We start from the raw sequence: 123807 nt of genomic DNA, 5'->3' as shown, positions 1-123807 counted from the left end.
AGACAGAGAGGGCCTAACAATTTCCACCAGGTGGCAAGGAATCATTTCGAAGTATATGCACAGATGTCTTTCGAAAGGCACATTACCTTCTTCCTTTGTCAATAAAAGTATCCAACATTTTCTGAAGCTCAGACCTGCAATAATTTTACAAGGACTGCGCCAAGACGTTGTTAAATAACAGGTGGATTAGGCTAGTCCTTTATTAGAAACTGACGAAACCTTCTTAGGATGAGAAAGAGCACATGTTGGCACAGGCATGAGGTGTTCAAGCGATGGTACCCTAGCCTTTTCACAAAAGAATTCCTTGTGAATAGTTATCCTGAACGCTGCTAAAATCATCCCCCCGCCCCCCAACCCCTTCCACCAAAACGCCAGCATTTCCACTTAGTTTCATCGCTTATTTTAGCCCTCTCTGAGTGGAAGCAGGCTGTAAATGTGCTAATGACTTCAAAATACATAATTTTTCTTTGGTTACTGTTAAATGACATATTTAGTTGAGGAAAACTTGCAGCGTGACCATAGTCAGGGATATATATTTTAGCTTGACGTTCTAGTTTCCTCCGCAGAGGGCCGACTCTGAAATAAACTGTGATTTACTCTACAACTAACCACCAGCGCCACTGTATGATTGCCGCCACACTCCTTCACCGTGTTTGAAGGCGGAAATATTAAGGGACCTTCACTTTGCTTATTTTAGTAGAAATAGATTGCGACAAATCCTCACTGGTGCATATTGACACCCCCTGACAGTGCCACCTGAAGACGCCTTCAAAGCTTGAAGACATAGTGAAGTATATATATATGCTTCCGTGTCGTCAATAAAATTCAATTGAAGTTAGCGCTGTGTTTGGTGTCTCTTTCATGTTAGCGTCTTCTTATGCGTTTACGTTTTCGTCTAATGTGGTTCTTACTATTATGAGAAAGTCCTTTAATAACTACCGTTGCAAAACAGTGGACTGTAAGCAGATCAATCATCAATTGTTAAGTCTATGATAACGCCTTCTCATGAATTAGTGTCATGGGAGCATTGTTTTATGCTTCTCGTGCACTTGAAGTAAGGAGGCGTTGATAATACGCAGGGTTACGAACATTCCTAGTACACTTCTACTTGCCGTCAGCAGACTTTCAGTCATAGACCCCCTCCTGCAACGTTTTCCCGCAACATGTTTGGTATGCTTCGTTTACATTCGTTCTGAGTGAGTACAAACTTCCACTTCCTCGGCTCATTTATTCCTGCAGTTAACATCATGATTATTTTTGCTGCTGTGCAAATCCCGTATGGAATCCCTCTACTGCGTTAACTTTCCTGTCCAAATCGTAGGTGACATTACATTCTTTGCCTCTTACTAGATACATCTGTTTGCTGCTGATGGCTAATTCTCTATTAGCTACAGCCTTCCGGTTTGTTGCTGCATAAGGTCAATTCCGGCCAACTCTTGCATCGGAAATGTATACTTCATGAGCATCATTAACTGATTTACGGCACGCGCTTGTCGGACAAAGAAAACCTTTACAGTAGCGCGTTCATACGCACAATACATTTCAAAGCAACTAGTGCAGTGGCACTCTCCTGTGCGCGGGCCGTAGTCGACAGCGGTGAGCGTATTTCTGCAGCATAATCGCCGCTCATCGATTGCAGCAGGGAATTTTACCGCTAGCATGGATCAAGCGGGCGGAAGCGTTGAACAGGCTGGGGAAATAGGATGTACAGATTTTGTCAAAAATATACAGCCCAAGGGGTTTGCTTCCAAGCCATGTAGCGAGCCTCTCAAGCACATTTGGCAGTGCTAGGTGTTGGAGGGCCTAGGACGCGAGTTTCCCCAGTTTTTATGAGATTGGGGTCGCTGAGGATGCAAAACAAGCCATGCTGCAGGGCTCAGAGGGAAACCTCTCGGGGAGCATATTTTTGAGAAAGACTGGACATTACAGCCGATAACTGTTCTCAACTTGTCGAGCGTTGTGTGCGCGACCCTACTGTAACAAAACTACACATTACCGCAGCCGTCAAAATCCTCAGCGCTGACAAACGTTTTTGTTACGACCATTTTTAACGTCTCTGAGATGAACGCATAAGACCGTCACTGCTCCAGGCAAAGCAGTTTTCGTATGCAAAGAGGCAGGAGGCGACATGCAGGCGCACGTGTTTGTTATGGCACAGGAAAAATAAAGATAAAAGAAAAATACGCATGGCAACGATGACCCCGCAGCTTTCCAAAACGGGCATTTTCGGGACCGTTCCTTGAGGCGGGGCGTAAATCACTCAGCCAGAAGGAAGAAAAGTAAACTTTACGAACGCCCTGAACCGAAGAACTGCATATTTATTCTCGCCCCCTTTTACTGCGCATCACAGGCGTGCGCTCAAAGCAGCCATGCAGAAATATATAAAAAAAAGTGAGTAGAGTTTCACTCAGAAGCTTTTATGACACCGGGGTGTGTCAGGGTATGTAGCCAACTTCCGTCATGGAATGTTTTCGATGAGCGAGAAACGCTTTTTTTCCGGGTTGTCGTTTCCTCGAATTTTGGCTTTCCGCTCACTGGTTCCTGCATGTTTTTTAGCTTGTTTCGTTTTTGTTAGCTTCTTATGCTTCAACGACAGCAATATTAGGCGCTTTTTTTTTCCTGACTTAACCATGCGGCTGCGTTTTGTAAGACATGAAAATATTCCTCTGTTGTTTTTTTTTTTTAGAGACTATCGGCTGCAGCTGCTCCGTCCGGGGGGAACAATAATGCTAACGCATACACTGCTGCATCAGTCACATTAAACCTCTATAGTTATTTACAAAGAACTGGCAGCCTTTTATATAACGCTGGCTTGAGTTCAGTGATGAGACATTGAAAACATTCGTATATTTATTACTCCTACCCACATGTGCCGTGACTTCTGAGGGGACTGGAAAAAGAAGCAAATAAAGGTCATAAAAAAAACTTCCAGCGACAGTGCGCGAGGTTAAATGTATCGAAAAAAAAGCGCCAAAATAAAAATGCGGTCAGATGAAATGGATGATAAGGCTGAACTGTATGGAAAAGGAGAAAGAACGATATATAGAAACGCAATCACACAAATGACACTACCGCAAGGAAAATATCTGGAGAAGAATAGTCATTCACTCGACGTCGGGGAGAAGGATCGAGGTTGCAATGAGTAGGTTTATGAGGGATACAAGAAAGACAAAGTATCCAAATACGCGTAAAATTATTGCAAGAATGTCCCGGTTTCGTGCTGATTCTTTTTCTTCTTTGTATTATGAACTAACTGGTGAAGCTTCACGCTCTGCCCAGGCTGTTCGTGCAATAATCAGTGCATCCAAACTTGAGCGCATAGTAATACGCGAAGAGCGATTGTCGGAAGCGAGAATGAAATGACGGTAAGAAATCACGGCTATAAATTTTGCGGTCAAACGAGTACGAAAAAGCTTTCCCAGTAAGATGGCCTGGAAGTTCAACTATTTCACTGACACGATGCTTTCAGCGTGTTTTTAATTTTAAAGGGTGAAGCGAAAAGAATTGTCTTGAACCGGTTCTAGTGGAGCAATGGGGAACGATTGTTTCGAGTCCCAAGTGGGGACAGCATATCCTGAGTATGAAAGTAGTAGCTTCAGTAACGGACCATATTTCCCTTACTATATCCTCACCGGGTGTATAAGCCCGAAGTGCTCAAATCTCTTTGGCAATCAAATATTCCTAATAGTTTGTCCGTGCCCCCGCTGCATAGTAGTCCGCAGAGGCCGGATGGAGGTGCAGACCGCGAACCAGTAACAGCTGCCGAAACATCAATATTTTTTTTGCTTTTTTCGATGAATGCACATTTTTTAAGTCACCATAAAAAATTGTTGAACCGCAGGACTGGCCATGATACACGTTGTCCTGGTAGTTGGAGCAAATAACCATTTGGAGCAAGCTCCCATGCCATCATTTTTATAGCAACAAAAGGTTGGACTTCGTTGTCTTCTTGGACTCGGTTTCCTTCCTCGAGAGGGCATTTCTGTCGCAATGAATTCACACTTCCTGGCTACAAAGCGAAACTCAGCAAAATACTGCGTTCCGCGATTGCGTTACCAGCAAGGCTATGGCATGCCTTGTGAAATCAGGCGCCGACGATCAGCCACGCGCTCTCTCTCGTTTTCTTTATTTCAATGCGAGCTGCAGGTGAAGACGCTCAAAAGTTTTTGAGATAGAGCTCACTGCTGGTCCTTGCAATTAGGCGTAGAAGCAGTAAACTGAGCGATGGCAAGGATCCGAAAACCCCGCTTAAGTATGACCTCCAAAAGCCTCGTGACAGTGAGAATTGCGTTCGGAATGGCACGTCATGATCAACTATACTAATATGCAGTCTGCACCTGTCGGTAGTGAAATTTTTAAAGTTTGGCACGAAAAATTCGCGAAAAGTGCACTGGAAATCACGATAGCAGTTCTAATGAAATCGCGGCTTTTAAAACGCAACTAATAAAAAATCAACCCGTTCTTGTCAAGTTTGCACCGAGGTTATAAGCCCGTCCGATGATAAATATCGCGAAATAGATTAAATCTCACCGTCATCACACGAATTCACGGAACAGACTAGCAGTTCATTGGTAAGCAGTCATTAGTTTGCATTCGTTAAGATTGAATTCTTTTTGATATTTCTATCGCCAATGAACGATATCATTCAAATAACATTTCGTAACCTCTTGGCGATAACGAATGGTAATTTTTATTAGTTACAGTTTCGTCGTCATTGTGCTGTGAACGGGAAAAGATAATCTCAAAAGTTCACGATAAAAGCGCAGCATAAAATGTCAGATCATCTCGAGAAGCCTCTATCTTACTTTAAAAGTCGCATATAAGTCGCTCGGCTGTGCAAGTAGATCTGAGAAAAATTGCAGAAAAAGCTGAGGCTTTTAACTGGAAAGTGCGGTAGGCATGGAATGCCTTTTTGACCTGCACAATGGTTCCTTTATCAACGTTGCAGGCGAGAATTCCGATAAGTTCTGTTCGCCATTGGATCGATAGATTTCGTAATTTCTCACTTACACGTTCCCTTACATTACTCGCGAAATTAGTTTGAATCACCCAAATTTGAGATGAAATGAGGCATTATACACATTAATCAACACTTCATGCACTTGAAACATGCAGGCGATACGTGCGCTCTAACCTTGAAGCCATGTAAAAGATGCCATCAAACCGGTACGGACTGTAAAAGTCAGGCCCCCAATGTTATAACAATTCCTGTTCCCAAAGCCATTCTACAGCCCAACTGTCGCTACCGCTTGCGGTGACAGTGCTGATGTTGCTAGCAATAGGAGTAAATGAGCAGTGCAATATATGTTTTTTTTTTCTTAAATTATATTGCATTCTTATTGTTCGCCACGCCGACAGGATGATCCCGGTGATAATGGGGACGTGGCATCGCGTTTTCTAATGATGAAGAGAGAAATAAAAATTAGCATGAAATAGAATTATAACGGCATCTTCATATCACTACGGCCGGTATCGCTGGCTATATATGAGGCGGGGCTGACGAATGTCAAAGAGGCGAGAGCAAACACCGAGACTATAGCCACCGAAAGTTACAGCCCTATAGATATATATACTCTATCTCGAAACATTATGGCACGTAAGCATAAGCTACAAGCTGGAGCCAGGAAATGCGGGTCGAATGGTGAAAGCAATTCTGGCACGAAAGAACGGGTCGTCGCTGCCTCGCACTCGTCACTTTAAAAATAGCGAAGGCTGCGACGTACGATAGTGGAAGTCCCGGCCATTCACGTGCGTTTTTAGCACTTTAAGACGCTTTAAGACTGGGCATAACTGACACTGCCTTCGCGACCCAAGAAATGTCTTCGAGACAAAGTGCAACTTCCACCGTGGTCTGTCGCACATCTTGCAGGGACGGCATGATAAAAAAAAAAAAGCCTTTTCGCCTGGTTCTATTCCATGGTTATTACGACGTGCGCTGATTCCGAGTGCGGAGGAGTCGTGAAAGTTCTTTAGCCGGTTGTAACTACCCAAAAGGAATGCGAGGAATAGACAGGGCGTATAAATGTTGCACTACGCCGGCTGCGTGCTGTCATCGGCGTCGTCGTCATGACAAATAACAGATCTCATATTAGGAGCGTGCAGCTTTGAGGACGCTAGAGAGCACGTCACAGGTCAAGTTTTCGAATCCGTTTGCATGTTTCAAGAGAGCAAGGTATTTCCTAGTTGCACAGACTGATGCGTCGCCATGCGGCGAAAGGTGTCCCTATCTCCGTGGTGACGGACGGAAGGGCGATATCCGGTGATGGCTTGTGCCACTCCGTTCTTCTCAAGTTTTGTGTCGCGTGAAGGGTTCTCAATTGATTTAGAATTTTTGGTTATTATGAGAGCTCCTTAGCCAGTGAAAGGCATTGTAATAAGGACGGAAAGGCCTCTGTTTAATGCGGGCGAATCTGTTAGGCGACGTAAGCAAGGCTCATAGAAACTATAGCCATTAGTGGGTCGTCGACCGTGGTCACCCAGAGGGATGTTTTAAGGGCGGCAAGCTTGGCGCGTTTGTATTCAAGTCACCGCTTCATACGTTAAGCACCAACATGTCTTTTTCATGCCTCATTTATTCGAGGAAACGGTGTCGTTGCGTGGTTCAGCTAGAAACACGCCAAATATGTAAATGGAAACATAAAGTGCCGGTTTTGACAGAGTAAGCTCTTAGAAACTTATATGTTCCTGCGCATGGTAAGCGCTCCACTGATTTGTTATGAAATACGGAAGCCAGTGGAATGTTCTTCAGTTGCCCGGTGTCGCATGGACCATTACTGATAAATATCTGAATGCCACGTATACCGCAGGATTTTCGCTAGATCTTTGTTCGGGCATAATTCTTTCTTGGGATTTTGATGGAGGATCCTAGATCAATGAGATGATATACGTGAACTCAAAACCTGATATTTTCAAATTATCACTTAGAATGGTGCACTACTTGTAAATAAGACAGCCTACGTAGATGATGTATATCTTTGATGTATGCAGAGCTAACACAGCATAGCAGCGCTCTTCTATTTGATATTGATAAGAACAGCATATATATTGTGTTAAAAAATTATGCATTGTGCTTTAACAATTCGTGCATTTATCTTCAATTTTTTCACCTTGCATATGCATGTAAAAATAAGCCATAGGTACTGTTTTAGAACAAAAGAAACGGATTTCTTCAAATGGCGCTTGGCCGTAGTCCTACGTTTTACCTGTAGTCGTCCTTACGAACGGAAACCTTTTCAAGTTAAAGAAAGGAGCGTTTATGAATGGGCGGTTAGAGCCTGGGTCTCTGGCCTACATTTACGGTAATCGCTTAACTTACTCTAGATTGAGTTGTATGCGCCGAAGCGGTGCCGTGGGTATGAGTACAGCTCAGTGATTAGCTTCGAAATTAAACCACCAGTGCTTCTGTAATATGCACGGACATTGCACAGCACATGATTGTTTGCATTTTTCCCTATATATGCAGAGTAATCAAAATTAAGCTTAACAAATTTCTAAAGGTTAAGTTCTGAGTGGTACTTAAAATCCACCTCAACGCATAAGTTATGTGGCCAGAGGGACAAGAAGTGAGATGATAATTCTCACAGTCAGTCATATGATTAACTAAAATAAATTAACGAACTTTTAATGCGAGATCATTACTTGGCTCATTGTGCGAAAACCGCGTCGTCATCAGAAAGCCGTGGCTGAAACGCGGCACGCAAGTGACGCCATCACACCTCCTGGAGCAATAGGTCGCCGACGTCCCCACCTCCACGCACCTCAAAGCGCAATTGAGGTGTCCACTGACTCGAGCCAGGTTAAAAGATTATTTATATATTCTAGTTAATTATATCTGACTTTGTGTCGCTCTGGTTCATGGATTATGGGGTTTAACGTGCCAAAACGACTCAGGCTATGAGGGACGCCGTTGTGAAGGGCTCCGGAAATTTCGACCGCCTGGGGTTCTTTAACGTGCACTGACACCGCGCAGTAAACGGGCCTCTAGAATTTCGCCTCCATCGAAATTCTACCGCCGCGGCCGGGATCGAACCCGCGTCTTTCGGGCCAGCAGCCGAGCGTTATAACCACTCAGCCACCGCGGCGGCTAAGTGTGTCGCTCTGGCTGCACAACTTATGGGAAGAGGTGGATTTCACGTACCTCTAAGTGCCTAATTTTTAAAAAAATCCGTAAAGCTTAAAATTGATTACCCTCTATTTGGCCGACGCGGTTGTAAATACAACCCGCCACCCTAATCTCACCAGCACCAGAACGCCGATCGCTACGCACCTAACGCCGCGGGTAATTCCAACTTTTACTGATTACAATACGAAGTTGGGAACAAGCACTTTCATTTGCTCGCCTGTTTCTAAATTGAGTCAAGGCGCGGGTTTCTCTGATGGGGGAAGGATATCCGGCGTTGGGTGTCGTATTAAATGTCTTCAAACGCTTTTGCTTTCATCAAGAAGCACGGCACTCAAGTTATTATCAGTGAGTTCGATGCCTCTTGTAATTGCTGGCGACATCGAGTCATAAAACCAATTACTAAACAATTGCGATGCAGCTGTCGGGCGTCCGCGATCATCCGGTTCTTCGCCATATTCCATAGTTGGTGACGCTTTGCTTAGGGCCGTGAAACTCAAGTCCATGGCTAAGCGCTTGTCAGTCACGATGGGCAATAATTTTGCCCGTGCGAATGACTTCGTGTATTTGGACGCGCATTAGCTGATGATAGGCGTGTCCTTCAAAACAGTTCGTAGCAGTGACCGAGAACACACTCGCGTTTGCCTCGGCTCGGCGACGTCCCCTTCCAAGGCTTTCCGATACCTGCTGCACTCTGTTGACGCCACTTTTTGTCTTCTTTCTAGTGATTCCTGAGCTCAGTAGGTGGTGTGCATCTGGAGTAGCACGCTCAGTTCGGACGTATATACTGCGTTGGTGGCGGAACCTGAACACAGATTCAGTAAACTAATGCCTCTTTTCGCACCTTTAGCAGTAGCATTGTGCTCATGATCTACTCGTGTTTTTTTGCACTAGCTCGCGTTGTCCGATATCTGATATGCTCAAACTCTAAAGCCCGGACGACAAAAACGACCCATTCAAACTTTTAACTTCAAGGCTTAATGTTCTTCCTGCAAAAATGTAAGTTTATTATCAAATTTCAACGAAAAAATAACGATATCCTGTATTTCAGAAATTGAATATTTAGCTAACTTCTCACTGCTATGAAACCATAAAACGGCGCAGAGATATTCAAAACACCAGGGGGACCCAAATGACACATCAAAATTAGTCAGCGACGTATTAATTCTGCAATACGTTCGTTGAGACTGCAAGCTGCTTGCACGTGAGGCTTGCCCTTATGCAAGTATAGTCATTTCAGCAGACTTTCTGAGCCTTTGGCGGCTAGAGAAACAAAAGTAAATGATAGCCTCTGCATCGTGGATGCTACAAAAGGCAGCACACGGTTAATTTTGAAGTAGTAACTAGTGTTCCTGGGAGGGACTTCTATGTTCGTTTCATTTAATTTAATGGATCTGAAAATTGAAACCATAAAACGGCGCAGAGATATTCAACACACCAGGGGGACCCAAATGACACATCAAAATTAGTCAGTGACGTATTAATTCTGCAATACGTTCGTTGAGACTGCAAGCTGCTTGCACGTGAGGCTTGCCCTTATGCAAGTATAGTCATTTCAGCAGACTTTCTGAGCCTTTGGCGGCTAGAGAAACAAAAGTAAATGATAGCCTCTGCATCGTGGATGCTACAAAAGGCAGCACACGGTTAATTTTGAAGTAGTAACTAGTGTTCCTGGGAGGGACTTCTATGTTCGTTTCATTTAATTTAATGGATCTGAAAATTGTTTTTTTTCCGTTATTCTCGCTATTTTTATTACTGCTACTCTGACTACTACCGAGAAGATATTATTTTTATTTGCACATGCGGAAGGTGAAACTCGGCCCAAGCAGCAAAGGTATAAAAAAAGGCATAGATGCCAAGACCGAATTACAGTGCAATGGAGTCAAGAAACAACTCAAGATGGCCAGCAATAGCTGGAGAACAGTTCTAGTTCGCTTCTAAAACTTTCAAATGAACAATTTTACCCGCAAAAATTCCCGCTCCTCTATTGTTTTCGGAGAAAAAAAATCTACAATTATGAGCTCTTCTTTTATGCTATTTAGATATCAAGGAGCGTTTATGTATCTGATGAGCTCTTTATGTTTGCATTTCCATGTTTTCAGGTATATGTGTTTTATAATTACCTGAAAACTGTTGTACAAAAAAAAAACACCAGACGATTTATATCTCTGTTCACATATTGCGTGTGAACATTTTTCTTCCCATTGATATTGCAGCTGAATCAACTTTCTGATGCTTCCGGAAAACGAACTTAAATCTTTTGCCGTGTAAAACCTCAAGCTGGAGCATCTCTTTTATTGCACGCGTACAATGCATATTCTAGTTTAGACCGGACGCTGGCGTTGTAAAGTAACATCTCCGTAGAGGTGGGGGCAGTCTTAAAGGGTCCCGATCTAAAAGGGGCTCTCAATGAAGTTCCGGTATGCCTGGGATGTCAGAGGACGCTGCTTCGCGAATCTCCTACAGCAAGAATTTTTAAACGGGTATGTTAGAAGCTGAGTTATCTGCAGTCAAATTTTGAACTTCAGCGACTTCACGCCTTTCCCACTCCTCTCGTCACTTTTGCACGCTGAAAGGTCGGCGCTCTTACATCGGCCCCAACCACTCGGCTCACCATCCGGTTGCTGACGCGCGCATTCCCCGGGGGCGGAGCTTCCTGGCCCATAGGAGTGACGCTGCTGAGTGGCTGCGGCCATGATAGTTCGTGACATCTGAAAAAATCTCGCCAATAGCCATCTCTTAACCGACATGCGCAGACGGGACACAAGAAGGACAGCGAGAGTTTCAAAAAGTCGCCGGAAAGGGTCGCCAACTTACGCGCGCGATTGTGGGTTCTCTGCTGTGTGTAGAAGTGTATTATTCTACTCAGGTGTTCATGACCGAACAATGTAGTGATTCTACGGGTTTATGTACTCTCCTCAGAAGTCGTTTCAGGGCCACTTCAAGCTTTCGTTTTAAAAACCATAACTTAAGCAGAGCTGAAGCTCGCGCATTGGAAATAAGAGACGACCACGTCAGGCCTTTAGATTAAGTAACAGCCAGCTAATTATATTTCTCTATTTTATTAACAGCACGAGAATGAAAAACTAAGTAAAATTTAGGATATATTCTCGGGTAAGGCGCAGTGACTGTTTTATTCACATATAGCTTCATTCCCCCATGCAGCCACCCATCATCTACTGGCGAAAGGTGTATCACGATACGTGCTGATCATTATGAGAACAGTTCCTTTAATAACAACATAGACGTCTGCAAACAACCTAACAGGCAGTTTTTCTTCGATCACTGAGATATCATTTATTTAACTAGAAAACAATAACTGCCCCAGCTCAATTCTCTGTAGGACTCTATACGCGACATCAAGATCGTAAAAAGACCAATTCTTGATCTAGACAAAATGACACCTGATGGATGTTTGAATCCATGCGATAAAAGCAGAAAAAATCTTGTTAGCTCCAATGAATGCAATAGCTTTCAGTGGAACGCCTTCTCAAAAGTCTTGCTAACATGCACAAGCCGGCGGACACATCTAAAAGGCACGAGAACTCGTGCACTCTTGTTGGCAGTTGTGAGCTGTAGACGAGGGCTTCTTAAATTGTGTTCAAGATTTATTAAACGATTATGGCAATTTAATAAAAATGCTTTACAAATACACAATAATATTTCTCAGCAGCCTGGAAGGCATCCATTTTATACCGACTTTTCACTTTCAGTCGTTTAATCTGCTATTTAAGTACACTGAGCAGCCAGAACTTTTGTGGATCACATTTAATAACTTTCGATAGATTAACATTGAAAAGGGCGTCTCTGGCAATTCTACCTTTTATTTTTCATTGTAGTTTAAAATGCACAGACTGCGGCGATCCTGGTTTAACGCTGGTTGCGTACTTTCGTTCCTTTACGTTTAAAATGACCGGTTTTTCGGATAACCCAAGGTAATCATGACTTTAAGTAAATTTGTTGATCGAATAAAATTATCAGTTTCGTATCTCGGGCACTTGATTCACAATGCGAAAAATAGTTTCGGTAGAATACGCCGCCAGAAAAACTATGGTCAGTTCTGAATTCCGACTTATTGTAGCGACTGGGAAAAAAAAGAAGTGGTGCGATCGCCGCGTGCCTACAAGCCGTGACAATATTTCCAACTGCTCGGCTGTATTTAGAGATTTAAAAGGTGTCTATAAGTAATCCTGCCAAAATAATAAAATAGGGATGAATTCAACAATTACACAGGCTCTATAGGTGGTCACCGAAAATCTTCTCAACTTCATTCCCGCTACCTGGATCAGCATTTTGTATCCCTTGAACCACATTAGTTAGCTGCGACACCCTGCATAGCAGTGCGAAACTTTCGACAAACGCTTGATTGAAAACTGTGGCGCACGTGACATGTACCATATGGGCTAGCGCATACACTGATGCTATATCCGCTCCTTCCACAACGGCACGCATCCGGCGCAACGACCTATGAGCACATCAAAGATTAAAACACAGATAATATTAGATGCTGACTGAAGAACGTAGCTAAAAGGACTGTTCATAGAATTTGAAAATCCATTCCAATCCACTCCAATTCATTGCGCGCAGCACGTAGGGAGCTTATCCTGCTTTTCTCAGTGTGCAGAACCACTGTGGACACTGTGAAATAGAGTGAGGCCTGATAACCATAGATTGTAGCTTGAGCATGGAAAGCTTATAGGACTGAATGACATGTTTATGGACTCTGCGCGTGCAAGGGAAATTAAACCCGCGATGAGAGGAGCGCGAGAAAAGGATCAGTGCGAGTGGGAAAAGTTCGCCTCGATTCCTCTGCACGTAATACTCCCTACATACCGCAGTAAATACGCCCTTTTGTCTAGTAAAATAACTTAGAGTGCACAATTGTCGCTTGACCGTGATTGCGGTAAATTATGCGTTTGAAGCGCTGCTTTACTTCCCTGTGCTTTTATTGTTTTGGGCAGTAATCGAGAGTAGCCGCGTTTCGTGATACGTTATCGCAAACATTTACAAGCCATCGTCACAATCATTTTTGTTTTTTTAATGACAACCGTAATGCATATTGACTAACATGTTTTCTTTGGCTGTAAACTGGTGTACCAACTGGAGCTTTCGGACAGATATTTGGTCGTGAGCGCATGTAACTGTTGCAAAGGAAATCTCCATTGTGTATCTCTTTCCATCTTTTTACTCCGACAGCTTTGTCTTCGCTGAAAACAAACCCAGCGCAGTGGTCGTATGCCGGGACCGAAACATTTCGCGCTGGCCTGCTGATGAGCGAGAATGATAGCTGTAAGGCGCTTGGGAATAGGAGAGTGAGCGCTGTCTATAGTAGGCCGCCTTTTGTCACGCACAGTGTACAGTGGATCTCGGAATTAACGCAGTAGGGCGTCTTTCAGAGGTAGTGGTGAAGTTTTCGTTGTCGCAGAGACAGAGCTGGAAGTCCTGAGAGTATTTGTTTTCATCGCTTTTTCACCGATTTTTCTAACCCGTCAACAAAGCAGGCTTCGGCGAGGGAAATCCAGAATTGCAAAACTTCTTGAACTGCCTCTGTGCTGCTTGGACTTCATTAATGATTTTGGGGTCACATTTTGTTGTCGGTAAATTTCCTCGGCATTTGCCAAACCCTCGTTCGTGAAGGCCACGCACGACAGTACACATTCCGCCTCATGAATCATGCGTACACATGGAGGAGAGTGCCATTCCGTGGCGGCGTTTCATCCCGGGAATGCCCTTTCGCAGTTTTGCTTATACTCGTTTTGTTACCGACAGACCGTTAGAGGTTCTCAAAATACACGAAAACTGCCCCATCTGCGCGCGGTACAAATGAGATAAGCGCTCCTAAGTTGCGCAAAAGTGCTCCCGATAACAAAGTTACGAAGGAGATAAGAAAGGAGGGCGGACCGAGGCGTCCGGCGGAGAGGAACGGCGAAGACCAGCGCGGACGGGCCTGCGCAAGAAAGCAGAGCCGGCAGAAAACGTTGACGACGTGAGGGTGAGACTGGCGAAACCCATACTGACGGAGCGGCAAGGCTGCGCGGAAACAAATTTGCCCCACGACCACGTTCTCGACCACAGTGTCCGGGGCGGCGGAGAGGTTAACGATTAGGCTCCCCGCGAACAGACTAGCCTGGACAGCCGGGCAAGGAAGCGAGTAATATCGCTCGGCGGGGCCCGGCACATGGGGACAGGGGGCAAACCGTTGGCTGGTTTTCACAACCAATAACGAAGAAGGTAAAGGGCCGAGTAAGCGCAGAAGCCGTGCAGAAAAGAAAAGGGAACAAACGAAAGGAAGAAGAAAGAGCGAGCCAGGAGGAAAGAAGAGAAGGATAATCGCGCTGGCCTATAGCCTGAGGAAAGAAACTCGCAGTTGCCAACTTTCTATTTTTGGGCACTTCCCAGCGGCGCAAAAAGAAGCCAAGACCAAAAGGGCCAAAACAGAGAAAACTTTTTCCCCCGCAGGCTTTTCTCCTCCTGCGGGCCGCCATCTTGAATTTTTGCCCTCTCTCTGAGCCGTAGCGGGACGCCGGCGAGAGTCAACGAGGAAGCCCTCAGCGGAGAGGTCTCGTGGTGACGTCACGCCCGGTTGGCCCCATTGGCCCAGCCGCGGTCACGTGGCAAGCGGCCGTCTCGAACAGACAGTGCTCCCGTTTGGGGGATTACATCAATGCTTTTAGTACGGTCCCCGGTGCGTTTCCTCGGGGTGCTGGTGGTGTAGTCGTGCTGTCTGGGGGGCCTGGGCACAGGAACCGCGCCACTTCCTGGCATGCGCCTTATCGGCGGTCCCGGCTGAGGAACCGATGCCGACGCCGAGAGCGACCGCGAGGCCCCGGAGGCCGGCGCCCCCGCCGCGCCTCTGCCGTCGGCTGGCCTGCCGCCTGCTAGGACCCCGCCACGACGACGACGACTCGCGGACGGCGCCCATGTGACACCACCGGAGCGGAGCTGGACGCGAGGAGCGGCACTCCCGGAGGCCGACCATGCTCCCGGGCTAGCGGAGCCGCGAGCTGCGAGCCGGCGGCCTGAGCGGACAGTCTCGCCAACCATGTCGGCGGGCGGCGAAGCCACCCTGTTCCCCATGACCTTGACAGGCTTCCTGCCCTTCTCGTCGCACAGAGTCCTGTGGTCCCTAACCTTACTGCTCTCGTGTATCGTGCCCGTGGCTGTGCACATCGCGCGGCGACGACGCATCGCCGAGCTCATCTCCAAGATCCCGGGGCCCACGGCGGCGCACCCCATCCTCGGCAACTTGGACGTGCTGTACGAGCTCAAAAAGTACAGGCACCTCCTTGCGCCGCATATACGTAAGTCGTGAACCCGCATGATGACCTTGCTGTGTGCGCGCCGCCAGTGTGTCCCGCCCGTCCCCCGGTGCGTGCACGCCTGTGTGAACGGCAGCTGCCGTGCGCCGTTCATGCAGCGCATGCAGAGCACCCCGCGCTTCCGGCCGTCCACGACGCGTTCACTTTCGCCGCCGCAGAGACACGTGCGCCAGGCGCGCCAAGCGGCGCCAAAAAAGCGCAAAACAAGCAGGAGCCGAGCGCGCGCGCCGGGATCCGTCGGTTCCAAAAAAAGCGGGCAGCGGCGCTCACTTCCTCGCGGATACCCGCGGTGTCCCGATTTCGGCGGCAGCCACCCAGTTGCCTTCGGGTCATACGCATGACGGTCGGCGGCGGCCGGCCGCGCAGGATCCGCTCTCGCGCAGAAGAAAACAAAGAACGCAAGCAGGAAACACGCCGCGGAGAGAAAGAGCGAAAGCGAAAACAACCAAAAGACAGGCTTTATCTGCCGTTCCTGCTGCGCGGCTGCTGCAAGGACGGAGCCAGACAGCGCACTGCAGAGCCTTCACGACTCGGGCCGAAACGAGTTCTATGGAGCGCCGCCGTGTTCCCCAGCTGCACTGCTGCGTTTCTTTCTTCCTTGGCGGTGTTTCGCTAGGCTGGCCAGGCCAGCAGAGAAAAGCTCGTCGAGCGCTTGAGGAATGGCCGCCTCTTGACGTCTTGAAGCGTTCCCCTCCGCCGCCGCGCTCTTTTCGCCTCCCCTCGCGAGGGCAATGGGCTGCGTGCGAGCCGCGCGTCTGCGGGCGCCGTCAAGCGCGCCGACGCTGCTGCAGACGAGCACTGCAGGCCGCGCGAGGTCATCCCAACTGAAGTAGCGGCACGCGGGCAGCTTGCGCGTACCCACATCATGACCGAGGAGAAATTTTCTCAAGAACGCGAGCGCGCGAGTGGCGCTCAGAGAAAGAAAGCTTTCCGAGCGAGGCGCGGGGCAATGTGCGCTATCTAGCTCATTCGCTATGCGAACGCTGAAGAAAACGGCCGGTCCGCGCCTTTTCCGCACATTTCCATTAAAGTATGTTGCAGGTTGCTCGAAACCCGATATTGGCAGCGTGCACGCCGTGCGCACGCTGCCACACCGCAACAGCGCCGTTTTCTTGACGCGAGGCAGACTCAGGCATCCGGGTGATGACGACAGACCCGATGCGCAATGTGAGTGGGCTATAGTTATGCAACAGTGAACATGCTTTTCCGCCTATATGACTTTCTTTTTATCTTCATTGTGTTCTTAATTTCGTGCATTATGCTTCGCCTCTATGCATAGACCTTGAACACAATATCCCAACAAAAACATGAAAAGTTAGCTCCACATTTGTTTTTCACATTTTTTTTTTCATGGTTGAGATTGGATACTGAAGAGTATGCTCCTGCTGTCTACTGATGCCGTTCTGCTGATATGAGCTGTTCGTATCTGTATGACGTCGTTCTGATGTTTCCTTTTTTGCAAACGTGAACTTTGCAGTCCCTTATGCATGAAACTGAAGCGTCTCGCGTATCGTGACATGAGGTCACCAAACGTTCAAAGACATCCTCCAGAACAGTTTCTTTCTCTCTCTCTCTCTCTCTCTCCTTTTCTCGCACCATTTGCATAAAGCATTAATACTTGGAAGTTTTAGGCCAGTCCCTACTATTCATACACGTGTCCCACCTCAGCAATATCGTCAGATATTTCGCCTGCACGCGTTTTACTTCAGTTTTTTTTCAGGTAGCGACCCCCTCTTTGTTGTCCCTGCGGGGCGGATAATAAGGCACTTAAACTGTTTTCCAATACCTTGCCCTTCCCACAACTTTTGGAGGTTGTTTACATCTTCTCAGAAAAAAAAAAACATACAGGTGCGAACTCATTTTTTAGAACAACAGCTAATAAGGTACTCAAGGGTTGTGGAAGCGTACGTTCAGCTTCTTGTACTATATTATGAGTGCTTCCAATTAATGATGCTTTTCGTTTGCAACGGCACATGCAAACGAAACGGGCACAGGTGCGTGACTTCGTTACTTGACAAGTTAGAAGGTGTGCGCGTCTGAAACATGCCCTCTCGCCGGAAAAGTCGGCGACATTTCTCGAGTCGCCAACAACAGTTCCTCGATTCCTTATCCCCGTTGTATCCGACGCGCATCGTTCCATCACCCGTTGTCGCTCCTTTCCGCGGTGCTGCATTGGCTTTCGCCAGCGTTGCGCCGAAACTATTCCACCGATGTTGTTCCTTCCACTGGAAAGAACGCGGGGCCGTTGATTGTTTCTTTCCCTCTTTTTTTTATCGTTATTGTTGTTTCAATGCGCTTCCTGCTAAGAGTTCCTGTCGCTAAGCGTTCGGCCCGGAGGTTTCCTTTTCGCCGAATGTAGGCCACGCAGGGAGGGCGAAAAACGAACGAAAGGGCCAGCGGCTGCGTATAGCAACGGCGACCATGTAACGGTGGCCGCCTAAGGCCGTTCCATCGGCCTTACGCCCGCTGGCTCCCTTGCCGAGGCTTCCCGTCGCGGAAAGCGAGGCACGCGGCCGAACTGGCAACGAGGTGTAGCCGGCGCGAAAGCCAGCCGATCGCGCTCATCGCGAGTGGCGCCAAGCGGAGACCGCGGACGGGCGAGATTCCGCTGATAAGATGAGCATTACGCATAGCAGTTTTTCGGGTGCATTTGTTCGACGAGGTGTGTTTATTGAACGGTTGGGAACGATATGACATAACGATCGAGGACGCAATTACGAGTCCGTTGCGAGATTTGCTGTGTGGATCCGAGAGAGAGGAGGTCCTAATTTTCTGTTTTGCACCTCTCTCTCTCTCCCCCTCCCTCCTCCGCTGCCTTCGCCAGCTCCTCTTGTTTATATATTTTAATTATTATAGCAAACAAGTTGGAAACGTGCATTACGAAAGCAGATCACCTCGCATGACTCAAATCCGCATGTAGTCTAAGCGACACTAGAAGATGAACCATTTTCTTGCACGATCACTCGACACACTTTGTTCCTAAATTCAAGTGTTTTCGAAAAGATTATGATTTACTTGATGACTTTCTTCGAATAATTTCTGAAGGGTATCATCAACGTCTATCGGGCGTAGCATTTCGAGACACCGGCGACTGAAAGTTATCTGAGAATTTATGCGCTCTGCAAGCATATTAGTTGGTGGCTTGTAGCATGTCGGAGCCGAGCGCTTTAATCGAGTTTACTGGCTGCTGTGAGGCGTCCAGAGCTAGGAACATCAGTTTCTTCTACACTGAGCTACCGCACATGCAAGCTCATACTTTCTGGGTCAGCTGTGTGACCACGCTGTTGAAGTGAAACGCGGAACTTGACCGGTTCTCGCGCTTTGCTCTCAAGCAGCGCGCTTCATGAACAGCTAGCAATTCTGAATGCGTAGCAGGTCTCTGCACTGTTTATTTGGCAAACTAATTAGCTCCGACCATTTGCAAGACATACAAGGTTACTTAATTTCTGTGAAGAAAATGTTTAGTCATTAAATAGGTTTTCTATCAAAGAAAATATTCTTTGATTGAGAGCGCAGTTAGAAGAGAGTATGCGTATTTTATATGTGCATGGCATATGACACTCTTTGTCGAATCGGAATTCGCCCCGTCGCACCGTTACATCTCCGTGTAGGATTATCAAGAAACGTTTCCAGTATTCCCGTAAATTCTACTTTACTGGTTGAAATGTACGCCTTCTTTGGCCAAAAAGTTTGAAATTTAGCCCTGACATTCAAACAGAGTTTGCCTCTCGCAACCGTGCTTTACACATCTACAGCCAGTTCTTGGGGCTAATTTCAGGGCACTTTAATATTATTTATTTATTTATTTATTTATTTATTTATTTATGCTGCCGGCACAGACCAAGGCAGGAGTTGCAGTTTTACAAAGTACACATCTTGTTAAAACTTTTGCATGTAAAATACAATCAAAAACAGAAAAAGAAACTCTTTGAACATTAGGAATTTTTGCACGTCACTGACGGCAGGAAAAAAAAAGAAAATATATGAATAGCGCACAAAAACGTCAACCGCTGTGGTGCAATGTGAAGAACAAAAAGGCGCGTGGCCGTAATAGCAAAGTACAACAATTGTAATTAAGAGTAGGTCCGACTGGCAAAAGTTAAATAAAAGAAAACAGAGAGCAATGTACATAGATCACTTAGAGGGTGACAGGTGACAAGGCTAGTATACAATACATTTTTTTTATGCACTCATAGAATATTCCCGTAGTGCAGGTACGCATGCTGAATACCACTGTAGAGGAAAAAAAAACACGCAGTATCAAAGAGTCTCCAGAGTCGCATTAGAAGGCATTTTCTGAATGCGGCTTTGATTGGATCCGATTTAAAGGCGAGATTTGTGGTCAGACCTATGTTATTAGTCACTGATATCACAGCGTCTGAAAGAATGTATTGTCGGCTCTCAGCACAAGTAGTAATTATTGCGAAAGCCTCCAGGGCGGGGTCCTTTTGGCCGTCTAATGGGCACAGGGCGATATATGGCACGGCCGTGACTGCGACCACTCGCTATTTTCTCTGTTATCAGGTGGCCGAAACATGCTGTCTGTCTGTACGGAACTTGCATGAACGAACTCGCACACCTATTCCTATAGTCTCCTATAGTACGAACGAGAGTGTACACCGGGCGGGAACATCAACAACCTCAGGCCTCTGTCGTGAAAGTGCCATTGCTCCCGGCAGCTACTGGCCCGTGTTGAACGGAGAAGCTGAGTTGAAAGAAGGGGAAACGTTTGTGCGCTTGTCTCATAGAAACGCAAAAAAAAAATACTGGGAAAACAAATCAGTGCAGCGCAGGTCGCTAGTCGATCATGCGAACTGTCCCACAGTGTAGCTAGAAGCGTTTGCGCTCTAAACGGCCTTGTCTGTCAGGCTCTTCATAGTTTCGATATAGCCGGCAGGACTCTCTTAAAGGAGGTCTGACTCGCCTCTCGCTAAAGCTGCTGATTGTTTTTGCCTGAAACTTAGCTTGTGGCGTTAATAGCAAGCTGGCAACTGTAGACACACGCCTTGAAATGCATTCGTTGTAGGTGCCCCCCCCCCCACCCCCACCCCCCCCAAAAAAAAAATAAAATAAAACGGAGCGCGAGTCTGCTCTCCCGGGCACTAATATGGCTCCCAACAAAAGTACATCTCTGGTCAGCTGGATATGCCACTTGTACCCGTGCTGAACACATGCTCATTTGCTGCTACAGAGCGCGCCGCGATGCAAGTTTGGCGACTCGCGTGCTCCGGTTTCCTTTTGGTGCTCCTGTGCGGCTAATCGAACGACGTGCCACCTTTAACTTGTTTTTTCGCATAGTTTAGTGAAAGCCCTTTCTTCTCCCTTCCTATCATGCTAGAAAGTGGAATGAAGGTGGTGTCTTTTCATGAAATTATTAACAGCGGGCTCCGAAAATATTCTGATCCTTTTAAGAAACAGTTGGCACAGTTGAAAGCCTGGTTTAAGACTCGACACAAAACAGAAATTACCCACCGACTTGTTTTGCCCAAAGTGTATACCGTAGCGTGCCTGAATAAAAACTCCAAATTGATACTGAAGTTGTTATTCGTATTTGACAATGTGCAGCAAGATGATCATTTGATCCGGAGCAGTTGCAATCGAAGCGTTGGTGCTGGATGTCATTGTGATGGCGCTTCGAGATGGGGCCAACTTGACTTTTATCGGCGTGCACATAATGAGTTTGAAAGAAAGGAAGCAAATAGCTGACGTGCTGATGTTGATTAATTTCCCTTCGGAGGCCGGCAGTCTGCTCCGGTGTATACCGTTTGCTCTGCAGAATCGGCATCAGCCTTCTGGCACATCCAAACCAAGTAGGCCAGCGGAGGGAGGGGGGGGGGGGGGACCAAACACTGCTTCCGACACACAACTCACGAACTTGCGACGTCAGCAGTCTACGCACCCTGCCTTTTTTCCCTCAACGCACGCGGATGCAGGAAAAACAACCAGGCGTGCCCTGGCTGCCGCTGTTGGCGCTTTTCTTCACGCGCCCTGCTGCTTGCCCAGCTTTAGGCATCGTCGGAAAGAAGCTGGAAGCGAGGTGAAAGAAAGAGAGAGGAAAGAGAAGCGAAATCACCTGAAACAGCGTTGCGACTGCGAACGCGAGCGGAGCCTTGTGCGGCACCACAAATGTGGAAGGTGCACGGAAGTAGCGGGAAGATGGAGCGCGCTTTAGTTATCTGTGCCTCGTGCCGTACACGGAGGCTCGTGATCGACTGGAGAGGTGCTCGTTCAGTATATGCTGTCTGTTTTCACGCCGACTATGCCAAATCTGACGGAAACTGAATCTCGTTTCGCAGCGATATAATAGGAACGTTTGCCGATGTTTGCGGCCTTGTAGCAGTAGTCGTAGCAGTTTTAGTATCTCTTCATTTACTGATTAATTATTGACGTCACTCCCTAGGAATCATGTGGCAGCATTTCTTACAAATAGGGATTGAGCACTGACTTTTTTTTTTTTTACCAGCTGGCTAATCAGAGTGTGGCTAAGTTTTCCGGGCCATCTGGTGGCACAGTCGCTTCATCACTGCTGGGTAGAGTGGAAAGTTTGGGCAACTATAACAGGCACTTTCGCGCCAATAATAGGATACATCACTAGAAAACACAGGGACAATTCCTCATCTGTGGGACGCTCAGCGCACATGGTGACGTCATCCTTACATTTTTTTCCTCTTTTCTTGCGTCAGACGTTACTATGCTATGCCTACGTCTATACTATGTCTACCTCGCTATTCACAGTTTTTTCCCCTGTCTGGAAGTGACATAAGCCTTTTCAGGAAGTGGTCCTCATCTAGGAGATATTCGGCAATGAATATTGAGCACCGAAATGTTCCGATGGCTGCAACCTTGCCCGGCCAGTCAGGCGTACTGAACGGCTAAAGGTCGTTCCGTGTACTCATGCGGTTGCCGTTCTCCCGCACCACGAAGGAGCTGTTGGTCGTCTGGCTACGCTCGCAAAAGTTCTGCCGCGTTTCCAGTCTTCAGGCTTGCCATATGCAGTAGCCCTGGCGTAGCGCTTAGCAAAAGCCAGCTTTCCAGGCCTGAAAACCTTATTGTAGCGTTTGACGTTTCCTTCACAAAAGGGCAATTCTTACAGCAGCGTTCGTTCTCAGGACCCTTTTCTTGCCTCCTCCTGGACAGCCTATTTCTCGGGACCTAGTAATTTCAGAAGGGAAGTAGATTCAGAGCAGTGGAAAGCTCAAGAACTTTGAGTGAATGACAGTTATTACCCTCTGCTGGCTTCATGGTGTGGACCAGAAAGAAACTCATGTTGGCCGTATTGTTTTCAGACCGAGAAACCGTGACCGTGTGAGAAGCGGGAGATACAGCAGTAGACTTCAACTTTGCTCGTGAAGTTAGCGGACATCTCAATGCCAGGCCAAGCTTGATATGTCTGCTGCCTTCATATTGTTGGGCTCGACCCTTGGTTTTGTCGGAACTGTTGTTTACGGTCGTGTATTTCGCTCCTTCGGCTAAGACAATGTTAGCATTTCCTGCTTCTCAATTTCAGTTTGATGACGCGGATATGGCTAATAATGCGTTCTAAGTTTACTGATAAAAGAAAAAAAGAAAAAAAATGTAATCGGTTGCGTAATCGCACAATATTGTGGGTAATGCTCTCAAATGGGGAAAAAAAATGAAGGAATTCCCTCGAACGTTACGCTTATCTTCCCAGCTGGCAAATGACTTTTGAGGTAAAATAAGGAATATAAGGAAGCTAGAACTCCGAATATACGCCTACGTATATTTCACGCTTCTATGCTCACTGTGAAATAAAAAAAAATAACCTTCTTACCCAACTTTGAATGCCGAGCTGTGTGTAATAAAATGATGCGTTTTGGTCATAATCGGTCGCAATTTAGTCATAATGCTAATGCAGTGTGCTGGTCCGCACAAATTCAAAGTTGTATTTCCTGTGCAATTCAGTCCAATCACTTGCTTGGCAGGCATTGACTTGGTTCAAATGGCGCTACACGCACCCTCTAACTAGCACTGAAGTTGAGTTCCTCAATAGAGTCCCCTCAACTAGCTGTAACTTGGCCAGGTGCAATGATCACCGAGGAGTACGCTGGCACGGCGGCACGCTTTCGTGTCGCGCGGACAGGTCACGTAGTACATGCGTCTAACAGCGGCGATGCTAGGTCATTCTTAATACTGCGTGCTTTTGCCAGTGTTGTTCTTCATGGTTTTCCCATTATGCGCTCGTGTACACTTTCCTCCTTTCTTCAAACCTGTCCAAGCTCTCCTTGATCGCATTACCGCAGGTGGCACGTTCCCATTAGCCAGATTACCACTGGACAAACCCCACACCTGGATCAAGTTTGTCTCCCAGGAGGGATCAATAGGGAGTTCGCGATGTGCGGTTACCCTCGCCTCATCTCAGTGAACCCCTCGGGGTTCTCCTGCTGACAAAGCTTCCAAACATTGCCCTTCCGGGGAGTACGAACAAGTCTGAGAGTCTGGTACATTGAAGTCTGAGAAACCTACTACGGCGATGTTGTAGACCATGGCAAACCTCACTGATGCAGCAGATGCTTGAGATGAAAGTAAATAACGATAATAGCGACGCATAAAAGCCGTCAGCAGGTGAAATCGCTATGCACAACGTAGTTTAGCGAAACTGTGGCTTACCCGGGCTCCCCATAAGAGGAAAATAGCTCAGTTGATTTATTTTATCTCTGACAGCACCTCTATTAGTGTGTATGTTAAGCGCGGTATATTCTTAGTGGTTGAGCATTCGCCTCGCATGCGGGAGGTGCGGGGTTCGATCCCCACTACCGCCGGGTACCCACCAGTGATACAATGGGTACAAGCTTTCCCCTGGTCTGGTACTCGGCTTATTTAGGGTGAAATGCTTGGGAAATTGGTACCGCAGCTGTGGCCCAGTGGGTTGGGCGCCCGTCACGGCTGCGGGAGGTGGTTGGTTCGAAACCCACGCACACCCACCGGTAAAAATGGGTACAGGCGGCCCCCGACATGGCGCTCCGCTTTCTTTAGGGGTGTTCGCTAGGGAGAAGCTCCGTAAACCCCGCTGCGCCCCTCGCGGGCCAAGCCCGTTTCGAACGGTGCTGCATCATTCATGCTGCATCATTCATCACTGCCAGGTGCGTAGAGTTATTTCTGAAGGGATCTTGCCACAAAAAAAATGGCTATTGCACAAACGTTTTTGAGCATTTCTTTGCGATCAGCGCAGATGCTACCGCGCGACGACAGTAGCATCCGAGATCTAACAAAGTATGTTTCGCAGCAATCGCGGAGGCCATGCTCCTACAGAGTTTCTGCTTGAGCTTGGGCAACACTGGCTGAGGCGCATCTGCATCTCCGCAGGCTTTTGAACTAAGGAAATATGTTGTCGAAGCTATTAAAACGCGCGGGAAATTCTTCTGGGAAATTCTCTTGCCTGGGGGCACTGAAAACTTTGACAGATGTCACTAAATTGCAGGCACAAGCTGATATTTTATTGTCATAAAATAGGAAAGTAAACTGCTGTAAAAATGCTGGCGCTTCTCTGAGTGAACTCTTTTTGGTGGCAGGCCACTCTTAAGAATACCACGCGCGTACGGGCACCATGTGAATATAAGCAACCACGGAACAAAACAAAACGCCAGATGCCTTTGAATGACTGCTGAAAGCAATTAGGCTTTAGTACAATGATTGTGTACTCGCCTGTGCGGTCTGAAGTCGAGTATGCACTCTGTTCGGGTGCCTTGGAAAATTGCGCTTACAGATGCGCTCACCAGTATATTGTAAGTAGTTGTTTTGGCAAGTAGTTTTTACAGCATGGAACCTGATATGAAATTTCCCGGTGCAGGGCAATGATATACATTTATGCCCCACCAGTGCGTCATAGTTCGGAGCGAAAGAGCAAATAAGCACGCGGTGTTCTCTTCACGCAATTAAATGCCAACTACTGCTCCTTGCTCTTAGCCTTCGGCAGATAGAAGAGGCTTCGCATACACTGGCTTGTGCCCTCGTCGTACGTCAAGCATACTGCCGCAAGCACAACCTCGCAGTCACGTCATCTTTGAGATAACGACTTTCTGCCCGCTATTTCGTGCACACCTGTCTCTCTTTGCTGCGTCACTGCGGGAGAAAATAAAAAGAGGCACTTCTTTTGGCATAAGCGCAGCGTCGGTCTGGAGCCCCGAACGCTGGCGATTGATGTTAACCATGCCGCTCCCTGTAATTTGCAAAGAGTGACAGCGATTAGCCTTCGTATCTTTAAACGCAAAATTATTAATCTTAAAACCGTAAACGGGAAGACAGTTAAAGTAATAAAAAAGCAGCAATATGTGGATGTGTCATGTGTATTGAAAGTGCAGCAGGAGTCCGATCCTTCCTATCATCAAAAGGGCCGCTGTTCCCTTCCCGAAAGCAGCAGTTACGGAAGAGGGAGGCCTGCGCCTGTGGCGCGGTGCAGCCCTGCGACGTGGCGCCGTGGGGCTAGCTGGGGAACGTGTGCTGCGCATGTGGAATGCGAGCGTTTCATGGAACGCCGTACGCGCAAGAACACATACGCACGCACACACACACGCGGTGGGGAGGACAATGGATAAAGACGCGCGCGGCGTCTGGACTGCACTTTGCGCATTCTGCCTCGCCGGGGCGGCGCGAGTGCGAGAGGCAACGGCGAGGGGGTCGTCGGCTAAATCGGGATCCGGATAGAAAGAGGCGGTATTAATAACGGCGACCGGTTTTTCACCTTCATTCGCGGAGCATCGTCCTTGCCAAGAATTAAACCAAAACTCGCCGCGCAGGGCCGGTTGACACGTCGGCAGCGGGAAGTAAGCGCGCTCGGTCGGAAGCGCGAGCCCGCGATCGGGCTGTAGCCCCCTGTCCCCAGCGACCTTGTCTCGTTCGCCACAGCGAGGTTGGTCCTGAGGCACAGCTGGCTGGCGGGGACGTTCAAGCGCATTGCGGCCGTCGTGCCGTATAGCATTATCCGCAGTATAGCATTATCCGGTATCTTCATTTTCACAAGGCGTTTTCTGACTACGATTCTATAAGTGCTAACAGGCTGTATACTATGGTTAGCTCCCCCCCCCCCACACACACACACACAACATGCGCGCGCGAGCTCCCATGCACAATGCTTCATTCATACACAGATGTACTTTGTTCGTTTCATAAAAGATAAAAGTCACCTAGGATCGATTAATTATATTTTCATGACGACGGTCGCAAGTTAGGAGAATCAATCACTAAGTTGTGCACCTTCGAAACACACGACAGAAAGATTTCCGAAGATGTAGCTTTATTCCAGTGCTTTGTTTTTATTTGCCGCGTATCGAACAAAGACTGGGAGACAACAGGAACGACCAACCTCACGACAGCTGAAATGGATGCAAAAAAGACTGAGACACAAAGTCTGTGTGGATCTGTCCTTACAGTTGTTTGCGCGGACGCCACCTGAAGGGGCTGGTTCATTCCTTAGCCTGTGCAGTTATTGGGCGCTGCGCGCAGAGCGCCTAAAACAAAATACGTTCCAGATGCACCTGCCATTACCGAAGTGACACTGTGAGTTGCTGTGACGCTCCACACAATTACTTTGCGAAAGCTTCTCATTTTTTTTCGCATTTGAAGAGTATATTATGTGATGTTCATTGAAAAGTAGTTAATAAAAAAAAAGTTTCCAACTACGTTGGACAACCCCTCCGTGTGGCTTTGTCTATAGGTGACCTAAGTTCCAATAATCGTATTAAGCTATTGTACAATCTCTTCAGAAATGATGCAAGGTTGGTTACAGTGCGGCGGCTAGTAACAGTTAAACGCCTGGGACATAAACTAATCGGCTAGGTGTAGTAGTGAAAATGTGTAACTGACCCGCTCTTGGAGCGACCGGAATGGGGCTGCAGTAGGTATTCAGCTTATTGAATTATGGGCGCGGCACTATGGTTTAGTTTTCGCCCGCAAGTCTGACCAAACGCTTTCAGCGCATGTGGGCTAATGCGAAAGAAGGCCGCACATCCTGCATGCTCAAGCTGTTCTTTCGGTAGGAGAACTGGTCAGTCGTCAGTGAGTGAAGCCCGTTTACTGCGCGCCGTAAAAACTTTGGAAGAGGTGTTATTCGTTAACTGCAGCAAAACGAGTCCCGCACGCGCGCCCGTGTGTGTGTGTGTGTGTGTGTGTGTGTGTGTGTGTGTGTGTGTGTGTGTGTGTGTGTGTGTGTGTGTGTGTGTGTGTGTGTGTGTGTGTGTGTGTGTGTGTGTGTGTGTGTGTGTGTGTGTGTGTGTGTGTGTGTGTGTGTGTGTGTGTGTGTGTTAGTTTGACTGGCAACGCTACAGAACATCTGTTTGCGGCCAGTTAGGTTGCGTGACCTTTGACCTGCGCAGTTCTTTTTGTGGTTTTCGGATCAGTGCTGAAAATTTCGAAGCGAGATAAACGCCCCAGGTACCCGCTTTTCCTCGGCGGCGCACCTTTCGTTTGGCTCCTAATCAGACGCGGTTGCCGGTGGCTTTCCTGCTCCGCTTGGAAGCAGGAAAGGCTGCTCGCCCCTGCGCCTGTTCCGCGCCGTCCCGGAGAATATTGTGTGTGTGTGTGCGTGCGTGTGCAGCGATTGCGGCCGTTCGCTTCCTGCATTACCGCCGGCGCTCCGCGATCCGCGGCCGGCGCTGCTGCCCGATGCCGTGCGCTGACTGGCGGGCTGCGTCGCCGGGCTGGGGATCGCGTCCGCCTCTCCTCCGTTTTCGCACCGAGAAGTGGCCCTGGACTGCGGGCTGCCGCTCGCCCTGGCGTTCTTCCAGCCACGGTGCCGCGCTAATGAGTGGAACAAACTGATGCGAGTCTCCGCGGCCGTGCCTGCGCATGCGCACACGGAGTGCTGGCGGTACCACTACACGCCCAAGGAGTTCAGGAGATTTTAAGCGGGTGGGTGAAGTGCAGAAAGGACTTCGAGCGTTGGTATTCTGGGAAGGTGTCTGAATGTTTGTTTTTTGGTCAGATAACTTTATTTTTCTTTCTGGTTGCAGTTATATAGAATATTTGACGCCAAGGCAGCCTTCATCATGCGATGTACGTGTTTCATAACTAATGAAATATATAACCATTCATTGTCTTCGTTTTGGAAGCGTGAATTTTTGAAACCATGAAGGCTTATTATTATGACATCAGAGGAGTGGACTCGATGTACACAGACCACAGGCGTTCTGGGCGTACTGCGTCCGCTGAAGCACTTCATCTAAATCCCAAGACTTTTTACCACCATCACGTTATTTATTCGCGCTGCTGCCAAGAAATGCTCGAGCTCAGCTACATGAGACGAGACGGGATACGCAGTCGGCAAAACACCTTATCGTATTTTGATTTAACTGCCTGGACTCTAAAGATCTGGACTTGGAATCACGAAACTTCTCTTATGTAAAATTGTTGTGTGGTGTTCATCGCCTTGGCAACGGCCTCTCCAGCCATCGTGACTGGCCATACCACAGGCGTCGGCCAGTAAACATCCGAACTCAGGCAAGGGTAGCTTTCAGCCTTTGGTCAATATTCCATTGCTGCTACTGGATTCTTGGTGACGTCGCTTAAAAACGCAACTTACACAAACCGCCTTATAATTAGAACCAGAAGTGCCGTGCAATGCTGCATCTTCCCATTTCGTGCCTTATCAAATTAAGCTCGGCACAAAAGTACCCCCTTTGCCAAAAGGAAGCGAGCAAAGGGGTTCGCTTCTCAAACATATGGTGGAGCCCTTACGACTCTCCTACGAACCAAAACGCTCCGAAAGGTGAGGACAAGGGATCTTTTTACCTTATACAGCTGCAGAGCTTAATGGCTGCCATAAGTGCCCTGCAGTATGCAAAACCCGATGACCGGTTACTTTCGGCACAGACGGTACATGCGAAAACCCAGTTTCAAGGAAGGTTCAAGGCCGGTGTGGCGCAGACACCGGCCTGCAATACGTAAGCAACCTAATAAAGAGGCTCCATATGACCTTATTCGGCTTTCGATTAATAATTACGACCGTCGAGGGCCACGCGCGAAATGTGCAGTATCACTCTGAACAGAAAAGAGTAAAAAAGAGAGTAAGCTGCCCTCTAGCGTACACTCTTTTATAAAAGGGAGTGCGCTAGAGGGCAGCTTATTCCCTTTCTACTCCCGCATAGGCATATTCGTGTTTAGACTGTGGGTAGTAGCCGGGGCGTCGGCCACAAGGACGCGTCTGCGTCACTTTTATTTTGGTAATTATAGTGAAAGCAGATCGAGAGAACATATCTCCTTTTTGTAACTCGGAGTCATCGTGCCTAATTTACCTCGGAGCTTGTGGCTTATGCGTTAAGCATTGAGCAAGCAGGTTTTTTTCTTGCTATTAGGAAATATTGAAGCGCTATAGCTAATAAGGCAGCCGATGCCATGCTTATGCTGTATTGAAGGATGCGGGCAAGTGTTAACGCCTATAGAACTGCGTAGCGGTAGTGGCAAAATGCACTTACCATTTGAGTAGCTATACGTCGCCCTACTCCCTTACGCGCCCTTTTTGTTTTTGACAAACACCGCATCAAGTGGCATCCAGGCAGACTTTTAGGCCGAGGTTATTGACAGACCTTTCATGCCGAGTAGTGGGCTGGACGCAGGGCAGGTTGCACGGGGAAAACTAGATTCGCTCTTTGCAAGTGCTGCGTTACAATGAGTTTATTACAAGCATACCGCAGCAGCTAGACTGGTGACATTACTAGAATAATATTTCGTGGACATCCGGTAGGTTGTCCCCTCGATTACGTTTAGCTGCGGATTCAGAGCGCCACTGCGATGCTATCGAATTTCAATCTCGCAGCGATGATCCATGAGAAAAGGAGCGCTAAAACAAGACGACGGACGAGAACAGAACACGCACCACGGGCGAAGCCCGCTTCACTTTCTCCTGTAAAGGTCAGTGGTGGTACACACTGCACGATACATCTTGCGTCCAAGGGGCAACATTATTTATGCCTGTATACTCTTTGCCAATATTTACTTCCGGCGATAAATTTACTGGCATTTTAGTTCTACGCTCGGTTCTGCTCTGCCCTGATAGTTGGAAGCAGATGCGTCTTCTTTTCATTAGTTTTACAGAACTCTGCTTGTGTCTATTCGTTCCTCATTTACTCCTTTAACTCTGTTGCGGAGACACTTGATCCTTGACATAAACACTTTAGCACACATGTCCAATATTCCACCGTGATTCCCTTGCGATTCCTTGCGGAATGTCACAAATAGCGGTTGCTCCCGTTAGCTGCGCCACGATTAGGACAATTAGGGCGAGATGAAACTGCCAATTTTTAACAAAACTATGTGTAGAGAGCATGAGTTGAGCTCATTGAGCAGCTTCACTCTCTGGAACATGAGTGCATAGCTCGTTCAAAAACTTTTTCCCTCCTTGACCATTTGCTGAGGACATCTTGAGCTTATCTATCGCTTTGGGTTCCTTCAGGCAAGGTTATAATTGCGATAGGCGGGCCAAAGTATCTTAATATAGCCTTTTTTTTCTATTTCTGAGTAGGAGTATACCGATCGCATGAAGTTCCTTTGGTTCAAGGGCTTTAGTCGCAAGAGCAAGGAAAAGTAAATCAAGGACACGAAGGAAGACAATAATTTATAATAAAAATTCTTAGTGCAGTAAGCATGACATAGCATCTTATTTCTCTGCTATCTGTTTCCGCACCATTTTCAGCCTTCTTCGATTCTCTTGCGTCTGTATACACGTTACCAAAATAATATTAATGATGATAATAATAACAATATCACCGATGAAGTTACATACTTCGCAATGAAGCCATTTATTTTGGCCCTGGTTTCATGCTTCGATGTCTTGCGTTAATAGCGGCTCCTTTCTTTTAAAATTACACTCTCAATTGCATTTGGCGCATTTGAGAAATTATCCTTACAAGTTACAAATAGTAAAGGAAGCAGCACTGTGTGAAGTTTTCAGCTTCAATGTGTTTAATGAACCTGCACAAACAATATACAGAACTGAAATGATACCGGCTATTGCGTTATATGCATGCTCTATACGTTGCTCTTTGTAAGCCTGACATAATATCGAGCCTCGAGCAATCGCAAAGTGGAGCTGGGAGGAAAATAAAAAGAAACTGTTAAGCCGTGGTTGCATTCAATATCTCCAGTTATGCTATGAAGCATCGCGCAATGGAAAGTCCACGTTGGGAGATCACGAGGAAAAACGTGGCCACAATTCTACTTTCATTCAGCAGTAAAGTTAAGGGAAGCGAGACAACAGTTGCTGGATATGTCATACCGGACTGACTGAGCGTTCCCTTGTCTCAATAAGCAGAGTCTACACGCGGCAGTTTCCGAAACATGGACCATTACATTTGAGATTAAAGTTTGCCGCTCATTCGCGCAGGGAAATGAGTGGTTGACGTCACCAACGAATAACCAGAGGCTGTTATAACCAAAGCGTTGGTAGCAAGTATCGCGTTAACGTTTAGTTAAAGGCACGCTCTACGAAAAATCTCCCAAGCTGGCATGGATTTCTGACAGAGTCCTAAGTACCGCCGTAAAATGGAGCGCTGCCCTTGCTCTCTTCCCGCCCTTTGTCAGAGCCACGATATGCGCTAAGCGAAGCGCAGCAAAAAGAGCGAAACGGCCTCTCCTGCGCTATACAGCCCCGTATACGAGAGGTGAGAGGTCGCCCTATGTCGGAGGTTACAGTGCAACGCCTGGCTGCTGAAAGGGGCCCGGCGCGGTCTTTCACCGCGCGCGGGCAAGGACGCCCGAGGATGCGGCCGCCGCCGAGGGGCCAAAGGGGACAAGAAGAAGGAAAGAGACGCCCTCCCACCACGGAGAGTCTTCCACGATCGCTGAATGCCCTGCGCCACGCTGCGTGGGTCTCGGATATCGAGCCATGACTATGGCCCCAATTCCCGTCTCGCATGCATGCTGTGGAAAGGAAGAAGAAAACCTGCCCTTCTCGGGCGATGAATAAGTTCGTATGCACGCCTCTGTCTACAACGACACCACGTGAGGTCAGCGCACGCGGCGAAGGGGAGACGCCAGTGAGGCCTGCAGATGCACCCTCCTGGGGTACGCTGCGTTGTAAGGGCCTCTCTGGCCGCTTTTGTTTTAGTGCGGCAGCTGGAGTGCAGTTCTCATGGGTGGCCGCTGTCGCGTGGCTGTAAGTTAGCCGTTTCGTGGTTTCAGAGGCATCCAGCCAAACCACGCAGCCTTGCTGAGGAATCGAGTGGAGTTGATGAGAAGTAGTCTTCAGTTGCAGACATACGCCCAGCTTCGTTCGACATTAAGGTGCCTCGACGCAGCTTCTTTTGGTAGGGTGGCGACATCTCCGCCATTTCAAAGCACAGTCTCATTTAGTCGCAACGGAGTATTTGTGTGGAAATCAGCATTTTCGTGTCTTCAACACACAGATAGCTTCCAATACTGCTTGCAGACATCGAAGTTTTAATTGAAATTAAATTTTCGAACCATTGTAGGGTCGGCGCGGTGCATGGGATTCAAAATGACACCATTTTGAATCACATTAACCGCGCCGACCCTGGACCCTTCCAAAGGATAGCTGTACATCGGCTACTACCACCATCTGTTGGCTCCCACTAACGAACGCCGCATAACTCGGTGGAGATACTTTGAAAATGTAATTTCTAGAAAACCAGATAGTCCCGAGAGATTTTGCGCTAACACGATGATTATCGTGGCCGACTCTTCCTCCTAGCTGCTAAATCTGGCCTATGAAATCCTTCCTGAGCTTACACCAATTCTTTCCGGCGGCCGTCAAAAATCAGTGGAGTGTACCGAAGATTCGAACTTCCCGCAGTGATGCTGAGTGTTCAGCTTCATTCGGCACGCAGAGGCAGCCGTGGAAACTGAAAGCTTTTTTTTTTTCGCTGTTTCGGGCACTTTGGGCAGTTTTGGGCATAAGGAATACATGTTTAGGCAAAACTTTGGGAGCAAAAGCAAAACCAAGCATGACAAGCAAAACAAACACGCATAAAAGCACAACTTAGCCGTTATTTATTTTGTGCTCTAAGAGTACCTGGCATGGTACAGTCAAACATAAATGTCGCGAAAAGCTGCTTTTGCCACGACAACACACAGCTGCTCTGAGGGTTATAATAGGCAGTCGAGGCATAAGAAAAGCAAGTTTCTGAGCCTTGCTTTTAGAGGCTTTGAAAGGTTTAGCAAGAAAACATTCTTGACGTTGCATGAACTGAGGAAGACGTTTCATTTTCTGGCCTTGCTCGTATTCAACTTATGTATGTACGGAGAGTTAATATACTGACTTCAGGGCGACAGTGGCTGCTGCACTCGTGGCACACCTCCTTCCCATTCTTGCTAATCGTATTGACAGTAATTATGGTGACTGCTGTCGAAATCTAGCCGTTACTGTAAAGACAAATGCAGGTCATACTGATAAGGCGACATCGATATTTTCAGATCGCGTGGTTCTAAACCATACCATGTTAGCCGGCAACTATTACCATAAAATTAAAGGTTACAAATGGCCTTCCTGCAACATTTTAAAGAGGAGGGTGCTTAGAAGGGTAAAATTGCTCTTATTTCTACAGCTATCAACGCCTGTTAAAATAGTGGGTCATCTGTTTTGTACACTTTTCTTGCCGACAATTTTTGTCACTACCAAGCTGGCCTTGAGAGCGTTATCCCAACCGCCTGTTCAGTCTTTACCGCCCGATGCAAACAGATACGTTGACTCCGCAGGGCTGACATGAAAATAAAAGAAAACAAAAGCGAAGGGCGCATAGAAGAAGAACCAAGTGTGAAAGATTCTTTAACCTGTGCCGCCTCTTTCACTCGAATGCATCTTTGTACGTGATAACTGTCTGTTATCTTTGTACATTAGACAGGCGTTTATAGTGAGCTCAGCACAGTGCGGCGACCCATTAGTTACTGCGGCGTAGCGCGGTTGGCATCAGCATGCGAATGCGAAAGGCACAGCGCAAAGGCTGTCTGTACACGCGACTGTCGCGAGAGAAAGCCGGCCGAAGCGAAGAATGCGCCGAGAGGACCACTCCATGTGTCGCGTTCGGAAGGACGGCGCGGTTGGTTGAACGATGTGGGCTGCTCCCAAGCGGAACTGGAATTGACTCGGGCGCAGTTTTGCAAGGCTTACCGAGGCAGATAAAGCAATCAATGAGAACCGCTTTCCGGGGCCTTGCGTGGCATTTGCGTTAAAAATAGCGCCTCGGTCTCGACCCAGATAGGCCGGCTGTTTGCCATGGTCGCGCCTCTTGAGACCGCGGCCTGTCCGGACCTGATGGGCCTGAAGGATTGGGAACGGCCAGAGGAGTGCTGGCGCGCAGGCCCTTCCGCGAATGAGATGCGGCCTGTCGCCCCTGACAGCGTGCTCGACGTGCCGGCTGATGAGCCGCTCCGAGCGACGATCTCTGCGCCACTCCAGAGGCGCCCGCGGCCTCTGGCGGGGGCGGGGAGGCCATTGGTCGCGCCGCCGCCCGTCACGTACGCTCCACCGGCCGGCGCTTCTTCTCTTCGGCGCCGTGTAGCGGCCGAGAGCCCGCCGTACCACTTTCTCCAGCAGTGATGCTGGATTAGCCTAGGAAGCACGCGATGACTATCACCTGTGGCCTGTCATGACTTCGGCCACTTACAGAAAGGCTGGCGGTCGCTGAGGTCTTCGTCTCTCTACTCTCATGGGCAAAACATTTAGGAAATGGAGGGACTAGTTTTGGTGAGGTAATGCGTTAGAATAACAGTAATCTGAAGCTCTGACAGGTTAAGGCCTACCTATCTCTATTGGAAAGGTATTTAATTTTAATTTGGAACACTCTATTCACTAAGCAGCATTTGATAATTGGGGTTGTTAGGTTTTTTTTTCATACACGACAGCTGAGCAGTTGGACTGAACAATTTTTTGATCAGCTGCGAACATGTACTTGATCATAACTTCTGTTCTTTCTGCTTTTATGGGGAGCAGTAGCCAAATTGCAAGCAAGCGGACACGGCTCTTGCGAGGGTTGTCACGTACAGCAGCATTTGCCAAAAATGTATAGGGTTTGCTGCAGCATCACTGGTGAGGTTCTTACGGCGCTCCTAGGACCTCTAAGCTTTGAAAAGGTGAGGTTCCCGCTAACTTGAAGACATCTGAAGTGATAACAAAGCAAAACGAGTAATGGGGCGCGACCCATAAGCCATTAGTAATGGTAGTTACAGGGGGGATTATGGCGCAGCGGCAGCAGAGGCTATAAAGCACTAAACAGGTGGTGTTAAGAGTTAGATATTATTATTAAATATTAAGGTGTGCTGCACAAGTGCAAGTGGCGGGGAAGAAGTGTGTCACTCTATTTGGTTTGCAGCCACGTGGAAATAGAAGGAAATGTGGGGGCTCGTTACGTTGCACGTAAAGCAACGCAGTTTAATCTCGAGACTGTGGCAATACTTTTCAATGATACAATCTCACGTATGAAGAAATGAATAAGAAATAAATTGCAACCTAGTTCGAATACAAGAGTAAAGAAACTACATACCACAAAACGAATATTTAAACGATTAAAAAATTGTGTGGGTAGAGATCGCTTTTGTGAACTCAGTCTTACAATAACAGTAACCAGGCACACCCCTCCCACACATGGCATTCTTCTCAAGAAGATGGATTGACATAACTTGGAATAATGCAGGGATGCGTTTCCAGATTTACATATCTAATTTCCTGCCCATCTACATATGAATGAAGCCAGCATATCTATATCCTAACGAGCCCCTCATTTCCCCACCTTTGCCTTCCTACCCGTATTGCCAGTTTAACTGGTGTCAATATTGTAGTTTTTCGAGAGCACATCCCTTTTCTATTTTACTGGGCGCTGAGCCACTTCTTTCATACAAACGAAATTTATTTTCTCAGAGGCATCTCCATCCTTCGATATATTTAGATATATTTGAGCAGCGACCGACATTTTAGCCCATTTGAAGTCATGCTTTCTTTCGGAGCCCATAAGCAAACTCTGAAGACTGTATTTCTAACGAAAGCTAAATTTCCTAGCCTATGGCGTGCAATTGCTAACAATGATTTATTTGTACTGTAGCCAGCATTTTGAATGTGATAAACTATTTTTCAATATGACTGTAAGAAAGAACTACATGGGCTTTTTGCTGATGGTATTCCGTGTTCAAGTCCTCTGGAGTCAACCTGCAGCCCGGTGCCAAACTGTTAGGACTTGACGGTCATGCAAATTACACAAATATTGCGTTTGTTGAACCAATTGGTTGCAAAGGGACCAGTCATGTGGTAGAAATTACGACGTTTGCGAACTTTGAAATACTGAGGCGCTGCACTTAATTACTCAGATTAGCGTCATATTATACCTGTTTTTATGTTTGTCATCGCTCTGTTAACATTTTTGCCTTGCTAAATCCAGGCCAGTTTGAACGCAAAGGCCGCATAGCTGTCACGTCGAGATTTTCGAGTGCGATTGCGCTTCTGTTCGCGTAGGATGAGCAGATGAGCACCAAAAGTCAATTATGCCGCATTTTAGCTGTAGTTGTTTTGCATGTCGTTTGTTGTCTATGGCAAATTTAGACGATGTGACGCGTTAGGCTGACGCCTACTAGAAAAGGCGAGTGTGGCTGCTTTCACGCTTGCTTTGAACATGAAGCACATCTGCCAGAAACTCTGTACATTGCATGTACGGTTAAATGGCGGTGTTGAACGCTTCTAAATGCGGGAACGATATTGTACGGCGCATCAAACACACCACCTAACTCTCACAGGTTTTTATGGAAACTTTTTCAGAACATATTACGGACCAGTACGGTGAATGCATGTTTATAAAGTAAGTAGATTACCACCGAATTAAGTTGTACCTTACGTCTGTATGCTATCGCATATGAGCATTAAATGCCGTCTGAAATATTTTTTCATTCAAACGAATCGAACGTAGGAGTCCAAACGAGCACAGGAGTTAGTGAATACGAGCGTAACAAAGCACATGATTAATTTGTCTTCATACCCTACTTTTAACAAACAAAAGTCCCTTTCTCTAACAATTTGGTACTAAGCCCAAATTTTTACAGTGCCACTTTAGGAGCCAATAATGAAGTCGGCTCAAGAAGTTTATCAAAGGAACCTTTGCGAGCCTAAAATTGCAACCGGCGCGTACAGAAGCTATTGCGTGAGGACAAAGATATCCTGTAGCTTAGTCATCGGGGCTGCATTTGTCAACTTGCGTCCTGGCACGTGTCTTCTAAAAGTTTTACATCTTGCTTTTATCTTTACTGCCATTTTTGGCGTAGAAAATATGTGCGATCGCAAGACCTCCTATTGACCTTTTGCTAGCGGAACCATGGCAGTGGATGCGTCTGTCCACGTTATCTTGCTACAACTGCCACAGTTCCCTGCATTTTAAGCAATGCCTTAATGACTGTGAAGCTAAGTGGCACTGCTGTTGCTTGCGTCGATATTTACTTTCACTGTCACGCAGAAGTGTAAGCTAACGCTTGGCAGTTGCGCAGCGCAGTGATTTCCCCGCCAAAATGCAAGTATTTGACCCGCTTGCATTCGCTGTGCAAGAGACGAACACAGCATGTAGGAAGACGGAATTATCTGAAAAGGAAACAACTTCTGGGCTTTTCTTAGAGAACGCGGAATTCTGGCTTATTTAATTAATCAGAGCTGTTACTCAGATTATGTCGAGCTGCCGGGGTGTTTCACTATCGCACCTTTTCTTGGTGCAAGCGAACTTCACTACCACCAGTTGAAGTCAGTGAGTCGTTATTTTGTTGTATTTTTATTCAGACGTCAGTCCTACGCCCTAATGAAAATTACTGCATCTATACACGCTTCCGGTTGCTGCGTCTGCCGGTGCAAGGGAAGGTCAGTTATGTCAGAGAGAATGCCTACATGATTTAAAGAAATGTACGTGGTGTGATATCCGACTACGTTACAAAGATGTTATAATTTTTTTCCTGTTTTATGGCGCTTGCATGAATTTAACAACTTGTCTGCCGTTGTCTGTTCGGAGGCCACCATAGGCAGCAGAGTGCATAAACTTTAGCGGGAGAAGCTGAACCGTTACTTTCTGAGCTACTAAAGCAGTTTTAGCATCACTTTTCTTGGTGTGTCGTCCCTTAGCCCAACGGATTTTTGCAAGTTAACGGTTTCAATGAGACGTTCCACCACTCTCTCAAGACGGATATTAGTTCACCACCTCGAATTGCTGACGTTGTGTTAATGCACAGTCGCCCCAAAAGAATTAATAAATAACCAAATAAACCGCGCTCAATCACTGCTAATGACCGATGGGTGTGACGGCGACGGCTGCGCTCTCTGTGGCCTTGCGGTACTCACTGAAGAAGTGCACACTCTCCGAACCGGAGTAAAGGAGCACGCTTCTGCATGAGCGCCTCGACTGTTGCAGTTCGACTGACGTGACGAGTAGATCAGCCCTACAGCCCCGCTCCAGCTCAGTGGTGCATTTTGACGTTTATGCGGAGAAAAACGAGTCAACTGTCGCTCATGAAGGGTTGAAGCTTATGTAAACATATTAGCGGGCTGCCACGGCCGGAAGCTGCCATTGCTGCGCCGGCGGCGTTCCTTTAAAGAGACTCTAACGGCCCTGGTAGCCTCGAACATTTTAAAAATGATTTAAAATTGTTGTGGAAGTTGTATGAACGTTACATGTTACGTTGAAACGTTAAGTTTATGTTCAAAATTAGCTAGTAACGCTATATTTTGTATCTTACGCATTAGTTTAACATTCAGAAAAAACGTTGTGCTAATCCTATGTTCTAAATGCTATTTAAATGTTAGACATTAACTAATGATGTTATATGTTGTATAATAAACGTTAATGAAACATTCCAACTAAGCGTTTGTGTAATGCCGTGTTCTAATTGTTATTGTAATTATTAGTGCAGGAATATAAAACCACATTGCAAATATATTTCAAGCATTGTGGTCCAGAACTTATACCAACGTTTGCACAGTCATATTATTCAACTACCATTACTTTGCAGCCAAATATTTTCGGTTCTGCCTGCCACAGATCTCATGCACAACCCCATCGTCTTGTTAAAAAACTTTTCGTATTACCTGCTTAATATCCCCGCCTTCCCTCTTCCTCTTTATCTCTCTTTTGTAGCTTATTACCAATTAACTGCTATCACTCATGCGACGCCTTCAGTAAGGGCTATATAAGCTTGATCCCATAGTATCCGTTCCCAGGTGAGTGAGTTTCATTCGTTGGTTTGTACAGTATTCTGGAGCTCAAGAGTCGCCCTCGTTGTTGGTCCTTGCATAGCGTTCAAGTTGTGTACCTCCACAAATGGCGGGACTCCATGCTCTTGCAGGGATACTTTACTATTTTAAGGAATGTTGCACATATGTGGCTTAAACGTTGATTTCTGGCAAGTGCAAGATAATGTTCATAAATGTTAGATTAAAAGCACGGTGTGAAAAATGTAACAATATTTGACGAAAACAAAAAATTAACATTCTTGTAACGTTTCGGCGCTGCCTGCGAGGGGGAATACTAAAACCAGTTGGACTGGGCGATTATAGGGAGGGTCCCGAAATAACTGATTTGCCATTTTTGCGTTGAACTCAGCTTGGATAGGTCCGAAGAGAGATAGAGAGAGAAAAAGATGAACCGAAATGAAGGGGAGGATGACTGGGCGACGCCCAGTATGCTACCTTGCACGTGGGAAGGGGAGCGCAGGGATAAATAGAAAAGGGAAAATTACGTAAACGTGAAGGACACGGAAAGGTACTCTAGGCGACCTCCGTGAACTGCGTCCGCTCATAATCATTACTGGCGGCCATAATTGGTTCATCGTTTTTTATCCAGCAATGTCATGACAGGCAAGTGACGCCGAAACAGGATTTAAGTACGGCAGCGTCTGCGGTCGAGATGCGTGAATTCGATGCATCGCTCGCTGCCGGCGCCGCCCAATCTGTCTGCATAAATCCTTTGTGTACAACAATTTAGAAGCGAAAGCAAAGGGAAAGCTGTCGTAGTAATTAGCTTCCTTGCCGAACGATGAAGCCGCCTTTTCCTGAGAGGACGGCTCACTCCATAAATTATGACGCACAATATGGTGGCGCCATCTGTTGATACGTGCTGCAACAAGTGGCCCGTTCAACCGGAGTGCCAAGGCGGTTTCGTTTTCGCTCGTTTTCTATGGTTCGCCGAGTACCCAGGATATCTCACACAACAAAAATAGCGCCACAACCTCCGGTTTGAGTCTGGATGTCAGCAGGGGACAAAATTCAAGATTTAATTGGCGATTTTCAATACATCAAAGTCATCATTTCGCTCAGCAAAAAAAAAAAAAGACCCAGTCTTCCGGGCGGCTTAGTGACACGGTAATAGCTCTTGGAAGAAGTCGCCTAGTGGTGCATACGGAAACATCTCGCATGTCAGCGTGCCAGCGCTAGCTACAGCTACGAAGCCTAATCACGCGGTGGGACTTCTAATACACGGCACTGACAGCCATGTTATCTCGAGAGTTTCGGCATGACGACTGCACGAATCTAAGCACTTGTCCCGTTAACAGGTATCGCCTTTGGTAATATGTCACTTCTCCGTGAGCATAATTAAATTTTGGCGAGAGTGGGCTGTTGCTTTGATACGTCGGTAATACGTGGAACATCAACAGCCAACCACCAGGAGCTAGCAAACGTGGCGGAAATGTTGCTCAGCCACCGTTAACGGTTTTGGAGTAAGAGCTTACATTTTCAATATGCACGAAATGGCTCTGTGCAGCTGTGTATTGCAAAAAAGCAAATTAGCAGGATTCCTTAGCCGTAATTTATTTATTATAGCAGCTGTAAATGCAGAATGTGTGACTCAGGAACACATACCACTTGGCACTCCTAAATGTCCCCGCATAAGTTCACTCGTTGGTTTTCTTCGGGCGTGTTCATCTTTCGCAAGTGTGATAATGTCCACACAAAACTGCTCAGTTCTTTCAAAATAAATGAATTCTAGAACCCACTAATCCATATGACTTCAGCAGCTGTACTTACACGGGCAGCTGAAAGTTCGTTCTATGTAGCTGTGTTCTTGACAATATGGAGGAAAACGGGCTATGCGAGATAGTCAAGAAATGAATACGCTGTATTTCAACGCCGACTGGGAAGGTGCAGATTAGGTCAGAAAATCAGGGGCCAGTTCTCAAAACCGTTTTACACGGCAGAATGGTTTTGGCTGGTCTAACTCTGGGTTTTCACGACGACCGAAGTCAGGTGCGTCAGCGAATCACAAATCATCACAGCGTGCGAAATACTTTGACTAACCTGCATCCGACTTGACGCCAGCTATTTCTTCCACGTGACCACCAACAAATTTTCCCACAGGATATGCGCGCTACGAATGGGTTGAACGTTACCACCAACAAATGTTCCCCCAGGATATACGTGCTACGAAAGGGTTGAAAGTGAGGACATTTCATTTCAGAGCGATGCACACACAAGAGAAAACGGGAAAAAGCACTTTCCGAAAACCCGCCGCGGTGGCTCAGTGGTTAACCCGACCGCGGCGGCTGCGTTTTTGTGGAGGCAAAACGCTAAGGTGCCCACGTGCTGTGCGATGTCAGTGCACGTTAAAGATCCCCAGGTGGTCGAAATTATTCCGGAGCCCTCCACTACGGCACCTCTTCTTTCACTCCCCCCTTTATCCCTTCGCTTACGGTGCGGTTCAGGTGTCCAACGATATATGAAACAGATACTGCGCCATTTCGTTTCCCCAAAACCAATTATTATTATTATTATTTTTATTTCCGAAAAGTTGTTTTGAGAAACACAATAGTCACTAGGGGATCTTCGAGCCCGGGGCACCATTGGAGGGGACTAATGTTTCATTTCATCTGCTTTCCACACTGAACTAAGAGAATGGCGGCCCGAACAGTTCTTGCGCTCATTTTCTTTGTTTCATTCATTCGTAATTTGTTCAAGGAGCTTTTACTTCTGAAAACGTGAGTGTTTTGTGCAGAGGCTGCTGGGAGGGCTATATCTGGAGGTTCATATCTAGGCTAGGAGTTCATATCTGCTCTTAAAAGCTTTGGCTTCTTTTTTCTGAACATTTATTTGTTCTTGGAAAATATATTACAAATTGCTTTGCTTGAAGTCAAAGTATATATCCATAAATATGCATTACGTGTTGTTTGACTAATACGTCACATTTTCTTTTCTTTCCTGTGCATCTGTAAAAAGCGGCGCTAAACATGGCTTTTAAGTATAAGTGCGTATTGCGCTAGCCATTTTTTTAACTTTTCTTAGTGATGCATCGGTACAGTTCCTGAAATGGCTGGCCGAATGTTGTTACACTCGATGCATTTGTCAATCTTGATTTGCGTATAAGCTTCATGGGCCTTTTAATGTAAGACTTTCGTTCCGGCCTTCTGTTACTATAAAATTTATGGAAGTCAAAAAATGCTACCGGAATATTTTTGTTTGCTGCTTAAAGTATTCTACGTGCAAGCCTTTAATGTGACGCCAGCCCTGTAAAGTGTATTCATAGGAGCAGATGGGAGCTCTACACAACATTACGTTGACTTACATTTTTTTTGTACCAAAACATTCAACGGCACTGAAATACTTTGGTTACGTACTGACAGGAGCTGGGGCGCGGCCAGTGGGTTTCCCTCGCGTATTTTAAAGTGCTGAAACAGCGCTTTAAAAAGCTTTCTCTTTTTCTAAAACTGCATTATTGTATGTTGTCTTTGGTGCTGCAAAATGCTGTACGCGAAACTTTCCTCTTATCTGCGCCAGTTCTGAACTTGGATAATGGTTCTTAACAGTATGAGGAGACACAACGCAAAAAAAAAAGTAGGACAGCACAAAACAGACACACAAGGGTGCTGACTAGCAACTAGATGCATTTATTGCGAGAGAGCATAAATACATCTGAAGAGGTTTCTTCACTTGTATTTATTCACATGTATTTGTACATTCTTCGCATGTACCTGGAAATCCGCTATAATGTGCACGGAGGAGACAAAAGGAATTTTCGGTCTTCTCGAATACCTTCGCACGAAATAAACCGCCCTTCCGGTGTATCATTGGCACAAAGCAGATTTTCCGCGTCTAATATATTTAGGTAGCTTTATAAGCATAACGACAGAATTGAACCAGCGCATGAACATGGAACGGTTCCTATGAAGTAAGCTCCCTGCACCAAGCGCGGTAGCGGTAAATAGGAGAAACAGATGCAATTACGTATGTTGTGCGGAGTCGCTGAATGCTCAACAGCTCTGGCCGATCACTGAAAATGTTACTGCGGCGGCTTGCTCCTGTTTGGGCTGGTTGTAGGTATACGCCGCTTCTTTCTTCTGTCGCCGCGCTAAGCAAGATGCAACCGCTCGCCCAGAGGTTCCGTCCAAGTGCTGGCGTGAAAGACAAGCAGGGTTCGGGCGCGAATCCCCGGCCGCTCTTCTCGGGGCTGCCGAGGAGGAGGGCGCGAAGGAGGCGAAGACGGTGGTGGTGTGTTCGGCGGTGCGCGTCCGGCACGTGTGCAGGTTGCGGTCGCGCAAAAGGTCAGAGGAAGCGGGCGCGTCGCGCTACCGGGCGCGCTCAACACCGGTGGACAGCGGGGCGTCCGGAAGCCGGCCCTACTGCGGCTCCCTCGGCGGGGGACCAGGCGATGGAATCTGGCGCTTGTCTGGCGCGCGATGGCCCGTTTTCCTTGGACCCGCTTTCCCTTTCTTTCCCCGAGGTCAGTGTTACGTGCGCGCGTTTTTTCCTCCTGCGCTGGAGGCGCCCCGCTGCCACGGGGCCACGTAACTGTCCTTCCTGCCTGGCGCTCCCGAAATAGAAGCCGGGAAGCGAGTCCGCTGGAAATGGGGCCCCCTGCGCGCACTAGGAAGCGCACCGTCGCTGCGGCCGGCGCGAGCGTTCTCGCCGTCGCCGGAACGCGCTCGCCGAAGGGCGGCGCACATATGCGCCACTCTCTGCGGCGTGGCACGCGCCCCCAAGACAACGCCCTGCTCGAGTAGCCCGAGGCGGAGACAAGCTGCTTAACCTGCGCCCACGCGGCGCGCACCCTGGGGCGAGGGTGCGAAGCGGCGCTGTTGCGGACGGATTCGGGCTACCAGCAGGTTTGCACATGGGGCGAGTCTGCGCACCCGTCGGGCCACTCTCTCGGTCTCTCTTCTTCGAATAACGGATTGCGAGAGGGCCACCTGGGTCAGAGCATTTCACGATCTTTGCACATCAATACACCGCAAGAAATGAAAGTGTTGGCCGGTTTTCACAGTCTCTGCTCGTTTTGAGTGGCGTTAGTCCTGACGATGCAACAAGCGCCTAGAGCCTTCTCAGGGCTCGCAAAACAGCGCCACGTTGGCCGAACCACTCCGCGAGGCCTTTGGAAATTTCACCTACAGTACATCTTAGCGGCATTACGTGTTTTTTGAGCCAGTGTGAGAGCAGTGGCGTATTGTAAATTTGTATTTTTTTGCCTTTGTTTCCCACTGATCGCCAGGGTTCAAACTTACTCGTAAGCGAATGTGTTTTTTGTGTGTGTGTGTGTTTAGTTTTTTTTCGAGAATGCGCCGCTTTTGAACAGTTCAGCTTTCTCATTTCCACAGACCCACTAAAAAAATATTTTTCATTGAACGCTGTTTCTTAAACAAAATATTATCAGGCTGGACTTAGAACATAAATTGAAAATGAATTATCTTCAGTCAGTTGCCTGGTAGTGGACATGGACCTTGCCAGTAACGACCAGTGATAAGTTCTTTAATGCACGTAACACGGCTGATAAAACAAAACATGATCCCAAGGAAATTGAGCCGATGGATATCTTGCTCTAAAATGCTTTTTATCAGTGGGCAGAAGCAGCTCGAATGATATCGACAACTTTTCTCTCCTGTCAGTGACCAGCCCCTAGCTTTGCTCTTCACGTTGTATATGAAAGCGCTGAACCTAGGGAAAGCGCTTCAGCTGAAAGAACTGTCAAACTGACTACATTTCGGAGAAGGTATCCGCATTATGACACCAGTTATGCTGCCTTGTGGCCAGCCTTGTGCTCTGAAATGAGCTGCCATGCATCGATGCGGCTAAAAATTGCTGCAGATATAACTGCATGTTCTTTTTTGTGTGGTCGCACCGATTTCGGCTGCGGCGATTGCCATGCCACAAGACCGTAAGCCTGTGCTGCAGTAAAGGCCTATTCGATGATCACTTAATTGTGCTTAAATCAATTAATAAATATGGTTGATTGATCGGCAAAATCTATTTTCCAGCTTTTTTGGGTTGATTTCTATACGTCGGTAACTATCGTTGGTTCTGTTGCGTTAAACTGGCTTCTGCTAGCTCCTGCGAACAAAATACCATTAAAGTGGTCGTCCTTTGGCGAGTGAAGAGGAGATTAAGTCGGAAAATGAGGATAAAAAAGCGCAGTGTTAGAATGGAGAAGACCAGCAAATGTTCAATAGGATGCACTGGGCGTACACATTGGCGATGTAGACACGAGAGGAAGAGCTTCAGCAACAATGTAACGAAATGTTCGACGCAAGAAGCTTAGCCTTCTTTGAGAACTACGTGTGCAGCAGTTAATGCTCTCAGAGCTAAGCATTTGTCATGAGGCTCATAGCGAATAATGCTTGACCAGCCAACGGTCGCGCCTGCTACGTTAACTATGTTGATGCCTGCCCCAATCGGAGTCTCATTCCCGGCTAAAATCGAAAGTAACAACAAAAATAAAGTGGAATGAAACCCTTCACACGACCCCGCTGAAACCTTTCACACGACAGAAGCATGCGAGATTTTGAGAGTGCGGAGTTCTCATGATATGGAAATATGCATATATAGGTGAATCTATATGCATTTCATATGTTTTCTTCATGATTTCATGCCTTTCCGTGAAGTTTTCCATATGGCTCCCATATGACGTTTATGACGTCATGAGGAGTCTATATGAACTTCGACTGTTCAATGTGCGCTCCCCCGTAGCTTGTATAGACCATTTAAGGCATATGAAAAACATACTTAAATATGGAAGTCGTCATTAGTCTAACGTCGAAACTGTAGCACATCAAAGCTGTAGCACATCAAAAGACAGCGTACGGTGAACGAGGACACGCACCTCTTCGTTTACCATCTCTTGTCGTTTGATGCGCAGCAGCTCGGAAGTTTCACTACAATATGTGGACAAGCCAATTTTTACTTACCCAGAACGCAAAACTTGCGAAATCCAGTGACCACTATAACTGGCTTCTTCAGTGTAGATAAAGTACAAAGTGTTGTTACGAGTAAAAAGAAGTGCCCAGGCTCTTTCAGCTTCCGAATGAACCGCGTGGCTCAACAGGCCAACGTAAGCTGAATCGCTGCAGCTGGCGGTTTTCTTAAGTAGAGAAATAAAGGAAGGAAAGAAAAAAGAGAGGCGGAAAGAAGGAATGGAAAACAAAGAGAGAAAGCAGCTGAAAAAAAATATTATGGTTTTCCAAACGCTATTTGCATAGTGCTTTGCGGGAAAAGCTCGAAAAAGAAAGAAAATGGCAGTTCTCGCCATGAGACCTAGGCTTTGAGTTTATCCTGCTTGTTTGAACCGTGGGCTTGTGAGATTAAACTGTTTACACCTAGACTGCAATTTCGGCTCCACAGAGCGGCGATGATTTAAATGCAAGCTGGAGCTGTATGCAGGTTTGATTAAAAACTTTGCGCAGAATAACACAGGACGGGAGGGAGAAACACGCACACACACACGAGCGCGCGTGTGTGTGCGCGTGTTTCTCCCTCCCGTCCTGTGTTATTCTGCGCTAAGTTTTTAATTATGTCGCTACAACAACTGGCCCAACGTTCTACCCTATTAAGCTGTATGCAGGTGCCCAGTGATGGTGCATGCACATCTGAATCAGTCAACTCAAGCAAATACCGGCCGCGGTGACAAGTTGGATACCACATTCGGATGCGGGACCCGAAGTCACGGAAACAAATCCGGGTCGCGGCGGTGGTGTTTTTATGAAGGCGATATGCAAGACCGTCCGTCTGTTGTGTGGTGGTGTGATGTCAGCGTACGCTAAGGAATTCCACGTGGTCTGATTTATTCCGCGGAGTCCTCCACTACGGCGTTTCATAGCCCAAGCAGCTTCGGGTCCTTATACCCCACATAAAACCTACACCTTAGCGTCGTCACCTTTTGTTTTTCGGCTTAGTTATGTATAAAAAGATGACATATGGGCTCCACAAAGTAAAGCAATTCCCTGGTTTTGGCAGCTAAAGCGCATTGAGCTCTAGGCGGGTTGCCAGTCATGGCACGGAAGCCCTGGTGTACAGGGGCGCAACCTTACCCGACAGGGAGCAATTTTTTTATGGGTGCGCTCAGGTGGATGCTAATTAATAATTACAATATACTTGAAATCTACACCACATTGGAGGCTTCCTCTGAATACATTGACCTAATACTGTTCCTGTTTAGAGTTCTTGATCATTTCGGCGTCCCCCTATCATTGGTTAGCTCTCCTGATTTCCCCAGTAGAAATACTGCTCCGACTGGCAGGGGTCCCGGGTTCGATCCCATGTCCTGGACAAATTTTTATTCACCTGCGAAGTTTCTTTTAAAGTGTATAACTTTCCTTTTTAACCGTATGGCTACGCTCACGGGCACGCTAATGAATAATTACTTTTTAATAATTTTGCTGCGTTTGAATCGATAAAGATCAAGCGTTGGTTTCATTATAGATCTTGCGTTAAGTTACTCTGGCAATAAAGAATTTTACAGCACTGCGATTTACCCTAATACTGCAACAAATTTTACCAGTCTCACTAGAATTCTGTCATTGGACGAAGTTTTTTTTTTTAGGTAGGTTTAAAATTTCTGCATTACAATAGTGGCTATCTGCGACCGCACATAAGATAAAACCAGCTTGTTATGTCTATTGCTGATCACATACGCATAAAATGAGAGGCGTCATTTAATTTAACCAAAAGTGAAGAAATTACCTTTTAATTGAAGGGACTTCGATGAGCACGAAATCCACTGCTACATTACTCCATTTGTGCCTGTGGGCGGCGTCTGACGGCAGCATAGAGACGCATGATATACGTAACATGACATAAGCGTAGAGTGCTTTATGCAAGATAAGCTATGCTAAAGCTATCACTGTGTCTCTGAGAGTTCTTAAGTAGTGGTCAACTTTCTCGCAGATAAAATTTACTTTTCACGTAATGCGACGTGAAAAATTCACTTTATTCTGCATCATTTCCAAAACTATGGTGAGAGGTTCATTTGGGCAGCAATTTTCACTGACGGAAATAAGCCATGGCTGCCGCTTCCATTTCACCTAGTGGTACCTTGTCAGTCTTTTTCCGCTTTTCGAAAGTCTTTAAGAGTTTTCTAGCGTTTCTCAAGAGCCGTTGTTCCAGAACAAAGCACCACTGAAAAGACTGACCAATCGATCCTGTTTTTTGAGAGTAGATGTAGGCATGAATTGCATTGCAGGAAAGGCGTCGCACATTCCACGGTGTCGCATAGACGTTGGTAGCTGCACTTAACTCTTGAGGAACCATCAGCCGCTCTTCGAGCTGAACGGCGCGCTCGGCTTCCTTCGTTTCTTTGGTGTCCACAGTACGCTGGGACCTTCGCCTCGACCGAGCAGCGCGTGCTGGCGCCACCGCCTCTACTTCGGCACGTACGCGTGTTCCTCCTTTCTCTCACAGCGCGGTTGACGTGTCTACCGAGAAGTGAGAGTTGCATTCTGCACCTACCCTTTTCCCAAAGCCAATTATTTGCGTCGCAGTGCCAACGGATGAAATATGATGAAAACGACGATATGCAACGCGCGGCGCGAGTGGTTTCTAGTTAACCACGCCACGATAGAACCCGCGGCGATGGCCGAATGCTCCAAGGCAGTGTGCCTCGTTTCGGGCATCGGCAAACGAGGCTGATCCGTTCTCGCTGGTGGGGGTGTTCGTATCCCGTTTGGGACTGAAGATGTTTTTCTGGTCTATGTCATTCGGAAAGAAATATACAAAGGTTTTCGGATAAGTTTGGTTACATGTTCGACCTCAGGTTCACTGCAGTTTCCGGGCGATGTTCGCGTGAATTTGACAATAATGAGAGCCAAAAGCATTCCACGCTTACATATACATCCATGGCGCTCGTAAGGTGATGGTAGCTATGCCGTCTAAAGGTTCACGAAAAGTCCCTCCGTTAGTGGATCTTTGTTGATTGCCGTTAAAGCTGGCGCTCGTCTGGTTGATCAAATGGGTCTTCGTTATTTTCCACTTTCTCCGGCTTACGTAGAGTTGTAACAGGACGCACAACTTGTCTGCGTCAGTAATGTGGATGGTTGTGCACAAATAAGAACAGTATAAACTGGGAAGGAAAGAGCTCATAAAATAACAGGTCTTCGACTCTATAGAAGGGCGCAGGTATAGAGCTAGGTAGCTATAGTCAGATACTATTCAAGGACGAAGCGGCAAACGCCGCTCAAAGGAGGCCCTCCAGCCAATGGCGTTGACCGAGCCTCGTGACACCGTGGTTAATCCCCTTTTACCTGCAAGCGTGACAACGCTGGGAGTGGCAGATTAAGTGGCATTATTTAAGTCTAAATAGGATTCATTGTGACGTCATGAAAACCGGTCGACGTCATTTGTTGGAGGGATCTGGTGCTTCGTAATTGAGTTGTATACAACTTTGCGGCAGGGAACGTCGATTCGCGTCACGACGCCATTATGCAGAAGTTTGCGGCCATTAGAAATAAATTGTAGTGCTCGATATGACGGTATATGTTCAGCTTGTCTGGTGCCCATTTATTCGTTTCTTAGATATTCTGTCCTCGAGTCATGCTTTTAAGACGTAGCCTACATCTTACTACCGGCTTTATTTCACGGCATATTTCGCAACATATTATTTTAGGTGCTCTGGAATTTCTTATCAAGAAAAAGACAAGTGTGACATGTAAATTTACAAGCTGGTGTGTTTCTGTCTAAAACGTAAAATTCTTATCAAAGCTGAATTTCAACCGCCCGGTCATTTCCACCGCATCCCCTTACCAATCGGCGTTGTCTTGCATTACTGCTTAAATTTGAACTGTTTTATGTTTTCCTTGTCATCCGCTGTATTCCACATTATAACCGAAGCCATTCTTGTTGCACATAATAAAAGGATTTCTTCGTTGGTTGCACCAGGTAATGCGTGAATTTCTTCTACATGATTTTTTTCTACGCATACACTCTTAGAGGCAAGACTAAGGGGCAAACTTAGGCAATTAACCAACTAGTGTAAGGTACTGAAAGGAAGCGTTCAACGTGATAGCGTTAAGGCTCCTGTTGCGCAGAAAATCCGGCGTAGGCGTTGAGAGCGAAAAATCCCTGGAGAAGCAACCTAGGTTGGCAGCCCAGGTCACGTGACCTTGCAGCGTCATCACAACCTACCCACCAGATGGTGAGCAAACTCACCACCGTGGCAGGTGGCAGTTCAATCAATGACTGGTCGCGAGAAGTGGCCCAGGAGGAGCAAGCTGGGTTGTACAAGCTCCACCGTTGCAGCACCTGCCATCGCCGGGCCATCACTTAACAGCTACACCACTGCGCCAGGAGTGGTGCGAGGACGCTCAGGGGTCTATGAATGTAAACAAGAGAATGACCAATTCTTCATGTATGGGCGTTAACGCTCTAAAGCTATCGTGTCATACAGTTAAGGCGGAGCTTAAGTGTCACCTACAATTTTTTACCATGACTTTGTACCAAATATTTTTCCTCCCCTTTTACCAATGGCGCAAACACTTGTACGAATCAAACCTACTGATTTAGAATGCTCGTTTGGTGATTTAGCATAGGCAGAGCGAATTGCTCATTGAACCAAACAAAAAACATTGCACAAGCCTCCTTTACGTGCAGAAAGCGAAAAACTGCCGTGCAATGCAGTAGTTAATGACTGAGGCATTTACAAGCCGACTTCTGGGGTCTATTGGAAATGTTTTGGATATTAACGCGTCTCGCTGCCTCCTCAGCTTTAGAAAGAAGTTCCAACTTTCTAGTGCCTGGATTATCGTAGTAGACAAGGACCGTGACTTCAAAAGACCCCTACACTATACCGGATGTTCCAGCGAACACTTGAAAAGAATTTCTGAACATAGGGCGCTCGAAAAACAAAGAAAATTGTTTTTACGAACAAGCTGTCAGCCGCTGCGGATGGTAGTAATTATAAAAACCGTGTTAATTATTTATGTAATTATTAGAATTTGCTATTTAACTTATAATTAGAACAGTAGGGTGGTTGTAGCCAATGGCTAGCTCGAGGTAGCGGAAAAAACAACGTCTTCTCGATTTTTAAAACGAAGAATAAGCCACACCTTAAAGGCCTGCAGCATGAGGAAATCTGGTGATTTTTTTTTCCGCACCAAACTGAAACACTGCGCAAAACGTGCTCAGTAAGTTCAGTGAAAGCGGAATGCTCGCTGGTGACGTGTTATGTTACTTGCGGCGCCAAATTCGAATCGTCAGGTTCATTTTACCGGAGCATGCTCTTTCTTTTGCTTTGTAGCTCGGCGTTAGTATAGGTGTGGTCATCACCAACTATGACGACTCGGAGGAAGTAGGCTACTTGGATGATTCCTGAGACTTTCTACGACCGCTTTTTTATTGTTGTTGCATGCGTCCATGTTCGGGAGTGTGATATTTACTTGCAAATTGGGATCTATATGCTCGGCCAGAGCTGTTTGACCGTACCATTTGCGAATATATTTGCTGAGAAATTTTCGGAAGATGGTCCACTTTGCGGAAGGTGGATCGATGGTAAGATAGTATGAGTGTCCTCTCTGAAACGGGGTGGTGGCGGGCGCGACAATGTTCAGATTTACTTAATTATTAAGCCATTTTCTTAGTCTCAGTCACTGTCATGGACTTAACCCTTCTTTAAAATACAACTTCCAGTTGCTTTCAGGATGTACCGATTTTTACTGCTGGTTCCTAATGCCTTTCTATGCCTCTGAGCCACCAATTTTCCAACCGTTTTTTACTGACCTCTGTCGCGCACACTCTCATGTTACCCTCGTTATCACTGAACCCTAGTGCCTCAGGGATTCTGACGTAGCCGGCTTTGACATCGGTATCGGTACTGCGACATTCAAGCAGAATATAGGTTAGCAGATAGAAGCGTCATCTAAGAATGGCAAACAAAGCTCAACACCGTTATTCGGGATTAACTTCAGAAACTCTGAAAGTTTTTGATTGTTTCGGCACTGTTAATTTTTCTCTGGGACTGTTATATCTATGCATTTTGTTACCTGATCTGTTTCACTGATTTCCTTGTCAGGCACCAGCGCGCTTATGAACCATCTCGTAATTGGTAATTTTTATTTTGCTGCCCACGGACTTCGCGAGTCTGCTAAGTTGATTGCTTTGGCCCAATCAGACGGCTGGATCTCAATACGTGGGCCCTACGGGGAGTATGGGAACCGGTATGATCAGAGAGCTCTGGTGCTCGGCGGCAGTAGTGCTGTGACTGGTTGGCGGGTGATTGATTCGGTAGTCAGCAGGCGTCTTCAGAATCTGAAATCTGGCACGTTTCAGGGACGATAAACATTCGGCTGTTCGGCAACGACAGGATTATGTGGCTGACGTGACTAATCCTGGCATATGCCACGAACCACATACGAAGAGGCGATCTTCAAAGGAGTTCCCATAGCTATCGTAGAGCACCCAAAGTATCACGTGCAGGGGCGGCCATGTTTTGCTCTTAACGTAGAAACTACGACTGTCTTCTGCGCTATTGCGATCTTCCCCTGACTTCACTCCAGGCGGAATACTTTACAAAGTTTCTTTTACGAGTTCATTTTATTGCAGCCGCTGCGGTGGCTGAGTGGTTATGGCGCTCGGCTGCCGGCCCGAAAGACGCGGGTTCGATCCCGGCCGCTGCGGTCGAATTTCGATGGAGGCGAAATTCTAGAGGCCCGTGTGCTGTGCGATGTCAGTGCACGTAAAAGAACCCCAGGTGGTCGAAATTTCTGTAGCCCTTCACTACGGCGTCCCTCATAGCCTGAGTCGCTTTGGGACGTTAAATCCCCCATAAACCCATAAACCATCACTTTATTGCATATTTGCTACTGACCAGCCCCATCTCTGACGTCAAAACCGGCTTTTCAACGGTATTAAGCGATTTCGGCCGTGGTTTACCCATTGCGCATTTTAGAATTCTTTCATGTGTCAATTTTTAACAGAAAAGTGTTCGTAGCGGCACACACCGAAAGCTCTTTGATATGAAAAAGGCAACAGTTCATATCGCCGCCCCAGACGTAATTTAGAATACGCCAGAGTTGAGCATGCAGCCAAAGGCACTGCAGGCGAGGTACCTCTGTCGCTACAATTCCAAAGCAAACCTAGCAGATCTTTTCTTAAATTTGTCATTAATGTTGCCTACTAGCTATATGAGGCAGTTTAACCCACCTCACTTTGAAGTCTTAACACAAAGACTGGATGCATGAGGGAGGGTTTCTCGTCAAAAGGGGGCTTGCTGGCCCCCGCTGCTCCCCTGATCCTGATCAGGCAACGCTCAGGCGCAGCAGCATGTGAGTGCTTGTCAGGGCTTTGTTCCCGATTAGTGGGCAGCAGCAAGCGCAGAACTTGTGCGCGGCGCACCTTGTCAAAGCAGCAAAGCACTTTGCGCTCGAGCGCTACTTCGAAAGGTCTCATGCTAAACCCTTGCACAGTTCTGCGCGTTCTTTTTTAGTGCGCAGCTGTCAGGAGTCATTCCTGAGTTCCGCGTCGGCGTAACACGCCACCTGACAGGTGGCGTGTGCAGGCGTGTGACAGGTGGCATGTCGACAGGTAGTAGCAGAGTGCATGCCACCTGCCACTGCGAGAGCAGAGGAATGGACAGCAGCAAGGTGGCTGCCACGGGAAGATCCCCGAGGGTGGCTAGCAGCGGGACACGCCACCTGCCAGTGGTGGCAGGTGGCGTGTGAAGGGCTGCGCTCAAATTTCGCATTACCGACTACCGCAATTATCTGTCAATTTTTTTAACTATTTATAAAGGCTACCATTTATAGCTTAGAAATGGAGGAGCTATGGGTGCATAAAGCTATAAGATAATGTGCAGCCCGTGTTGACAGCGTTTCTGCTTTTAATGTGGAGTGTGATGATCAAGAAATCTATTGTGCCAGGTGCAGAGATTTAATATTTTCTTGTACTTTCAAAGCTTACTGGCTTAGGATTAAGAAATGCTCATATATAACGTGTTTATGCATAGGCGTCAGTATGTTAGTTTTAAGAAAAATAAATTGCCCTTTGTTGGTCCAAAAATTGTTTCATGTGAAATCCAGTGATATCCAGAGAGATCGGCTCAAGTAACCTCTCCACATTTTTTGTTACATTTCTGAATTCAAGACATCACCACTTCATATTACTAAATAATATCCTGGTTCTTTTTTCGAAATAGATTTTCCTGGTTTTCGGTGTCATACACCGAGGAAAGTATTACTAAGAATAGCTTGAAATTCGCAGGGACAGCAAAGTGATGTTAGACGGTGCCGCAAACCCATCGCGGCCAGCGACCGTTTATCACTTTAGTGCTTCAAACTTAGCGCAGAATCAGTAATGGTCCCAGGACAATGTCCGATTCCGCGCCCAGTGCGAGAGCCTCTGATTTCACGGCTACCCATTAGTCGTGGTGCACGTGTGGTCGCTGAGCCGGTGGTCGGCCGGTGGCAGATTGAAATTACTGATGCCAAGTTCTCACAAACTAAATGTGCTAAGCTCTTGCGGTGTCTTTGTTTCGAAACTTCTTGCCTAAGGCGTGGTAACTGCGTGTAAAGCTGTAAAAGACCTTCAGTGGCTCTGCCTAGGTACTTGCATTTGTGGGAAAGATCATAGTGAGGTTTCATTCAGGATGGATAGGTCCATCTCGCATTAGATCCAGAAATACAGTGATAAATACAAGGACTGAATGGTGGAGGGGTAGAAGAAAAGAGAAGGCTGCAGATGAGCGTCGGGTCTGGGGCAATCGGTACATGGAGACATGCAGGGGCGAGACGGAAAATGTAGAGAAAAGAAGGGGCAGAAATTCTCTTATGTTCTCTGCTCATTGGATAAAACGTTAAGATACTGAAATTGCACTCCACTTTCCCAAGTATGTCGCCTCAAGGACTCCAAGAAGCCCTTCTCCAAAGAGTGCAAAAGTCGTCAAAACGTCTTTGATATCTGCGGTATGAAACGCTGCGGCGTCTTCGCACTACTGTGCTTTAGGAAGAGTAAACAACAACGCATTTTCCGAAACTGCATGAGGGCTAACGCAGCGCGGGATGCCTTAAGATGCCATCACTAATCAGCAGAATTATCCTTCCAGTCTCCTTGCTATGCGCTCGAGGAGGGAGGGGATTTGTTCTCTTTCCTCACAGAGTGTATGTGCACTTGCACGTGATGCGTAAAAGCCGTAGGAAATGCGCACCTGTACCGTCCTTGGTGAACGTTCTTTTAGCGCAATGTCATGTAAAAACACGCCGGGAACCTGAATATAGCTTTGTGGCACGACTTCTCCGACGCCCAGCACCGAAACAACGGACGAATACAGAAGAAACGAGCAGATTGGATGCAGTGCTATGTTACAACCTTCATTTATTGTTCAAAAAGGAGGCTTAGTCAATGCCCATAACTGAGCATGCAGGATGTCGTTCTCTAGACACCAATTTTAAACATTTGAATTTGGACACTTTCGTAGGCTTACATGCTTTCCTTCAGCGTCCAAAGTAGAACGGGGGAGATCATGGATAAGTCGGATAAAATCAGCTAGCCTTTTTCCATTATTTTAACCATTACTAAATCTTTCATCACATATTCGCCCATTGTTGATGCCCTGAGGCAATAAATCTCGCTTAAGAAAAAAGTCTGATAAATAATATATTGTTTAGAAGTTGCAGTGTGGCTCATCCTTCAGGACGCGTGCATACATTCACAGACGGCGGTGTCACTTTTCGTTATGAGGCAGTAATTTACCCTGTAAAACCACTACAACGAGAGAGCTAGACACCCACATGTGAGTTTTGATCGTTCTGAGCAACGCCGTTAATATTCACTCGCATGAAAACAGCAATTTAGATACTGTGAAAAAAACAACAACCTTCTGTTATAATGGCGTGCTTTTTTCACATCTTTACACATATTTCACTTCTGCGTAATTTTCTAGCACATCCAAGCTGTGTTTTCGGCCAAAATGATATTCGTGCTATCTCAGAAACTAATCTATCAATCCATACTCCAGCTCACAGGGAGTCTGCAGATCTGTGCAAGCTACAGCTCTCTCGTCCAATCAGATCTGCGAGAACACAACAAATAGTCCCTCAAATATTTGAAAAGTGTTGAAGTATTTTTCAAACAATTACTGCAGTAATTAGAAAGGTAGATCTGGCTATTTTTCTTTTTGAAAGTAGCGCGAGTGTTCACTGGTTAAATTAATGGATGAAGTCCGCACGAACTGCGAAGGCATGCTGCGGAGTGGTGCGCTTCCATTCGCAAACATGCCGTCTACCGAGTTGGCTGAGTCTCCTGAGTACAGCAGCCGGACACTGGTGCTTTCTCCTTTCCAATGACGGCGCACCCTGTCGCAGTACGACGCGAGCGGAAGAACGCATTTATGCTGCGAGCGCCGTTCTGATAGGCTGACATTGCCGTAGCATCCACAGTGCTGCAAACGACTTGTGAAATGGAGTATAGTTACAATATGTATTTCCCTTCACTGTCCTGTTAAAGCAGCACGTGTACTCACCACGGCGGTTCACTTGTGATGCTGTGGTGCTTTTAGCACAATGTCACGGGTTCGTGGCCAGCCGCAGCACCCGCATTTAGGTGGAGGAAAAGATTCAAAAATGCTCTTGCTCCGACTTTTCAGTGCTCGTTGAAGGAACTCAGGTAGTCGGAATCAATTCAACTCCCTCCGCTACGGTATGCCTTTGCCTTATGGCTGCGTTCTTAGCCTTGGCACGTAAGGAATTCCGTGTTTCGTAAAAGTAATACCTTCCCTCCATGCAAATTTAACACATTTTTCCACGCCCCAACCCGTCCCTACACGATATTGTTCTTACAGCTTTAGCTTATCAAGCGCATTGGTGAGAAAGAGATGTCTCTGATATCTGCGCACCTTCGGTTTAACGGTCGAGATCGCTCTTCGGCGCGGCCAGTACCAATTCACCTCCGCTCAGCATTCGGTCATATAATCATATTTTCATTTTAAGACATAAATGCCTCCTTTCAGCAAGCACATTACGACTTCGCGAGCATTATTTGTTCCCTGCTCACATAAGTTACTCTTTAGGCACTGGTGATTTGGATGGCCCACTCTGAATCAATATTTGGTTTCAGCAATTTAATCTGCCCGCTTTGCTTCGGAATTCTCCTTAACTATACTTGTCTAGCCATCGATCGCCGACTTTCGCTATAAAGTTACTTCGCTGCAATTTCAGGCGAGCAGCTTGCTGATAGTGATGATTTATGAATATTTTTACCACTAATTTGCAGATGTGCCTGTTGAACTTCAATAGAGGCCGAGGGAGAGCACAGCGCACAATCATTGATGCGAAGAGTTAAGAATAAACACAATGCGCTTATCTCCCCGGATATGAAGATACTTTCAAAGAACCATGCAGGGCAAAGGGTTGCTTGTAAGGCTTGTTAGCTCTGTTGGTTGTGTCAAAAGTTAACTCTCAAGCGGAAAAGTTTGAGCCACGTAATTTACGTGGTTGTGGAAGTGTGTGGGCGTGTTTAAGAGCTCTGTGCGGCTGTACATCTGTGCCTGAGATGCTGGAGAGAGCCAGCGTTCTGCGCAATATTCTTCTCCAAATTTTATTCCAGATGTGCAAAAAGAATTTTCCCACAACTTTTGTTTCGGTTGTCCATTTACTAAATCCAGCCGGCATCTAGCAGTAGATATCACGCAAGTTGCAATACGGATGAAGGTAACTGTTGCGTGCTTAAGCTGATACTAGAGAGCACTCTGGCGCTGCGATCGCGGAGCCATGCTTGAAATAATATGAAGTATGTGGATTTTTTGTAAATTATTTGTAGTTTGTTTAGAAAGTTTCTGCGGGTCATCTACTTCTAATCGATTCCATTGCCCTCTCGCTCCACAGCATCCGTGCGCGTCAGACTCTCCAGACGGTGCAAGGCGCCAAGACGATCTGTTTTACAAGTAACTCAGCCGATCAAGCAATTTATCTGCTTTACCTCAACTGCAATGACCCGTTCACCTGCGCATGTTCCATTGTGGAGTCAATGTTGCGCCATCTGATGCTGCGATGTTGAGCCAGATTTGCTTCCAGAATTAGCGCACGAGACTATGTAGCCGCCAGCGCCTGCATCTTTTCAGAGACCAGATGCGCGAATTGCACTCGTCCACCGACTTCCATGAAAAACGGATCGCAAGAAATGACTGTCTTTCACCACGGCACGCATCCGTGTTGCCTGCTCGGCGTATAAACGGGAGAACCGCTTCCAGTGTATCTCTGGCGGGTTGCGACTAAATGCTGGCTCGAAAAGGTCATTCTGTGTATGTTGTCTATGCTTTTATTGCCAAGTATTTGCGCAATAGCGGTTAAGACCCCATTCACCAGAAAAACCGGTGTCGGCGTTGTGAGCGAAAAATCGCGGGCATGGCTCTCTCAGGTGGTCCCCGGAGAACAACCTAGGAGGCAGGTGGGCCACCTGGGTCACGTGACCTTGTGGCGTCATCACAACCTGCCCACCGGACTGTGAGCAAACTGGCCACCGTGGCAGCTGGAATTTAAATTAATGATTGGTCGCTTGTGAAGAGCAACCTGAGTCGTACAAGGCATATCGCTTGGAGCACCTGCCATCGCAGGGCAGTGGCGCATCGCTTAACCGCCGCACCACTGCGCCAGGAAGGGTATGAGAACTCGCAGGAATCTATGGATGTAAAATAGAGAATGACCTTCTGCATATATGAGAATTAACCCATTACGCTGTCGCGTCATACACCTAAGCCGGAGCTTGAGTGTTTCCTCCAATTTGTACCTCTGAAATGAACGGCTCGCGGGCTTACAACCGCTCTGCGGTTCGCTCTGCGCATGCTCTTTACCTCGCCGGTAGGTCTTGTGGCTCTTGAGGGTGGTGCATCTGTAACTGGCCACGTGCTCCTGTATTTCTGTCAACATCGTGGAGATCTGTACGTAGCTTGTGCATAGAACGGTGTCATGAATACCGTCATATCAGCTTGTGTAACAAGCACTGACTAATGCGGTTAAAGCCAAGAAATATATATATTTTTTGCAGATTATGGCAGCATATTTGTTTCTGACAGGTGACCAACACTTACTTATCCCCTTCTCTCTCAGACTGACACTTGAAAAAACGTCGTGAAAAATTGGCATGTATATTTCAATAATAATGTGGTACAACAACACGGTGAAAAGTGGGGCTGGTTGGCGCATGATCTTGCAGCGAAAAACAGCGCTTACACGAGACAGAGGAGAGAGGGGACTCCGCCGCAAGTACAACGGCACTCTACGATTGTCAGCCAATTGTGGGTCGTGTGACGAGGGTTTAAGCGCAGGGAGAGATGGAAGTAAGGGTTGAGGGACCCCGACATAATTTTATATTCGTGATAAATGGTACGAAATATTTTTCTCTGCCTCCTGGGAGCAAGTACGTAGCCTCTAGCAGACCATTAGGACCTAGCACCGGATTTCTTCATAATTTCAAAGCTGAAGCTGTACTAAGCAGAAGAGATGCTGTATACGGACAGGAAACAGCAAAGGTAAAACTGAAGCAAAGAAAAAACTAGCAAAAGAAAGCTCCCACTTACATCAACTGCAGGCATTCTGACATGACGTTTTCCATCGAAAAAGAATTCAAGTAGCGAACTGTGTCCAAGCTAGGGGCTGTTTGTAGCACGGTGGTCTGGATCTGGCGGTCAGACGTGAGAAGCCTTCCCCTTTAGTGGGCTTTAGGCGAACGCACCGGCCCATGGTAGAAAAGAGAAGAGCATGCCAGGCAGCCATCAATTTAATCACGGTCTGATTCACCCTGCTTTTTTCAGGGCAAGTTCGAAGGGGACGTTCCAAAGAAGCTCCCTACCCCCAACACACACACGCACGCCCACCTTTTGTCAAGCATGCAGTTTCGAAGCGTGAGCGCTCTGGAGACAACCTGTGGTTTCGCTGTACGATTGCACCTGCGATAAAACGTTACGAATATCCTTCGTGGCCGTGTTGCTCATATTCCTACCGGATTTCTTCGCTCTGTTGGCCATTGCAAGCGGCTTCAAAGCGATCGCGGTAGTGCCTTTGCGGTGTATGCTGTGATATCTGTGCCCAGCCGGTCATGCTCTCGCGTCTTTGAGCAGTGTGCTCGTGAGTGTGCCTTCCCGTCCTCACCCGTAACGAAATCGTCGAAAGCCTCTAATTTGTTCTCATTTACGCAACACAAGCCTCCTGACGCAACCCCAGGCCTGCACGAAGCTGCGAAATTGATATATGTAAATGGGCTTACAAGGGTGCTTCTGGAGCTCTCCTCTTAAGTCAGGTACACAATTCACCTATGACGTCAGTAGCGTCTCTTCAGTGCATTTAGGCACGGCCTGATTAAGACGTGCCTTCGTGGCATCCGTCTATCGAAAGAAAATGAATCGGGACAGAAAATTGTAGAGGGTAGTAGAGACGACAGAAAATCCGTATCTGCTGCATATTTTTTATTCAGAATCCTAAACGTTCCATTTTTGGCATGGTCACAGTATAGGCTGTGAAGCTTGTCGATTAACGTAACAAGGAAAACCGAAATCAGCTACCTTAGAAAATGGGTTGTCACAGGGTATCAGTGGTCTTTTCCCGCAGGCCAATTATTTCATCCTTAAATTTCTATTTATAAACCAGTCGGAAAGTTGCAGTTTAAAGTTTCATACCATCGTCATAACCATGTTTGCATTCTTTGACGAAACGCCTAAGACAGTACAAAGCAAATTGTCGTTGCAAACACAACGAAGACTTCAGTAGAAGCGCAGACAGTTACGATTACGTGAGAACTTTCGTTCATTCTGAAGGATGAAAGAGGTCGAAACAAAGAACCAAACTAGAGTTTTGAAGACATGAAAAAGGAACTGAAATTTCCTGAGTTTAGGTTAAATGAAAGTTTCCATCGAAAACCACATCGTGTGAAGAAACAAAAAGAACTAATCGTCTACTTGTTGTTCTTCATGCCGGTGCAGCACAAGACTTTGCGCACATCCTATGCAAGCAACATCCCTTTCAGGAGTTTATTGCGCATACTCACGACGGGGCGCGAAACAGGAGGATTTGAAGGTGGTTAACAACTGACTAAACACCTGTTCTGTGTATTTATACGAGCATGTTTGAAGGAATGAAGGAGGTCCTCTGAGTTGGGTCAAGCTTCTGGTAGGGGGATAATGGTGCACAACAGATATATCAAGTAATTATTGACGTAAGTGGTAAAGTAACTGCTCAAATATTTATGAAGTTGCTGCTGTAATTTACACACTGTACTGGAATATAATGAAGCATAGCAATAAAACTATGGTGGTACACAGTTACTTAAGCGGGGATATTACAGGTATTCCGTTTGCTAGAAACCAAGGTAACTCGAGAGCATTACTGAAAAGTTCGTTCCGCTTAAAGAGAATCAAGCCATTCTGCGAGGGCCGTCGTCGCTTGCTGACACCGTTGTACGATGCGAGCACCGCGACGACTTTCGGTTTAGCTCGTGCTATAGTGAAAAGAAGTTTGCCTTTTTTTTACCGTATGACAGCGCTGAAGTCAATGCTGCATGCACTTATTCGACGTTTTAAGCATACCAGAGGCGTATACCGGATTACCGGATGCCACCTGCGCACGCGCAGCCGCCCAGCTTTGCATCATCCATCTCACTGCGCGTGCGCAGGAGGCGCCCGGTAAACCGGTATACGTCTACGCTAACACGTACGTCTCAGGTGCTCTGAAAACGTCTATTATCGCGTAACTTGCCGTCATATTTAACCCGACCCACTCAGCAGCCTTTCGCTTTTTCTTTTTTCTTGTTCCAGTGCTGCTGCAGACAATGTGCGGGTTAGCGCAGATACACGACAAAGACAGAATCTTCAGGTTCTGGCTGGGGTTCAGGCCTGTGGTATCTTTCTTCAAAGCAGAAACAGTAGAGGTAAGTTGCTTGCGTCGGTGCTCATAGCAGGCACCACTGTGTTCCGCCTGTGTTCTGACGTCCCTTTTTCCTTCCATGTTGCAGGTCATTTTAAGTAGTAATACCGTTTTAGATAAATCTTTTGACTACACATTATTACACCCCTGGTTGGGCACAGGTTTATTAACAAGGTGAGATATCTTTATTTTTACATTTTAAAGTGACATACAATGATGCCTAAGTACGCTAGAATTAGGTGTTAATTGATAATAAGCCTGCATGCTTATGAATTATGCCTGTCTGTTCTGATTTATCATTAGTAATGCTAGGTGTGTACGTTTCCTCAGGCCGATGCTGTTAGCTGATATTTCAAAAAGGAACAGCGCGGCTTTTGACAGGGACGAAAGGCAAGACACATGAGGACAGATTTTGCCTATCTTGCATTTTTGTAGAAGGCGGTCAAAATGCAAAAAAAATGGCAGCCATTTTGTTAACCGCTTCTTTTGGGATCAAAACACCAAACAAGCCCAACTGGTCCAACCTGCATAGTATGATACTTTCTTGTCGACTGCAGTGAGAGCGTGCCAGTTTAGCATAATGTCTTCCGCCTCCCACCTCATTGCAGCTTCATTTTATGCCTGTTCAGGAACAGTATTTTCCGATAGCTGTTAACGCAGGTAATAACTGTGTTTGAAATGATTATAATTAAGCGACCATAATAGCATATAGACATTTAGCATTGATGCTTTCTGTCGCGAAACGCAGCTAGTCCGGCTTACGACTGCTTGTATTTTTAACAAAATAGATTCGTTGTCAGAAACCTAACCGCGCTTTGGCATCAGTCTTTACCAAATCATATTGTTTTTCACGAGCAACTGAGTGGAATAACCCTAACACGTATGTAACACCCCAAAAAGGGTCGTTAAGAAGAAATAGACTGCAATATGCATGCATAATAAGGATGCTTTGTTTATGTGGAATGGATTCAGTGTCACAGATCAAACGCGTTTTGCTGGCTGTCGACAAGCAAACATACTATATGTCCGATAAAGATACGAGTGGAAGTTCAGTTTCTCACACAACGCAACAGTTGTCAACTTTGAGATGGATTCCTGTGCCCATTACTCAAGGGAACATTCGCTGCCGCAGCCGAGGGAGTAGACTGACGGTTATGTCGGCCGTTGTGTTCCGTTGATCTCCCTAGTTCAGGCAACAAATGGCGGCGGAGAAGAAAGATGCTGACACCGGCCTTCCACTTTCGGATACTGGAAGATTTCATTCCGGTATTCAATGAGCAGGCCGTGATATTTGTGAAAAACCTCAAGGAGCAGCAGAACAAAAAGTACATCGACATTGTTCCTCTGGTCACACTCTGCACGCTCGACATCATCTGCGGTAAGTGACAGCATACGTCAATGCTATAGGTAAAAGCTTACCAGCAGTCAAAAAAAGTAAAAACTGACGGCGCCCCCCCACCCCTCCCACCCGCTTCCTCTCAAGACGCAGCCACCCGTGCGTAGCGCATGCGGTGCGCCAAGTCTTCCTCTTGCAGTGAAAAAAAAAAAAAGGACGCGCTGCATAATGATTTTCATGGATCAGTGTTTCAAACTACCTAAAGTAAAACATAATATGTACCGCTGGAGGTGAGAATTACATAGGGTTTGAACGTGCCACTAACGCTGCTATGCGTTAGACTGCTTGCACAATAGGGGCTCCAAAATGCGAATTCCCTACCAAAATAAGAAAATAAATAGGCAAGGCAAGGACAACTATACATCACTTTCGTCCTTCATAGTTACTAGCTCGAATTTTTGAAGGTAACTTTTTAGGACGAGGGGATTATATTTCGGGTTTAAAAAGGAATAGTGACAGCTGTTTTTACCCCTGGGCCATAAAACTTAGTAGCTGTTGGTCGAAGATTAATCATGCACACGTGTTATTTTCTTGCTTTCCAGAGACAGCAATGGGGGTGAAAGTTGATGCTCAATTAAACAGTAATTCCCACTACGTTCGCTCCTTGTACGAGTAAGTATTTCTTTACGTGAACGAAACATTGCCGCAAGTTTTCTGTTTGTGAGTTCTATAGAATAATATATGGCCGAAAATAACAGTGTTTTAATGCTAGAACCTCAAAAAGAATTGCACTTCTGCATTAAACGTGGTAAGACAGCATCCTTTTATGTCAAATAATCTGCTGCGGCTACATCATGTCGCAGACTTTCAGAACGCTTGCATTTGCTGCTTGTAAAACCAGACGTATATTTTTATTGATATTGAATACATATTCGTAATTTTTTGGTACGTGCATAAAAATGTCAATGAAATTTTACAAAACTGCACTCCTAATATAGAGCTGCAATGTACGCGGGTCCGGCAGTGTTACGGAGTTGTCATAACAGTTTTGCTTAATCGTATTTGTTTCAAAAAATTGCAATTAGGCTAGTCAGTCGGAGCCCTGAGTTCGTGAACAGGATTCCGGAGGATTGAAACGCATAACGGTAGGTCCCTTTAGGTAGTCGAGCTAGGAACTATGCTCTACCATTCATACAGCTCTCATAATTTCTTAGAGCAACTTTCGTCCAACTTTAACTTTACCTTTAAAGATACGGCTGGATAAAAATCTACCAGCCGTAACCCTGACGTGAACCCCAGTGCAAGCGCTTCCACAGACGTAAAGTATTAGTACTTGCACCCACAGAAAAACTGCGTTTGGTCCCTACGTAGAGCAACCAGCTTTCTGCTTGTAAGCAAGGAAAATTGACCTCGTTTCCTCGCTTGTGAGCTGCAGAGCTTGTAGAGTAGAAAGCGCAGTGGTGTTTGCAATACGCTTTATTTACCCATTGTTCGCGTAATTGCGTAAATGCGAGTAAGCACGTGCCAGGTGTTCGCTGCGTACAAAGTTAGTCTAAAACGGGATGGCACGCTAAAAATACGCTCGCCATTCGGGCTGCCTGGCATCTATAAAACAACAAGCAGACTTTCGCATGCTTTTGTCAACGGTTTTCGCGTCACTTTTGCGCCGCGTTCGCGGACAGAGTGGAATTTTTGATGTGACTAACGGGTATCTAACTATGCTCGTCAATATTTTACCGAACATTCACGTGGATGAAATGCGAAGTGTTCAACGACATTTTTAACAATTCGTTGCGAGGGACCGCTGCTATCACTGCTGTGTACAGGTTCATCCATGAAAAGTACAGTCACAAACAGTGAAGCCGGAATGCCTTTCTTATCGTTCGTCTTACGCGCGGTTAACAGCTTGTAGGAAGGACAAGAGAGCCTGTAGCAATCATACAGACTCTAGCATATATCTTTAAAATAATATGACTACGCAGCGGTGAAAGCGTAAAAGGATTTCCAGGCGCACACGCCGCTTGTTGATGGTTGCACGGATTTCATGAATATTGCTGCTGCTGTGTGGTCACCCTACCGATTTAAATGGCTTCGAAATGTGTTTCATGTACCACGTTATGGCAATACGAATATTCAGTTAAGAATTCATAATGAAACATCCGCGTTGAAAAAACTAGGTTGTTCAGAAGAGAGAGTAAAGGATGTGCATTTGAGATTTCTTTTAGCTCTCATTTTCATGAAAACGCACCAACTGGCAGCGGGTGAAATGTACAGCTTTTGCGGTTGAGGTGTGACCACAGATTTTTCTGTTTCCGTCTCGCTTCTTTCTATTAAGAGTGGGCGAGACCTTCATGGCGAGAGTGATGCGGCCATGGCTGTGGCCGAACTACGTTTTCTACATGTCCTCGTTTGGGAGGAAGTTCAAGGACAACCTTGCCCAACTGCACAACTTCACCAGAAAGGTGGGCACAGAGTGCGATTGAAATCGGCCATCCATAGAAGGTGCATGGCACTGACCGTCGCGATGATGAATCAGCTCCCAGGTTTCTGGCTATCGGCATATACTCGGTTCAGTGCTCAGCACGCGTACTTACCTTACAGGTGACGCATGTATACTTGGCGGTGGCAGCTTGTGGAAGGCACATTTCCATTTTTCACTGACCTTAAAGATATGATTACTGCCACCAATCTTTAAATTGAGCACTTAGCATTCTTTTTTGAAGGAAGGCGATTTAATTTTAAATAAATACTCCTCTTCAGGCGTCGCATTTTGTGCATTTTTCTGAGCCGCAGATTTTGCACTCATTTTTTGTGGTATTTTAAAGTACAAACTGGGCACACTACAAACTATAATCGCAATACCCCCCCCCCCCCCCCCCCCCCGCCGTGATAATAAGCATCTCGTCCACTACTTGGCTAGAACCAATGTTGAGTTTTCGTCTGGAACACGGTTTGCAGTGCGGCGCTGAGCTAGCCAGGCTGCTTGACTAGCGCAGCGGCGTTTTTTGGCGTCTGCTGCTGCAACGTCAGCACTATATAATTCAATGTTTGGCACAGTACTCTCTGTGAGGGGCCAAAAAGTGTGAAAAGAATAAACACGCCCTCGCCGGATATTTTTGTGTTTATCTTATCGCTTTTTGAAAGGTCTCCTCTTAGCCGTAATCGTGCAGTCAATGAGCCGCAATCAATGAGCCGCAATCAATGAGCGCAAGCCTGGCCTGCTGCGTGAGGAAAAATCTTACGCGAAAAGTTAGCGACACGCGAATCCGCTGCGCTCAGGCCGCTATGGTTACTTCAGGTTGAATAAAATGACACCTGCTACGTAGGCTTCCGGTTTCTGTCTTGGCCAAAGCTTGATCAGGAGAAAGCCTTGGTCAGAATTTTCCCAGAGCCCAGACAGACAGGTGTCTATAACCACCTGTGCGCATAATTTATTGACTGATTTTTTAGCGGATCCACCTGTCAACTGAAACTCTATGTAAAGCTAAGGACGTTGCTTAACGCAAGCTTTTTGCAGCCTAGCTCGTTTGTAGTCAAGAAGCATTCGTTTCTCGCTGTGTAAAAAATTGCTGCTTGCAAATGTGACCCGAATTTCGTGCAAGAGCGGTTAGCTTTACCGTCAGCAGGACTGCACCTTTGACCGCGGTTATTAGCGCGGCGTGTGCAGCACTCATAAACACAAGGAGCTGCTCTCACTTATGTGAGAGCAAGCGATGAGCAAAAATCAGATCAAGTTTGCATGTGAGCACTGATGTGTATTAATGCCGCCTGGGACAACACACACGTCGCAGGTAATACGTGAAAGAAAGGCTGAGCTGTTGGAGCAGAAGGTGATCGACGGACTCACCATCGGAGAGCAGGTGATCGGACAGAAGAGGAGACAGGCCTTTTTGGACCTCTTGCTCAGCCATCACATACAGGACAGCAGCCTCACCGAGGAAGACATCAGAGAAGAAGTGGACACCTTCATGTTCGAGGTAAAACGTCTAGCACTGCAAGAGGTTCGTCAAAACCTTAGTCTTTCTATCAGACCAAGTGTGCATCACCATAGCATACAATGTGCCACAGGATTTCTTTGGAGCGATTTGCTCTCGGACAAGAATCTGAAGCAGCCACGAGCCTTCTTCGTGGGAAATAGTTGGGAGTATACCCATTGACGACATATACCGAACAGTTACTAAACGGCCACAATTACCGATTTCTTTTTTTTTTGTACTTCCCAGGATTGACACAGGGAGCCGTTACTCATACGCATATCGCCCAGATGTCTGACCTGGGCGAAAAAATGCGTTCGAGAACTTGAAAAGCTTTCTTCTTTCTTCTGTACTCTCCCATGCAGTTATGCGAAAAACTATAACAATCATTGCTGATAATATTAGCGAAGGCGCATTTAATAGGTACTTCGAAATACTTTCTGCATGACCCAGACCCACGGCCGTGCTTGTTCCTTGAAGCAAACGTAAAAAAATAAGCATCGCTATAATTTGCGACGAACTGGATGTTCTGTTTATATCATGAATTTGTCTGACCTTTTTTTTTGTGTGAATGATGCAAGCTCTAGCGAACCGAACAAGCAGTTCTCGGAGACAAATCTTTCTTTTTGCTGAAACATGTTCTGAATTAAAAAAGATGGCGAAATGTACTCATTTTTCCCTTTAGTCATGACTTACGCCTGTGACTTGAGGAGTAAAATCAAGCATGCTCAATTACTCAAAGAGCACCTGATCGCTGATGATATTACCAGAGTGAAGCGAGCACTGCAAGAAGACCTCTGCCAAATGTTCATATTAAGACCTCTGCTAAAGAGCAAAGAAATATGACCCCTTATAAGGTCTCTTACGTTCCGACAGCTTCTGCTCTCCCAAACAAATACAGTAGTAGACAGTTGGCGCTGTTTTGCTGTCTCGTTTTGTCAGGGTCATGACACCACGGCCATGGGTATCTCATGGGCCATGTACCTTATCGGACTCTACACGGACGTTCAGCAGAAGATTCACGAGGAGCTGGATGGAATCTTCGGAGAGGATAGAGAGCGTGCCATCACACCTGACGACCTGAAAGAAATGAAATACCTCGAGTGCGCTCTGAAGGTGCCTGTCTGCTTCCTTTTTCTTGCGTTCAGCCTTGCTTACAATTTTGGGGGTTTTTGAGAAGCCCTTCCTGGGAAACTTCTGAGTGCATTATCGCATGACGCATGGTGGCATTTTTGTCTTTCGTGTTAGGAATAACTACCATAGATATTTTCTAAATCTAAATGCAATCTCTTTACGCGTATTATCAGGATGCAGGAGTGCAACGCTACTCATCAATGCACCCTTTATAGCTGGAGTCATTCTAGGCTCATCTTCATACCTCCTCTCCATCATTATCACCAAGAGGGAAACTAGGGAAATAGGGCTTTCATTACAACCATGTAACTAAGCGACAAGCATATTTCCATGTCAGAGGGTGCGTAGCTGAGGCAGATTGCACCTGAATATTGTTCCGGTTACAAAAGTGCTTTGTAGCATTTCAGCCAATTTAGAGTGCTAAGGAGTTGCTGAGGACAGGCTCATTTTTGTCAAGGGGCGTCAAATACGAATAATATGCAGATACAGCAATGGTGACAAAGACTTCCCAGTTTATTTTAATATTACTCAATCTTAGTGCTTTCTTCATTTTCTCATTACAGCATGTTACCTATTGCATGTTTGGATTTAGATGTGAATCGACCAGTGCCTTACATTTAAGGGTAGAAATTGGAAGTAGGACATTTATTTAAAAGGGGCTCACTGCGCATAAATATTCCTTTCAGTGCTATGCTTCCCAGCTTTCAGTTGATTGCCACTGTTTACATGTTTTTTTCTGTTCTGTAGGAGTCACAGCGACTATTTCCGTCAGTGCCATTCATTGGAAGAGAGCTAATGGAAGACGTGGTAGTGAGTGAGTACAATTTTTTTGCACGCGAAGATTTAACGCGCATTTTTTTTTGTATTTGTTACGAACCTAATTCACAACCTGAAAAAAAAAAACAATAAAGTTCGCAATAAGTGTAACGGGCAATGTAAAATGGCTGGCCCTAGAAGCTGCCTTCAAAAAGAATGATACCTGATGACAGTAATAAGCACACCAGTGGTCTTGCATAGGAACCCTTGCTAGTCGGTTGTATGGCAAAGGGAAACACAGTTGAGAAAACGCAGGCACCTTGAGCAAATGCTTAGCCTGAACCATGCTGCTTTTCTCTGCTGCGGATTGCTTTGCGCAGACGAAGCTTGGCTGCTTGTGTCCTCGTCCAAAATATTGCGCAGGAACGGCTCGTATACAACGTGGCTTCTTGCAGCTTTTTCGATTCTTTTCATTCTGAACAGAAAATTTCTTTGGCGAAAGAATGACGGAGAGAGCACTTTCAAGCCTAGTGGCTACGCAACGATTTTTGGAGTATGTTGTGTCAGAGGGCGTCTTTTGAATGCAGGAATGATTGGCCGATGAGTTTGGATGGCCCTTGTTGAGACCAAAGCAAAATAACAGATTCACGAACCGATTCGGCATTTGTAATCAATAGCTAGGAGCATCTGGGTATCCCGCGTTACTGCCAAACATTTGGGTCATTGCACTAGTCACGACAAAGTCAAACTGGCTATAAATATGTGATCGGCTTCGAAAAGCTGCTGCCGACTGAAGCAAAGTATGTTGCTGGCACTTGTAAAGGAAATGAAGAACACAGACACACAGGAGCTGTAGGAGGAGTTACTAATGCATTGTTGAATTTGCCCTACTTCACAAACGTGGAAAACTTAATACGCATACAAAGACGAAGTGCTTAATTTTCTATGCTACTGCTCAATTAGTTTTGATTGCCGCACTAAATTTCGCTGCATAGAATTAACGTAGTCACATGAGTGAAACTATTCAACTAGCCCTCACTGTTTTCGTGCATCCATTATTCATTTAGCATGTGTATTCATCATTCTCCACCAGATGGCTACACGGTCCCCCGGGGCACTACGTGTTTCCTCTTCACATTCATGCTCCATCGAGACAAGGAGATATTCCCCAATCCAGAAGTGTTCGACCCAGACAGGTTCCGGCCTGAGAACTGTGTTGGAAGGCATCCGTTCGCCTATGTACCTTTCTCGGCCGGACCGCGCAACTGCATAGGTAAGTGATAGTGCAAACAACAAGGAAAATTGAGCGTAAGGAAACTTGCAAGCGTACTGGCGCTATATTCTACAAGATTTAGAGCACGTGTCGTTTTTACGTTTAAATTTATATTTTTAAGCATCCTTCCTTAGTACCCAATGACTCCGAGTAAGAGTGACGCTTCATTTCTTTTTTGAAAAAGGGGGGCCGGGGGAACTTTACTCACTGCAGCAGTGATATCACAATAAATATTTCCTCTTTGAACGACTCCGAAAAGCAGGACTGCATGAGGCCTAACGTGTCGCATAGTTTTCTCCACAAACATTACTACCATGCCACTTATTCATTAAATCTGGGTAAGTAAAGTGTTTATTGGTATTTTAATTTGCATTTATGGGCTTCAGTGTTTGAGAAAATAGGTCTAAAACAGACCCATTCTTCGCGAAACATTTTACCATGAATACCTGTTAAGCTTCCTGATCCTGCGGTTGGTGAATTTTTCCTTGTTTATGTCATGAGACTGCAGGTAAGTAATTTAACTAAATTATGACTCTGCTGGCCTTCTTTGCTTCCTGGTGTCAGTTTCGGCTGCATGCATTTTCTCCGCAAACGCGAAAACTACGCGCGCTGACCTCTTTCTGTGCTTGCAGGTCAGAAGTTCGCCCTAATGGAGGAGAAGGTGGTCTTGTGCTCGGTACTGCGGAACTTTTGCATCCAGTCCGTTGACTTCAGGGATAAAATTCATCTCGTGGCGGAACTGGTGACGCGGTCAAAACACGGCCTCAAAATCCGGTTAAGGCCGCGCTAAAAGTGCATGTTCTTCCTCGCTGTGCAACACAACGACCTCCTGGGCGGAACACGGGAAAAGCAGACCTCCATCGCATCGAGTCACGAAATGGCGAAGGCAGTGTCCGTGCTTTCTTTGACGCGCCCCGAAGTAAGGCACCCAGCAATGCAGAGCTTTCGGACCACCGGGGAACGTGTGATAGCCACGGTAAAGACAGCACCGGCCCAAAGTCCTGGACAGATCTTCCCCAGTCGCATCGGAGCTCCGGAGGAAACAAGCACGGCCGTTGTGTCTGTTGTCGTTATATTTTTTTTGAGGTGGCTGACATGCGTTTTGTTGGCCATCACGTGATCCCGACGGTGTGGGGTGTGACGTAGAAAACCTCAACCAAGATGTGCCTCCGTCTCTTGCCTGGAACTCTCCCCCGTTCCCCTTGTAAATATGTTCACCCGCCCTTTTTTGGACTGATTGCCTCGCCAACCCGCCATCGGCATGAAGCCGCTTTCTCACTCCTTGAAGCGGGAAAGTTATTTTACACAGTCTGTGCGAGTGTACGTTAACTAACCCTTGAAACTAGGATCAGTCCCTGTGTGTATGCGAAGTAGGGAGTGCATGGGCGCGCGAATGTGTGTGGATACTTGTACCGCGAGACCTCAAGAACCAACGTCTCTGGTGGGGAGTGCCTTCAATTTCTTTGTGGGTGGCTGGCGATTCTGGCAGCGTCTCCTGGATTCCTTATGTATCTAAACGAAAACGAAAAGACCTCTATTTCCGGTGCGTATAGTGCTAAGTGACATCGCACGTCTTCCAACTGGGACACAAAGGCAGCATTTGATCAGCCAAGATTTCTCGTCAAATGGGTTCTCTCTCCACAGTGTGCCAACGCATCGACTCGGCTCTTTTGAGGACCACCACCTCACCCTCAAAGCAACTTCACGAAAAAAAAAGGGAGAGAAATGTGCACACCTTACCTGCTTAACACCAATAACCACACTTCAACGTTTGAAGAGAAACGACTTACGCGTTGCACCTTTGTCTATATACTAGTCCACTTTTGTTAATGAAATATTTTCTTTTTGTTGATTTTTTCTGCGCGGTGTGGTTCTTAAAATTGCAGCGAAAATTAAAATCAACGAACGAAGCATAGAAAGCAACGAGACAGCGACGCGCACGGCGCGGGCCGCGCTCCCCAACGTCGCATCGTCGGCGGCGCGGATAGCGGCCCTGCACTGCAGCGCGCCTGCCTCTCACCATAAGTGGACGATGGACGTCTTGTTCCAGAGACACCCCGCGCAGACTCTTCGACGAGGGACATTTTGTTTTGCACAGACAATACTTTGACTACCAAAGATAACCGGAGCAGGCCTGGAAGCTCTCAGCAGTAAGCACGAATCGCAACTCTCTCGCCGTGGATTCTCTTCATGTTTTGGGGGTCGTAACCTTGCAGCTTCCGCGGTCACACAACATAGCCATGACGCTTCCACGCTCACTGACCCAGAAGTCTATTTTCTTTTTTTTTCCCCCGCTTCTAGAAGTGCACGTCAGCCGATGCATGTGCTGCATATTTATCCCCTGAGAACGGACTAATCCGCTACGCATTTGAAACCAGTAATCTTGGTGTCTATTTAACAGACCACTTGTTTTCTTGTTATCTTCTTCCTAGACAATGTTCCAGTCAAAGGTGTGCTTGTCTGTCTATTTATTTTGTTACATGGTGGTGCGTAAAACGCCCCTCTCCTTGGCTGAATGAAGACAAGAAAGTGCTCCGCTGCTGTTGTGAACGAAAATAATAAAAAAAGAGAACAATCATTATACCGTTAGCGCGCACTATCCAATACGCAGACACCAGAGCGACGCGGCGAAGCTTACGAGAGAAACAGAAGTCGCTGCGAACGAAGAAAGATCAGGTGAAACGGAGGGCGGCCGCAAGCATGGTGCGTTGGGTGAAACACATTGCGTAGAGGCACGAGGGCAGGGTTACCGGCATAGTTGATGCTCTGGGAGCGCCTAAAACCGTTCTTGTCTAGCCAGGGATTAACGTTTTTTTTTTTAATTTACATCCTCCACCGACGAACTGCATTACTGCGCAATATTAATAAAAAAAAAAGCTGTACATCAGCGGCAGGAAATGCTTGCTTCAGCATGGGCGGTATGTCTACTCCATATATTTTTTTCCGGGTAGGAAATGAGGAGACTAAGTTTATGACCAGGTGTCGTGAACGCGCAAACCGGGTGTGGTATCCGCAGAAGCGCTCCCACATGTATGTACTTATTTCAGTAGGAAAGGCTTGTACAGAAAGCCAGCTTCCAGGATAACTCGTCTCCCATGGAGATGCGGGTGAATATAGGGCCGGCCCGCGTGAAAGCCTTAGAGTGACGCGATCTTAATGGTTATGCGCAGCGATGGCGCATTTAGTGCTCGCCTGATATAGCCCATAAAAACCTTAGGATCAGTAGTAGAGCCGCTTTTGTTTCGTTCACGCGCACACAGTTGCTGTATTAACCAACTTGTGTGCCTGGCCTCCTTTTTTTTTCCTTTTTTTTTCTGCGTGTGGCAAAGGCAGGGCATTTACGCTGAGTCAACAACAGTTCATTCCCATAGGTGTGGCATATAGCAAACACGGAAGCTCGAGGGTTCATCTTCTGTACAGTCACACTCGCATAAATAAAACGAAGGACACTTTGTGCGACGCTGTCCCACATTGCTCCTCGAACATCGCGCATAAAAAGTAGTCTCACGATATTTTCCTCCTGTATCGAAAAATGAACAGGAAGAGAGTTAAAATCATGGCCTCGCAAAACTTGCACTCTCTTCCAGTAGAAAAGAAATTAGCGTGTTACGCCTTACGCCTGAAATCGGTTACAAGAAAGACTTACGCCGCGCAGTGCTAATGAAAAAAAAAAGTCCAAATGTCGCAATCACTGCTAATGAGGCTGATGATGTTTGAAAAGTACACACTAGCGAATACACAAGAGAACAGAAGGATGCACACCACAAGCCGCTAGCGCTTGTGATGTGCGTCGTTCTGTCCTTTAATGTGTTTTAACCTAAGTAGTGTGTAAGCACGTTTCGAACGTTGCAATCATCACCGCTAGGGGGCAGAATGCCAGCGTTCTGTGCACACAAGAAAAGCGGATCTTGGGTAAAACAAAAACTTACGAAGCATGTTGGAGAAAACGGCTGGCATACTGAAGCTACTTCGTTGATTAACACAGAAAAATTTCTGTCATTTCAAACTTTGCTACTTTAAAGGACATAACGTACTCAGGATAACTTGGATTCCTTTGATGCACCCCTTCCATCGCCTTTCCAGTTGATCATAGCAAGAGAAATTATATTCTACACTCTTCCCAAAGAAAAAATTCATGAGTACCAGATGAGCCGGCTCGGATGCTCTTCATATTGCACATTGTCGTCAACGCCCGATTCCTGACTAATCCCCAAAAGTGGGTATGAGCCGTCTCAATTCTGAGGCTAGCAACAACCACGTGGTTGGCACAGATTTACACGATGTTGACAGCCCTCGTCAATACACCCTGCACACGTTTCTAAAGAACAAGTGACTACACTTAATATTACGGTAACAGGGCTGGTAATCTAACTTCAGTGACGTACCAGTGTTTAACTTACGAGCACATGTTTTTGTTATTCATCACAAGACATTGTTCTGTAAGCACGCATAATCCTAAGGAGCGCTGTCCCATCTACAGCTTATAACGGCTGTCGATTGGGATCGGCGGTGCTCATAATGACTACTAGTCTACTGTACATAGACAAGGCTCCTAGGCGCTTCGTTCCTGTCTCTACGAACACAAAACCGGTAAGCTTAGATAAGAAATAGGCACAGCCACGCTGTGGGTGAGAGATAGTTGCACATGTTTCAACAAGTGGAAGCCTTTAGGTCACTCGTGTATATAATATACATATATATGTGTGTGCTTTCCCGAGGGGCGCCTTAACACAGCCTAATCCGACCTGAGCCGTGTTGCTGTGTTCGCAAATGGTCGCTCGTGATCGGGCGTGCCCTGATGTGTAATATAAGTTCCGTTTAATAAATTGTGGCGTGAATATTTATGTAACTACCAACAAAGCTTCTTTTTCATCTGCATTAAGGAGCACTTAGTTGTAATGTTGAATGTTTATAAGCTTGTAGGCGTCAGAACCGATGAAGCGCCGTGAACAACTGGAAAAAGAGAGTCTTCGTAAAGGTAAGACAGTTGGCTTGGACCCGCGCATTGGGAGGTATCTGCTCCTTTCTTGCTCTGGTTACAATAGCGATAATAGGTGACAAAAGCTAAGGGGCAGATGGCAAACAAAATGACGCGCAACCTTTCCACAGCGCCTTCTTTGTTTCCATATGAAAAGACGCTGATGTCGAACCATCCATGAAAGCTGTCACCTTGTGCAACGTTCTTTCTTCTTAAGCAATTTTATTGTTCTGAAGCTCTAGAGCGAACCAAGAACTGCTACGTTCGTGATTCGTTCTAGAGCCTTCGCGGGTGCCTGCTACTCGGCGCGTTCTTGGTATAATGTCTTGACAGATTGACTGCTTGTGGCGCTGTAAAATTCAAAAAAGTGGTTTTCTATAGCATGCATTGAATCCAGAGAAATTATTGGTGTAGTCGCGATTGCATCGTAAGAGCTCGTGTAACGGCCGGATAACCACTTAACGGTCTGGCCCCGGACCCAGAAGTCCAAAACTGTCTTTCTTTAGAACAGATTAAAAGCAGTAGTTTATTACGTACACACGTAAACAATCTTAGTTGAAGCAAGTGAGAGTACACAGGAATAGCCCTTTAAAATATGCAGATAAAGCAGCGTTTTTCGCCATTGTGAATTACGGTGTCATGCGTGCATTTAGCTACCCTCAGTTTTTCACGGGCCTCAACTTGGTACACAGAGTGAAAGCTCATTGATCAAAACAACATTTTACTGAAAGTTGAACATCGTTATAATAGGAAACAGGAAGAGAGGCCTTGGGGAGGGGTTAAAGGGTAGTCTGGATCAAAACCCTAGCGATGTTTTTTATGTGACCAATTGATGCGACGTAGCCAACACATCAAGGACAACACATCAGCCCCGATGGGAGGACAGATGAGCACGGGGGCTATGATCCTGAAGATGTGGCCACTAACGCGCGAGGCGTTGCTTGGGGTTTTGGTTCATACTGTATATGAGTGGGGTTAATAGGAAAGAACTTGGCTTAGCATGCCAACTCGGCCACCAGAGCTGTCAGGTCCGTTTGTTTGTACAGCTCCAGCTTATGCCGAAGTTGCTATGAGTGTGTCTATAGTAATTTTTCAAGGCCAAATAAAATATCATCAGCTCGCTTTTCCCAACAAAACTAAAACAGTTGCAACAGCGAAGTGACCAAATTTATTAGGAATTGGATATTTTGCAAGTGGGTTGTATACAATACTTTTAAGTGATGGAAGAATATTTGAATAGTGCTTTTAATAGTAATGCCCTAACACAAACAGTTTGCGAAAGCATGCTGTTGCGTCCGACTTCACTAAACTGAGATCTACCACATAAAAATGGTATACGTTGCAAGGTTACCAAGTTTGCACCAACCGACGACAGGAGGCCTAATTGAACTTAGAGCAGAACTTAGAGCAGAATTGGCGAGATCATGTCTTCTTGCCTGACGCCATTGCTTATTGGAATATTATTGCTCACTTTATGGAGTACTATGGTCGCTGTACAGTTCCTATATATATCTTCCAGTATTTTGACATAAAACTCATCTACACCCTGATTCCGCAAAACCTGTATGACTGCTGATGTTTCCACTGAGTCAAATGCTTTCTCATAATGAATGAAGGGTATATATAGGGGTTGGTTATTTTCTGCGCATTTCTCTTTCATCTGATTGATAGTGTGAATATGATCTATTGTGGAATAATATCCTTTGCGAAAGTCGCCTGATCATTTGGTTGATTAAAGTATAAGGTTACCCTGACTCTATTAGCGATTACCTTAGTAAATACCTTGTAGGCAACGGACAGTAAGCTGATCGGTCTGTAATTTTTCAAGACCTTAGCGTCTCCTTTCTTATGAATTAAGAATATAATTGCGCTCTTCCAAGCTTCTGGTACGGTCGAGGTCATAAGGCATTGCGTATACAGGGTGGATAGTTTTTCTAGCACGATCTCCCCTCCGTCCTTGAACCGTTCTGTTGTTACCTGATCCTCACCAGCTGCTTTCCCCCTCTGCATCGCCCTTAAGGCTTTCTTTATTTCCTCTTTAGTTACTGGCGGGATGAGGCATTGCTGTGAGCTACTGTCTCTATCATTAACGTTGTGATTACATTGGCTGCAGTATAGATTTGTGTAGAACTCTTCGGCTACTTTAACTATCTTATCCATATTGCTAATGGCATTGTCCTATTTGTCTCTTAACGCATACATCTGGTTTTTACATATATGCCTAGTTTTCTCTTCATCGCTTTTTGGCTACCTCCGTTTCTTTTTTTTTGGAGCATGCTCGATTCTCTCCATATTAAACTTCCTTATGTCGGCTACCCTCGCGCTTATTTATTAACTTCGATAGCTCTGTTAGTTCTATTCTGTCTGTAGGGTTAGACGCCCTCATGCTTTGACGTTTCTTAATCAGATCTTTCGTCTCCTGAGATAGCTTGCCAGTATCCTGTCGAACCGTCCTACCGCCTACTTCTACTGCGCACTCCGTTATGATAGTTGTCGGATTATCGTTCATTGTATCAACATTAAGATCGTCTTCCTCAGTTAAAGCTGAATGTCTGTTCTGCAGCGATATCCCGAATTCTTCTATTTTCCCTCTTACCGCTAGCTCGTTAATGCATTTCCTCTACACTAGCATCTTTCGTTCCCTCTTCAAGTTTAAGGTTATTCGAGACCTTACCATTCTGTGCTCGCTACAACGCACCTTTCCGAGGACCTCCACATTCTGCACGATACCAGGGTGAGCGCTTAGTTATGTACATAGCACATGAAAATCTGTTTCGAGCTGGATCAGACCCCCCGCTGGTGCGTCGCTAGTAGCCTGAATGATGGAATCTTAAGACTGCTCGGTCATTACTCTGAACGGTATGTATGATACTTTTAACCGGCATTTATAGACATGAACAGCGTTACGCAAATAAGAATGGCTGTAATGATGACAGATGGCACTGTTTTTACGGCGTTGGTAGCGACTCTGAAAAGGAATAGATTATGGCGCCTACCGCAATGACACAAAGCGGAAGGGGATAGGTAATTATCATCATCATGGGCCAGCCTTCATCTTTCTCCATACTCTATGCGCTATATGACCGTTCTGTGGGTACACTCGGGGACAAAAGTCTCCAGGCCATGTGTTCCTTAAACGGAGCTGATAGCTATGATAATAGCCGACGGATGGAGACCACTTGTGGAGGTGAATGTCAAAATCCTGTTCTTTCCCTTCAACAAGTGTGCTCATTAGCCTGTGGCTAATAACAGAGCTATCGGCTCCGTTGACGGAACACACTGTCCAGAGACTTCTGTTCCCTACTGTGCTTCAGTAATCAAAGGCACTATGGTTACAGACTGATGATGCTGCTTGATAATTCCGCAGCGAGCAAGCATCTTCGTAATATAAAATACTACGTAGTTGTGATGCCGGAGCAGAGAGGTGCCCAAAAGATGAACTCCAGCATTACCACGTCGGCAGAAGCACATCACACGTAAACGCGAGAAAAAAAAAAGGCTGCCAAAGAAAATCACTCTTACGCCTTCCCATGCACCTGGCTGATATTGAATCATAAACTGCGGTGACAGCATCTATGACTCTTACAGAGAATATGTTACGCCTGCCCTGAAAAGCGTTTCGTGCTGGAGCCTATAGTCTCGGCGGCGAGAGAAGTTGCAAATTTTTTTGATGCCTCCTATCCCGCCATTCACTCGTTACGTGCCATAGCGTTGTGGAACAAACGTTTATCGATCTGAAGGAACGGTGCGAAGGCTAAAGAAGGGATGAATTTGTTCTGGTTGCCACGGGCTGTGAACGAACAGTAAAAGCGGCGGCGCAGCGCTATATGTATCAGGACAAAGGGAGATAAAACAACAATATGATCTCATGGGCGTTGAAAAATAAGCTTTCACTCATTGATAGCACCGATGAGTAAAAGGATAGCACAAAGTCAAAGCAAATAAGATAAGACCACAGGTCTGGTTTCGCGCTCGACAGGAAAGCAGCGCGGCCCGTTAAACTCCACGACGTATGCCGACTGCGGCAGCATGTAATACAGAGCGGGAGCCGTTTTTCTGAGCTTATCGAGAATCCTTTGCAGCCGCGTCATCATCCAGCATGAGGAAACTGATTATTTTTAAATATAAAAACAAACAAACTATTAATGTATTCTGGGAGCAAACTCTTCCTCAGTTTTTCTAAGTTCACTCAGTACGCTCGCTCAGTTCAACAGGGCAACATTCGATCCGTTATTCGAAAATTTCGAACATTCACGCATCCACAAATGCCCTGCAGTAGTATCCATGATCATGATGATGGAGAGGAGCGGCAAACGTTTAAGGGAATGCTTCTCAAACGCCAACGAGCCCTAGGTAGTAGGGATATCCAAAGTTAAAGTCTGGTGCGTTCGTGTGCATACAGGTGCATCTGCGGTGGTATGAGGTTTCCGTGCAGTAAGGGTGAGTAAGCAAGGCCTGCGTGTATATGCGATAGTAGTGAGCGGCTGCTCTTTTTTATAAGCCTTTTTTTTTGTTTGTCTCGACCGTTCAGATCCGTGAGCATGATCTGTAGTTCAGAGCGTGATGTGAGGGACCTTCTCACAGCTCTAGCCGCGCTGTGTTCTCTCGGCGGCGCGCAGCTCCGGGTTCCAGCGCCGTTGCCATTTTGTGTTTCATCTGCTGCAATGTCGTGTGATCAAAGAACCGCTCTTGCAGCGAAGTTTATTTTATTTTTGTATTTATTGAATACTGCGGACATGCTGTATGTCCAAGCAGGAGAGGGAAATACATACAGGGGAAAGAAAAGCAAGTACCGAACAACATATATGCCACAAAATATACAATGCAGACACACATTAAAATGCAGTTACAATACAGCAGTGAAAATATCAAGAATGATTAGCAAGCAACGCAGAGGTCTGTGGTAGGGAATTCCATTCAGAAACTGTTCTTGGAAAGAAAGAAAACTTGTACGTATTTGTGCGTGCAAAAATAGGTTCCAGGCTAAGGGTATGCTTGTGGCGCGAGGCTCGACTAGAATCTCTAGTTCGAATGCCTTACATTAAAGGCACGCATGAAGTCACCTGTCACACGTAAGTTTTATTATAGCTGCACCATAAGGGCAGAATGGCATTGGGAAAAATTCCTGATACCTTCACGCTAATCTGCTGCAAGGTAGGCAGTGATATACCGTTCCTGGGACCACTTCGAGAAAAGTAGTGAACCATAAGCTTGCGAAGCCAGTTTCTTTGCCAGGTCTGAAGCTTTGGTGAACTAGCGCGTCTTTACATTTAACCGAGCGTCTCCTCCCTCTAATAATCACAGTCTCAGCCTCGAAACTCAGACCGAATTTGATTAGCCTGTAGTGTTTACACGCGATGCCAGGTATTTTTCTTTTAAAGGCCGACTTGTTTTCGTATCGGCTTTAGTCGGCAGTGCTGCACTCTTCCTGCCGTCTCCTATTTATTTAGCATAGTGTTCAAGCGCTACTTTTCCGAGCGTGGATGCGAAGGAGGATATTACCACCCGGAAATATATCCCTGGTTTCCTTGCTATGATTTCTGTCTCACCTGGAATTGGTGGCGTCTTTTTATTTTTTCTTTCGGTCCTTAAAGTTGCCTTGTGACCGAAGTAATTTTTCTGAGCTAAAGAAAAAATTTATGCCACATAAATCCAGGCTTACATTCAGTTTATATCAACTATGAGTGGCAATTTCCAAAGGACATTTTGAGCCTTGAGCAGGAGGAAGGATATTTACTTAAAAAGAGCAGAACGCAACAATAAAGGGTTAAAGAGAAAATAGCTGCAAAATTAAAAGAGACATTTCTAACACTAATGCAAAACAAGCTGCAATTCGCAAAATGAAAAAAAATATAATTCGTTTCGCCATGTCTAGGGACACCAAAAAGTTCTGCAGAAGTTCAATACGTTCCTTTGCGCCTACATACGTTGTGCATTCATGCTTCTGCTACACTAAACTCGTGAAAAATGAACTTTCATATAGGATCCTTTTAGTTGTGCCATCTGCATCATCATCGCGGTCACTCCAATAAGATAATGCTTTTATTTCTTTCTATTTCATTTTTTTTCACACTGCAGATCATATTACAGATCCAAGCAGATCAAATACAGAGGTATGTACATTTTACAGATCCAATGGCAAGAAGTAAAATGAACAACTAAAACAGATAGCATTCAGAATCCTTATGCGCTATCAGTCATTGTGCTGGTGAATTCCACTCACTTATGGTACGCGGGGAATAGGAAAATTTAAATGTGACAGTTCGTGCAAAGTACGGGGTAAGTGGACCAGGATGATGTACCTGTGGGGAATGTAGCTAAAAATGACAAGTAGGGTGCGGGATCAAGCACCAGTTTGTGGGATTAATTTGCCATTGCGGGATTGAAATTATTTAAATAAATATCATACATTTACATTGAAAATGCAAGTGCTGAAACCTCGCCCATCTTTTCGCTGTTTTGATAATGCCCTGTGATATATTACTGAAAAGCTCACCTTCGCAAAAAAAGCATCATGATACTTGCTTTTGGCAGCATGCAAGAGCTCGTTAACGAAAAATAAATTTGTTTAGAAGGCACTGCTTGTCCCGTTTGCTCATTATTCATATGCATCATCACCACAATAGAAGGCGCAGAATAAAAACCACAAATAAGAAATAAGAATCAGACACCCTTACTAAAGCACAAATAAGAAATGCCAAAAACCGCTTTTAACAAGGTTTCCATAGCGGCATTCCTAGTTTTATTTTTTATAACCTGCATATGTTCGAATATACCTGCTTAGAAAAATGTTGGTGATTTTAGCCAGAATTTTAGACACTTGGATATTTTACATCTCTAAAGTAAAGACAGGAACAGCTGTTGCAAACCGTCTGTAGTATGGTCACTAATTAATATTTCCTACTTAAGCTGTCACACACCACTACGTTCCTTGACCATTAGCACAAAAAATAAACATAAGCATCAAGGACTTAAGACAGAGTTTTGTGGCTTTTTACTGATCTTTACCCTGGCAGTGGGCAGCCATTCTGAACGCACTTCAGCGGTTTTCTGGGAAGGCAGCTCATCTTATCATTTCCTTTTACCATGCTAACTGATAATGTCCATGGTGCATTGTCCTGGGAAACAGCAGAGAGATATAACATATGTTATCTTCCTGCAAGGTGAAGGATGAACTGTTTACAGGAAAACACGGTGTACAAAACCCGCTGCCAGACTGCTGCTTTTGAAAGCTTTTCTTTCAGGTTTAAGAAAAGCTAGAAAATTGTCAGTAAAACGAATTCTATAAAGCAGTGACCGTCATAAAATTTCACTCTTCCAATTATCTCTTCATCACTTTCGTTTTGTTCACGAATAAATTGGTGTCTGTATGGTAACTTTATTTTGGACAGTGGGTTATGTTATATTATCAATCACTTTTTACAGTTTTATAATTTTTACATTACTCCTATCGCAACTTAAGGTAGGAAGGCGGAAAGGCGCTAACTCAGAATTGCTAAAGTAAATAAATAAAAAGAAGTGATATAACCGTTAGAAAGCAAACCTTTAGATTAGTATTCCGTTACAATCTAGAACAAAATAATCATTTTATGTTTTGTATCAAAATAAAATATAGAAACACGAACATTGAAACACGACAGACAGCTGTCGCAAATTCCCCGCTGCTATTTCTAGTTTTCTTCTGCGATGCGAATTTCAATATACGCAGAAGGAAGGCCCATTTCGGGTTGCTGGCTCAACATCTCACAGCAAATGGTCAACCAAGGTTGCCCTCATTAACGATGCCGACCACTTTTCAATTAATTTTTTTAAAACCACACAGCAGAAAACTCGCAAATGGCTGCGGCTTATCACGAAACTACAAATCCTAATCTTCAAAGGCGGCAGTCATCATTACAAGCGTAATAAAGCTTGCGCACAGCGCTGAACAGAACAAAACTCAAGGTTAAACACAGCTTTTTCGTTATCACATGTCCGGTCATTAAGCGCTCCGCTGATATTACGACCTAATATGCAGTCAGCAGGAGAAATATCTTCCAGGTGTTGGAAGCTTTCCCACGGCATGCGAAGGAGCTCGCTGGCACGCGCGCCCAAGCGTAGACAGTGGCACTTGCTCCCGCCTGTCGAGGAGCGGAAATCAAGGGACGGTCAGAGAGAGAGACTGGACGGTTATCTGCGTCGCGCATGCGCGAGCAGTTTCGCTGCTGCCGGCGTGCGAGCGGCGGGGTGCCGCTGCCGCAGTCTGCTTCGATAGTGTACGACAATGTTCGCCTTGCTAACGCGGGCGGTCGTTTGGCTCGTGCTCAGCTCCTCGTTGGCGCTTGCCTGTCTGGCTGTCGCGGTTCTCGGCGCAGTTCACGCTGCGAGGCGCGCTACCTGGAAGTGGCTCCGCTGCTTTCCCGGCCCAAACGAGGATATACCGCTCCGGTGGGTCGTGCAGCAGCATAGGCACGCCAGTTCCGTGAAGAACAAAACGCCGTACAATGTGTGTGAGTGCTTCCGAGACTGCTTCGCTCCCCTTTTCTCGGGCTTTTAACACGTCGCCGGTAGAAGCGGCGCGGTGGCGACGTACATACGCCAAACCAGTAGTAAGTAGGTGCTCGGCGCATTGAATTCAAGCCGCGGCTGGTTATCGCAGCACGTATTCAGGAATGCCGGGCTTCGTGTTGACGAAAACGCAGTGTGGCGTTTAAGGCGTCCGCTAATTGACGCAAAGGGGCAAAAAAAGCTTGCACATTGCTGAATGCCCAACGTAAAACCAAGTTTCGTGTAGGTTACAAAAAGCTACCAAGCTGAGCACGACTCAACGGCTGTGGACCGCAATGACTTTGCACATGCTCAGTACGCCTTCTGTTTTGCCTCCGTATGATGCCCCCTCGAGTACAAAGCTTGTGAGGATTGAACGGTCCGCGTTCGCTCTTGACAACATGCTCTAGGGTGGGGCTTTGTATGCAGTTTCTTGAGCGACAAAATGAAAACTTCAAGCACTGTTGAGTGTCGGCGTCTATTACGTCGTGAGACACGAAAGGTCGCACGCCAGCTGCCAAGGCTAGGCGTTTACTTGTTGCCCGGAACCTTTGACCAGTGGCAGATGTTCCGGGCATTTAAACAGCTAGGTAGTGCTAAACTATAAACTTTTTTTGGGGGGAGGGGGAAGGAAACTTAAATTTACGGGGCACTTGCAGAACCTATGTGCGAGAAATGCAAAACTTTGCAAACCCATTTCAACTTTGTTCCAGTTCTATTTCATTCCTATTCTAATTTTAATCAAATTATGTTCTAATTGTATTCTTTTCGTTGTAGTTCGTTCAGTTGAAAGTGCTGGTACTGATTATTACTGGTTAACATTTCGTATTTTCTGCCTTTGATGGCATCACACATTTAGATCAATCGCAAGTTTTGTAACGCCGCCACTTTCTGGGCAACGCCGGGTTTTCGTGTCGATGAGTCATCTATTGATTTCGCATTAATGACATTCGATCGCCTCTGATTCACGTAGGCCGGCTTTAAGGTGTTCAGAAGTGGAGACAATGGAAACGGTGGCAGAACTGCTTGTCAGCGCTATCTGACAGCACGTGTCTGTTGTCGAGATTAGAGCCGCTGGACAGGTTGGAATACTGCGTTCCTTTTCCCTGCGCTGTTGAGCTTGGAAGAAATACGGCCCCCGCAACCCAGTCTTGTCAAAAGAGCAAGGGCTTGGATTTGCAGACTTTTCTTAAAGCTGCAGGCTTCCAAAAGCCTATGGGCTTTTCTCTAAGACCCACGCGCATACGCAAGGGGCTGATTCAATGAGGTACGAAAATTATTGTTTTCCGTCTGTTTTCTTGTTTTTTCTCTCAGTTCATAATATCTTCGAAGTTAGCTGCCAACAACGTAAAGTTGATTGTATCGCTTCAACAACTTTGCGAAGGCACATACACAGGGAATCACTGAAGCAATTTCAGGCAGGGGCAGCCATGAAGCTTAAAAATCCGGTGGTGGGGAAAGGGGGATCGCGATTCTCTGAAAACTTATCCAGTGACTCTATTGCAGATATGCTGAGTGCACCCTTCCTAATATGGTCGCCTGTTCGCCAATGCATCTTTAGACGGACACAGCTTTTTTTCGAAAGAAAATCCGCAAGGTACCGTTCTGCACTTCCTCAGATGCAGGCTGTCTGAGCAAACGAGTTACCGCGTTCGAGTTGTTATAACTTTGCCCGTAGGCGCCGGTTGTGCGCGTACAATCCGGCTCGCCGCAGTTCGTGAACAGCCAGCGCGGCGAAAAATTTTGCGTTGTGTAGCATCTTGCAAGCTAAGCTGAACGATCCGTGGTCATCGTTAGGTGACCTGCAAATGCGGCGCCATTTTTGAGGGATATACAGCTCGGCACGACAAACCGGCTACTACAACTTTCGCCTTACAGCATGGTCACGGCGGAATACCCACCGTCAAGTGGGAGCTCTGCGTTGGTTTAGACAGAATGCAGAACCTACGCGCAAAGTACTGCTGCGACAGTTACTTGCGACGGAGTGTGACTGATAAAACGGCTTGCGCGTGCTGGAAGGGAAGAGCGCTCCCTTGCAGCTTGTCTGTCAAAAAAGGCATGTACGACCAAAATGCCTGTGCAAAAAGGCCAGCATCTTAGGGAGGGTGCACTGCGCATATGTCGACAACAGGCACGCGCCATAACATAGCGCTTCCTCCCCTTCCATGGTTTCTCTTTTTGTTCACGCCAGTACACCTGTTGGTATTCCTCCTTTTAGATTGGAAGATGTTGTTGCCCAGGTCTGATATTTATAACGATTTCCAAGCTTTCTAACAAGTAATAGGTGATGGAGACAAAAGTCCCGGGAGTGCCGAAAAGTGCCCTTGAAAGCTTTACTATCTGATTTTCGTGATAGACGGGTCGGACGGTTTTTTATGAGGGACTGTTGGTATGCGGACGCTCTGATGTGTACAAATGAAGGCAATTTGCATCGCACATTCCACAACTCATTGGAGAGCTCTAAAGTACTGCCAGAGTAAACGTTATGAAAGATAGTGGTAAACCCTTGTTTCTACTTTTATTATATTCAGAAGGCATTGACCTTATGAAATTGAATAACTGTTCTAGCCTGCTGTTGCTTTAATTCGGGTGACTTATCCCACTTGGCGGGAAACAATTTGTTTACCCGTATACCGTGCAGCAAGAGTTTGTGAAGTTTGAGGATTCAGTCCGCTTGATTGTCTCATAAGGTAACATGGGAAAAATCTATTGCCGTGTTTTTTAGCGGTAAGCTGAAGATGCTATTAGTTGCGAAACATTTTCAGGCAATGAGGTTTGAAGGCCGGACTGAATTTCATGCATAAAATTGCATGAGCTTTGAAGCATATTATGTAACTGTGAAATAGAATAAAAAGGAAAAACGGCCTGTATAATTCTTCGTAAGGAAACACTTTCAAACTTTAAGCAGTTTCGTTACAGGAAGCTGGATACTTGTAGTATAACATCGTTTGTAAAATCGTCTTTTCTCTTATTGTTGCTTCGACTTAGTCGCACGCTAAAGTTCATGTGCAATAAAGGAGCACTCATGTTTAAAATCAGAGGTAAAATGGAATCTTTAACCTGTGTTGGCCCTAAATGAAAAGTCTCAGCGTGAACTCCGAAATGGTAGTTGCGTTACTTTCTTGGGCGATTTTAAAATAGTTTGAGAGGCTTAGTAGAACTCTTCGTAATAGTCTCGAATACAGGAGCATCGTTTACTAGCGAGGCTCCTTCGCGAAGCCAGGCCGCTGAATGCCTGGCTCCATTCTGTGTATTTCATGGAGTTGCCATGAGCGCCTTCATTAATTAAATTGGTTTCGAGCCCTGGATTATATTTCATGTACCATCCCTACGAGCTTAAAGGCAACAAATCATTTCTTCCAAGCTTGGCATAGGCTTGTCAAAGCTGTACAATTACAGCACTCTAACGAAACACTGTCTGGAACATTCATGTTTAGTTCGTCGCTAAAGTGTTCGTAAGCAAGAGTTCTTCGAGTTTGGAGCTTCGCACTTTAGTTCAGCGAGTAGAACTTGCGGTAAAAGATACCATACATTCCTTTATTCTCATGCAACTTGCAGCCATGCTGGAGGTACGGATTGCGTATTACCATATGTTCCGCAAGCATGGTCTATTTCGCTTCTATATTGGACCACACCCTACAGTTGCAGTCTTCAGAGCAGACTACCTTGAGGTATGTGGCAATTTTTCTTCACCACAGTTTCATAGAAGACTTTTTGTTGAAATTATACGAGTATTCGCAGATCCAGCTGGAAACTGTCTATTTTGCAGAGGGTATGTTGTAAAATGTATTTGAAAATCTCAACATGCACAAACGCACAGACAAAACTAAACGAAGAAGCGGCCGAACTGGGTCGGCTGAAAAATTTGTCTCAAAAACTGGTCTGTAGAAATTTTTCTCAGTGACAGTAAGTCGAACTGCTCAATTAAAGCACCGTTAAGAAGCCTATGGGAAACTAAAAACGATCGACCACCTGAGGTATCGCGTAAGATATGTGTCAATGGCTTGCTGTACATCCGCCAAACTTTGGCAACATTCAGCGGAATGTTCGTTGAACGGTGGAGAAACGTGAAACGGAAAGTAACAGTTTTGCACCGCTGGAGCTCACTCGGTAGCGTTAGTGCGCTATTTATACGTGCTTGCATTCCAGTATGAAAGAAGCCGCCGCCGTGGCTCGGTGGTTATGGTGCTGGGTTGCTGACCGTAGGTTCGTTCCCGGCCGCGGCGGTCGCATTTCGACAGAAGTGAAATGCTAAAGGCCCGTGTACAGTGCGATGTCAATGCAAGTTGAAGAACCCTAGGCGTGCAAATTTTTTTGAAGCGCTCTAATACGACGTTCCTCATAACCTGACTCGCTTTAGGGCGTTCAATCTCATAAAACAAAATCAAACTAATATGAAAGAGAAGCGATCAACTGTTTACATGATTTTCTGCGTCCGCGTCCAACAGAATCCTATGAAGTAGTCCACGAATACCTAACACTGCAGTAAGCGCGGTGTGCACATGCGCCCTTCCAAACGCCAGTAACCACCATCCATATCTTGATACCATCAACCATGAATCTGTGCAGCTTTTTCAAGCAGCCACCCCAGGGATTCCGCGCACCCTACCGGCACAGATTTCGACGGACCTTTGTGCCGTCGTGCTCCTGGCTACTCGCCGAAGCTGGCGTTCTTTCTGGGTATCAAGAGTGAATAGGCGCTTCCCGTTTTCTTTCCCTAGGCTTTTGATTTGCGATTGTTTTCTGTGAATCCCGTGACCTCTCCTGGAGTTAGCCGAGGCCATGTTTAAATGCCAGACCATTGGGAGGGCCATGACGGACGACGGAAGACGGCGTCGGAATGAAGCCTCTACCGGCCACCGTAGCAGGTGGTGCTTAGGAGATTTCCCTCTACACCGGCCAACCATTCCCCTATCCACTGGTAGGAGTGAGGAGGGAGCTGCCTGACTAAGAATGACTCAGCAAAAGTAAAAATGTCTCGGACAACAGCTGGCTCACATGCAAAAAACTGTCTGTGCAAAAATGAGGCTCGCGGGAGCTATTCATACTCCGAATTGCTCGGAAGAGCAGCGTGGATCTCACAAGCCACTGGCTGTATATTTTAAACAGCCACCTGCGGGGTCATTGGCGCATCGCTTAGCCGCTGCACCCCTGCGCCGGTTGTGGCATGAGGACTCGCCGCGATCTATTAGTGTGACATATTTTGCCTAGTTACCACAGCCGGAGGTAACAAAATGGGGAAAGTAATAAGGAACCGCTAGAGAAAAAGACGAATTTCTCAGACAGCAGTACGTATGCGTGCACTATTGACATATTCCCGAACATCCATCTCCACCTTCCACCTGGTGTAAAGCCGTTTGCGGACGAAACACCGATTAGAACGAAAGACCGGCTACAGCGAAACATGTGCTACAGCGAAACACGGCCTACAGCAAAACACGTGCTAAATTGATTGGCTCCTAGTTTCCGTAGCATTCGCGAACGACTGGCAACATTTTTTTTTGTTTCAGTCGTTACCTGCGTCTTTAATTTCACGTAACAAGTACTGCCGCGATGCCGGAGGACTGCGCCCTCATAGACAGCGGATGTTGATTTGTGCGCTGAGAGACAGGGAACGTTTTCAGTTTTCTCTCTTCACCCTTTTTAAAGCATCAGCAAAATTTACTGCCGTTTGTAGATGGAATTGATGAAATGACGAAGAGAGTTTAGGAAGCGCCATTGACTAGCATCAGTGACAATCAACAAGCGTACTAACGGCCAAATCAGTTTGCAGGATGTGGGTGGGCGGAAAAAAATTACTTAAGCCATTAGCCTGAAAAGTCTGCAGGTGTGAAGGAACAAGCATGCTCAATCAACTAGTAACATTACGAGGGGGCCGGGTCTCGAGGCTGGGCAACAAAATTTAACCTGAGAGCGTCAGTACCCCCGTGTCGGAATAAAAATATCTGGCGTCGGCGTTGGCGATCGTTTCAAGCCTCGCAGCCGGAAAGGTCGCAGCACGCACATGGAATGCGGTGCCTGATATAGGTCACGTGACCGTATGACGTCATTACAACTTGTACATCGTGGCAGGTAGCAGTTAAATGAATTAATGGTCTCGAGAGGACGCCCGCAAGAGCAACCTGGGTTTCACAAGCCCCACCGGTGGCTGTGCGTGAAACAGCTGCCTGCTGGGCTGTGGCGCATCGCTTAACCGCAGCACCTCTGCGCCAGGAGTGGTATGAGGGCTCCCAGCGATCTGTGAATGTGAAGTAGGAAATGGTCATTTCAACACATATGGCAGTTAACTCATTAACGCTGTCGCGTCAAACCCTGGAAAAAAAATCTAGAGGGGCACCTAATTCTTTAGGTGCCCCCTAAGTTTTTTTTTTTCCGAGAACACGCATCCCGTACAATTTTGTGGTCTATAATACGTAGGCCCGTTTTAATGAGCAGCAGGTGGAGTGCCAGTGACGTTCCGGTTCACCATTAGGCGAATGCAAATGAGGGGGAGTTTAGTGGACGTAGTCAATGTGATAAAAGTGCATACAGTTGACATCAGCAGCTATGCTGCCAAGAATCTGTGGAAAGCTCTGAACATTATTTGTGTGCGCAATGATTTCACTGCCGCATTTTTGTTCATAATTTTGCTCTTTGTCTCTTTAGATAGTGCTCAACAGTAAAAGCACAATGGAAAAATCTGTCGACTATGAAGTCTTGCATTCATGGTTAGGCACTGGTCTTCTCACAAGGTAATACACTGCATATAAAATATGTAATCTTTTGTTTCCGTTTTTTAAATGTTTTAAGGCCCACATTCAAGCTGGAGAAATGCTAATCATAGTGCAGAAGCTATAGACGTGCCCAGCTTTCCTGGACATTCAGCAAGTAGCGCCATTTGTTGGCCGCAAGTGGCGAAGAGTGCCTAACTTAATTGGGATGTTTTAAACTTTTAATTTCGAGGAAACTAGTGTCGACATCACGAGTGACTCTGCCCGAACATGCTGATTATCGTGGCCAACTTCCTCACCGCTGCAAAATCTGGACTATAAAATGTGTCCTGCGGTCGCACCATCTATTCGCGACAACCACGGAGTATTAATGGGACGTACCGAAGATTGAAAATTACCGGGGTGATTTTTAGTGTTCAGCGCCATGTAGCTTTTGGTGGTAGCCATGCAAACTAGAAGAGTTTGTGAAGGTTTCCTGGGCTTGGCAGTAGTTCCACTAGCATCACAGTGATTACACTACCGTTTTCTGACGCACGCGACTTCTAAATGCAAGATGCGTTGTTTTCTGTCTTAAATTCAGTCGACGCGTTAACTGCATGTACCGATTTCAGGTAGCTCGCAGAAGCAAGCGATTATGGGTCGTTTCAAAAGCTCTTGTCTGGCCTTGCAGGGACAGTTTCAGTCACACATCGTGCTTCTGTCTGAAAGGCTGCTCGACAGCCCTGTGACGCTGTTATGAATACCGCAATAAAAAAAAATGACATGTAAATGATAAAGAACGGCCTCCATAGCAAAGAGGCATAGCAATAAAATGCCTCAGCAGAACGACTGTAGGTACTACCTCAATTTTCAAGTTAAAGAGGCAGTAAGGAGAAATTCATCAAATTTTTTTTTCTCGGTAAAAAAACTGATTCTCTGGCTCCTTCTGGGTACGTTGCCGTTTGTCGGGCAGCAAGAGACGGACTTATCTGTGAGAAAATTGCATTCAAAACTTCGCACGATTTGATTGAAACTCCCGACTTACTGAGAAACACGCGTTGCCGCCGCTGTGAAGTGAATGGCAGTGTAGCGTAGCTTCCGGGATCTGTGTACAAAAGCCGGTGTCGACGCACGTATTGTGCTTAAGAAATCTGCTGGTGATGGCGACGCTTATATTCTGTTTTTTGGGCGTATTTAGTTTATAAAAGCTCCGCTTTCGGTGACAGATTACGCTCTTTGCGATTAGAACGCAGTTTTCTATCGATACAGGCCAACTTCTGTTTCTACTCAATGTCCCTTTAAGAGCAACCTTTCAAAAACTATTTCAGATGTCTCAACTTTTAAGCACGAAACTCTTGTAAGCACCGTCGCAATTGGTGCTCACAGAAACTTTCCCAGCTAGCGTGAAGCAGAATTGTTGTTCATCTAAACCCGCTTTTTGTTGCCATTGCTTTTACCAGCCTCGACGTCAAAAGCCTTTATTAACTCTGTTTGAGCTCTTTATTATTGTCCCCTCCCTTTGCATCTAACTAGACGACTTCTGCAGCGTGCATGATTTTTATTCTTAGACGCTACGTGCCGGGAATGGCCTGCATACTAAAGCTTATTTTTTTGCACTGTTGCAACAGTACATTTTCTGTTTGAATCTACAGTACCACATGCGTACGTGCGAATGAATGCTCAAAATGTCGGGTATCAACGAAGCATTAAAATGCAACTCTAACTGGATTAAAAACGGCTGTTTATAAACTGTCCTCGCACTTGCACTCCGTCCCTCTTCCAGTTCTGGCGAAAAATGGAAGACGAGGAGGCGCCTGCTGACTCCGGCGTTTCACTTTCGCATTCTCGACTCCTTCGTTCAGCCGATGAACGCAAGGGCTCGAGGTTTAGTGCAGAAGATACTGCAGCGCTCAACGGACCCTTGGATCGACATTGTGCCACTGGTGGCTGAGTGCACGCTGAGCATTCTACTCGGTACGGTCTCTCTCTCTGCTTGCGCACCCAGTGCAGAAAGCGTGACCTTTACCTGTGCTTTTCCAAACGTCTAGAGACCATCATGGGGGTTTTTCCGGAGGAAGAGGAAGAGCACTGTCGGTCTTACGTTCGAGCTGTTCATTAGTAAGTATTGAGGCTACTGACTTAAACGTGCTGTGCCAACGCGGAATCGATTCAGCGTTTATGAGCGCGCTAGACACATCGCGCAGTGTTTTGATATTCTGAGAGAACCTGTGTTGTAGCGCAACAAGACACGAACGAAACTCAAAACTCAAATTGCAGCTGCAAGGGGAAGAAGTAAGCGTCGTAGCGATTCTGTGTTCGATTCAGGCAGTTTCTATTATTCTATATTTTTTTACTGCACCATATGTGTTCACGATATTTAGGTTGCAAATGAACCATTCCCAAGATCTTGCGCTGAGCCTACAAAGCTTCGTGACGTTACCGCCATATAAAACCACCGTGCCATTTAAGAACTGGCTACGTGCTTCTTTCGCCTTTACAGCTTGTCCAGTCAGATCAGTTCTCGAGTTCAGATGCCGTGGCTGTTGCTCGACGCGATTTATTTCCGAACTGCTGGTGGGAAAGAGTACAAGAAAAGCGCAGACATCGTTCACAACTTCACCGCGAAGGTAAGGAAGGGAATCCAGTTAGCAGCCAACTATTGTGCTGATATTTTCAGGATGCTCGTGTCATGTGGAGAATGATGGTTCTTGTGGTACTGACTGGCGCATTAATGTTGCAGGTGATTAAAAAGCGCAGGGAAGAACTTAAAAGCACAGATCAAGGCAACCTTGTGGAGGAGAAAGAAGAAAGCGTTTACAATAGAAAGCGGCTGTGCACGTTCCTGGACACTCTTCTTCGCTACAGCATTGAAAACGACACTTCTTTCACCGATGACGACATCAGAGAAGAAGTGGACACGTTTATGTTTGAGGTACTTGTCTCCGCTTGGGTGAAAAGCGTGCAAACATGTCGCGTATTGTTAGGCGTGACATGTTTTGCACGGGTGGTCTGACATTCACAAAAAAGGGAACAAAATGACAGGGCCCTTCAAAGTGCGCGGCCCTCGCTGTGCATCGACTCTATGAAAACAAATGATTTCATTGCAAAAGTGAAATCCCGTATTTACTTAGCGCAACTTTCAAGCACTTAGCTCTTAAGCCACGTGAAAATCGCGCAAGATTAGGAGAAGAAATTACTGAAAACTGTTATTCAGGAAATGATTGTGATTAATTTTTTTGGAAAAAAGGATTGCACTTCGCAGGTTGTGCGTATTATCTTTTAAAGCGAAATTTAGACCTGAGCATCAACCGATTAATGTCGCCTGCAATCGCACAGTGGTGCTGTGCTGTTATTCCGTTGGAGATTATCAAAGAATTTTCTTTGCAGCCGCGATTCAGTTTGATTATGTAAAAAAAATATTCATAACTAACGAGTGTTTTTCTGATGGTTTATTTTCATCCAGGGCCACGATACAACGTCGGTAGCGATATCTTGGTCACTGTATATGATCGGATTACATCAGGATCACCAAAGGAAAATTCAGGAAGAACTAGACTTGATTTTAGAAGACTGTTCAGGAAATGACATAACATCCGAAAACCTGAAGGAGCTGAAATACCTTGACTGTGTTATAAAGGTAAGCAGAAGAAGGATTAGTATTTTTTTTCAAAACCCCAGACTTACACTTCTCTCCTGTATAATTAAAAATTGGGCCTTAGCAATTTTGTACCAAAATTATCTCACTCATTAAACAAACGCTGGAATTTTACCTTCTAATTCTGTGGCTGAATTTCCGGAACAGTATGACATTTCTTTGCATACATTTGCCAGCATTTTCTTACTCAAAATGCCATCGCGAATATTTGAGAGTATTAGAATGTTTGATTAATATGTTTAGAATTTAGCCGCCGCGGTGGCTCAGTGGTTATGGCGCTCGGCTGCTGACCCGAAAGATGCGGGTTCGATCTCGACCGCGGAGGTCGAATTTCGATGGAGGCGAAATTCTAGAGGCCCGTGTACTGTGCGATGTCAGTGCACGTTAAAGGACCCCAGGTGGTCGAAATTTCCGGAGCCCTTCACTACGGCGTCTCTCATAGCCTGAGCCGCTTTGGCACTTTAAACCCCTGTAAAACATATGTTCAGGATATGCAGTCGTGCCTCATCAATATGGACATTTTGGTTCCCGAGCAAAACTATCCATAAAGCGAATCGTCCGTATGAACGGATTGCGAAAAAAACACCGCAAAAAAATGTTTTCGTTAGGGTCTACTTTTGTGCATAATGGTGGTCAGTGAAGTTGAAATTAGGCACAATTTTGAGAGCCCCAAGCCTGATATTCTGGTCGCAATAGTGTTTGAAATATAGTGGCGCAGCTTCACGCGCCCAGTGATCTATGTGTGATGCGCTTGATGGCGTCTCATGGGAAGATGACCAGGCTCCTACAACGACTGTTCACATTCCACGACCCCACGGCTGAGTCGGCTGACAGCTGCTCAATGGGCTTGCTGTGTAGCACACTCTGCCGAGAGAGTTTTCGTTACAGCCATTCATGTAATTCGGCAAATGGTGAGAGGTGTGAAACCACGATTTGTGTCACGATATTAAGTGACACAAATACGTGGGGCCCAGCGGGCTCTGTGCATTTTACTCGTGTCCATTGCCCGGACAACAAGCTTCGATATTAAAGATGCGTAAATACGTTGGAAAAGTTTAGTCCCTAGAAAAATTCTCTATTGTTCCAGTCGTCTATATTAACGGGGTCTTAATAACGAGGCACAATGCGTAGTATCGAATATTGTGCATCGCGAGAACGAACAATTTTAAACAATTTTTTTCCCCAGAACTATCAGTGAATGGAATTGCTTGCTTTCGCATACTTTTCCCAGCAAGCGTTATTGTCACGTGTGAATTCTTGTCTTGTTGATTTTATTTTGCTGCTTATGAAATTTCCTGTCTTGTTGCTTTTATCGCTTCATGTCCATTCGCTTGTATGCAAATTCTTTTTATACTCTCATATCCTTGTTATTGTGAATTTAGATTTTGCAACAGATGCCCCTCCTCACTATCCCATGTATATGTATGGTCTGCAGTGTCTTCAGATTAATAAATATGTATTGACGTATTACTATATATGTTCTTTTTTGTTTTCATGCACAATTCTCGAGTATAATTCTGCTTTGACCAGTGTTTCTGCTGGTACTAAAGGCGTCGTAATACCGCAAGCACTCATGTCTCCTCTTTGTATAGGAATGTCAACGGTTGTTCCCGTCTGTTCCTATTACTGGCCGTGAGAGTGTGGAAGACTTCAAACTAGGTAATTATCTTTGAAGGACTACTTTTACTACGCGGACTAATGTGTTACTGCTCCAGTGCACCGAATATAAAACATTACCTAGTATACTATGAGAAAGTACAGATGACGAGAATATGATAAACTAATATCTCCTTTCTGCTCTAGGTGACTACACTATCCCCAAGGGCTCAACAATAGATGTCTTCATTTACGCACTCCATCGGGATCCGGACGTGTACCCGAACCCAGAGAGATTCGATCCCAGCCGTTTTTTGCCAGAAAACTGCATCAGTCGTCATCCTTACGCCTTCATTCCTTTCTCAGCGGGCTCAAGAAATTGCATAGGTAATCACCAAAAGCAAAAAAAAAATGCATGTGTGATCGCTGCGCGACACTGACAATTTACTTTCTTCACTTACTCTACATCACGGGAAAGCAGCGAAAGTAGCTGAGAACGCCGCTGCTGGCTGTATTTTTGAATAATTCCCACCAGGCTTTGAGACAACACGGTGTGTCAAAATATTTTTGACGGGTGACGGAAAAATCTGGCATGGTTTCCGACCTAGTAAAACCGGAACTCCGATACTTGCATTCCGCACTGTGCCACAAGACGTGGGTGATACACGTATTTGCATTCAAAGTAACTGTGGGTAGCCAGTGGAAATTTTTCCCATCACGTTCATTGCCTTCCGGGCACGTTCACATCGCTGTCGCTCGCGCTGCTGTCCATCCAGCCGCCATAGCGAGCTTCGCTTTCTCTGCCGTCATGTGTCTATTGTTTAGTGCCCGTATTGAATTCTTATTCATGGGTGAATAGTGACGCCAAGCTAAGGGTGTTAATCGGTCGCGTACATGGAATTTCACAATGAGGAAAACACGGTCAACTTCGACGCTCCCCAGGTATACATTGTTTTCTGTGTGCGAGTCCAGACTTCATTGGGTGCCAAAACAGTCTAGCTGTGAAAACACCGAAAATAATTATTAGGGTCTTCAGGGTCTGATTAAGGTCAGTCGACATGGTAATCTTCGACGGAGCAAGGTGGCGCTTTCCACCAGCATCAGCATGTCTGTTACTTTATTTGCTCCGCATATGCGGAGCAGGCTTGATCTGTAGAAGCGTGGTGCGGGATTTAAACGCGCTTTATCGCTGCGCTTGCTTCCTGGCAGTCCGCTCTTTGACTACAATCACACTTCAAGCTCGGTGGCGGCTGTCTCTGCCGGATACCACAGATGCAAGACGGCTGTCTAGTCTTCCTCATTTTTTTACACAATTCGTCGTCGTGCTACAGCGGCTGTGGCAGCATTTTGATGGAGGCGAAATGCACAAAAAAAAAAGCACCTGTATGCTGCGCGTAGTCAGTGCACGTAACAGAACACCAGCTTGTCGATATTAATCCGGAGCTCGCCACTACGGCGTTCCTCATAGACGCCCATGTGCCGCTTCGAAACGTTAAGCCGTACATGCCATACGAATATATTCCACAAAATAGCTCGACCTACTGGATAGTATAATGGCTAGTCGGACTCGAACGTTCCGACGTCTCATGACGCAGCGTGCAGAACCACGGGGATGCTTTCTCACGAGGAAGTGAGGGTAAAACATTGTAACTAAGATTTTGAAAAATACTGAAGAAAAGCATCCACGCTGAATTAAAATTGCTGCGATGTGCCTTGATAAACTACCGGATGTACTCCCATAATGAACAGACTTTCTTCTGAAAGCTGTTTGAAAGATTGGGGGTGCGTTCATTACCCGGATAAAAATCCAGAAAAAGATTTCAAGCGCAGAAAATGGGTCAATTACTATACTAGACAAATACTTTATCCGGCACGATTCACATTCTACATAAAGCAAAAAGCACTCGTCAGCACGGCTTTTGCGCTCGAGAACGCAGCCAAAAACCTTTATTTTAAAAACGCACGAATAACTGGCGTAGTGGTCTATAAAGCTGTGCGAAGGAAGCAGAACTAGTTTACTCTAGCACAACTAAGCCGAACCGGAACAAGTCGGTGTAATCATTGATACGGCGGATAAAATAGAGAAATGCTGTGACCAGGCGTGGCTTCTATTGGTTCTCGGATTACTCGCGGAGCATTCTCATTGTCTGTTCGCCACGTGGGGTGTGGTGTAGTTGTCTTGGCATTCTACAGATGGTGCTTAGTAGCACTGCATTGTTTCGGCATCAGAAGACAGGAGCCTGCAGGTATTCACAATCATCATTAGCAAACTGCACACCAAACGAAGTGTATGCGCTCGTTTCGCGAGGGAGAAATAAATTAGCACGTTTGGACAGTCGAAGTATAGGGTGCGTTCATTATGCGAGCGCGTTCACTGCGCGAGTAGTTACGGTAGGTTCCCAAGTGCTTCGGGCGGAAAATGACAGCATTTGGCTAAGTTCGACACGTACAGTCTTTTGACAAAAGCAACCAGTCTATATTTTCTTCCAAGAGAAAGAGCGTAGCAGGGGAGGGCAGAAGGTTAGGTGGGCAGATGAGATTAAGAAGTTTGCAGGCAAATGGTGGATGACGCTGGCAAAAGACAGGGTTAATTGGAGAGACATGAGAGAGGCCTTTGCCCTGCAGTGGGTGTATTAAGGCTGCTCATGATGATATTTTCTTATCAGCCGTACAGTGGAGCCCTTACGGCACCCCTGCAGAATAAAAGGTCTTGAAAGGTGAGGGAAGGGTTCTTACCTTAGAGTGATTTAGAGCTTGAGGAGTAGCTTAAGTGGTTCACTATACTAAGAAGCAAACCATGCTGCCTGGCTGCTTTAGGCAAAGACGTTACTCATTTTTCGCCACGCTAAGATGTGTTGTTTCGGTGCCACGGCCAGCTGATTGCTCTTTTATGCACGGTAGACGAAAACAACTGATAACAGCACGTACCGACGAGTAAGGCCGCCTTCGGAGAGACTTGTAGTTTGCAGCTCTCACTGTAACCGGTTTAGGTGCGCAGGATACTTGAGCGATAGATGTGCTCTTTCGTTCTGTGTTGGGCGTATTTGTGCGGATAAGGGCCCTGAAGCCACCTGAGAACTCGTTCTGTTTGTACATCCAGAAGCTAGACTCATCGCGGACGCTTCAGCCTGCCTGAATTGGTGAAAAGCATAAATGCTTTTACCTCCCATTCTGGTCAACTTTAGTCGAACGTCGCGCTGGAACAGACGCAATAGCGAGGCCAAACTGATGCTGAGACTTATACGGTTTTAACGCCGCTGGTAGTGAGCGGATGAAATAGCAGGTAGCGGCGACTACGCCCTGACACAAATGATATGGGGATGTCATTATCGTCGTCATCAGGGTCACCCTTCATCTCACTCTGTTCTTTGCTTCCCATGATAGTTCAGCGTGTCTATGTGCTCAGCGGCAGTAGTATGCACTACAGTCCGTTGATGGGGGCGGATGATTGGACAACCGCAAGTGTTTTCAAATTCTGCAATGCTACGCGATTTCGAAGCTTGAGCAGAGAAGTGCTCAACTGATCGGCAACCGCAGCATTGTGCGGCAGCACGCAAACGGCTGAAGGCAGTCGTAAGCGGCTCACGGAGAGAATGAAGAATTAAAGAGGAACGCCGCCTTACACTGTGATACGGCGGTCATACAAATCATTTCATGCTGGCACCGACTGGCACCGACTGTCGGGGACGAGAGAGACTGAAAAATGTTTTCTTGGCCTTCTTAATCCTTCTTAAGGGAGGGGAGAATAACAATAGATTGTCAGAAATGTTGCCCTGATGACGATCTTTCTGGATACGCAATGTTTTGCGTAGGCAAACGCAACAAAAGAAAAAGAAAGGAATTAAAAGACGGTCGCGCATGCGCACACTGCCTAGTGCAGGAAACTTTGCTAGCAGTTTAGCCTTAGGACTAGCCAGTCGCCTTAGCCCTGTCATGCCAGGCGTATCGCGTAGGATGCTGGTGAAGAAATTGCAATATTTTTTATTTGTGCTCTTGTAAGATTATTACAACCTCGCAAAAATGCACGAAGCGCATTTCCCAACGTACTGAGAAAGCCGAGTGGAAGTGCAAGTGGTCGAAAATTCAGAAGGCGAGAAGGAAGATCATCAGCGCCGAAATTAACCATGACGGCAGAAGTGCTCAAAATTTCAGCTACTATACAGCTACATCAGTGCAACTAGTTCTTAGGCTAGTTGGTCTTCCATAATTTGGTTAACAAGCGTAAAGAACACGGCGGAGCAGATGGAAGCAGGACAACACCGCCCTCCGTCCGTGTACTTCGTTTTGTTCTTTTCACATCCCTGACTACGCGCGCGCCGGTTTATCAGTCTTAGACGTTTTTAAGTTCACTTACTTTACTAATTTTATTACGAAAACAATTACGATTTTATTGAAAAATCTGCTAGTTTTCGACGTTTATGATACGAAGGGGAGCCCGCTGCGCCTGTGGGTTGCTTCTTCTGTTCCTCACTGCGCGTACAGACCAGGAATTCTCTCCGCAGTACAGCTGAATACATTTCGGTGACATCACCCAAAGGAATCAGAAGGTTTTTTTGCGAGCTCCTGCATTTGGAGCATTTGGTGTAGCTTCTGGACGTCTCAATATTGAAACCATTATTATTATAAAATCCGTTAGGTAAAATTCAGTAGTTTTGTTGACGGCAGCGTGTATCGCCAAAGTTATGTAAGTATAGGATTACTGTAATGTTTTTAGGGAAATTTCGCGCTGGTGTTCCCCGTGATGTTTCAACAGGCGGCAAGCCACGTCAAAAGTCGCATCTTTTCAGCGTGTAGTTTACTGTGGACTGGAGTGCAAGCCGCAGGAGGATGCTTAGATATGTTCCTTTGCCTCGCCAGCAGAAATTGAAACCAAAATAGATAAGCCGAAATCGGCGTCACCGATGATTTTGGAGCCTTCTTGCTTCCTCCCACATTAGTATGATGCATATATGTGGTACACTTAAAAATTACAGCTTGTACTAGCTACGAACGCATGTTCTCGTGCTAACATTCCGAAGTTCTGCAGTCCAAAAACTGTTTGCTTGTACATTTCTGTGATGACTTATTTACAAGACGTCAGAGTGCACGCTTGCAACAGTTATTGAAGCGCTGATTTCAACTGAGCTTAAAATTCAATAGAGGCAACTCGAAGTGTTTCCACTTTGAGTTATTGATAAATCCGTTCTCGCCCTACCATAAGCTCAGATGGTAGAGCGACTGCTCCGGTGAAGCGTTAGTCCTGGGTTTGAACCCCGGACCAGGACAAGTTTTTCCATAACTACGACGTTTCTCAGAAAGCTGTATAGCTTTCCTTTCTAGTCGTATGGCATCGCTTGGGTGGATGCAAAAGAGTAATTACCCTCTTATTACAACTCGAACATGTATGAAAGTTTAAAATTTTCCTTGTAAAGGCGCAAATCCTCATTCTACTCTGATACTGTAGCCACAGGGTTGATCATATATTGACCTGAATGGCAAATGCTCGTGTTTAAGAACGTACAAGTGTCTTACGGTTAAGCATGTGCGAATATTTAAAATTTTTGAAGTAAGCCTCGAATACTCCACATTGAATATGCGGATTCGATTCGAAAGCTGTCTCGTGTGCATTTCGAGTACTCGAACGAACACGTATAGTTGAGACAACGAATGTCCGAAGGTGTTCCTAATTTTGTGAACATAATTAGGATACTCGACTGGGAGTGTTTTCTTATCCACTGAATCAGTACATAGCGATTGCGAGTCGTTGTCGTCTGTTTTCACGTATATTTAGCGCTGTTCTACTAGACTGTACTAGGGCTGCTTGTGATTGCGAAAACACAAAGTGAAAAAAAAAAGGACGGGACAGCTTCAGGATACTGAGCGAAAGTTTCGACAAGAGAACTTGTCTGCGTCTCAGCAAAGCAAGATATTCCTGGTGTTTTTGTATACAAAAGGTATGTTTAAAGCTGGATTTAGCGTTGAGGCTTACTGGTTAATTCTTAAAGAAGGTAAATTTTTTAAGCATGTGAAAATCGAAATGCTCTTCTTAATAGAAGAATCTCCAGCTCATTATTCGATTCGGCATTCGAAGCTAATGATTCGCATTCGAGAAATTTGTTTTTCCCACATTCCTACATATGGTCTAATGGACACCTCACTGGCTTTGAATGCAGGTCAGAGGTATGCGGCAATGGAGCTGAAGATTATCATCGCCACAGTCCTGCGGAACTTCAATGTGATCGCGCTTGATCACCGGGACAAAGTGCGCCTGTCTAGCGATCTGGTGTTGAGAGCAGCGGATGGTATCAGGCTTTCCTTCTCGCCAAGGTTTCACCGAAGTACTTAGGCGTCTTTCATTCCCACAACGCCCAATGTTACTCAGTTCTTTATTTTATTTTCTTACGAAAGAAGGAGCGGAAAAAAAATGACTCGGAATAGCCAGAGATGACTGGCCCCATATCCTGACGGCAGCGAGCAATAAATCATGCACAAAGAAGAGGAATTGTTCGCGCGCAAGAAGCGAAAAAAAGATGTAATGAAATTTTGTGATAGCGTAATTACCTGATGTACAAATATGTGAAGTATGAATATGTGAATATGAAATGAATATGTGAAGTATATGGTATGAATTATTACTTTTTGTTTCGAAGAGAAATATGTTTTTTGTGAGCGTTTTGTTTGTATTCCTGTATTTTTTCTCCGCAAATCTTATAACGTTCTAATTTTCATTTTAGGAATAGAAATGTTCGTTTCCGCGTGCTGCAAATATGTTGTATTGTATTGTGTTGGACCCGAAACTAGCCCCTGGCTATGGGTCCAGTTATTATTGTACATATTGAATTGTGCTCAGTTTCGTTTTCGAATAAAAAAAAAATATCCAAGTCACCAAATTATGACAATACGACAATTATGATAATACGGCCTAAATTTGAATAAATGCGATATATCGCGTATTGTGGGAGGTGATACTTCGACGGGAAATGACGCGCCATCGACGCGTCTCCTTTGTCTCTCTCGCCGCTGCGACTCCTGCAATTGCCCTCACCCGTTGTTCTGGGCCGTGCTTCCATTCAAACGAAATTCCGGTTTCGTTCTCTGTGACGTTAACACAACTCGTACGACTTGGTTTCGATATCATGGGGTGTCACGTGGAGCCCTGTCAAAGGTTTCTCCGCGTCGCGGCTTAGAAGCGCTGAAGAGAGGGGAAGCACTGTCACGTGTTCATCCACTGTGGTGCCGCATGAACGCTGTGTGGGACCGCGGGTAGCGGTTGTCGCTGAGAAAAATTGAAGCACTTGAGCATCAGCTGAGTGCCACTTATACTTGGACAGGTGCACTGGCTTCCAATTTAATGTGTGGTGGAGAGGGGGGGGGGGAGGAGTGGTTGCTTTTGCAGATTCGGAAAACGTTAGTGTTGTCACCTTTTGTTTTTAGGCTTCAGTCAACGACAGGAAGATTACGTCCATATAGTAAAGCCATGACTTGCTCTTGGGCAGCCTAGCGCACTGCGGGCACGCTGCCATTCTTAGCATGGGTCCGTCGCTTCGCAGCCTACATTGTGCTAACCCCGTCCGTCATTAAGGCACAAGTTTTACAATTATCCTGACGAAGGGATGTGCCATCGCTGCTGAAGTCCGGCGACGGCTAGCCACATCGTCTGAAAATGCCATGCGCATTCTCAGCTTCGTAGAAGAAAGGTCGCCGAACTTCCTATTGCTTTTCGCCCGGCCACGTACAGCGACTGGGCCCTGATAGTAACTCACGGCTTCACAGCTGTCACTCAGGGTAAAACTCGAGGAATTTGTGGTATAGGGCCCTAGCACCAATCATTACAGCAGTCAGTGATGGTCGAATCAGGACCCGCATCGGCCGGCCGTGACAACTGTGGGGTCACATGCCCGCACAGATGCCTCGAGTAATGTGCATGTGAGGGATGTTAATAAAAGACGTGTTTCAATGAAAAATGAATGGAATGCATGGGATGAATCTCAGCCCGGATGGCTGCCGCGGTGGTTCAGTGGTTATGGCGCTCGGCTGCTGACCCGAAAGACGCGGGTTCGATCCCGGCTGCGGCGGTAGAATTTCGATGGAAGCTAAATTCTAGACGCCCGTGTACTGTGTGATGTCAGTGCCAGTTAAAGAACCCCAGGTGCTCGAAATTTCGGAGCCCTTCACTACGGCGTCCCCATACCCTGAGTCGCTTTGGGACGTTAAACCACCATAATGACAATCTCAACCCGGGAGCTTTTAGCGTAAAAGGACGCAATGTTCGGCGACATCGGCGCAAACACTCGTTGTCCCTCTGCTTCTCATTTTTTGCTTTCAGAGTTCCACCTCAAAGCGTTGCGAAGGGAAGGTTCCACCACACGAAAGGCCCTATAATGACAGGAGTGCTCACTTCTCATCTCTTTCCCTTGTAAAATAGCCTTCTGCTAAAAAAGCTTTCAGACTTACGTCAGGGCTAGCACTTGGCAACTGTTAGCGGCCTCTCAACATACTTTCGTCTCCTTTGTCAGACACTGCTTCACAAGTTATGGCAACGGGATTGATGCGTGCCCCTAATACGTGTGTCCCGGGACAGATGGGCTCACGGTAGTTTCCCTTGTGTACAAATGAAAAAAAAAATATGAATGCATTTACTGATTCGGCCATGTTTTGTGCACTAACACGGCCTAGCAGCCAATGATGTTGATGGTACCAGATTTTTGTTCTACATTTTGTATGAATATCTTCTACTTTTAGGTATCTCTTCGTTATGGGGATTACCTTCAGTTGGCAGCCGACGCTCGTAAGTTTCCTCATGTCATCCTGTCACTAGCGCAATTCTGCATTTTGTTAAAAATGTCGACTCACTCAACCAGGAAGTTTATTATTCAGCGTTTGTGGAGATATTTCTTCCACTTAATGACCTTTCAGTGGCACACATTGAAAAATAAAGGAGTGAAAAATATTTTTCGCGCATCCCTGAGTTCTTCTGCAGTGCGTAATGTATGGTCAGTATTCCTAGAAAAAAAAGCCTTCAAAACAATATCCGAAGCCTTGGGTATGTGATCTTCAAGCCGGGATCCGATAGGTGAGAACTGCTGTCGGAAGAACGTTTTTTTTTTAAAGTTCGAGGGCAGAAGGGGTGATCGGCTTTTGCTTCTGTAGTCGCCCGTGTCTTGCTGCAATGTGGCGCGGGCATCCGTTGGCCGCAACTGACTTGGCCGCGTACGACAACAAGACGAGGCTCACTAAACGATTAGGCTTATTTACGCGAAGGTGTTGAACCAAGCGAGGTGATGCAGTCAAGTCAGTAGCAGCCACAGTGGCGCCCAAGACCTGAGAAAGGCAAGAGCGATCGTGCTATACAGGGCTTCCGTGATTTGCAGGAAGAGACCGTGGACTCGGACTGCACGAAACGAGCAGCATATAGGCTATGGTTTTTTTTCTCACCTACCGCTAATCCGACTCCGGAGTGCGAATAAGATTAAATGCAGTTCACCGATAAGGCCAAGCGAGTAAGGCCATTCATCCCAGCGCCATCATAGGCGCTGCGCCGCCTTGCTCGTGGCACACGCCGCGTTGATTAGAGATGCGTTGCATGAAACCTGGCTCTCGGCCTGTCCACCTCGTCCGCCGTCGCGCCCCATATAGCTGGTATACGGACTGTCCGTATCTGTAGGAGTTCCTTCCTTTTGTGTTTGCGGTTTTTGCGCTGCTTTTGGTTCTCCCTGCAAACTGGTTATGCGGAAAGGAAACGTGCAGTAACTGTCTCAGTCGCAAGGGACACCTGAACCGTGCCTTGAGGGGGGAGACATGGAGGAAGGAGTGGAAGAAGACAGAGACGCGGTAGTGGAGGGCCCTGGATTTATTCGACCGGGGGGGACGTTTCACCGAGGCGCTCCCATCATATTCTCTGGGTATGGCCGTGCAGAGAGCGGGGATGAAAGGTGGGGATCACGTGATACTGACGCACCGAAGCAGACCACGGAGACCCCGGGGGGGGGGGGGGGGGGGTTCTTGGGAAAGAAGCTTGAAAGCCTGTCAGCCCGAATCTGAATAATGATGAGAATGAAACAAGTAAAAGCAGAAGTGGGCCAAGTGTTCGTGAGTCGTGTGTATTTAGGTTACAATTTTTTCTGTTTATTCGCCTTTCGGAAGAGAAAGTTATCCGCATTTAGCGCGTTCACAAAAGACTGTGGTATTCTATAATGCGCTTACACGAGGCAGCTTTTCGTGCTCGTCGCACGAGCATGTTCAGGGTTAAAGTAATCGGAGTTATCACTAACCGAAGGAGCCTTCCGAAGCCACTGTTAGGATAACAGGGAAGTACTGGAGAGTGAACCACTTGGATAACAATTTGGTTTCTGGCCACTTGGGTGTTGATGTCGAAAGACAGCAAAGGGTTATAAGGGAATGTCAATCGAAAAATTCCGAAACACTATGGCGAAAAGATAAGCGTAACTTTATTTACCCTCAAGTACGTCTCGGCTCGAAGAGTTGCCGAGACAGTTCTGCCTTTTCGCGATTATCCCCCTTTTGGGAGAGCGCCCAGTTAACTGGTCTCTCGCCCAGAGACAGTGCAAAAAAAATGCTGTTTCTCCTTACGCAGCTCGCGAACATAACAGCGGAATTACTTGGTTAATTAGGTTTTTTCCACATGTGAGGACGCTGTCCCTAAAATTTCATGCATTCATGGTGTACCTTACAATCTTAGACAATTGCAAAAAATTATGTTTAGTGATTATGTAAACTCGTGAAAGCGAACCACTCTCAAGCAGTGACCTTCACTGTGCACGCTAATATATGCGACACCAATAGAAATCAGTTAACATACAGTTGAATAATCGGTTCCCACGATGTGCCCTTCTGCGGGCGAAACACGATCACTGGTTCGACAACAGCAGTGACTAAATCATTGTTCATGATCCAGGACGTCGCAATTAGCGGTGGCTCCCGAGAAAGAGAGCGCAGGTAGCAGTTCCCGGCGTACCCGTGCGGGTCTCGCTGCAGTCTTCGCAATTTCTGCAGTCATGAGCACAAAACCAAAAACCACCATATTTCCCAGCACCGACATCAATAAAACATGAAGGAACACGACACCAAAGTGTCCGTGACCGGCGCCGCAAAGCAAGGCGACAGCGCCCGAGAGCGACTGACGAAGTTCGCGAAACACGCAAAGGATGCGCGGGTCAGAAATTCAAAAGGGATGGAGAGAAAGAGAGGGAGAGATTTTCTCCTTTCAGAACCTTCTTGCGGTTAAATCTTGTTCGTTACTACCGACGCTAGCGCCAATTACTCCTTCAGTTGCGTTCACAGCGTTAGGAGTACCAGTTACGGCTCCAGAGGAGGTTTCTCCTAATTAGCCGGGACGGAAGTGGCTCGCGCTTTCCTCCCGCTGGCTTCAACATCCAACTTTTGTCCTTTTTTGTAGCTATAGCTACATTACGGTAGCATTTCGAGCCTTCAGCGTGGCGGCGCGCAACCCTGTGGCATCGCCGCCACCCTGTGGCTGCGCCACCACGCTGTCACGTGGTTGGTTACGTGGTGCGGAGCAGCTGCCGGAGGCGCGGCACTGTCGCTGATCAGGTGACGAAGTTCCACTCGGCCAGCTGTAGCTATCGCGTCACTGCAGGTTTAACCAGAGCTAAACCACCGCCATTTTTTTTAGTGGTGAAAGCATTTACTTCCACTGATGCAGCTCTGTGTGTGTCCATTTATGTGTTATTTACGGGTACATCGAGTGATCGTGCTGACGCACAGACCAAGGTAAACTATAAGCGATTTCTGACAGGACTGGAATACGACATTGTATCAGCCTCCTCAAAAAAAAAAGAAGAAGGAAAACGGTACGCATTCGTAGCAAATAATATTCGCCGAAACAATCGGAAACTCTGATCAAAAGTCCAACCCCTGCAGGAGAAATACCACACCTGTGCAGAATTACGTAGCTCTAACTATGAGGTAAAGAAAAAAGACTTTTGGCGATGAAATCAAGACCCCTTGAGGAAAATATTAGACTTCAGAAAGCTGCTATCAAAGTGGGCTGGCCGGTAAGTATGAAGAGCCGAAAAACTTGAAATCTTCTTTCACTATAGAGATCGGTGCTATATTTAGGATCTTTGAATTCCCATCCACCTTATTCTAACCACTGCACTTCCTACCGCAGGCTACAGAAGGTTATTGAATAAATTTTAAGCCATTCCTTAATATTTCCCTAGACCGCACTGGTCAGGACCCACTCTGACTTTACAGTCTTAGTGTTCTAAAGTACGGATAGGAAAGACAGGGTTCGAAGATGGTGTAGACCGATTTCCATCGGCAAACTAGAAGCTCGGCCATCAAGTTATGAGACTGCCTGAACTGGTTTCGTTTTGAGAGATGAGTAATTACAATTCTTATTTCGATTTGCATTCTTTCTTTTCACCAGCAGCAGTTAGACCTTTTCTCCTGTTTTTGGAGAATTTTCTTTCTATATCCAAGACGAGACTGTTTCTTCAGGCTCCTATTGCTGGTCATCAAGAAGGCGGTTGGTGTGGTGTGAAAGACAGGTGGTGGCGTATCATAAGGACCACAAGTGTTATTTGACAGACGGGGATTCGCACGTTGCTACAGTCTCGTGCTAATCATGTTACAGAAAAGTTGTAGTTAAGCAGCCAGAAAACGGTTTCTGAACACATGTTGGTATGGAATATAGAAGCTTTTGAATGGTAAGCCTGGGGGGGGGGGGGGGGGGGGGGGCAGGGGAGCCACGTAACGCAATTGCTCCGACTGCCCATTCACACGAATAGATATTGGACCCCTCGATATTTATAAGAAAAACCGACGCTGACCCGCCCCCAAGGGTATTCTTCGGGTACATATCAGAGCTGAACGTGAGATGATAAATATACCATGCTGGGTACCGACTAATAGGCTGGACATTGTTTTGCATATTGGAAACCTGCATAGTACCGGACATATGACGGCACACCACTTTGTTTCTTTGCAACACGAGATCAGTGTCTCGAAGTATAGCGGCTAGTTGTTCCCAGTGTTCTTATTTTCCAGGTCATTAGAAATAAATTTGATTCGAGCATCTTGCGCCATTTCATATACAGCGTGGCAAAATGTGCTTTGTATTGGCTTTACAGGAGAGGAAAATTGAAATCGTAGTTTCACTGCTTTACCTGCGATGCTGGTGGGTGTCAAGGAGAAATAATCAGTTCACGATGGCTTTTTTATCTCCATTCGTCTGGTTCCTGCCTATCGCGGCGAATTAGTTTCGTAGCTCAGGCCGCAGTATGCGAAATTGGCTTCCTGCTTCATGTATACGGAGTGTACAACTTACAAATTATTGCTGTGTTAACCACTTCCTTTAACTGAGCATTTATCTCCGCATTCAAACGGAGCCTAAAGTATTTAGCATAGTTGTTGTCGCTGTTCTCATTTCATTGGAAATAAAAGTCGAATTATTGTGGGTAGCGACAGCCTCCTATTATGGGCGTAAAGAGACGGCATCAGGCGATATTTATTCAGTGTTGAGTTTGAGCCATTGCACCCGCTTTTTAAATGTGAAGCAATTCTAGGCCCTCTCTAATCGTTTGGCATTCTTCCTATCGAGTAGAATTTAATAACAGAAGCGAGAAAAATAGTAGAAATGCCAAACCCTGCGAAACCTTGGAGCCGGCCGGAGTCGGCGGAGTCGGGATTTTCACACTGGTGTGCGTGTTGGCAGCCCGACGCTGTTACTACTGGCCATCCGGAGCCTACTTGGAGGAACTCTTAACAAGGCAGGTAGAGCATGTCAAAATAAAGAAGAGAACGGATGCCAAGGCTCCCATAATGTCTCCTACTTCGTTAAGCCGTTTACTTCTTTTAATTGTCAGCGCAAGGAATTAGTCGACAGGTTGACCTCGAGAATTTGAAAAATTGGAAGGGACACTTGCGCGATAGCTTAATGATTTAATGCCCATATGTGCAGAATTGGCCATTCTGTATTTAACATTTATAGACCCCTGGGAGTCCTCATACCACTCCTGGCGCAGTGGTGCAGCTGTTAGGCGATGCGCCACGGCCCTGCGACAGCAGGGGCTGCCACCAGTGGGACTTGTGCGATTCAGGTTACTCTTCCCGAGCAACCTCTCGAGACGTGTCATTAATTCAACTGCCACCTGCCACGGTGTGCAGTCCACTCACAATTCGGTGGGCATGGTTGTGATGGGCCGCAAGGTTAAATGACCTATAGGTGGCCCACCTACCACATACGTTGCTTCTCTGGAATTTGTCGAGGATTTTTAGATCACGACGCCGACGGCGCTGACGACGACGCCGGATTTTCTGCGGCACGAGCTCCTCAACGCTGTCGCGTTAAATCAACGATACTCGATGTTCTGCATAATGCTAGCCACCGCGGTTATGGTGCTCGGCTGCTGGCCCGAAAGACGCGGGTTCGATACAGGCCGTGGCGGTCGAATATTGATGGAGGCGAAATTCCAGAGGCCCGTGCGATGTCAGTAAACGTTAAAGGACCCCAGGGGGTCTAAATTTCCGGAGCCCTTCACTACGGCGTGTCTCGTAGCCTGAGTCGCTTTGGGACGTTAACCCCCCGCAAATAAAACCAAGCTGTCTACCATCCCGCGGCCAGAGAAGACGGCGCTAACGTTTTCCTATTTTAAGCGAGAGGCTAGGAAAATCGAAAGAGTGCCGGAACACCAGCCGCTCTAGCACGTACTTCACGTCAGCCTCTCTTATGCGTAACCCAGAGTGAGAAGAAACTGTAAAAAGAAAAAAAAAACGGACAGCGACAGAGTGGAAAGTTTAGTAAAAGAAAATTCAGATCAATGCAGGCTGAGACAGATTCCTTGTGAGCGAATAGAGAACCGCAAGGCGATGATAGGAATATGTAATTTAGCGTTATTCTGAACACATACTCAAGAAACAAAACACGACAACGGCGCACGTTTCCCACCTACGGTTGCCAAACCCTTTCGAAGATGGCAAAAAATGTAAACAGTAATTATTCCCTTTGCCTATCGAGGAGAAGCAAACACGCAAATAAAGCACCGTCTCTATGAGACTTGCGGGGGAAAAGCACCTCAATTATCACAAGTGAAGTTCGCTGAAGTTGCTTCACCTTTCCATGATGACCAAAGCGCAACATACACAACCGACCTTTCAGTTCTGACAGCAAAGAACGCAAGGAAACTAAATTCTGTTAGGAGGAAGGCAACGTCGTAAGTTCGTTCTCCTGAGCAGTGCCTCCTCTATTTTTACAATGCCTGCCGAGCACGGCCAATCCGACCGTGCAAGGCCCTCTCCTATCCTCCTTTCCTACTCTCCCCCGTCGGCTAGCCTTCGCGCCTGTTCTACGTCTGTGGGGGAGAGTGACCATCTGAGTGACGCCTGACGACGGAAAACAGACGAATACAGTTTTTGAAACGTTCTTTCTTCGTGAGGCGGCGGTCTGCATCCCTCATAGTAATCGGGTATACGGTGCTCACCGTGGAGCCACTGCACGAGCTGGTTTTAAAAGGGGCCACAGAGAGTAGGGTGGACTTGTTCGAACCGTGTATGTCTTTTAGCTGCAGTACTGAAACGTTCCGGGAGACGTACTGTGAAACTGCTCGGCAGAAACATGAAATCAGAGGGTAAAGGTAGTTAGTAATACGTTTTAGTCCATTGATTTGCGAGTCAATCATGTTGAGTAAAGAAAATGGGAGAATTAAATATAGAAGGAATGATATATGTTCCCGAGAAGGCATTTTTCGAAACTGCCAAGTAACAGTAGCTTTCAAGTCGTAGCTCTACTTTCTGCAGGCTAAGCTGTCATCTTTACAACAACTAGATGAAGATTTTTCTCTGTGCGTAGCAGACTGCAGCTGCGAACTCCAGTCGCAAATGCACGGCGCAGCAGCTGATGCCGAAGCATTTCGGACGTTCTGCCTGGTCTTGACTACAACCAGGTGCTAATAAAACGATGCAAAACTAAAAAAAAAACGCTTGAAGGAAAGGAGGCAGATAAAATCGAAATCAAGTCCGCTTCAGCACGTCTTCAAGCGCAGCCACCGTAAAGGCCGAATCCCAAGGCAGCGTTTCTTCGGCGCTTCAGGCCGCAGGAAAGGGCGATCAAACACACGAGGGCGTACGAACTGGTTGTCCAGGCGGGCGTTAGGTGTGTTTTATTTCTTTCACTGTTATGTTCCGCTCGCGCACGAGATGCTTTGTTCTCCTCGCGCGTACAAATGAGGTTGCGCTACAATGCATATCTGTGATGTCTGTAAATACGTGTCAATACAAGCAAATTCACAATTTCTAGAAATGTAAATGGCTATAAACACAGAGTTGTAATGTATATAGCAGCAGACACATGCAAAATATTGTATATGCTATTGCTGTAAAGAGTTGTAAATATATGTAAATAAATGCACGTGAACGTCCCCTTATTTTCTACAAATAAGCTTAAAATTTCCCACACGTCGCACAAAACTGAAAGCAGCAGCCGTGCTTTCCATAATTAACTGTCGCCATTTTAGTGCTGCTGGCAGGACACCTCGTCAGCGTCGCGGACCACATCATTTATTCGGGCAAAACAAATTTTCGTTAATCATGGTGCCACGAAACGAACAAACGTAACAACTTACAACGCGCTATCCGTCTGCCAAGGAACAGCATCCTCAAGCGATAGGCGGAGCGAACGCCTGAGCCCATCTCTGCAAACGGCGAGCAAAGCTGCTCACCCAGCCGATTGTCGTCGGAAAAAGCGCTGCGCCGCGGATGAATCGAGAGCTACGCAAGAAGGGGTACGAAGCAGGAATCTGACAGACGCGTGGTGTAGGTCTGTAATATAGGAGTAGGACAGATAACGCCGGCACCGCGCGACCGTTGGCACGTTGGCAAGCATGACACAAGCAGTCCAACCATCTGGGTAGCGCCGCAGCGCGGCAACTAACTGAAGTGAGGCGTACCAGGGGCTCCCATTGCGAAGCGAGCGATGCGGCTGGCATTGTAAAAATAGAGGAAGCGCTTTCCTGAGGCTAATAAAATCGTTGGCCGGGTGCTTTGCTACTATCGACCAAAATGTTGTTCAAAAAGTATCACTTATCTATCTAAAAAAAGTATCACTAATCTAAATGCTGCGCAAATCAATTTTAAATTTGCCGTTTCCATGTTCTCAGTTCAAGTGACGTTTTCAGGCAACACTGTATTGGCGACGTCACAAACATTATACATTTACCGTTCATTATTGCTCGCTCAACGCGTGAAGAGTAAACTTCTAGGCTCGTGTAAGAACGTCTTAGTTATTTTATGAATGAAGTTGTCAGTTCCAGTCGCTATTTCACCCATTCAACGTGCGTACGAGTGTTTTTCTAATAATGTCTGTAACGTCATTGGTGTGTCAACCGGAGGGTCGTCCTTGGCCACAAACCAAGTCTCGATTTTGGTTCACCGTTATTGCTCTTTTAAAACAGTTCCACTTCGTGCATTGAAAAAGGTTTCTTGGACTGGTGACAATTAAATGAAAGGAATATGACGCGATCATTAACTCACGATGTTGGAAAAACCACAGAGTTGCCCTTTAAGGGTGCTCAGAGGTAAACTGCCAGTGAGCTCCTCGACTGCACCATCGCGAATTATTTCAGCGTCTCAGAGAGCATTTAAAGTATTGATTCACAGTTCAGCCGTTGACGACCCCGCACCATGCGCTTACAAGCCAGTTATCTTTCCGCTTATGGGGCCGCCGCGGTGGCTCAGTGGCTATGGCGCTCGGGTGCTCCCTTACAAAAATTTACTTAGACAGTCCATAGACTGTCCATTGACTTCTGTCTATAAAGTCAATAGACCCTCTGTAGACAAACCCTAGAGAACAGCCTATAGGCAATACAAATCCTATAGACAGTCTGCAGGCAATATATAGATTTATGGCCATACACTTTTACTAGGCTTTTGTCTATAGACAGTCTACAGACTATGAATAGACAAAAAAGAAATATCTATATGAAGGCGACCGAGTCTATAAGAAGTCTATAGACTGTCTGTAGACCATTGTTGTAAGGGCTGACCCGAAAGACGCGGGTTCGATCCCGGCCGCGGCGGTCGAATTTTGATGGATGCGAAATTCTAGAGGCCCGTGTGCTGTGCGATGTCAGTGCACGTTAAAGAACCCCAGGTGGTCGATATTTCCGGAGCCCTTCGATCACTGCGGCATCCCTCATAGCCTTAGTCGCTTTGGGACGTTAAACCCATATACACCAAACCGAACCAAACCTTTCCGCTTATGCTTATGCATAGCCAGCGAGGGTCACGTCCAGCCAGTAGTGGGCATTATGGTGGTTGATAGTTGAATCTGGTCAGAAATGTCCTCCGTCCGTCCAAAAAACTTTATCTAGAAAGTCTAGGTCTGTGCCTCTCTTAATTTACTACAAGGTGGCGAAGTCTAGCCGCGTTTGAAAATCTGAGGCATTTAGCCGCTTGATGCAAACTCACGGGGAACGGGTGAATTTAATGAATGCAATGCCGGTTGGTGTATATTTCTTCCTATGACGAATGAAGCGCAACGAAAGAGGAACATGACCGATTCGCGCGAGACAATGTGTTAGTGCATTTTCCCGTGTGACTCGGTTGTGTTAACTCTTTTGTTGCGCCTTATTCGTTGCATGTGGATGCAATGCTTAACCGGACATCTCCTGTGCGGCCTGCTCCAGTAGACCTTCCAATTTACGAGTGGTTGCATATCTCTCGGTCAAAACCCCAAGTACATCACACAGATTTTCGCTCAAGACATAACGTTCGCGCCTTCATTCTGTTCACTCATAACTATAAGTAAACGCGTACAAAATACCTGTGCGTTTGAATATCATGACTGGATGCTCCTTTGCATAAACTGGGTGGTCATGGTGGTGGCACCCATGTGCAGGCGGGGATAGCCTTGCAGTGGTACCTAGAAAACTGCTCCGCCAAAGTCACGTAATTGAATGAAATTGTTACTACCATTGTCCCAAAAGGCCGGTGTCCTCTAAAAACCTCAAGAGCAAATTTGCCACTGCCCGCCAGTCGTGCTAGACACGCGCTCGCATTGTTGCATATTCAGACGCCATGTCAGCTTGCTCGTAGATAGTCTCCAGCTCATTGATGTCATCATGCCATTAGGCAGGAGCTTCCTCCGCGTGGTAAAACTAAAAGACAAAAGCTGGCTCCATGCTTTTGCAAGGTTAAATACGAAACCAACGCTGTAGTCTCAGTGTGCAGGTAGCCCGCGCAATGGCACTGCACACTGGGCTCTAATTCTATCGTAACGCAATGCTCAGGCGGAGGCAGACCAAAGTTAAGAGAAGCCCAAGGGCCAGGGCAGCCCACGCCCTAAGCGATAACACGAGATGACGGTTTCGCGCTCCGGTGAGGAAAACAGCGTGGCTTAAAAGAAGGAGGCGGGGAAACACGCGCCACCAGCCGGGCTTACACGTTTCGGTTTCAAGCCCTGGAAAAATACAGTTAGTCTGACTGCTGTGTTATTTACAGCCGCGCTTCGCCGAAATGGTTAGGAACGAATGTGCGAGCGTATGCAGTATCTTGAGTTGGGCGAGTTGGTAAAGGTTCATACTTAATAGGCAGCGCTCGTCTTGTGTCCGACTGCTTTTTGCGCTGTTCACTCAGTATGATCGAGCGTGTATTTCTGTTTGTGAAAATAAATTATGGCCATTAAAAGCAAAAAATGAACTGAATTAACCAGTTCATTAGTTAAATAATTAGGGTACTCTACCTGCTTGCGAGTGGGCGCCAAGCCGAATAACTTCGCTGTGCAATCAAAACTACTTGAGAAAAATTGGTTTCGCTTTATTTTTCGCGCCACTGGAAAAATAATGACGGTGTTGTTAGAGAGATTTACACTTTGACGTAATGCTCCGCATCGTTTCGCTTTAACAACCTGGAACGCTTGTAAATAAAGAGGCGAAATATCTCAGTTATGTACAAAGACTGTTGAAAAATTAAGGAAAAAGCTTTCGTGACGGAACATGCTTGCAATAAATCTACTGCCTGTCTTTTTCCTCCCTGGAAAAAAAAAAAGCGCATTAGGAAAAGGATGGTCAGTGTTTTTTCACCGCAAGGTGATGGCTTGAAATGCTTCCTTTTGTTTAATGTCGTTACAAAGTACAGGGGTCATCCCGTTTATTGATATTGCTCAAAAGTAAAGTACACTACGGTCGAATTCAACCATTACTTGGCCTGTGGAGCCGAAACATTTGGTTTAACGAAATAGCTGAAAATATGAATAAGCACAGCCCGTGAGCTATCCGTTACTATCCGTGGACAAGGGTCGAAGGACTGTTTGTATATATTCTGTGTAACAACAAAAAAGAAAAAAAGTTACGAAAAAGGAAACAATAGGAATATTATCAAGAGAAAGAGAGCAGTGTTTGTTGGGAAACAAACACCACCTAATAATATACTAGCGGAAACCAAAAGAAAGAAATTTTCCTGGGGGAGGGGGGTTTGCAATCAGGAAAAAAGATAGCCAGTGATCTACCAGCTCAACATAAGAGAACAATGGCAGTCGGGAAATCAGCGATTCAGAAGGGGGCAGGAGACTTGTAGATTTGTTTTGATAGTGTGGCGGCGGCCGACACAAGGAAAGGCCCATTGAATATCGAGTCCTCTGTCCGGCAGTGAACGTAACCCTAGTGATCATGATGATGACGACAATGAAATTCAACTGACAAGAAATCTGCGTATGTTGGTACCACCCTTCGGTACTGAAAGGGACAGATGCTATCCTCCACTTCCTTATCAATAAAGCATTCGTACGAGTTAACGTGCTAGATTACATCCAACCAGTGATTTCCAATATTTCGTGAATAGGCAGCAAAAAACGTATTCGCATAAGGCAGCCGTAAGTAATGAAGGGGATGTACAGAAGAGTAGCACAGCCACTAACCTGGAGCCAGCTTGACGTGGAATTATTTAACTACAGCGCAATTTTCGAGACCTAGTAAGGGAGGGCGCGGCACAATGCTGTGTCATGTCCTCCCTTACTACGACTCGTCAGTTGCGCTGCAGTTAGGGAATACCGTTACCAACTCGCCAGCAAGTTGTCTTGGCGCGTAAGCTTCCACCGCATTCTTAAAGGGAGGGTCAAGCAAAAAGTTTGGCAGTTTTGGTTTGCGTTGAAGGTAGTGCAAGAACCACTTCGGGGGAAGTTTTGACGAAAAGTTAAAAGTGGAGCGCCATCAAAGAGGGTTAAAAGCATCGCTAAGATCAATGTCCAATACACAACACGCTGAACCGTCGCACATTTCGATGCTTAGCCGATGATACTGTTGAACTGGCTCTAAGCGTCTCAGTCATCACTATCCATTTTTTAAAAAATTCTTTGCGACCCTCATTTTACGAGCCTTATTTTCCCGCTTTTACTCTGTGCCTTGTTTCGAAGCCCGGAAGGTGGGCGAAAGGTGAGACGCAATTCCTAGCACTAAAAGGTCCGATATGATCGAGAAAATGGACGCCGGCGTGGATGTAGTAGGCGCGCAGACTTCCCGACGCGGCGCAATAGCAGCGCAGAGACAGGAACTCTGGCAATCGCCGGCGTGGAATGAGAGAGAAAGGGAAAGAAAGAAAACCGGCCGCCTCACACCAGTAGATATTTTTGGAGCCCGGCTGCTAGCTGCTCCTGCCCCCTTTCTCAAGGGAGAGGAGGCACACCATGCACCCGTGGAGTAACCCACGGAGCGGAGCAGGCGAAACCCACTACCTGTTGCTAGCTGACGAAACCACGCGACCAGAGGCGCCTCCTAGCGACACCCGCCGTTGGCGCTGTTGCCGTGGCGGACGCCTAACATACAAACATCGCGTGATCAACAACTCCGTACGGGCGGGCAGTTATCGTGAAGGGAAAGAAAGCGAATGCGGAGAAGGTGGGCATTCCGCGCCTTTCTCGCGAGGAACGCGGTGGTGCACGTCGCACCTCGTAGTTTTTCTACTATAGCGTTTAGGAAATATTGTGCTTCTCGAGTTTTGTTGTACAGAAGCAGGTCGGAAGACACTGTCTTTGCTTGCACATAGTCGTTTCTTTGGGGTGGCTTCTATACTGCCTATTACTGCCTAGTGCCTACTAATAAACCTTGCAATATGCATGCGAGCTGCTCGCTGCATCTGCACATTACCTCAACTCATCAGGATCAGCTGGATTATATCTGGTTTTTGCTTGCTCCTATTGACCAGGACTCGTGGCTTGAGCTACTTAAAGCGACTCGACGATTTTAGAAGACAATTCCAAACATCATTCACTCTTGTTTCAGAAAGCAGAGTTAGGAGACTTCAGGCCATGTTAAGGTTTGTGGTCATCTGACACGTAGCTGCTTCTTATTATATATTTTTTACTTTTGCCAAATGGGCGCTTTTAGAGAAGCCAGTTCTTTTTCCACTCTCGATGCCTTCGTCGGTGCCGTCATGCACGCCACCATCAAAGGAATCTTCACGGACGACTTTTTTTTGGGAATTTCTCATGATAGAAGGCTTATGCTTCTTTGGCGTATCCTGGTCATGGTGCCGTCAAGAACTGTACAAACCGCTGTCTAAATTAGCATCCTATAGGTAGCATAGCGAACAAGATATTAATTTTTTGTTACCTGCAGGTGGTCGTTCCTCGCGACTGACGCACGGTCTTCGTCATGGTATGGGCTGGGATAAATACCACTGGTCACGCTCTTGTTACCTTAGTACTTAAAGGAGCCGAAATTGACTGGGCCAGACACATTGACCGCATTGTTCAACATCATTTGCGGCTCGGGAAATTTGCACACTTCATCAAAGAGCCATTATCGCTCCACTCATCCGAAGCTTCTGCAAGCCAGCTGAAGTGTTTGGTGCAGCACGCACCTGAACGACTTAATTCTGGCGGAGGAGTGTCCGGCCAGTTCTTCCAGTATTAATGGATTGCTTCCCAGTGTGTGCTACGTTCAAAACGAAAGATTACCTTTGTAGATTCCCGGACGTCAGCGAAATAAAAATGAAAATCTATCATCTACGAAACCTGACTAGCCATCGTGCAGCCGGTGTCATCAAGGCGGGAACTGTACTATTCGAGCGCGAACTTTTTGCTTAATTTTTTAACCACCGCGAATAAACGTTTATGAGGAACGCTGAAAAATGCCTTCATGCCCAACATAAATTTGTCACCGTGGAAAACGTGTCGCAGTGCTGATGCACACAGTTTACGTGGGGTAGCACAGTCATTTGAGCCTTTTTCCTTCATTATTGACCTTCTATTAAACGATATATGCACATCATCATCATCACCATCATCATCATCATTTATTGTCCCTTAAAAGCCCTGTTTGGGTACATAAGGGGGGACAAGAAAGTGTGTCAGTGGTCATATTATTATACAATGAAAAACAAACAAAAAAGCATGGTAAAGTTAAACATTTATATTAAACCATGCGTAATGAAAGTGCAATGCGAAAACCAAACGGACGACAAGGACACCCATGCAATTCATGACCGCATACGTTTACAGAATATTCAGAACAGTTTTTACAAGCACAATACGCTCAAAATAGTATGCAGGCAGAGAATAAAATATACTATATAAGTGATATTAGAGAGCATTAACAAAGCAAAATTTCAGTTTCAGACTGGAGACAAGCAGGAAAGAAAATTGAAAACCTACTGCTGTTCATCAGCTTAGCAAAATGAGCTAATATTAACTGCCTAAATTTGGGGTTGCCGTGTTCATGGACGATTAATTCGGGAATCGAATACCATTAGTCAATAGCCATGGGCAAGAATGACTTATTGAACGCATCTGTGGAACCTGTTATAAGCTGCACACTCAGAGAACTGAAAAGACGACGCGATGTTCGTACGGGTGGTACTAGAAAGGACGTTCGAAGGTCAGGGTGGTTATGATACACATTATGAAATAAGGCCACCGTGACGCCTTTCTTCGAAGAACGAATGAGCCGAGATCAGTGAACAATTTTACAGCACTAGCGCTAACCCATGTAGCATACGTATACTAAGCAAGCGAAGCGAGCCGCCCGATTCTGGATCCGAACAGAATTTCATTGGAATCTTACAGTTGTCTTATGGCTACGAAACTTCCGCACCACACTTTATTGCCCAGCCAACTCCCGTGTGAACAAAACGGGCTTACATAAATAACGCTTTTTTAAACGAAGCGAAAAGCAGGATTCGACAAAAGCCGGCTTTCCGTAAGGACCACATAGTTTTCAGGCTTTGCTGACCGACACCATCTAGTGTGTTTCAAATTCGAGGGTGCAGAAATAAAGACGGCTATGTTACTCAAAACACAAGTTTTTAGAGAAGTAAACAGCACCACAGGTACCACGGCGCGTGGATGATTCCTCGGTTCATTTTCAAATTAAGCCGAATATTTTTTTAGACATACTGTATACTTTCAGACACAATACATAGAGTAAAAGCTCGATGTTACATCAATTAGCAGGTGCTACCTTCACTAAGTATTACTGTATCGATGTAATGGCCAAAGAAAGCGAGTGCACTCAAGATAAAAACCGCAGCTGTATTGTTTCAGCCTATCTGTCTGGTTTCAAACAGGGAGCGATAATGAGTTACGCTGCTTTTTACTGCAAAAGCTGCACAAAGGAGGATCCGCCGAGTTCAGGTGTTCGTTCCCAGGGTTACTTTTCTCCGTTTATTGCCTTCTCCACAAATAATAGAAACAGCGACGCATGATACTGGTCACAATTAAGGCATGCCGCTGCTTGCGTCTGTTCCGTATTCGTTACATGGTCGATCCTTTCAGCGAAAGCATCGCGTCGCGGATAACTCCTCTAATGTACCTTAAGACACAAACAACCCAATCGCGACGCGTGCAACTTCTGCGCGTATAATTTGCAAACATCGGAAATCCCGAGAAAGGCCGTTCATTTGCAGAGTTGCGCAGGGCAGACGTAGGCACGACCCTCACGGCAGCGAGCCCTCTTCCCCATGAGGGCCTCGGGGGGTGAGGTGAGGGTTAGGAAGTGAAGAGGAGGGTAGGCTAGGATGAAGGAGGACAACGTGCATGGAATGAAGGTGAGGCAGGAAATCCCGAACCAGCCGTATACAGTCACTTTCGTCCTCATTTCGCCACATGCCTATGTTTGTCGGCTGCAATCTACACGTAGTCGCCTCAAGAAACAACGAAGCAATTATTTTTCTGAGCTTGAACTTGTTCCGACACTCACGTCACTTGTCCTGTGAGTGAGTCATTTCCGCTGCCCGGTTTTTACCGCCTTCTGAACCCTTCGTCCTTGCACGTAGTTTCTGGCTTAGTGACCATGGTTGCAGGTGGAAATTTTTATTTATTCTTTTACTGCAGACGCTGCAGCTGTGAGGCATTACAACAGGTGAGGGAACTAACAAAAAGAATACCGTTCAATGCCACCAAGGAACTACAAAAACAATGTGCAAGACATTGTCACTACAAATCATATATCAAATCCTTAAAAGCGTGGTGTATACAATGTACCATGCTACAGAGCAAACAGAATAACTGCAATGGTGACGAGTATGAAGTAAAAGGGAGTGCTGTATTCTGCAGTGCAACCGGTGATTTTGTCGTGTTATTTACTCAGACGGTCAAAAGTGAGCATCCCGATGACAACAAGTTAGTACACTGCGCAAATACAGCGTATTCCATCTTCTAGTTGACGATGCAGGCTGAGCGCCCATTGGGTGTTCCCCTTCAAGTTTTTCAAAGTATTAATTTCTGGGTATATTAGCAAATACCACCCGCACTGCTCACGCCACTTAGGAAATGTGTTACACAAAAAAAAAAATATTTTACTCCTAGTTAAGCATAACCTACACCCTGACGTAGCGTGAAGCATTTTCCCTGAGATATGAAATTCTTTTCAGTGAATTTAAGGATATGAAATCTAACACTTGCCCCAATCCTTGCATTTGCTTTGTTGAAAAGAAAGTCACCGGAAGGGTTTCGCTGCCAAGGTGTAGAAGCGCGGTTTCTGGAAAGCATTTATAATTGTTTAATGGTATACGAAATACATATCTCTCGGCATTGATATGAGGCGCAGTTTGGGCACCTGCTTACAATGTGCCCACATATCTCAAACTGGGTATCCAGAGTAATTTTGTGTCGGGATGTACACGAACAGGGTGTGCTGTGCGGACTCTTGATTTTTTTATTACTTCTAGTTCGGAGTCTTGAAAGTCGGGTAGAAGCTGCGCTCTTTTTTGCTTTTCAAGCTCTGATGACGGGAGAAAGGAACTGATTACCGCAGCAGGAGCAAAAAAATAGGCACAAAACTTCTAGGATTACCGTAGTGCCGAAGTATGCAGAATCTCGCATGCAGCATTTAGCGCATGTTACGAACCAAGCGCGTCCGTTGTTATTTCTATGTGTATAAGTTTTTACCAAAGCACAAAACCTTTGAACGATCGGTTCTAAATCTTTTTCGCCTCGAGCCCAGACGGGAGAGAGAAGGCCATGTGGCACGTGCACCAAGCAGGGATGTGCACCGGTGGGCGTCTTTTTGTGCGCACCACAGTCGCGCCATTTGCGAATCGCGCGCGAAATTGCCGAAATTTGTTGACTCACAGCGCCGAGAGTAATCGAATTTTCTAAATTCTAATAACTGATGGCTATTTGCAATCGTCAGCCATAAATATCTAATTGCAACCAGGCGCCTAAAGGAAGATTGGGCGAGCAGTGCTCCCATCTACCTTTTTATGCTGTCCAATGTGTTGCTGGATGATAAGGCTACGAAGCAATCCGTCTCTAACCACAAGCCGACTAGCCACAAAGCAAACGCATTTAAAAAAAAGTGGCGGGCTTCCTTGAATCACCTGGTATAATGTGGAAAAGGTTCAGTCAGCTCTAAAGTGCGGTGCCACTCGCGGTAACACAGGACTTACTAAGTCCGCCGCTACGGACGAGGGTAGCGCTGATGAACACTCTCAAGGTTCGCTCACAATACGCATAAATACCCCGAAAGCTGAAGATTGGTCAACCGTCGCCGTAGTTTAGTCGGTAGAGCACCGGACGCGAAATTCGAAGGTCATGGCTTTGGACCCCACCGGCGGAATGTGGTTGTTTTTCTTCTGCTTTTATTAATCTACCATTGATAAAAAAAAAACTTAAAAAGACATATCCTATATGCTCCTTGATTTTGGTGACTGTTGGCGTCCGTCATTCAGTGGTGCTAAAGGAATTGATGTTGCTGGTGTAAGCAAAGAGGAATTAAAGAAGGCAGTATAGCCAAAGCAGAGGGGAAAAGAGGCTGGTGAAGACGAAATATTTGGAGAGCTGTTGAAGGACAGTGGAAGAAGCACTGGGCTGGAAAGATCTTGCCATCCTGTGTACGCAATGCCTCAGGACCTCGTGCGTAACGGAAGCATGAAAGAATGTTAACCCTACATTAACAAAAAAAAAAAACCTTTTCGCACAGATGGCCTGTGCTTCTTTCCTGGCTTTACGTTTTAAGCCGTTGAATCGAAAATGCCGAACGTGTTCGGTACGAAAAGT

At 46.1% G+C, this 123807-nt stretch overlaps 1 protein-coding gene across 1 annotated transcript; it reads left to right on the top strand.

The window, feature by feature from the left end:
- The first annotated feature begins 14736 nt into the window (after nt 1-14736).
- On the top strand, nt 14737-103228 carry LOC144115765 (uncharacterized). The gene is made up of 23 exons (XM_077650268.1): nt 14737-15420; nt 62334-62446; nt 62531-62616; nt 63630-63820; nt 64381-64450; nt 66114-66240; nt 67570-67755; nt 68695-68868; nt 69634-69700; nt 70736-70915; nt 71548-71700; nt 81972-82006; nt 84148-84382; nt 87978-88090; nt 91065-91150; nt 92892-93082; nt 93157-93226; nt 93609-93735; nt 93849-94040; nt 94572-94745; nt 96356-96422; nt 96567-96746; nt 102512-103228. The coding sequence occupies exons 1-23, from the start codon at nt 15162-15164 to the stop codon at nt 102682-102684; spliced, it is 3249 nt and encodes a 1082-aa protein (XP_077506394.1). The 5' UTR covers nt 14737-15161; the 3' UTR covers nt 102685-103228.
- Nucleotides 103229-123807: the final 20579 nt, after the last annotated feature.

This window comes from Amblyomma americanum, chromosome 1 (genome assembly GCF_052857255.1).
Source record: "Amblyomma americanum isolate KBUSLIRL-KWMA chromosome 1, ASM5285725v1, whole genome shotgun sequence".
In the NCBI taxonomy this organism is placed as follows: Eukaryota; Metazoa; Arthropoda; class Arachnida; order Ixodida; family Ixodidae; genus Amblyomma; species Amblyomma americanum.
Note: the sequence above shows the minus strand (reverse complement) of the source record. Positions and strands in the feature narration are given on the sequence as shown.

Bases quoted from the DNA above. Each gene is read 5' to 3' on its own strand.
- LOC144115765 (XM_077650268.1), top strand. From the start codon at position 15,162: ATGTCGGCGGGCGGCGAAGCCACCCTGTTCCCCATGACCTTGACAGGC. The intron at 84,383-87,977 runs GTGAGTGCTTCC...TGCAACTTGCAG, and splicing joins CAAAACGCCGTACAATGTGT to CCATGCTGGAGGTACGGATT. The intron at 88,091-91,064 runs GTATGTGGCAAT...TTGTCTCTTTAG, and splicing joins TCAGAGCAGACTACCTTGAG to ATAGTGCTCAACAGTAAAAG.